The 144,179-nt window shown below is 42.5% G+C and overlaps 3 protein-coding genes, 1 long non-coding RNA gene, 1 other non-coding gene and 1 pseudogene across 5 annotated transcripts; 3 read left to right on the top strand and 3 right to left on the bottom strand.

Moving 5' to 3' along the window:
- The first annotated feature begins 14,901 nt into the window (after positions 1 to 14,901).
- Positions 14,902 to 15,834, top strand: LOC143403992 (olfactory receptor 10J1-like). The gene has a single exon (XM_076862348.1). The coding sequence runs from the start codon at positions 14,902 to 14,904 to the stop codon at positions 15,832 to 15,834; it is 933 nt and encodes a 310-aa protein (XP_076718463.1).
- Positions 15,835 to 19,221: 3,387 nt separating this feature from the next.
- Positions 19,222 to 23,510, bottom strand: LOC143403557 (mucosal pentraxin-like; annotated as a pseudogene).
- Positions 23,511 to 83,259: 59,749 nt separating this feature from the next.
- On the bottom strand, positions 83,260 to 84,765 carry Ackr1 (atypical chemokine receptor 1 (Duffy blood group)). The gene is made up of 2 exons (XM_076861603.1): positions 84,677 to 84,765; positions 83,260 to 84,264 (listed from the first exon to the last, which is right to left on the bottom strand). The coding sequence occupies exons 1-2, from the start codon at positions 84,695 to 84,697 to the stop codon at positions 83,260 to 83,262; spliced, it is 1,026 nt and encodes a 341-aa protein (XP_076717718.1). The 5' UTR covers positions 84,698 to 84,765.
- A 3,770-nt stretch (positions 84,766 to 88,535) lies between these two features.
- On the bottom strand, positions 88,536 to 118,833 carry Cadm3 (cell adhesion molecule 3). Its single transcript, XM_076862345.1, has 9 exons — positions 118,622 to 118,833; positions 98,036 to 98,176; positions 97,379 to 97,531; positions 96,563 to 96,700; positions 95,967 to 96,137; positions 93,610 to 93,700; positions 93,034 to 93,203; positions 90,034 to 90,159; positions 88,536 to 88,857 (listed from the first exon to the last, which is right to left on the bottom strand). Exons 1-9 carry the CDS (start codon positions 118,701 to 118,703, stop codon positions 88,739 to 88,741), a joined length of 1,191 nt encoding a protein of 396 aa, XP_076718460.1. The 5' UTR covers positions 118,704 to 118,833; the 3' UTR covers positions 88,536 to 88,738.
- Positions 89,997 to 93,700, top strand: LOC143403989 (uncharacterized). The gene is made up of 3 exons (XR_013091909.1): positions 89,997 to 90,124; positions 92,604 to 92,823; positions 93,464 to 93,700. It is a non-coding gene; the product is annotated as an uncharacterized LOC143403989 (long non-coding RNA).
- Positions 118,834 to 143,447: 24,614 nt separating the features above from the next.
- Trnar-ucu (transfer RNA arginine (anticodon UCU)) lies at positions 143,448 to 143,521 on the top strand. Its single transcript has one exon. It is a non-coding gene; the product is annotated as a tRNA-Arg (tRNA).
- The last annotated feature ends 658 nt before the right edge of the window (positions 143,522 to 144,179 follow it).

Raw genomic sequence — 144,179 nt, 5'->3', positions numbered from 1 at the left:
GATACAGTGATTATTATGTAAGGGCTTTGGTTAGACTTGGGAATAGCAGACAAAGAGACTCCTTCTGGATCCTCCTGCCAGAGATGGAGATAGACCCCTCCTGGCAAACACAGGCCTTCAAGGTGCGGGTAGAGAGCTGGAAGATCATTTCCAGGCATGGTTCTAGAAAGAATATTCTATTCTACTTTTGCAGTCAGTCCTCGGGGCAAATGTAGTGTAGGCTAGGTTTATTTTATGCTTCCTTACAGAATTACACAGTTGAAAAATGGAAACAACTTTCTCTTAAAGGAATCCCTTTAGGCCGTTAGCAGATAAGGACAAGAGGTCTTAGCCCAGCCTGGAACATTTGCATTTTAATAGGTAACTTGTGAAGCCCTTATTTTTCAGGACCCTGGCTAGACAGGACCATGACTGGTATGTTTCTGGGGGTGGCAGGGAGGGTCAGAGTTGGGGCTGAGGAAATGGGGAGAAGTGGGGAGTTGTTCTGAATCTTTCTGATCATCATATTTCCTGAGGGTGTTGTTGCCTGCACGTCTTATGTGTGTGTGTGTGTGTGTGTGTGTGTGTGTGTGTGTGTGTGTGTGTTGGGGGGTTTTTTGTCTCAATGATAGGTACACAGGAGACATTTTTAGCAATAGTAAGCAATCAAATGCCCTGAAGTAGCAGGGCAGCCTTGCTTATTCACGAACCGCCCTGCTTCTGCACATCTTTTGAATGTCCACTTGGATGTCTTATAATTATTTGAGCCTTGTACCTGACTTTGACAAATGATTTTCATATATACCGGGTTTCGCAGGAAATAAACTATCACGTACATCAAGGGGAGATTATTCTTTGCTTTTCCTGCAACAAAATCCTTGAATTGTTCACTGTTTCAGAAGATCAGATAAATAATATCTATCCTGCTCATGATGTTCCTGTCACCCCCACATCAGGCTGCTTGGGTGGCACTTATTCATCCTGGACAGTTTTTCTTATTATAAAGTTTTCTTATTTTACTACTTCTTTATAGTAGAATGGGGGAATTGTGCTTATTTTAAAAACACATTCGTGTGTAGGTAACGTGGAGATGGAGCCAGTTTCAGGGATCTGAAACTTATACGAACTTAGTGGGCACTTCTTAAGAAATCATTTAGAAAAATTATGGATACAATCTTAGGTACTAGAATGAACATTTAGAAAAAGAAAATAAATCCCAACAAGTTACAAGGTATAAAAGCTGGCCAAAAGAAAAAAAAAAGAAAATTATAAAATCTAGAAAAAAATAACAATTTTCTGCTTAGACATCCCACTATAATATTTTTATTTTTCTACATATCTTTGCTACATACTATTTGGTCTCCTTTTATCCGACAGAAATATTGTATTGCCATTTTTATAGACAAACTACAAAATAATTCATTTTTCTAGCATCATCAATCAGCATTTTCTACTATTGGTAGCTGGAGCAAATAGAAAATGCGGTTTCATATACAATAGTGTCACTGTAGTAGTGCTAAAGGTGTGTGCCTCACAAATGCAGGCATTCTGATGAATTCTACAGTGCTTGATCCTCATCACAAAAGGCAAAACCATTCCAGTGTGTGTCTAATTTTGTATTCTGCCTTATTGAGTAGATTTCTAATAGAAGAAAATTTTCATTTCCATTAGACATGGAAACACACCAAATATTCTGCTAACAACTTCACACACATCTGGTAATTGGAAAATTTTTTGATAAGATGAGCTCTGGCTCCAGATATTTCAGCCTTGGTTCTCCTTCTCTGCCCCCGGATCCCCAGTGCTGGGCACTGGAGAGAGTGTTCATGTAACAAATGACCTTGCACGGTCCACCTTTGTGTTGTGAACCAGGCACTGGCTCTTTGATGAAGGAGCTTTCCTGAGTCCCATGCCTACACTAGAATGGCTTGTGGTACATTAATATACCTGGAAGTGACTGAGAACCACATGCATCTATTGCATTGAATAGGAGTTGAACTAAACTTAAATCCTCCTTAGCTAGTAATGGAGAAAAGTCTGAGTAGGAGAAAATAGTGTTTTTACCCAAATGTGACTAAAATACTGCTACAGTTTGGGTGAGTATCCCCTAAAGACCCTTATGTTAAAGGCTTGTTCCCGCAGCCTGTGGGGCTACTAGGAGGTAGTAGAGACTTCAAGAGGTGGAGCCACTGAGAGGTCTCATGTCACTGGCACTGTGCCATTGAAGGGGATGTGGGGATCCTGCCCTTCCTATTCCTTTTTTTTTTTTTTTTTTAAACATTCTAACCACCATGAGGTAAGCAGCTTCCTCTGCCACACACTTCTATCATGATTTGCTGCCCCATCCTAGGCCAGGAGGCAACAGGACTACTATTATGGACTACAATCCCCAAAACTGTGAGCCAAAATGAATCTTTCCTTTTTTAAAGCCGATTATCTCAGGCACTTTTTTTTTTTTTTACAGTAACAGAAATTTGACTAAGACAAATATTTTACTTTTGTAAATTTTACAAAAATACTGGGCTCACCCAGATTCTTGGAGGGGCCCTTGCAATAGAGGAGACATGAAGTCTAACGTTCATTAACCTTAACCTTGCCATAATTTCATCTCGGCTAGGTCAGTTCATAATCTATCAGGGTAACAAAGAAAGCACTATAAAATGTAGGAGATCAAATGGATTATGATAGGATTAAAAACCTTTGGTCTAGATTTTGAAAATGGAAAAAGGCCAGAGAAGGGAAGGATGAGGCCCTGAACATGGTTCCCAGTTATATTCATCAAGTTTTTCTTTCCCTCCTGCAAAACAGGCAATATCTGCAGATTATTAGAGGTTTAAGAAAACAAATGAATATCGATGGTTTAATCAAAAATTAAAACTCATGGTCTAACATGGTGCAATACCAACAAATTTAGGACATTTGGGTGGCCATTCCTATAAGCCAGTGTTTCTCACAAAGACTTGCAAAAATTTTAATGAGAAAATACGTAATTTTATTGTAATAAAATAAATTAATTAACATAAATATTATAGATTATTCTGATGACCATTCACAATCAAAAACTGCTACTTGATTTCAGAGTCTACATTTGCATTTTTTTGTTGTTTACAATTTACAACTGCATCCAGTACCTGTCAAAGAATCTTGTTGCACTGTGAATATGAATTTCAGGTTGTTCAAGTCAATAAAATTGGAGAATAAACCAACACAAAGCCCATCATAGAATAGGCTGCCTAGAGAAAACAGGCTTCTTTATTACAGCAAATACCAGAGTCATGCTACAGAAAGATCCAGGAAGAAAATCCTCTCTTCATATGACTCAAGGGGCAACAGTTAATTAGAAGAAATGTATAATAGTAAATATGAAATAAATAATTTTGATAGCCTCAATTCCTAAACTGGATTTGTACTAATTTGCTATGTAGTTCAATAATGTCAGGATGCTAATCTTAAGAGAAAAAGAGAACTATACAGAATTATGAAGCACTGCCTTATTAAAATTAGCACTGTTGATAGAGTTTTGGCTAAAAGTATATACTTGCCGCAGCCCAGCTGGCTGGGCAAAATAACCAGGGGGTGACGAACAATTTGTGTACCTTGATACAGCAGGAGTAGGAGCCCTTTATTGTAAGACAACAGAGGTATTTATACATTCCACATAGCTTATCTTAATTAGCATAAACTAGATACAGCAGTCAACCAATAAGAAATCTCCACACTTAATGGCTCGCTGGCGTTACTTCACAAACCACTCCCTCTGGCATTTTGCCAGGCGCCATCCAGACTTGTTTACAGACTCTAACATTTGTCTGGCAAAATGCCAGGCGCCATCCTGACTTGTTTACAGACTCTAACATATACTGACTTCCCAAAGTGAACAAACCAAGCCTTGAATTTCATTAGTGCCATTTTACAACATATTTTTCAAACAGTTTTGAAGTTGAATTATCATGGCCAGTGATAAAATGGCTTAAATATAGATACAGACCCGATACCCTTGCAACCATTAAACCCAACATAAGTTTAATATCAGCACAAGAAATATCTATATATGTATATATATATGTATATGTGCCAAGCTCTTTGATATTTGCTATGTACTAATGATCAAACAAATAGACAAGATATTTTCCTTTGAGTGAGCCTTCCATTGAAGAAGATAGACAATAAATAAGTAAGCAAATAATAACAGCTTGTAACTAAAGTTTGTAAAAAGTAAATAATGTTTCCATACAGAAGTGGAAGGGTAATATATTTTAGACAGGGTGGTCTTTTGATGAAAATGACACTTATAGAGGAAGTTAAAGCATGACGATGGGTAAAGACAAAATCTGGGTAGTCCCCGTAACAAGAGAGTCTTTGGAAAATTCTAGAAATTGGGAGAACACTAGTAAGACTAAAGCATAGAGAACACAGGGTACATAAATTGGTAAGTTGAGATTGAGAAGGTATATAGGAGCCAGATAGTGAAGGTGTGGTAGAACTTGACAAACTATCAAGTATCGAGCTTGTATTTGAAAGGTCATGCATAGTTATCAAACTATTTTAAGCTAGGGAACATACATACATACATACACACACAAAATAATAATACAGGGCTGGGGATGTGGCTCAAGTGGTAGCGCACTTGCCTGGCATGCGTGCAACCCGGGTTCAATCCTCAGCACCACATACAAACAAAGATGTTGTGTCCACTGAAAACTGAAAAATAAATATTAAAAAAATTCTCTCTCTCTCTCTCTCTCTCTCTCTCTCTCTCTCTTTAAAAAAAACAAAAACAAAATAATAATACATATATATGTATATATATATATATATATATATATATATAGGCAATCAAATGAAACTGGAAACACAATTTGTTTGAAACAGAGAGCTTTTCATATATATGAGCATTATGTGTATACTCACACACGCACATGTATATAGACAGGCATAGATATACATGTATCTATAGTCATGTGGGATATAGATTTTTTTAGAAGATATTGGGGCATGGTTAAAATGTGTTTTATGAAATGAAAGTGTTAAGATTTAATGTTTATATCTTATAAGTGGATACTCCCCCTTCAGAACAGTTGTGTCTATGAATGAGAAGTTTGGACCACACGTGCCTTAGGTCCACGGCAGCCCTAGCCTCTAAGCGTTGTCTGGCAATCAGGAGTGCAAGTTCAGGAGGACAACAGCTAGTTACTTGAACAGTATGAACCTGTGGTGATTCCCAAAGAGCAGTGGCCCCTGCAGTCTGGTCGATGAGTCCCTCCTTCTCCCATCTGGCTTGCCCGGTTGACAGCAGAATAGTGGCAGGTTGGCAGAATTGAGGCAATGATGGGACATTTATTAGAAATGACTTGTGTGGGGGGGAGGGGAGGTGTTATTTCCATTTTCCTAATCATAACTTTCTGTCATTAGTCCTCAAGTATAGAAAAATACCATAAAATGTTAAAACAGAAGGGGCCCTTAGATACTATCAGTTTAAATCCCTTCCTTTGGGGTACAGTGTGGTCTGTGTGAGTCATCTATCTAAGCGATTTTTCAGTGGCAAATGCAGAACTGAATGATGAGGTTCCCGTTGTCATGGTAGTGGTATTGGTTGTTTTTGCTGCCACTTTGGTTGAAGATTTAGGACTGAGGAAAGGACAAGGGACCAAGTGCTCTTAAGAACTAGGTAGTCCGATGTGGGAAGAAGGACAAAAAAAAAAAAATGTGGAAAAATCAATGAGCAAACTGTACCAGATAGTAACAGGAGGGAATTAAGTCAGACTCATGTTCCAGAGTGAGTGGTGACTAATTTACATGTTTAGGCTAATTATGTACTGAAATGATAGCCCCAAGAAAGCTCTCTTGACAACCCCAAATGCACTGAATCATCAGGTTAAATGACAGCCACTGTTCCCACTGCAAATCACACTATTTGCTAAATGACCACCCTTGGTAAGCTCTTCCCTAGAAAAGACATTAGGAAATGGCATTGCCACACAATCAAGACTCAGGAGAGTTTCAAGATGGAAAGTGATATAGTTGCTTTGAATGCATCAGTTATCAGTAGTAGGAAAAGAAACAAGAACAGCCAATGAACTTGGTCGTTAGAAAAGTTTTGGTGTGAACTCCCTGATCAGGGTCTGTCTGTATCTGCCATGCAAGCCCCAGATCTCAATGGTCAACTGACTGGAGCTGACCAGTGTCTGAGGCATTAACCACACTCAGAATAACTCAGGATGCTAATACATTCATTTTTAGTGGTGAATATACCAGACCAGTCATCTCCATATGACTTTTACTTACTGCTGAATAAGCAATTAATTGATCAAAATTCATACCAGAAGGTTATCCCCCAGATTACTTCATTCTTATCTTATAATAGCATGTATCACCATATATAAAAATTGTAAATATCTCTTTTTCTTCTTCCTCTTTTTTTTTTTTTTTTTTTTTTTTGGTGCTGGGGATTGAGCCCAGGGGCACTTTATCACTGAGGTACATCCCCAGTTCTATGAATATTTTTATTTTGAGACAGGGTCTCACTAAGTTTCTCAGGCTGCCTTCAAATTTTCAATCCTCCCACCTCAGCCTCCTGAGTGGCTTGGACTACAGGTGTGCACCATGGCACTCTGGGAAAATGCCATCTTTTGCTATCTGGCCTCTCATGACCAACTCATAAAGTCAGTGACTATGTGTGTTTGATTCATTGCTCTTTACTTTGTGCTTAGAACAGTGAATGTCATGTTTAGACTTTCAATAGATACTCATTAGAGGGATAAATGAGCAATTAACTTGTTGAGTATTCTATCAAGATATTATAATCTAACCAATGATTCTTCCCTTTCTTACATGCACACACACACACACACACACACACACACACACACTCTAGAGAAGGCTGGACAGCTCTTTACCTTCAATTGTTTATCCTTTGTGAGAATCAACAATCTTGTCTTTGCCTCTGTGCTTAGGAAAAACAGCCCCCAGGACATATTATTTAGTTAATGGCAATGGTAATTAATAACAGAGAATGCTTTCTTTATGACTGATGCCATTCCTCTTCAGAGTAGGTAAAATATGTGAAAGATATGACTTTGTGATCCACTTTCCACTCTTCTAACCACAGGATATTTCACTATAAACTTAAATAATTGCACAAAAAAAGTCAATTTATAAAAAGGAAGATGAACTTCCTTGTGCTCTCAAATTCCAATCTGTAGGTGCTCTTCCGCCTAGTCGTGTGACTAAAGAGGACATTTATTTGCTCTACCCTTCCCAATGTTTTTGTGAATAAAAACTCAAATTCTTCTAGAAACTCCAAGCAATTTCATTCTATAGGGTACACCTATGGCTATGAACTTGGCTACAAGGTTTATCTGGAAATGTTTTACTTGGAATTTGTGGCCAGAATGAAAGGAAATCATAGATTCTTTAATTGGGCATCATTTTTTTTTTCTATTCTGGGTACCATCTAGAAATAACCCTTATTTCTAGAGTCTTCATTTTTTCTGCTTAGGGAATACTTATAAATTAGCTGCATTTTGCAGGTCCTCCTACTCTCCAAAGGCTATTCCTGCTAACATCCACTTGCTGGGATTATGATGACTTGTAGTCATGTATCATTAACATATCAAAGGTGAATAATTTTATTTCACTGAGTATAATAGTGTGGGACTAGATTCATTAGTCTATTCTGACTATACTCAGAATTAAAAGACTAAGCTTTGAATTCCACTTCTACTCATTCTTAGCTTACGGCCCTGAGACCTAATTGATGAATCTTCTGTACCAAAGAATTCCATTAAATAATTATAGAAGCACTATTTTGGAACGCCTAACAAAAATTGATTTTGACAAAGGTTATCAAATAGATTAAATAATAAATATTTGATGAGATCAATTTGAATAAGGATCTAGCTGAAACATGGATACACTTTTATGTGAATACTTAAATTTTATTGTTGAAATTAACAAACAATAATTGTTGTATTTATGGGGTACAAGGTGATGTTTTTAAATTAGCTTTGCTTAGAGTAGGACAATCAGATAATGTGTACCTCCTAATTAAGGCTGCCAGATAAAATACAGGATTTCTGATTAAATTTGAAGTTCAGATAAATAATTCATAATATTTGATAAGTATATCATTCAATATTTGGGATATACTTATCAATTATCATTTATTAACATTCAAAAATTCAAATTAACTAGGCATTCTGTACTTTCATTTGTTAAATCTGCCAACACTCTTGGCTTTATTGTTTTTTAATTTTTTAAAAAATATTTTTTGGTTATAGTTATTTATTGATTTTTTAAAAAGAGAGAGAGGGGGGGAGAGAGAGAGAGAGAGAGAGAGAGAGAGAGAGAGAGAGAATTTTTTTTTAATATTTATTTTTTAGTTATCAGCAAACACAACATCTTTGTTTGTATGTGGTGCTGAGGATAGAACCCGGGCCGCATGCATGCCGGGCGAGTGCGCTACCGCTTGAGCCACATCCCCAGCCCTATTTATTGATTTTTATGTGGTGCTGAGGATTGAACCCAGTGCCTCACACAGGCAAGGCAGGCACTCTACCACTGAGCTACAGCCCCAGCCCCACATGCTTGGTTTTAATATTTATAATTGATATATATGTCAAATTTTATTTACAGTTATGCATTGCCTAATGACAGGAATACACTCTGAAAAATGTGTCATTAGATGATTTTTGTCATTGAACAAACATCATCGAATACTCATACAAATTAAGATGGCTGAGAGATCCCAGGCAACACAATCTTATGGGAACAACATTTTGTCTGGGGCCAAAACATTATCATACAACATGTGACTGTGTGTGTATTTTATACACAGTTAACATAGCTAATGGTTTAATATATTACAATATAGTTGATAGCATATGTACTTTGATATATTTTAATAAGTTTAACCTAAATCCAATTAAGCCTTTGGGATTAATTTGTAATTTATAAGAAATATAGGGATAGAGCAAATTTAGTGATACAAGGAAAAATGACAACCAAAAATGAGGCTTTGATTTGGTTTTTAACAGGTCAATGAAATTTTTAAAAAGGGGTGGTGGTGGTAGTGATGGAATACTCTTCAGGGGAACTTGGTAATATTTAAGGACATTTTCTATTTCCTCTAAGGCAGTGGGGAGAGGAGGAAGGATGCTACTGGCATTCAACACCTACTGAGTATCGTCACATGAACACCTTGCAATACACAAGACAGTCTCCACCCACTGATGGTGTCTATCCTCATCCACCTATACACTCAACAAAGAAGTATCAGCCCCAGAATGTCAACAGTATCGCTGTTGACACACCCTGGTCTAAAGGAAAAGAGACTTTAAAGACTTAATAATTTATTGTAGTGAGTGGTGCTCAATTGAATCTTTACTCAAACAAGAAAGAGCATTCTTGTAATAGAAGGCAAGGCAGTTATTTAAAATTATAATGTAGGAAAAAAAATGCTTCTTGATATGGGAATGGCTCACAATGTATTAAGAGGAAAAACTAAACTGAACATAAAGAATTTTGTATAGCATGATCTTGTAAAGAAGGGAGATTACTGTTTTAAGCTCATTTTTTTATTGCTATAACAAACTAACAAACTACTACAGATAATCTAGAAAGAATAAAGATTTATTTAGTTCATGGCTCTGGAGGCTGAGCCCAAGAGCATTACCAATATTTGGCGAAGACCTTCTTTCTTAGTAACAAGGCAGAGACAGATGGAGAGAGAACTGACATGCTATCCCAGGTCTCCTTTCCTTTTTTCACGAAGGACTGATTTCACCATGATCTAATCTAACATAAATTCTCAAAAGTCTCACCTCTAAATATAAATATGGAGATTAAGTTTTCAACACATGAGCTTTGAGGGATACCGTCTAACCAAAGCAGCTACAAAAATAATAACCAGCCCAGGTTTTCCATAAACAGAAATTTATGTGCTCATAAACAGATACACATAGATGAATGCATTGAAAAAAAAAAAGATTTTAAAACTATTCACCAAAATGCTAGCGCTGTTGGTTTCTGAGTTAGGGGTTACAGGTGATGTATGTGGTCCTATATAACCTTTCCTGCATTTTCTGTAATGAATGTTCATTATTGTGGAAATCAGAGTAGAAATCGGGTTATTTCAGAAGTAAAGCTCTTAGTCTGGATTAAAGATCTTCATGGCAAATCCCCCTCTACAAGACAGAGTTGAAATGGCTCCTCACATCCCTCCCAAAGGTACAGAGAGCATCCTGGTGGGGATGGTCAGGCTGACACAGAAACTGAATTCTTGGAGATCCACTGCTGTTTCATTCTCTCTCCAGTAAGATCAGAGAGTAACCAAAGGGAGCAACAAGGCAATAATATTGTCAGTGTCTTCTGCCCTGTGCAAGTGTGGGTGACAGATGTCTGTAAAGGGGACAGTCAAGCTCAGGTGTTTATCAATGAGATGAGGAAATTGACTATAGGGTGAAACCGGGCCAAAAAAAGAAAAAAATTCTGGCCCCTATAATCCTCCACTTGCCCTGATCTATTTATTTGAATAAATTTCAAAAAGCAAGGTGCTTGTTAATGCTGAGCAACTCAACTTTAGGGTCTTCCCTCCATAAGTTTTTACCCAGTATTCTTGTGGTTTACTTAACTAGAATACAGGGCAGCGTTAGTATCCGAAACCCAAACCATACCCCAGATCAGTAAACAAATGAAAGCAAAATCTCCTCAGTCAGCTACCAACTTCCTAATGAAGCTCTTGAGACCAGCTCTCAGGATCTACTCCCTTAACTCTTGGTACCCCCAAAGGAATTCTCCAATGGATGATGGTCCCAGGAAATTTGCACAGAGGGATTTGCTCCTTTTGGGAGGAAATAAACCTTCAAAGCTCCTGAAATCTGTAGTTTGAGAGACTGCATTGTTCTCCCTGGGCCACTTCCCAGGCAAAACCAATGCCCCTAGTCTCAATGAACATGGGAATGTTTTGAGGTTCTTTTGATACTGGGCAGAGCTGGCTTGTCCTCACTTTGTGGGGTTTCACTTCCATTGTAAATGCCTCTTGAACACAGGTATGTTTTTTTTTTCCACCAGTGCCCTGTGAATAACTCAGCCCCTTTAATGCCATTTAGAGATCACAATCTGGAAAGCGTCTTCTTCCTATTACCAAGGTCAGAAGCAATGAGTGCCTATTGGCAGGAGTAAATGGAAATAGAATATCATGGACATTTTTCAAATTTTTACTCTTTTCCCTCTACGGTTTTCAGTCTTTAGTTGGTTATATTGACTCTCATGCCCATTAATGTTTTGTCATGTTCATCTTGCTGTAGTCATGGATTCAAGGACGTGAAATTTAACAGTGACATGAAAATAGTCTTCTATATATGAAATAATATCATGTGAAGAGGAAATGGAATGTGGGGTGATGTGAGAGGTGGTAGGTTGCACGAAGCAGGTGTTGAATCAACAGAAAGTAAACATTTCTAAGAATTAATAAGGTATAGAATTAATGACAGTAGATCTATATGAGTCTATATAATGGAATAGTATGCAACACTGGAAATGAGAAGAGTGAGATGGATCTGCAGTATTGGAATGAAAAGCACTTAGAATGTGATCTTCAATGAAAAAAAGTAGATGTGAGCTGGTATGTGCCACCTAATCCCATCTGTGTAAAATTAAAATGATACGGAAATGTGCATGGTTATATGTAGAAAAGTTTGACCCATCATGGTTACCTGTAGACCAGGATATACGGAGACAAAAACTAACCTTTCTGTTTACAGCTTCCTGTACAAAGAGCCCCTACCATGAATATCTTTATATTTAAAAAAAAACTAGTTTTATTTTTTAAAGTAAACTTAGTTTCTTACAAAAAAAATGGATGCTAACTTATGAGATAATGAATTTCCAATAACTGGAGATGCTAAAGCAGAATGTGGGAGGTGCTGTGCCTTTTAAGTTGCCTCCCTACTCTGGGGCCCTATGATTCCGTTGTATTTGATGGACTCATAAGTAGCCAGCAGAGCCCATGAGTTTTTTCAGCTTCCAGTTGGAAAGACTCAACGAAATGAATAAGATTAACCTCTTGCTCAGAATTAGTTGTGAGATCCAGCAAAAAAAAAAGAAAAAAAAAGGATTTCTCTAGAAGGAAAAATTTTTGAATTCTTTCAATGGTGGAGAAATAGTTTTGCCCAAATAACCAGAATCTAAGGGAACAGACACTGGAGTACAATGTTGCTTTCCTCAGATGACTCGGGTTCCTCAGAAGGAAGCCAGCACATCCTGTTTGGCTACCAGGTCTTTCCATCCCTCAGAGGGTCTCTTCCTCTTGAGTTCTGTTCCCGAGGAATGGTGAGAGAAGCGGTGAAGTGCAGGAAAGCACAGGCTCAACATGATCTTCCATAACCTGTTATATTTCTTCATTTCTAGTATGGGTAGGACTGCCTTTCCAGTGCATAAACGTTTGTTTCACCTTATTGCACAATACACCAGCAATCCCAGTTCCACAGGAATGGTTAAGGGCTATCCTGTCCCTGCATCTCCAGGGAAAGCTAACCGCATATTTGGCTTTATACTTTCCTTGATATTTTGAAACAATTTTAGATTTATCTCTTCTTCAAAACCTTTAGTGAGAAAATCCCCAAATCTGCCTTCCTTCCTCTCTTTGGTGGTAATAGCATTGATCCTGTCTTAGGACATTTAGTTAATCATGAATTTTTGCATTAATTTTTGGTTTTCAAAGACTGCCTTAAAACCTTAAAATGCCATTCATTTGGATTGCTGAGGTGTTTGTTTGTTTGTTTGTTTTGTTTTTTGGTGTTTCTTTAAATTTTGCACCTGTGATAAATGGCTTTCTGATCCCAGTGCTGTTCACAAAATTGTTGTTGTGTGTTTATTTTTTAAAACAACTACAGACTTTAAAAATTGAAGTTGATTTCTTCTGGATACAGCCCTTGGGTACTCAAGTTTTTATCAAATGCCTGGTTAGGGACTTTAAATTGGCCATGCATTGTACTGTCAATCTTCTCTTCTTCAAGGTAAATTAGTCCACTATTTTCACTTTTTCTCTTTAATTCTCCATGAAACCTCGTGATGTATTTCCATTTTGGAAAGGCATTTAGTGATCTTGTTTTTATAAGAGAATAACTAAGTACAAAAATCTGGATTAAATAGAAAGTGTGGGGAAAATAATTTCAGATTCTCTATAAATTATCCAGAAAAAAACCCTACTTTTAGCTTTTTGTTATTTTTATGTTTTTAATGGCATTTGTGTCATTGAGTGTGTTTCCTTCCATTGTCCTTTCCTTCCTTTCTTGGTTGTTTTTCTTTTTATTTTCACAAAACGGTAGCTTGTCATCTGTCTGTCAACCATATCTTTCCATGTCAGCACTTCTAAGATTTATAATAGCTGCATAATTCCCACCAAATGAATATGTCATAATGAATTTAATTATTCCCTTATTGATTTACATTGTTTCTGGTCTTTGCTACTATAAATAACATCATGGAAATTTCTTCATATACACATAATGATACATACCTTTGAGCACTTCCTTAAAATAAATAATGTGAAGTGGAAATATGAAACCAAAGAAAATGGGCATATATTGCCATTAATATACTAATATCAAGTTATCTAGATAATACATTCTACAAATTTCCAGTTTTCCCAAATTTTCAATGTAATTTTTATCCCCAGAGTAGAAAAGATGTCTTAGTTCTCCCCCCACCAAAAAAAAATCATCTTCTCTCACATCTGTTTTATGATGCTTCTGTGGTAGTTTTTCTGTAGGAGAAATCACCCTCACCTTAGAATCAAAATATTGAGTTATTTTGGAAAAGGACCCGATTTTAGATGTTAAAATTTTCCTGTCTATAATATGGGAATAATAATTACCTAATATATAGGTTGTTAGGCTGTTGCATAGTATACGGGAAAATAATTCATAAAAACTAAGGAGTGTCATAGGGAACTACTTATTACTTTTGCCAAACTCTTTTGGAAATGAAAGTTCTTTGATCCCCAATAACCTCTCAGAGAATAAAGGTGGAAATGTTTGGTTGCCTCGAAGTTACCCCATTTGTAATTTTGAAGAAATTAGAAAAGATAATCAAGTCTAGTAACAAGGCAGTCAATGTGTAAAAGTTTGCATGTAAACATAAGCTTGAAAAAGTGTGGAAATGCCCAAGTTTGGGGGAATACTTAGAAACACTACAAGGAGTTTATTGATGGCCCAAGTAATTAAAAAAAAGAAAGAAAAGTGATTTAAAAAAAAAAAAGGAAATCTATTCTATTTAGTTCTATTTAATACTGAGGAGACTTTCTGAGGAAGGGAGGAAGTATTGAATCAAGAGGGGAACATTTCTTGGCCTAAAAAAAGTGTGGAGAACAGTCAGATTTGAAGAAGTTGAATGACTTGTAAAAAGGGTTCACAAAAAAACACAGAGAAGAGGAACAGGCAGAAGGCACACACAGGTGTTACGCTGGAACAGAGAGCTTTGGGCAGCCCCGAGGAAAGTTCTTTAAGAAGATGATCAAAGCTCTAGTTTAAACAAACTTTAATAACAAAATCTGAAGTTATAAGAAAATTATTTTTCAAGTCTAACTATGCATTTTTCTATTTCATTAACGTGGTTTTCTCCTAACACTTGTGTTCCTGCTCACCAGGAAATCTTTACCAAATTGGCCCCAGCTACCTTTCCTTCCGCTCTGTCGCATCCCTATTTATTTTTCCACAACTTGTGCATAAATCATGAAATTGTTTCCTGATTGTGTTTTCTATTCTTTACTAGAACAGTTTCCCGGATGAACAGTTGTCCCCACTAACTTGAATCCCTAACGCCTCCTCCTCCTCCGAGGGTTCTCCAGTTCAAAGCAGTGGGCGATGGGGAATTAGGGCTGATGGACCTAAGTCTCCATCTTTTGGATCTGGGATTGGTTCAATGAAGGAGGAAAACTGCACAGTGGTGAGTGAGTTTGTTTTCCAGGGTTTCTCCAGCTTCCATGAACACCAGCTTACCCTATTTGTGGTGTTTCTTAGTTTGTACCTCTTAACCTTGGCTGGAAATGTCATCATTGTGACGATTATCAGCATCGATCGTCACCTTCACACACCTATGTACTTCTTTCTCAGTATGCTTTCCACTTCAGAGACTGTGTACACGTTGGTCATCGTACCACGGATGCTCTCCAGCCTCAGAGGTCTAAGCCAGCCCATCTCCTTGGCTGGCTGTGCCACCCAGATGTTCTTTTTTATCACTTTGGCCATCAACAACTGCTTTCTGCTCACAGCCATGGGGTATGACCGCTATGTAGCCATCTGCAACCCCTTGAGGTACACGGTCATCATGAACAAGAGGGTATGTGCCCAGCTGGTATCGGGAGCCTGCAGCATTGGGCTGCTTGTGGCTGTCATTCAGATTTCATCTGTGTTCAGGCTGCCTTTTTGTGATAGAGAGGTGGCCCATTATTTCTGTGACATCCGCCCAGTTATGAAACTCTCCTGTGCTGACACCACCCTACATGACATACTTAATTTTATCATCAGTTCACTGGTTATTGTGGTGCCCATGGGTTTGGTCTTCATCTCTTACATTCTCATCATTTCTACTATCCTCAAGATTGCCTCTGCTGAAGGACGGAAGAAAGCTTTTGCAACGTGTGCCTCCCACCTCACTGTGGTCATCGTCCACTATGGCTGTGCCTCCATCGCCTACCTCAAGCCCAAGTCAGAGAACACCAGGGATCAGGACCAGCTGATCTCGGTGACTTACACTGTTTTTACTCCACTCCTCAATCCGGTGGTGTATACTTTAAGGAATAAAGAGGTCAAGGATGCCCTTCGCCGGGCTATTGGCAAAAAACCTCCTGCCTAGGATATTTGGCAGTTTGACATACTGTAGTTTCAGTGACCCACGGCCAACTGTGGTCTCAAGATATTAAATGGAAAATTCAAGAAATGAAGAATTCATAAGTTTTAAACTCTGCACTGCATCATTCTATGCTCGAAATGGTGATGAGATCTAGTACAATCCTGCTCCATCCCACTTGAGACATGGATCAAATATTTGTTCACTGTATCTATGTTATACATGTTACCCACACATTAATATAATAATACAATGTAATAAGATAATACAATGTAATATCTTGAGAGAGAGAATAAGACCATAGTTGCATAACATTTATTACAATATATTGTTTTAATTATTCTATCATTAGTTATTATTGCTAATCTCTTATTTTGCCTAATCTATAAATTAAACTTTATCATAGAAATGTATAAACAGGAAAAACTGTATATGTGGAGTTCAGTACTACCCTCGATCTTAGGTATCGACTTGGGGTCTTGGAATGTATTTCCCACAATAAGAGGGGACTATGGTATAATCTATCATAGTCTGGGCATTTTGGGGGGGGGCGGGTAATGGGTACTAGGGATTGAACTCAGAGGTGCTTGGCCATTGAGCCACATCCCCAGCCCTATTTTGTATTTTATTTAGAGACAGGATATCACTGAATTGCTTAGCACCTCACTTTTGCTGAGCCTGACTTTGAATTTGTGATCCTCCTTGCCACAGTCTGGCTGGGCACAATTCAGGAGCCACTTGTCAAAAGAAATGAACTTTATTTTTAGAACACACACACCACACCACACAGCTCCTCAGGAAAAACCTTCAGAGCCCAACTGCCACCACAGGCTTCCCACAAGCCTCTCCACCTCCCCCACTCCTCCTGCTCTTGAGGCTGATTGGCTGGGTCGAGTGGGCAGAGCCAAAAAAAGTCTCCCAATGAGCAGCTCCGTGGTCTGAAAGGGCGGGGAAACAGCCCAATGAGCATCACCGCAGAGGAACCAATCAGTTGGCAGCTAGAAGTTTGCTGGGGCCGCTGTGAGCCAATCATCAGTTGGCAGCTGGAAGTTTGCTGGCAGCTGGAAGTTTGCTGGGGCCCCTTCAGCTGTGACTCTCAACACCTCCTGCCTCAGTCTCCTAAACTGCTGGGATTATAGGTATGTACTGCGGTGCCTGGCTTGGATATTTTGTAATGCCCCTGAAATTTGATTCTATCATTCATCCTCTACCCAGAAAAAGTTGCAAAATTTTGTGGTTAAGGTTGCTTTAAAGAATCAAAAGTTTAGGGCTGAGGCTGTAGTTCAGTGGTGGAGCACTTGCCTAGCACGTGTGAGGCCCTGGGTTTGATCCTCGGCACCACATAAAAATAAATAAATCAAATAAAGGTATTGTTCCCGTCTACAACTTAAAAAAAAAATTAAAGAAAAAAGAATCAAAAGTTCCACTGACCTGAGTATTGCTTTTATACATTTTTAAAAAATGTTTATTATTTTTGTTGTGCTGGTGATTGAACCCAGTGCCTTGCACATGGTAGGCAAATGCTCTACCACCAAGCTATTCATCATCCTATACCCTGTATTAATCTTATGGATTACCACCATGATCAGATGTTGCTCAGGAGATGGGAAGCTGGTAGGAAGCAAGGGGAGAGCTGATTATTGAAAGTTTGTTGATGACATAAAAGTGGTCCACATAATGCCTATTTGAAGTGAGGGGTGGAAAGATCAACCTTAATGTCAGATAAACACTGAGCTCAAAAATCTTCAAAGAAGATGTGGTTGGCGTACAGAACGCATTGGAGACAGTCAAAACTGCCTTTCCCACTTATCACTTTTTCCTTTGGGCAGTGACAGGAGTAACAGATTCTGACATTCCAGAAGAAATACTGTCAGCTCAAAACATTCTCACTTGCCTTGAAGACCCATAGCATTTTTTTCCCCCTATTTTGTTGAGACTCACATTAGAACAATTCTCTCAATGAGTCTGGATCACCCGTATGTTCCATGTTAGGAAACAACTTGGTCACATCTGGCTCTGAATTTTATTACACTATGGGTTTTCTGTGGGTTAACACACATATTACACTGTATTCACAACTATAGGGATATCTAGAGATCTTTTTTGAAGTTGAACTTATTAATGCCATCTTTCAACTAACTATTGTTACTGCAGATCTGGAAATCAGCCCATGATTTTTATTCTTATCTAGGTAGAACATGACCTGGGGTCCATGTCTCACCTTTACCTTCTTCCTGGTCATCCTTTACCTTGATGATCTCTTCTGAGAATTATTGAATGTCTAGTTTAAAGTCTAAATTTAAAGACTTTTCTAAACAAGAGACTGGGAATTTCTAAGCTCCTGTGGTCATCATCTCCTAAAGGGGAAGGTTATCTTGACTTGTGAGAAAGTTTTACAATTTTAGAATTATTTGATCTGAATTAAAAAAAAAAAAAAACAACAGAATTTTACAAATGTCTTCTACTTTATAAAGAGCATATGTAGGGGAAAAAAATCAGTCTGTATCTGCCACCTGTATGACTTTCTTAGTGTCCCCATAGAAAATGTGTTTGACACTGTTTGTCAAACAAAAGGCCTGGGAGTCTCTATGGTAGGAGTGCAAAGAAGGGAAATGTGCATGTTTATAGAACTTAAGAGAATAGAATATTTGCTTCCTCAAAACAGCTACTTCCAAGAGAGCAACTTGAGAGTGAGTGTGAAGCGAGATCCCCCCAGGGTGGTTTATCTTTGCTTTTCCCTGGGTTTCCCTAAGGACATCCTGAAGTCCTTTCTGGGGTATGTACCAGGAAGACACTTTCAACATCTTGCTTTCAGAAAGCCCCTTTTGAGAACCTCTCTTTGGAGGTTCTGCTCACTAAACTAGCCAATTCCTGAAAGTTTTGCCTAGTAGATACATCACTTTTTAAAATGCATGTTTTATTTTTATTTTTGGCAGTACTGGGTATCAAACCCAGTGGCACTCTACCAAAAACTATAGCCCTGGTCTTTTTAAAATTTTTTTATTATGAAACAGGGTCTTGCTAAGTCGCCAGGGTGGTCTTGAACTTACAATTCTCCCTCCTCAGACCCCCAAGTGGGTGGGATTACAGGTATGCTCCACCACACTTGGCGTGAGACATTATATTATTAGGTTGCTGAATTGGAGAGCGCAGAGCCCCCGTAGGACCTCCTGTAGCAATAGAGGATTCTATGAGATTGGTACCTGGTACTGAAAGCAGTCCGTTCCCCTGAGTTCCTATGATAATGATGCTGCAGAAAATTACAGCACCATCCAAAGTAATTTTTGCAACAATAAATAATATATATTGAAGGCCTAGCTGGACTTCGTGGGTCTTTTTTTTTTTTTTTTTAATGTAGTTTACCCCAGAAAAAAAAAATCAATAGATTTAATTTCAAAGAGATGTGACACAAATCATACTAGAAAGAATGAGGCTTATGGGCCACACCTTAGGCTTAGTCACCACATCCTCACTATCTTCATGAATCAGGGCCTGGCAATTCAGGATATTGTCCTGGTGACACCAGTCACACGTCTCATTGAGGGGGAGTCTACAGTCCCCTAAAGACACCTCCCATATCTCTCCAACAAAGGACTGTTTTGCATCAAAATGTCCCCCAAAGGAATCCTGCTCTTGTCCCAGGATAATCTTTGCCTCAGCCCCCAGAGAATACCCCTTTCTCAAACCTTTCCTACCCGTGGGCTTTCTGTCCACCCAGAGCTCAGCAATCCCAGAGGAGGGTTCCCAGCTCACGCACAAATGGATTGGGGAATAAGGGGACTTTGGTGGGCCTGGAGAGTGGCCTCCGCAGTCCCAACAGACAGTGTGAACTCTTCTATTCTGTCAACAAAGAGAAGAAGCTCATTGTCCTGGTCCCGAGTGTTGAGGGAGAAGAGACTATAAGGACAGGTGAAGGCGCTGAAGGATTTCAGACACAGAGCGAAGTCCCCGCAGCGGCTTCCTTACCTGGGGGATCAGGGACACAGAGGCGGTAGCTGATTCTTGAGGGAAAACAAACACCTTTCCTCTCATATCTGTGGAGAAAAGACAATGAAGCAAACCTCTGTCGACTCACTTGTGTGATTTGCTCTCACTGTGAGCCCTGGGCGGCCTCCTGACAGTCTTGGTGTGGCATGCCAAAGTTTATGGAGTTCCTGCAAGTGCCTTGTTTCTGTTAGTGTAAGCAAAATGTCAGTGTTACAAGGCGGGTTTTTGGTTCAGCTGGCCTGTCAGAAAAGGAGATTAAAGATATCCTATATCAAGCCTACCCCTCTTTGTTACGGATTTCATCTGGATAACAGTGAAAACACTAGTCACAGAACAGGACCCGCCGATGAATGACTTGCTGACTCACTGAGCATAATGGATAAAGCATGCCACACTCCATATTCTTTTACCACTGATGAGGCTCTGAGATTTCTCCCATGGGACACGTGTGGTTGGGGTTACATGTAACTGTGGTGGCTCATCGCGAAACTTGATTTGGCTATGATGGACCAACATTTGCGGTTAGGACAAAGTCCGAGGAATACGATAGCATGCAAACCATGTGGCCCAACCTTGGTGATACCCTTGACACCCTGTCCATTTCCCTGGGCAATTCTTGTGGGTCAGTTCAGGGTCAGTTTTCCACAATGTCTCATAGCTGCAACACCAGGATCATGGAATTACTTATCATTGACTCATCAAAAGAGTATAATTATCATAAAATAATATTATTCTTTTCTTTCTTGGAAAAATAAATTTAACAAAGACTATGGTCCGGAAAATAAATGAGAAAATAGCGACTAACTGAATCAAGGGACACAGAACCTAGAAGTAATAGGAAATCTTGAATCGATTTCCTAATAAGAGGAAATGGAAAAAACGTCTTGAATTCCTATTTCCTTCGATACAGAAGATTTTTAAGGAATGGTAACGGTAACATTAGACAAACAATCAAAACAGAACACTTAGGAAGAGATCATAGATAAGAGAAAGAAAGAGAGTGACACAGAAGGACACAGAAAGAATGAAAATTCCAAATTTCTGTCGGTCCAGTGGGAACTGGGAGAAGAGGAGAGGAAATCATGCATTTATACCCTTGATTTAATTCTTTCCCTGTTTGTGATATGCAGCTTTGTCAGTGCTACACAGCAAGGGCCCACTGCAGACCCAAGGCATCTGTAACAGTCCTTGGTCACTGGTTCCTGTGATCACACTGGAAAGACTTCTGACACGTTGCTAAAACAGAAGGCCTGAGTTTATTAGAGGAGATAGGGAGATGGAAACAGAGAGTAGGTCATCTTAGATGGCTCACCACTCCTGCCTTCCAGTTTTATTGGGGTCTCAGGGAAGTTTCCACTGAGTCTTGCCCAGGTCCACCCCTTGATATTTGACTGACACCAGGATTGCTTCAGACTTTCACGTCCCTAGTGTGCATGCTCTTGCCCCATGGAGGGGAGATTTACTATTACAATGACATGCTAAAGATCCGCGCTCACTCTGGGTCACTTTGGCCCATGATGACCTGTTATAATGGAAATTTGCTCTTACAGATCGTTAGGGGGTTTGCTTCGAATGATCGTATCGTCCTGAGTTCTCAAATCTGATCTGTGTAAAGGCTACAAAACCCCTTCCCCTTCAGGGTAACTTATATTCTTACAGGCAGGGAGAGATGACCCTTTCAGGCCTGCATTTCTTTTGCAGCTAACAGGTTGTTTGCTGAGGAATGTTACACATCCTATTGACTCAAGCTAGGCAGGGCTGCCAGGTAAATTGCTTCTTAAAAGAAAGCGTGTGGGAGGCAGTTGGCCCAGATTATAGAATTATCCCTTTAACCTCATGTTCCCACCACTCCTATCTGTTTCTTACTTATCGTCAGTATATAAACCTGGAGAAAAAAAAACAGCCTGGTTAGCCAGAGAATGAGATTTTGAATAACTTATGACGGATGGTCATACCCTAGAGAAAGGAATGTCTCAAACTTGAGAAGATAAGGTTACCCTTAGAGGCAGTAACAGAAAGGGGTAAAAAAAAAAAAAAAAAAGTGTTGAAATACTGAAGCTTTATTACAGCTAATATAAAACTAATATTTTTATAACACCTACACATCCCAAAGTATATGTTGCCTTTAAACGCTCTCACCCACCCTTCATAACGATTCTCTATTGCGTAGATATCATTTCTATTTGCCATTGTAGAGATGAAGACGCTGAGACTCAGAGTGCAATGATTTCACAAAGGCCATTCAGGCGTGAGGGAGGAACGGGTTCTCTGATTTAAAGTCTAAGCTACTTCTAAGAGTTCCTGCTTCCTCTCACATTACTCAGGCTAAATGCTTATTTTCGCTTTGCCTTGCTTTGATCAAGAGACCTGACGAGAACAACTTAGGGAAAGAAAAGTTTATTTTGGCTCCTGGTTTCAGAGATTCAGTGCATGGCTGGCTGACTCCGTAACCACAGGCCCCGAGGGGAGGCCAAACATCACGGTCGAAGGGCGCGGTGGAGGAAATCGGCTCAGCACATGGCAACCAGGAAGCAGAAAGAGGTCCATTTATCAGGGACAAAAATATCAAGAACAAAGGGATGCCCCCAGCGATGAACTTCCTCTAGCCACATGCTACATTCTATGGTCACCACCCATTCGTCCTTCCAAGTGAGTCCATTCACCAGTTGGATTATAGTTTTCCTGATCTAATCATTTTCCCTCTGAACCTTTTTTGCATTGTCTCCTATGTGAGCCTTGGGGCGAGGTGGGGGGTGCTCATATTCAAACCATAGCAATGGTTGAAAAGGATCAGAGCGTCAAAGCCCACCCCTGGACCTACTTCTCTTTTTCTAGCAGGAATCACAGGCTCCTTCTTATTCTCTTGGGTGAGGGGGCAGTGGTACTCCCATCTAACCAGGCTGGGCTGGGTTCTCCTTTCTCCGACCCAGGGACTCTCCTTGTGCCAGGCATATCCTGTTTCATTAGCATCCGTGGAGGTTTTAAAAATATGTCCTAAAATAATTCCCCTCTCATCAGGTATGGGCTGACTCACTGTAATGAATAAGGAGCAGCAGGAGCGAGGTACGTGATTTCTAAGATTAGACTGTGAAAAAGGCTGGCGCTTTTGCATTTAGGCACTTTCTCTCCATGTGTCAGATCACTCACTATTGGAGGAGACCTGGGCATCCTGTGGGCTGCTCTAAAGGATCGCCCGGGGGCAGGGGGGCAAGGAATGAAAAGGGGCCTCAGGCCAACAGACAGGGAGGAACTGAGGCCCTCAACTCCACCTCCTGAAAAGATCTGAACCCCCGACTGCACCCGGCAAGATCCTCCCCTAGAAAAGCCTTCAGAGGAGGCTCAAGCCCTGGCCGATGGACTGCGAACTCACCAGAGACCTCTCATCCGGATCACCAGCTAACCCACTCTCTGTTTTCTGCTCCACAGGAAAAAAAAAAACAAAAAAACCATGAGATAATAAGTGCTTTCTGTCTCAAGCTGCTGGGTCTAAAGGTGAATTCATAGGCAGCAAAAGGTAACTTACACACCATCTTTCTTTCACACCCCCCTGACAACAGCAGCAACAACCGAAAAACATCTGGTACCCTGAATACCCTGGGACTCCGAGGCACTTCTGAGTCAGGCGGAGGACCTGACTGTGTCGCATCTCCCGAGAGAGCCGAGAGAAGCAGGGCCCCTGGAAGCAGTTTCTCCATCATGCCTTCCTTGGGCTCCAGGGGTAGTGAGAGGAACAGCACAGTGACCTCATGGTTTGGCTGTTTCTATTGTGCCCACAGGGGCCAGACCTTTGTTCCATCAACAAAAAGCAAAGTTATAAATGGTCAACATCCGCTGAACAAAGGTAATGGCTAAAACTTGTCTGTTTCTCTTCTGAGCTGTTGTGCTTTTGCCTCCTTTTTGCATTATCCTATTTCCTTCTGAACTGTCCTGTTCATCTCTCCACTACCCACCCCTGACCTCGTGAGGCTCTATGTCCTCTTGATGTTCTTATGTGTTAAGAACGTCACGGCAGCCTGCCATAGTCCAGACCTTAAATGTCCATCATGTCTTGTCCCCCAGCTTAGCATCCTTGGAGGGTGGTGGTGGAAATCTTTAAGAGGTGGGGTCTAGGGGGAAGTTTTGTTATTGCGGTATGCCCTTGAAGGGAACTGCAGGATGTCAGTCTCTTCCTCTCTCTTCCTTCTTCCCAACAAACTTGAATAAAGCAGTTTACTCTACCATGTGCTCTCTGCCATGAGGTATTGAAAAGTAATGGAGTCTACTGGTCATAAACTGAAACTATGAGCCAAATTAAACCTTTCCTCTTTTTTAGCTTTATTATCTCAGGTATTTTGTTGTAGGAATGAAAAACTGACTTATACTTATTATAAGTGTGAAGACTATAAAGTGAGCATACTTGTGAACCTGCTGGAGAGACCACTTTCCACTCTTTGATTAAGGGCTGGGTTATAACCAGGAGAAGACATTCACTGATTCAGGTGGCAATGGAATTCAACAGGGTTGTGGGATGGAAACCCCTTTGTTTGTGGCAGAGTAGAGGTCTAACTATTGTAGTCACAACAATAATGTTGCCAAGTTCTCTGTGGATGTTAGGCTCTAAGATTATGTCCTTTATCTGGATTCAGGACACCATCAGGACACTGGGGGCTCAAGTAAGGTGTCCACGAATTTGGATATATTGAGTTCATCTCAAGAGGGCATGGATTAATGTTTAGATTCTAGGAATAATCTAATTTGTATGACCTAAATCCATGATTTATAAATCTATTTGTTTTATCTTAACATTTGTCTCTTTGTTTTCAATAAAAATCTGTTGAAAGTTGCTGTATTGATCTTGCCTTTTTTTCATCACACATTATGACTTTAAAATCCAAGAACATATAGGTCAGGTGTGTTTTTCCCCCACAGATAAATCTCCTGCACCTATCACTGCGATTAAACTTATATATAAGAAGTTTAAAGCTGTCTATGGAACTAATTGCTCCATAGTTCCCAGGTTAATGAAAAGTAAAGTAAATTGTATGAATTAAGGCTCTCAGTTGCAAACAACAAAAGCCACTATAGTTGTGGCAGTCTATTTTTACTTAATTATGCTCTGTAACACACCACATTTAAACTCAGCTTTTAAAACAACAAACATTTATTTAGTTGATGAGTCTGTGGGTTGGTGATGTGAGTTTAGTGATTCTTTTGGTCTCCAACTAGATGATTAGCAGCAAGTGAGCTAGTTGTTGGACAATAATAGCATATGAGTCAGAAATGGGGTTACGGGAATTCAAACATGTTAAGATCCGTGTCTTGTTTATATAATTTTAGATTGATCTAATCAATCTTCCATTTTTCTCTCTTGTAACTCTGAAATCATGCCCATTGCACCATATAACAAGACTCCCCAGAATTCTGAAAATAACTTTTTACAGCATATTTTTGCACAATAAAAAATAAATAAGTTATTGCCATCAAATATGTTACTATGCCAGTATATACAATTAAATGTTACTTTGTAACTTAGTTTTATGGATCTTAATAATATTCATAATACATATTTAACTCCAGGCATAGTGGCGGGCACCTGTAATCCTAGCAATTTGGGAAGCTGAGGAGAAAGGATTACAAGTTCAAGGCCAGCCTGCAAAATTCAGCATATGAGTCAGAAATGGGGTTACTTGTCTCAAAATGAAAGATAACGAAGTTCTTAGGATTTAGCTCAGTGGTAAAGAACCCCAGGGTTCAATCCCTAGCACCTAATAATAATAAATCTAAAAAGACAAATATAGTGTTTCATATTACTAAACTAACTTTAAATTAATTATGAAAGGAAACATAACTCTGGACAGATTAAAAAATGATGTTTTATATATCACATTTAGCTTGGGGATAAAAATGCATTAAAATAAAAATTGAAATTTCACTACTTTTTGCTGCATCAGAAACGTACAGACATTTCTTTCATCATTTTGATTTTTGTTTCTGACATTTGAGACTAAAAATAATTCTTAAATAATATGGTTAGTTCCCAAGTGTTTACTTTTGAAGGGTTTAAGTCTTAAAGACAATTTGATGTACTATAGAATATTTATTATATTACAATATTTCTGAAATAAATATGAATGTTTCCAAAAATAGGAAGCATGTAAAAACCTAAAGTAATACTCTCTCTCTCTCTCTCTCTCTCTCTCTCTCTATATATATATATATATATATATATATATATATATATGTATGTGTGTATTTAACATATATGTGTATGTATATGTATATACTAAATTACAGATATTCAAATAAAAAAAATCCACATACACTCAATATATGGAACCCACAGGAAGGAGGAAATAAGGAAAGAGAAAGGAGTAAGTTTGTAAGATATCCACAAAGGTTACTATCGATAAACAAGAGATATGAAAAAGTTATGAGAAAAGTGATGGGATAAATGCATGGCATCTAATTTCTAATTTTGTAACTTTCTCAACAGTTTTGTAGATTTAAACTTCATAAACGTTACTTTTAATTTTAAAGGTCATCTTCTTGCGAGTTTTCTGAATGGTCGTTTTTTGTTCCTTATCACATTTCGATATGAGTGCCTCTTCTGTTCCATAAGTTTAACCAACAACTGGTTATGGATATATATGGAACAAACAATATGACTTAGAATAAAAGCCTTATAAAAAAAAGTATAATGGTTAAAGACAGCACCTCATTTTGCGATAATAAACTCCCCGAGTGGCTGAATCCTGAATAAGCACTTCTGATCTCCACTAACAGACCTGCTCAACTGACACCCACTTAGAGGCCTCCAGAAGGTTCCATCGTAAAGGAATAAATAAGGTCAAGAAACAACCTTCTGGCTGGGCATGGTGGCACAGGCTTGTAGTCCCCATGGCTTGGGAGGCCAAGGCAGGAGGATCTCAAATTCAAGGCCAGCCTCAGCACGGTGCTATGCAACTTACCAAGACCCTGTCTCAGAACAACAACAATAACAAACAAACAAATAAACAAAAAGGGCAGGGGATGTGGCTCAGTGATTAAGCACCCCTGGGTTCAATCCCCCAGTACTGAATAAACAAAAAAAAAAAAGAGAGAAAAGAGAGAAACAAGCAAACAAAAAACAACAACAACAAAAAGAAACAGCCTGCTGCTTGCCTCCACTTCAAGGCCCAGAGCCATCTGCACAGTGACTGATGGCAGTTTTCGGGTGAGAGCTCAGTTCTTCTCATATTCACTTTGTCCCAAGAACTGGAAACACAGACCACAGGTATGAGAGAGGCTGAACCCTGGTAAAGACACAGAATCCATTTCCTGGCCAGACATGGAATGCTACTCCCTCAAGAGAAACTGGGAGGAGGTGGGAAGTGGAGCCGTCACACATCCTAAACAAGTGCCCAGGGAGAAAAAGCCCTCATGGAAACCGCAGAGAGGTCAACAGAGTAGAGGAAAGGCTCAGGCAGTGGTGGGGAATGATGTCGGCCAAGTCACATTGTCATACGTGTGTGCTAAAACATGACAACAAATCCCACCATTACACAGTATTACAGTACACCAATAAAAACGGGAGGAGAAAAAAATTATTCATTTCTATACACTCGCATCACCTGAACTTGACCCTTGTCACCGGGACCAAGACTTACAGTCTTTAAAGAAGAGTGTAAGAGCCAGATGGTGAGCATGCCTCACCAGGAGGACTGCTCTAGGGCCTGAGTCCCCTCATCTCTCAATATTCATTTGGAAAGTTCAGGGAGAACTCGGTTCAATCAAGGGGAGACTCCCAACCCTGAAAAACAGGGTGGAGGTACACTGTAGGTTATTTATGGAGAGAGAGGCACACAGTGGGGATGGAGAAGGGCAGTGGAAAAATAAGAGCCACTGGAAGTAAGCCACTGGGGTTTCTAGATTGTCCCTGGCACTGAGGGTGCTCTCTGACTCTTGGCTGCCATGAACTGAGTTGCTCTTCTGTGCCATGACCCTCCGCCATGATCCTCTGTTCACTGCAGGCCCAGAGCAGTGGTACTGGCCGACCACAGACTGAACCTCTGAAACCATGAGCCCAACATAAACTTGTCCTTCTCAAAGTTGTTCTTGTCAGACATTTTGGTCACAGGGATGAAAAGCACTCAGATATAGTTCTCAGGTGTGTACCTATATCTAGTCACATATACTTAGGGTGCCAACTGTGTTGTCATAACCTAAAAAATAATAGTTGTTTCGCTCTGGCCTTCCCTAATCTCAGGGGAAACAGGATTTCCTTTCCTCCCCATTTTAGACAGATTCAGCTGTCCATGCGCACACACCCACCATAGGAACAAAGTGATCCAGACTTTGGGGATGGTACCAGAAGATCTCAGAGTTGACTGTCTCCTGAATTTACAAGTGAATTTCAATTCCAGGCAGAGAACATGTGGAATGTAGCCTTTGAGTCGCCTCCTTAAAAGCCCCCTGCTCCTGCAGATGGGCAGAATGACAGCCTCTGGGACAGGAGTCCCTTCTGTTTCTCCCTCGCTAGCAAAGCAATAAACCTTCTCTGTCCTTTTTTCCTCAAAACCAGACAAAACCCAGCTACCTCATAGGGTTGCCATAAATATTGTATGAGATTCATGATGAGGCTAAATATTTAAACTGTTATAAAAACGTTAATAATTAAAAAATAAAAACTTTAAACTTGTTCAGAAATAAGCTCCTTCCCCCTCTCATTGTAGAGTTCTCAGAAAAAAAAAAAAAACCAAACACATTTTCTGGCTTTCTTTTGAAATGTGAGTCCTGATCAAAGGACAAACTCTACAGAGGAACAGTTAGTAACATAGAAAAATAATTTTTAGAATTCCAATTATGACTTAGGGAGATAAAGAACAAGACCTGGCTTCATCTTCAGGTGAGGAACATTCTTAAGAGTCTTCTGATTGATGTTGGAATACTGGAAAACCACATGCAGAAGGATAAACTAGACCCTTATCTTCCACCATACACAAAAGTAAACTCGAAGTTGATTAAAGATCTGAAGGTCAGAGCCAGACTCGACACCATTAAACTCCTAGGTGGGGGCAGGGGAGGCATGAGGGGAAAGCCCTTTAATATTGGCCTTAGCAATTATTTTTTTCTCTTTTTCTTTTTGGATATTGCCCTGACAGGCAATAAAAGCAAAACTAAGCAAGTGGGCTTACAGCAAACTAAAAAGATAAAAAGCTTCTGCCAGCAAAGAATAAAATCAGCAAAACAAAAAAGTAGACTCTCAGCTAAAAGAAAATATTTGCAAACCATATATCTGACAAAAGTCTAATATCCAAAATATACATGAAACCTGATAGTAAGAAAACAAGCAACCTCATTAAAAACTGTGCAAAGGATTTGAATAGACATTGTTTCCAAAGATGACATAAAAACGGGTATATAAAAATGTGCTCAAGATCACTAATCATCAGAGATGATTACACAATGAGATATGACTTTTCACCTATTAAGATGACTGTTAGCAACAAAAAGGAGAACAAGTGTGGTGAAGTCGTAAAGAAAAGGGAGCCCTTGTGCACAGTTGGTGGGACTACAAATTAGATATACATTACGGGAAATGGTGGAATTTCCTAAAACAATTAACTCTCGGCCGGGCTCACTGGCCTACACTGTAATCCCAGTGGCTCAGGAGGCTGAGGCAGGAGGATCATGAGTTCAAAATCAGCCTCAGCAACTTAGCAAGGCACTAAGGAACTCAGTGAGACCCTGTCTCTAAACAAAACACAAAATAGGGCTGGGGACGTGGTTCAGTGGTTGAGTGCCCCTGAGTTCAATCCTCAGTACTAAAAAAAGAAGAAAGAAAGAAAATAGAACTATCTATCATCTAGCAATCCCTTTTCTGGATATACACCCAAGGGAAATGAAATCAATATCTGAGAGAAATTTCTGCATCTCATGTTCAATGCTACATTATTCACTATTGTCGAGATATGCAAAAAGTCTAGATGGTCTATTAACAGATAAATAAATAAATAAATTGATATATATATATATATGAATATGAATATTACTCAGCCTTAAAAAAGGAGATACTACCATATCTGGCAGTATAGATTAACTTGTGACACATTATGCAAAGTAAAATAAAATTGATACAGAAAGAAAAATACTGCATGATCTCATTTGTAATCTTAAGACAAAGTTTAATACATACAAACAAAGAAAAATGGTGGTTACTGGGGAAGGAAGAAGGGAAGGGAATGATGATATGTAAGTCAAAAGAGTTTCAAATTGCAGTTATATAGGATAAATTAAGTCTAGAGATCTGACATGCAACAGAAGGACTATAATTAGTATGATGCTTACTGAAAATTTGCAAAGAGAATAGATTTTATGTGCTCTTACATAACACATACACAAAGGGAAAACGTAGAAAGATCATGAATATGTTAAATTGTTTACCTACAGAAATTAATTCACTATATATGAAACAGAGCCCCTTTAACATTAAAAGTGTCTTCCTGATAACTGCTTTTTTGCATCTCTTATTTCTTCATGCTGAGAATAAAAAGTACTTCATGCTGAGGAAAGATGCCAAGAAAATTTTAAATATTCTCCAGCTTACCATCCTAGCTAGAATCTACATATGTACATGACCTGGCTTTTGTTTCTATCAATTTTAACCACTACTTTAGGACCCGCACAAAACTCGTTTTTTTTTTTTTTTTTTCTTTTTCCATCATTTGTCTCTTTCTTACGTGGGCAGGCCACCAAACCCCATAGACTGGGATCCTGTAGGCTTTCTGGCTTCCCAGCCCATAACTTGTACATGTTTATCAAAACATCATTTGTACACCTTAAATTTCTCAAGTAGAGGGATGGTGATGTGGCTCAAGCGGTAGAGCACTCTCCTGGCATGCGTGTGGCCCGGGTTCGATCCTCAGCACCACATACAAAGATGTTGTGTCTGCTGAAAACTAAAAAATAAACATTAAAAAAATTCTCTCTCTCTTTAAAAAAAAATTTCTCAAATAGAGACAATAATTGCAGATCCTTTTATTACTTGCATTTTATGTCCAACCCTGACACTGACTTACACTGTGACTTTGAGTGATTTATTTCATATGTGTGTATTACTTTTCTCCTTTGCAAAATAGGAGAATAAATACTGCTTTGTGTTTTCTCTCTCTCTCTCTCTCTCTCTCTCTCTCTCTCTCTGTCTCTCTCTCTTTTCTTGGCACTGCATCCCCCTCAAAAATCATTACTGTGATTATATCATTTTAGGGAAAGCTGATCTCACTGGATACACGTCATTCGGAAGGTAACGTTTGGGATTAATAAATTATACATCAATGTGAACTGTTGGACATCCCGGCTACTTACCTCCTAAACAAAATTCAGCAATGAGGGCATAATAATTAATCCCTATCTCTGCCCTGAATTGGAGTAAGTTGTTGAGAATTGAGTGTCAGCATATGAGACAGCTTTAGGGACACTGAGTCAATTAAGTTAATAGAGTTAGGACCTTATGAATAGCTGACCACTAGGGACTGGAGAGGGTATGGCATGCACAAAAGTAGTATTTATATCAGTCCATTCAAGTTTTCTACTTCTTACCTGGAGAGGAATGAATAAGAACCAACTCATACCTGAACTGAAATAATTAGCACAAATTCATTCATCCTTAGCTGCATTCAACTCTCCATGGGGATTTTCCAGACTTGAGGGTGAATTACCCAGTGACCATTCGTGAGAGAAAAATAGATGGCACTCCACATACTTTGTTCATTGTACTCAACAAATGAACCATTTTTTATGTTCCTTGAATTGAGTTGATAGAACCAATAGAACCAGATAAGTAAGTTAAGGAGAAGAATCAACCATGTATAGACCTTTAATTCCTCTATCACATGGAAATAAGATAACATGTAATTGTAAATTCTCTGTAAAAATCCAATATGCAGTAAGGACTATGTAGAGATAATCTGATATTAACATATGGTCAGTATAAATTTAGTAGGATAATTTTTCTCTTTTCTCTATACAAATTATGTGTCTTGATTCTAAGGAAATCTTATGCATCAACCTCACGTGTGACTAATGCCTCTCATTCTGCAGCACCCAGACCAATGCTATAAACTCTTTTATATCTGCATAATATTGAGCAGTAGCCTATCTATTTGGGTATAGAGAGGACACTCTCAAGCCACTCTAACATACCCTTGCCTTAGTCCATGTGTGCAGACCCTTAGGAAGAAGAGAAAGTCCATATGAAAAAAGATATGCTGTATTGAACAGGAGTCCTTGAACTTAGATCCTCTTCCCTCAGCTCCTGAGTTTCTGGGACTCCAGGTATACACCCTGGTGCCTGGCTTCTGTTTACTGTTTTGAAGAATCACCAAACTATTTTTCACGTCTCTGCACCATTTTACCTACAACTGATTCACAAGGGTTCTTCCACATTCTCATCAACACTTATTTGTTGTTGTTAATATAATGACCACTCTTAATGGGCATGAAGTGTTATTCAATTCTTGGTTTTGATTTGCATATCCCTGATGATTAGTGAAGTTAAACATCTTCTTGTGTGTTTATATTGGTTATTTGTGTATTTTGTTTTGAGTATCATCTATTCAAATTCTTAGATCACCTTCCAATTGCTTTTGTTTTTAGTTTTAAGATTATATCTATCTATCTATCTATCTATCTATATATATATATATTTAATCCCATACCAAATATTAAGATATATGATTTAAAAATATTTTCCAATTATGTATACTGTCTTATCACTCACTTTTGATGCACAAAAGATTTTAATCGTGGTGAAGTCTAATTAATGTATTTTTTTTGTTTCCTTGTTTTCTGTCCTTTGGGTGCATACCAAGAAATGATTGTCAAATCCAAGGTCATGAAAATTTTCTCCTATGTTGTCTTTTATGAATTGTACATCTTTAGGGGTAGGGGTTGTGGCTCAGAGGTATAGCACTCACCTAGCATGTTCAAGGCCCTGAGTTCGATCCTCAGCACCACATAAAAAAATAAATAAATAAAGGTTGAAAAAAAAATAATCGCACATTTTTAACCATTAGAGTTGAGTTCTTGATCCATTCTGAGTTAATTTCTGGATATGGCTGTCTTCGTCTGTTTTCTATTGCTCTAATTGAATACCACAGACTGCGTAATTTATAAAAATAGAGATTTGTTTAGCTTGTAGCTGGAGGCTGGGAAGTCCAAGAGCATGATCCAGGCATCCACCAGCATCTGGAAAGGGCCTTCTTACTGGATCAAGGCATGGCAGACAGCATCCTATGGGAAGACAGAACAAGCAGGTCCTAGAGAGTTCATTTTTATTCAAAGCCATTCCCTCTAAAACCATGAATCCATCAATCTGTTATCACTGGGGAGTCCTGCGGGTTCCAGGTCCTTAGTATCCCAAATAAAAATTGAGCAAGACACACAGAAGTTACAAGCAACGTACAGATTTATTGGCGGTGAAGGTGAAAGTAGCACTCTGTCAGGTAGAGCCGAGTGGACTGAGTGAGGGAGAGAGGCTCGAGGCTCCCAAGTCTGGGAATTAATGTCTTATATGCTGCTCTGGGAGACATTTTCTGCCTTATATGAAACGAATTGAAGACCTATCTCAATTGCTCCCACTGGTTACCTTATATAATATCCTAAGGTATAGTACCTTATAGTGTCCAATTTTCCCCCAAATTGGTCACTTTAGAAAACCTGATTAAAATACTGTCCACTTTACTCCTCACTTGTCATTTTAGAACAGTGAACCTGTGACGGGAGTTGTCATGGGTGATAAGTTCTCAGCAGTGGTGTAAGAGGACAGACCCGAGGTTAAAACAATAGTTCTATAAAATGGGCCCATTGCTCTGAACCCCCACATGGTTTCTTTTCTAAGAAGCAATTTACTTGCACCTCTGCCAGACCTGCGTGGACAGGATGTCACCTTCCTCAAAAAACTACCTGTTCTCTGCAGGGAAAATACAGGTCCCAGATAATGTCAATGGGAGGAACCCAGGAGACTTTGATCCTCTTATCCTGAAAGGCAGGGAGATAAGGATGATTCCTCCTAAGAATAAAATCTGTAAGAATGCATGGTTAAGAATCCAGTTAGAACTGGTCAGCATGGGCCACTGTGGGTGATCAGAGGTGCCATGGCATTGGTTACTTGAAAGTTTGATGTCCCCCTGCTGTTAGTCAAAAGGTGGACCTGGACAGGACTCTCAGTAAACTGGAGCACAGGAGAGGCACAAAGTCCCTCTCCTCTCTGAGAGGTCCCGCTCTGTCCCTTGAGAGTATCCCCCTTCCTTTTCCCTATCCCTTCAATAAACCCATTTCTGTCACTCTGAGCAACATGTCTGAATCTTTCTGACCTGATCCCAAGAATCAGGGTTTGAAGGGTGGGTCTTCCCAAGAGCTGCCTCAGTTTCTTGGAAGACTCCACCTCTGTAACAAGGAGGCTTATTATAAATGGGTTCACGATGACTCATCTTGCTGTCTTCTCCTCCAGCTGCATTTTTCTTGTACCTTGGCTCTGCCATTCTTGGTGTCCCTGAACTCCTACCTAACAAATCTATGGGTTGATCCCAAAGACCCCACCTCTCATAGACCACTAACATATACCTTTGGGGATGGAGTTTCAACCATGAATTTCAGAGGAGACTTTCAAACGATGGCCAATGTAAGGATCCAACTTAATGTTTTCTACGCAGACATCCAGTATTCCCTCCTCCTTTTGTGGAAGACACTTTCCTTTCCCCATTGTCTTGGCACCCTTGTTAACAAGGAAATGAATTAACCAGACATGCAAGAGTTTATTTCTGGGCTCTTTCTTCTTTTCATTGATGTATGTGTGTGTCCTTATCCCTCATAAACTTTTCACCTAGAATTCCCAGACGTTAATATTTTACCATGTTTGCTTTATATTTCTCCTCTCTTTTATTCTAGCTCTCTGTGGCCATTTCCTTTCTCCTCTCTACCCCCATAAACACACATACACACACACACACACGCACGCGCACACACACAATTTCTATACATTTTTTTTGCACCACTAGAGGTAGTTGAAGACATGATAGTCCTCTACCCCTTCATACTTCAGCATGCTTTCTTAAGAACAGGGATAGGTATTCTCTTAGATCATATATTTTTAATAGGGATAATACTAACCTTGAGGGAATATAAAAACTGGTTCTAAGAACAAGAAAATTTCAAATATCACAAGGGCCTATTATGACCCTCCAAAGCTCAACCCTACCCAATAAAATCTTATTTCTCAGTATTTAATTTCTCTTATTAGGGAGAAATTAATTCCATGAAAAAAAAGAATGTAATTAACTAATTTATTTCCTTTGAAAGATGATAATAAAAAAATAATTGGGAAGCATTATCTTATATAATTATGCAACAATTATCAAAATCAGGAAATCAACATTGAAATAATAGTCTAATACAATGTACAGACTTTTTTCCCCTTCTATTTTACCAGTTATTTGAAAGAAAGAAATACAAAAATTCCCAGTTTTTCCACTACATGCTATCACCATGGTTCTCTAATCATTTTTCATCCAGAACAGTCCTTTGGTCTTCCTTTATATACACAGGCCAGTTTTTTAGCATATTTGTTATCTTAAATTTATCTGATGTGTCATGATCATCTTCAGGCAGGAATTATGTTTTGGGCAGTGCAGTTTTTTTCATCCTCCTTCTCTCAGAGTGAAACACCATACCAGGTACTGAAAATCAGCAGAAAACGGAAAGTCTCTGCCCATGCGGAGCTAACATTCTAGATCAGAGCGTGTAAGGGATCAAAAAATAAATAAATAAATAACTGGTCATAGAAGAAAAAACTTAGGGGTAGTACTGAAAGAGAGATAGCCTTGGTCTTTATAACCCCCATACATTGAGCCAAGTCTATTGATAAACAAGTTTAATATCAATGTAAAGAAGTCTCTCCCTTGCAGAGAACTGGAGATAAAATAGGTTTCCCAGGGAGATGATGAGTTTCTTGCTAGTCAAAAACCAGTATTGTATAATGGTGGGCATTTGACCTCTGTCATTACACATTGCTTTGGTTGGGAGCTAATCCAGTCTCTATGCCCTTGGGAAAATAAACTTTGTAAGCTGCCATGTCCTTCTCTGTAAAATGGAGAATAAATGGAGTACACCACAAGATCCTGAGATGAGATCCTAAAGCCAGAATTTTTTAGCAGAGTTATTGTAAGTACTCAATGTGGCAATGTTCTTAACTCAGCGCCTAGCATTTACTAAGAATTTAATAAATCTTAAATTTTCATTATAATGTTTTAAAAGAAAAAATAGTACTTTATTTATTATTTTTTCAAAAATATTTTCTACTAAGCAATGTTTTTTAAAGTGAGGGCGGTTGTGGGATGGGAGTTTAGCCCATGGTTGAGTTCTGGCTTCACCTGTGTAAATTCCTGAGTTCAATCCCATCACCACACTAAATAAATAAATAAATAAATGATAAAAAGCAAAAACCCACAATGAGAAGAAAGCTTGCACTGGTATTGCCTCTATTCCAATCTATTATCTTTTTGAAATTAGTGCATATCAAAGTTACATGGTAGTTTTCTGCGAGATGGACAGAAACCAGAACAGGGGACAAAATGGCAGATAAACTCTCCAGCCTTAATTCATCATCTGTTAACGGGAAAATCTCAACTCTCAACTCTACTAAAAGTGCTTCTACACCCTGACTCTTAAGAACTATAAAATGTGCCTTTTCTTACCCTCCTATTCTCAATCAAATCAATCACAAACACCAGGTGCAGGACATGCCAAGAGATACCAACAGTATCTTCCACAAGAAAGAAACTCATTAAAGAAATTATCATAAGATTATACGCCCTTCCTGCTCCAGCAGCTCAGTAACAGGCTGGGCCATTATTTGTTCCTGGCACTTTTTTTTTAAACCAGTTTTTCTGTTTTGACTGTCCCCTTCACATTATTCTCCCTACTGCACATCCCCATTGAAATTTGCCTGTATATTTGTGCTCACTTGACTTGGAATTTGTTTTTATCAATACTAACTCAAGAGTTCCTGTCTCCAGTCATGATAACTACAGTAAAGCATCTGAGAACTTGGGGACAGTCCAGCTTAGAAGATGGCTTCTTTCTATCATAATCAAGTTTGTGTACCTGGCTTAGATGAACCTGGAAGAGCTTATAGCTTCTCTCATTTGAACAGATCTTTGGTGCAAAACCTTTTTTCTTTTTTTCATTCTAAGCATTCATTTTCATGTATTCAAAACCTGAATACACTCTTTGTTAGGTACCTGTACAGAGAACTGAAGTCGAATTTTGGTCTGCCTATTTTACCTGATGAGAAAAAATTCTGGCTTTAGGATCTCATCTCAGGCTCTTGTCTCAGAATTTTATGGTGTGACATAGAGCAAATAAAGCATAATGGCCTGAAAACAATGCCTTTTAAAGCAATTTCTCCATCCACTTGTTCTTTCTGGAGCAATAGGATTTTCTGTAACAAAATCACAATGTTGGCATACCCCAGGTCGTTCATTGTTTGTAGAAGGATAAATAAGCAAAGACATTTGAAACTCCTGTTCATAAAAAATGACCTGGGAGATGGTGTTCCTCTGCAAACAGAGAAGACAGGAGAAAGTGTACAGAGAGTCTGGGTGACAAGGCATCGATGTTGACCTAGAGAGAAACGTAGGACAATGGACCGTTGTAATGAAGGGAGATGATGGAAGGATTTTAAGAAGAATTATCAGATATAATTGTTGAAACAGTTTGCATTGTGGGCTGTAATAAGGTTTCTCATGCCCTCCTACTACAAAGTCTGTTATTAAAACAAGTATCTGGCTGACTGCTGCTATGTGACAAAGGAACTGGGCTGTGATCCTTTTGTGTGCCGGGAAGCAGGGCCATGAAGATGAAGTGGAATCAAGAAATTGAAATTAGAAGGAAGCATAAAAATAAAAATTCTAGGTAATTTACAAAAGTTATAGGAGGGTTTGGACTCCTCCATCAGACAAGGAACAGTAGGATTAAACCAATTTTCAGTAATTATATATATACCAAAGGACAGGTAGATCCCAACTGGTATCTGGCCTCACTACGTATGTGAAAGAATCAGCAGACATCTGGCCACCAGAATGTTTACTAAATTGAGATTGTTTTCCCTGAGGTCTGGAGGGGAAGTCAAAGACCATTAGAGGGAGAAGCTAATGATCCTCAAACCATGTGTGCCCACACTTGTTCCCCTTGGGAAAGACAGAAAGGGACCCCCAGAGTGGAGAAACAGAAGGGGCAATGGAAGGTGAGCTGCCCCAGACCTCCTCACTCGCCATCTTGCCCGGGCTGCCTACACTCTTCTACATCTCCCATCTCCCTCCATGCTAAAGCCGGGGACCTTTGGTTCAGGTGCCACCTCTGCGACCATTCTAAACAATTTCTGGCAAGCAATACCTTTTAAAAATTCTTTACACGCCATGCATTCAAACCACTGTCTCTCAAATGCTGACGGGCCTCTTGGGACTGGGCCCTCCATTTCTCTTTTCTATAGGACATCATATTTGCTTCATTTAGTTTGACTTTGGACAGGTGGTCTATTATTTCTCAATCATTAAGTGTTTTTGATCATAGCTATGGATTATCGACTGCATATAATACCTTCTATTCCACTGTCACTTACAAAAATATTGTTGAAGGATGTGAAAAATACATCCCCCCCGCCCCCCCCCCCCGCCAACACACAGCCCCCAGGGAGAAAGGAGGACAGTGTGGCCCGGGAGGAGGGAAAGGGGACGAAGAAAAACATTCATCCCTTCCCAGTAACAATGGGTCCTGAAGGGAGGAGGCAAATATTGAACACTGGGCCCTGAATTGTCACCCTTTCCCATTGCCATTGAGTCCCGGAAGGAGAAAAGCAAAATAATGAAGCTCTGGTAACAATGAATCCTGGCGGAAGAAGATAAGCAATGAGCACCAAGCTCTGGACTTTTATCCTTTTTCAGTAACACTGAGTCCTGAAGGGAAAAGCAAACAAATTAACTCTGGGATCTACATTTTTTTCCCCAGTAACAATAAATTTCAAGCTTTGGTAGCTGTTTTCCTGGGCTAGATTTTTAACCTGCACAACTGACTGCCCAAGTCTCCAGTGATTAAGTCACACTAAACTTTCTGCTATTTGACCCGCTCTCATTAAGACCTGTAAAAACCCAGACCCCTCCTATAACCTGTGGCCATTTTCTACTCAGAAATTGAGACCCTCCAATGCCTGACTTCTCTGTGGAATAGAAGGCACTGCTGATCCATGATGCCTGATCCCATCCCAGTTATTTGTGCTTTCATTATGGTGCAGAAATCATTTTGGTTATTTTTGCTTACAATTTTTTTTCTTCCCATAAAAAAAAAAAATGTTCTTTGAGGGCTGGGGCTATAGCTCAGTGGTAGAGTGCTTGCCTTGCATGTGTAAGACACTGAGTTCGATCCTTAGCACCACGTAAAAATAAACAAACAAAGATATTGTGTCCACCTACAACTAGAAGAATATTTTTTTTAAAAGTGTTCTTTGATTACCCTCAGTATGACTTTTTACTCTATCTAGACAGAGTACTCATTCTTCAGGGTCTTCTCGATTCTTCATCCTAATTAAGTCTTAAGCAAAAATTCCTGTGGCCACCAACTTCCATTGGCAGAGAGGCATACTAAATTTTGGAGATGATCATTTTCTCTGAAATAACCAGAAACTCCTACCCCATTTTTTGTTTCAAATGAGTTCATTAGGTTTTGTGGGGTAAAGAGGTAGTAGTAAGCATCAAAATGAGGTAAACGTAGGCTAGCCACTCCTGACACCTTCCCATCTGTAAGAACAAAACTTACGGAAATTTCTGATCAGACAAACATTTCCCATTCCGGTTTACATTTAGGATAAAGTGGCTCCCATTGTTTGGGGTGGCTGGTTTTATTTAAGTGGGAATTTCCTTCTGTTTGTTTATGTTGATAAAAGTTAGGTATTAAGAACTGGTTGTAAAACATAGATGACATGCTTATGAGACTGAGATCTTAAGTTTATCACCTTTAGAAAAGAGTTCTTTTTATTATTTCCTCTTAGAATCACATGTCTTTAAAGGTTTTGATTTTTTTTCCAAATAAATTCTTTTTTTTACCTTTTCCTTAAAAATTAATTATGAAGATAATATGATTATCCCTACGTACAACAAATAATAGCAAACTTTAAGGAAAAAATAACTATGAGACTTCAGACATTGTCGAATCCATTTGTTACTGAGAGCCTGCTAAAGAGATTCCAAATGAATTCTTTTCTTCAACAACTCCGGTTTTCATTTTTTAAGAAAGAAATCAGAGGCTTCTGAACAAGGGCTATCAAACTTAATTGAAGTAATTCTAAGCAAAAGCAAAGAAATTTGACATCTGGTTAGCCTACGAATCTTACAGAATGTGAAAATATGATTCCTTTTAGGACATAGGATACATAACAAATAATGCAGTAGTCTTCACTAGGAAAAATCCTCTGGGTACTAGGTAAGAGCCATAACTTAGAATGATTACTATGGTGGTCTAAATGGTGCTTGGCTAAAAGATAGGTCCATCCAGAACTTCAGAACAGGCATTCTTTGGCATGTAGTTCTTTGCAGGTATAATTAAGGCAAGGATCTCAGAATGAGTTATATCCTGAATTTAGATGAGCACCTAATCGAATGGCAAGTGTCCATATAAGAAACAGAAAAGAAGGCCCACAAGAGAAGGCTGTATAAAGGCAAAAGTAGAGACCGATATTGTGATGCCAGTCGTCATCAAAGAAAGCCTCCTTCGGTGCCTTCCACGGAAGCAAGATATTATAGGCACCTTCAAGCCTCCACAACTATTAGCAAATAAATTTCTACTGTCTTAAGTCTCTGCTCTGCAATAATTTGTTATGACAACTTTATAAAACTAATAGAATTTCCTTTCTGGAATATTCTAGCAACAACTTTACTGGTTAAAGAATGGAACACACCTAAATGAAAGATCCAGGATTCAACTGATGATTTTAGATTGGCTGGGGGGAATTTCACACATACAGGTTCAGGTGAGTTTCTTCTTCCTGTAAGATGCCCAGGGGAGCCAAGTGGACTCTGATCATGTTTCCTGTGTCATGTGTCTTTCCATAACTCTCTCAAAATAAGTGAGAGATATCAATCAAAGTTAGAAGTTTCCACACAGAGGCTTCTGAAAAAAATCTAACTCATAGTATTAGCAATTATGGGGTTTTGCATAAGATAAATGTGTCTGGAGAATCTGTGTGCGCCTCACATAGCTTGATCTTACCCAGATTCAGCTGCTTACACTCCTGATGGTCCTGCCTTAACAAGAACACCAGCCCTCCCAGCAAGAATCCTGATGACAACCAGAAACTTCCTAGTGAGAACCATATCTAAAGTCATCCCATTTTTTCAACCTTGTCTGGCTTTAACTGAGCACTTTATATGATCCCATTATATCTCCTCTCTTAGAATATCAATTATGCTTCTTCTAAAAATGTATTTTTTATTTTCTTTTTGCAGTGCTGGGGTTCAAACCCAGGGCCTCATGCATGCTAAATAAGTGTTCTACCATTAAGCCCTAGTTTCAATTTTCCTTTAAAAAATCTTAATGGATGCCAATAGTTTTCAATTTACACTTTTACTAAATCTAATTTCACCTGAAAAATAACGCTATACCACTTCACATGTAGTTGGGTACCTTACGTTCAATTTCTTTTTCCCATGTCTTAGATATCACTGTCCTTTATTTCGGTAATATACTATTCTCACCCAAATACATTATCACTATTATTATTTAAAAAGTAATCTTTTAGATAATTTTTAAAATAAGGGAAAATAAAAGACTTTATTTTATCTTTGGTTATTATTCCCTTGGGTCATTCTTCCCTTCTTGATGTAAATCCCGTAATTTCCTCTGCACTAAAAGAACTCCGTCTAAAATTATTTTCAAGGCTAATCTCTTGGTGATGAATTCCCCCAGTTTCTTTTGTTTGAAAGAGTCTTTATTTCCCCTTCATCTTTAAAGCATATTTTCCCCTGGATTCAGAATTGTAGAGAAGTGACTTTTTCCTTTCAAAACCTGAAATGTCCCTTCACTCTCTTCTTGCTTTCTGGTAAGAAGTCCGTGCAATTCATATTACGTTGCCCCACAAGGCACTGGGTTTTTTTCCGATATTTTTTTCTTTGTCTTTGGTTTTCCTCAATTTTAATGATATCTGGGAATAGACTTTTGGTTTATCCTTCTTGGTGTTCTCTGAGCTTACTAAATCACTATTTAGGAGGGTGACATTACTTTTGAAAAATTGTCTCTATTATTAGTTCAAATATTTTTTTTTCTGACCTGCCTCTTTCTTCTCCAATTATACATATTGTATATTTTAAAATTGTCACATAGTTCTTAGACATTCTGTTCTGTTTTTACTTTTCTTTATCTTTTTAAAAATTTTTGTGCTTTTGGTAACCCATACTGATAACCCCATACCAGGTACCACCCAACCTCACTGGTTTTTTCCAAGTCCAGTCTACTCATGAGGCCATCAAGAATATTCTTCATCTTGGTTACAGTGTGTGTTGGTTGTTGTCTTGTTTTGTTTTTATTTCTAGGGTTTCTTGTTGCTTCTTAAGAGTTTCCATCTGCATTTACATTATCCATTTATTTGAATGTTGTCTATATTTTCTGTTAGAATGCTTAAACACAGCCAACATAATTCTTTGAATTCCTTCTATTAATGCCCAAACCTGTCTTGCATCTGAATATTTCTCTGATTCTTGCATTGTCTTTTCAGAGTGTACATGTTTTCTTATCTGTTGGCATGCTTTGTAGTTCTGTTTGTTTGTCTGTTTTTTTGTAAAAACCTTAACACAGTGTATTGAGTAATTCAGGTAAATGGGCATTTAATGTGAGATTTTATGTTGCTCTGGATAGAAATCGTATTGTGTTTGATATTTTCTCTATCTACAGGGACCAGAGATATCAAATTCCTCTAGTGTCCTTATTTTAGTCTCATCTATTAAGTACTTTTCCTCAAAGACAATTTAAATCTTAAAAATTCTTTCAAGTGTGACCCACTATCATACAGGAGCCTTGTTGATATGGTGAAAAGGTGTGGAGGTAGGGAACAGTATCTAATTTTATTATTAAATTTCTTTCTTTTTTAAATTCTGTTTTAAAATTTTAATTTGTTATATTGACAATAGAATGAATTATACAATAGAGCACAATATTTCATATCTCTCATTGTACACAAAGTACAGTCACATCCTTCGTGTCTTCATACATGTACTTAGGGTAATGATGACCATCGCATTCCATCATCTTTTCTATTCTTATGTCCCCTCCCTTCCCCTCCCTCCCCTTTTCTCCTTTGCCCTATCTAGAGTTCATTTAATACTTCCATCACTACCCACTCTCCCGCAGCATATTATGGATCATCATCGTTAAATCAGAGAAATCATTTGGCATTTGGTTTTTTGAGATTGGCTAATTTCACTTAGCATTATCTTCTCCAGCTCCATCCATTTACCTGCAAATGCAATGACTTTATTCTCTTTTAATGCTGAATAATATTCCATTGTGTATATATACCACATTTTTTTTATCCATTCATCTACTGAAGGGCATGTAGGTTGGCTCCACAGGTTAGCTATTGTGAATTGTGCTGCTATAAACATTGATGTGGCTGTGTCCCTGTAGCATGCTGTTTTTAAGTCCTTTGGGTATAGACTGAGGAGAGGGATAGCTGGGTCAAATGGTAGTTCCATTCCCAGTTTTCCAAGGATTCTCTGTACTACTTTCCAGATTGGCTGCACCAATTTGCAGTTCCATCAGCAAAGTATGAGTGTGCCTTTTCCCCACATCTTCGCCAACACTTATTGTCGTTTGTATTCTTAATAGCTACCATTCTGAGTGAAGTGAGATGAAATCTTAGAGCAGTTTTGATTTGCATTTCTCTAGTTGCTAGAGATGATGAACGTTTTTTCATATATTTATTGATTCATTGTATGTCTGTTCAGTTCCTTGGCCCATTTATTGATTGGGTTATTTGTTTTTTTGGTGTGAAGACTTTTGAGTTCTTTATGTATTCTAGAGATTATTGTTGGAGAGGCTCTTTTCTTCAATGTATGTTTTTGGCGCTTTTGTCAAATATAAGATAACTATAATTTTGTGGGTTAATCTCTATGCCCTCTGTTCTGTACCATTGATCTACCAGTCTATTTTGGTGCCAATACTATGCTGTTACTGTTGCTCTGTAGTACAGTTTAAGATCTGGTATAGTGATGCCACCTGCTTCACTCTTCTTGCTAAGGATTGCTTTAGCTATTCTGGGTCTCTTATTTTTCCAGATGAATTTCATGACTACTTTTTCTATTTCTATGAGGAATGTCATTTGGGATTTTGATTGGAATCACATTAAATCTGTATAGTGCTTTTGGTGGTATGGTTATTTTGACAATATTAATTCTGCCTATACAAGAATAAGGGAGATCTTTCCATCTTCTAAGGTCTTCTTTAATTTCTTTCTTTAGTGTTCTGTAGTCTTCACTGTAGAGGTCTTTCACCTCTTTTGTTAGGTTGAGTCCCAAGTATTTTATTTTATTTTTTTTTTTGATGCTATTGGGAATGGTGTGGTTTTCCTCATTTCACTTTCAGAGGATTTGTCACTGATGTACAGAAATGCCTTTGATTTATGGGTGTTGACTTTGTATCCTTCTACTTTGCTGAATTCATTTATTAGTTCTAGAACTTTTCTGGTGGAATTTTTTAGGTCTTCTAGGTATAGAATCATATTGTTGGCAAATAGTTTAATTGGAGTTATTCTTTACCTATCCTTATCCCTCTAACTTCTTTATAATTGCTCTGGCCAGTGTTTCAAGAACTATGTTAAATAGAAGTGGTGAAAGAGATCATCCCTGTCTTGTTCCAGTTTTTAGAGGGAATGCTTTCAATTTTTTTTTTCCATTTAGGATGATGTTGGCCTTGAGCTTAGCATAGATAACTTTTACAATGTTGAGATATGTTCCTATTATCACTACTTTCTCTAGTGTTTTGAGCATGAAGGGTACTGTATTTTCTTGCATGCTTTTTTCTGCATCTATTGAGATGATCATATGGTTCTTATTTTTAAGTCTATTAATGTGATGAATTACATTTATTATTTCTGTGTGTTTGAACCAACCTTGCATCCCAAGAATGAACCCCACTTGATCCTGGTGTACTATCTTTTTGATATGTCTTTGTATTTGATTTGCCAGAATTTTATTGAGAATTTTTGCATCTATGTTCTTTAGAGATATTGGTCAGAAGTTTTCTTTCTTTGATGTGTCTTTGTCTGGTTTTGGAGTCATGGTGACATTGGCCTCATAGAATGAGTTTGGAAGTGCTGCCTCTTTTTCTATTTCCTGAAATAAATTGAAGAGTATTGGTATTAGTTCTTCTTTAAAGGTCTTGTAGAACTCGGCTGCATATCCATCCAGTCCTGGGCTTTTCTTGATTGGTAGGCTTCTCATGGTGTCTTCTATTTTATCACTTGAAATTGATCTGTTTAAATTGTGTATATCGTCTTGATTCAATATGACTCCAGAAACTTGTCAATGCCTTCAGTATATTCTATTTTACTGGAGTACAAGTTTTCAAAATAATTTCTAAATATCTTCTGTATTTCTATAATGTCTGTTGTGATATTTCCTTTTTTATCACATATGTTAGTGATTTGAGTTTTCTCTCTCCATCTCTTCATTAGCATGGCTAAGGGTCTGTCAATTTATTTTTTCAAAGAACCAACTCTTTGTTTTGTCAATTTTTTCAATTGTTTCTTTTCTTTCAATTTCTTTGATTTCTGCTCTGATTTTAATTATTTCCTGTCTTCTGCCTTTGGTGTTGATTTGTTCTTTTTCTAGGGCTTTGAGATGTAATGTTAAGTCATTTATTTGTTGACTTTTCTTCTTTAAAGGAATTAACTCCATACAATGAACTTTCCTCTAGAACTACCTTCTTAGTGTCCCAGACATATCAATACGTGTATCTGTGTTCTCATTCACCTCTGAAATTTTTAAATCTCCTCCTTGATGTCTTCTGCAACTCATTGTTTTTTCAGTAGCATATTATTTGGTCTCTAGGTGTTGGAGTAGCTTTTATTTCTTATTTTATCATTGATTTCTAATTTCATTCTGAGAGAATGCAGGGTAGTATCTCTACTTTTTTATATCTGCTAATAGTTGTTTTGTGGCCTAATATATGGTCTATTTTAGAGAAGGATCCATTTTCTGCTGAGAAAAAAGTATATTCCCTTATTGAAGGATGAAATATTCTATATATGTCAGTTAAATCTAAGTTATTGACTGTATTATTGAGTTATTGATGGTATAATTGAGTTCTATGGTTTCTTTGTTCAGGTTTTGTTTGTAAGACCTATTCAGTAGTGAAAGAGGTGTGTTAAAGTCATCCAAAATTATTGTGTTGTGGTCTATTTGACTCTTGAACTTGAGAAGAGTTTGTTTGATGAACATAGCTGCACCCTTGTTTGGGACATATACACTAACGATTGTCAAGTCTTGTTGGTGTATAGTTCCCTTGAGCAGTATGTAGTGTCCTTCTTTATCCCTTTTGATTAATTCTAGCTTGAAGTCTACTTTATTTGATATGAGGATGGAAATCCCTGCTTGCTTCCGCAGTCCATGTGAGTGGTCTGATTCTTCCCAACCCTTCACCTTCAGTCTGTGGATGTCTTTTCCTAAGAGATGAGTCTCTTGGAGGCAGCATATTGTTGGATCTTTTTTTTAAAAAAATCAGTCTGCTAGTCTATGTCTTTTGATTGGTGAGTTTAGGCCATTAACATTCAGGGTTATTATTAAGATGTAATTTGTGTTTCCAGCCACTTTTTTTTTTTGATATGTAAACTTGACTTGGTTTCCTCTCTGATTAGATTTTCCTTTACTGTAATACCTCCCTCTGCTGATTTTCATCCTTGTTTTTCATTTCCTCTTCATGGAATATTTTGCTGAGGATATCCTGTAGTGTAGGCTTTCTAGTTGTAAATTCTTTTAACTTTTGTTTATCAAAGAAGGTTTTTATTTCATCATCAAATCTAAAGCTCAGTTTTGCTGGGTATAAGATTCTTGGTTGGCATCCATTTTCTTTCAGAGCATGGAACATGTTACTCCACGATCTCCTGGCTTTGAGGGTCTGGGTTGAAAAATCTGCTGAGATACGAATTGGTCTCCCACTTATGCGATCTGATTCCTCTCTCCTGCAGCTTTTAACAAGCTTTTATCCTTGTTCTGAATGCTAGGAATTTTCATTATAATGTGCCTTGGGGTAGATCTGTTGTGATTTTGCGCATTTGGTGTCCTCTAAGCCTCTTGTATTTGGTTTTCCAATTCATTCTTCATGCTTGGGAAATTATCTGATATTATTTCATCGAAGAGATTGTGCATTGCTTTGGTTTGAATCTCTGAACCTTCCTCTAGCCCAATAACTCTTAGATTTGGTCTTTTGAAGTTATTCCATAATTCTTGGGTGTTCTGTTCATGGTTTCTTACTATCTTAGCTGTGTGGTCCACTTTATTTTTCAGATTGTATACTTTGTCTTCATTATCTGAGGTTCTTTCTTCCAAGTGATCTAATCTGTTGGTTATGCTTTATATTGAGTTTTTTATTTTGTTTATTATTTCCTTCATTTCAAGGATTTCTGAGTTTTTTCTTCTGAGTCTCTATCACTTTCTTGAAGTAATTGTTTGCTACCTGTATTTGCTCTCTTATCTCTTTGTTGGAGCGATCATTTTTGCCTGTATTTGTTCATTTAGTTCATGCTTTAATTCACAGATCATTTAAACTATGAAACTTCTGAACTCCTTCTCACATTTCATCAACTTCGCTGTCCATGGGTTCTGTTATTATAATAGCCTGGTTTGTTTGGGGAACTTTCTTCCCTTGTTTTTTCATGTTGCCTATGTGTCTTCCTATTTTGCAGTGTGGATCTGATATTACAGTTTCTACCCTATATTCTTGTAGTACCCATCAGATTGTCTATACCTCACCTTGATGTTGGGCTTCCAGATCCTACTGATGTCCCTCAGTGTATGCTACTGCAACTAATGGTGGTGGCAGCAATAGCAGAGGTAACTTGAGAGAATAGTGGAGGTGCCCCAAGATGAATGCAATGTCTTACTGAGATATGGCTGGAAGATTGGGCCTCACACTGTCTTTGGGATGCCAGCTCTGGGGTGCAGCTGCAACAGGCCCTGTCTGTTGTCCAAAAGGTAGGGGCTACTGCATGGGGAAGGATATGGCAATGTCTGCAGTGTCCCAAGATGGAAATGGGTTAGGCTTGGGCTCTCAGGTGGGAGTGGGTGGCAAACTCAGACCTACCCTGGGCCTGGGTCCTGCATATGTGGGTGTGGGTGAATCTGGGCCAAGCCTGAGCTCCCGCAGTGGTCTGCTGGTTGGAATGGCGGGTGTCTCCTGGTGGTAGGATGGACCTGGGCCAACTGTGAGCCTGGTCTCACACAGTCAGTGTTGGCGAATCTGGCTTAAATTTCTTACTTTTAGTGACCCTGTGTTCCTGGGATGTGATCTTCACAAGTGTGTTTTATTCTCCCTCCCCATTCCAGGGTAAGGTAAGAAAACTAGAGTGGTCTAAAGTGAAAGAAATGCTCTTCTTCCAGGTAGACCGAGGTTCTAGTAAATTTTTAATTTTGGAGAATAGGTCTTTGCTGTGGAAAAACACTCAGGTTGGATTTCACAACAGTTACTCTTTTCTCCTTCCGCCAGAGCCAAGAGAATTAGTGTCCCAGCCCTTCACCATAAGAACCCTGCATGGTGCCTGGAGGTAAGACCCACAAACCACAGGGACTGCCTGAGGCTGCAGCCCCTAGGACTTCCTTTCTCTCAGTACAGTCTTCACTCAACTTCCTGCAATTCCTCAGAATCACCTTTGAAGTATTCCAGTGTACGATTCTAGGGCTCCTCCAGCAATGAGTCCGTCTGTCTTTATCAGGATTTACCTGTCCCTCTAGACTTGGGGACGGCAGATTGCCAAGCAATGTCAGTTCACTTATGAATCCAGAAAAAGTCATTCACTTTGTTTATCCCTTCTGTTGTTGACACAGTGGGAGTAATGACTTCTAACATGCACTTTACAAGATGTCGGAGTCGAGTAGAAATAAAACGAGGGGGCGGTGGTCACATGGTGCCTGAGTCTTTGCGGCAGCTCTGTGTACCTGCCAGTAATGGTATCCAATCAGAGGGATCAGTGAACAGCATAGCCCATGTGCACAACTGAGCTGCTCACTCCCACAAGGAAAGGGTAGTTCTACTTGGTTTCACATCCTAGATGGCCAACTTTCAGGATCAATCTCAGACCCTAACCCAAGACACTATCAAAGGAGGGAGATGCTTGTCACAGCATAATTTGGCAAAGAGTAAAGACTTGTACCGTTACACCTGAGAACTTAAACAGTACTCCGCACAGTCTCAAAGCCTACTCAAGACCCCATTAGTGAGAGAGCTAATCATCACAGCACACTTCAGCAAAGAACAGGAGATACTTTTGCCATATTCAGGTTCTCGCCATTCTAAGCAATAATTCTGCCTAATGTCAGGTTCCAGCCTGTGACCCTGTTAAACTGAAGATCTTAATACCACCTGGCCAAAGAATACATCCTGTGGCCGGCTCAACTGTAGGTTAACTGTGGTGCCTATTTAGCAGATATGACTGATAACAAAGCTCAGTCGGTGGTCTTACCTTATAGTGGAGCCCAGACAGAAACCCTACCTAAAATCAGATAAAAGAAGGCAGCCTAGCTATCTGGAGAACTCAAAAGCAACATATCTGCCTTCTTACGGTCAATACCACCTGGACCACCTAGAATCACAGGTTAGACTAAATAGGGAATGCTTGCTCCTATCAAAGAACACCTAAAATAGTCAGAAGTAGTGGTGGCCACCAATGTACAGACATTAACTGGGTTATTGCCCGGTTAATCTGTACCAGTGGATTAATGCAGGGATTAGGTTAATATTCTCAACCCAATCATTTCACCTCTAGACTTTCTTGCATTGTCTCACACATAAGCTTTTGAGGGACCCCTCATATCCAAAGCATAGTAGTTATTAATTAGTGCTGAGAGCCACTGCCGAGTCTGTATGGCCCCTGGCATTTTGCCAACAGCATTGATTGACAGGCGAGGCATTACTATCCGCTTCTGCCGCTACTTTTGAGTTCTCGCACTATTTTGGAGTTCTCGTGGGGATTTCTGGGGATTCCCCGAGAGTTCCCATTGGTTGGGGAAGTGCAGGAGGAGGGATTTCCTGGAGAGATATTTCCGGCCGGGGGTTCCTGGACGAGCCACGTGGGGTTTGGGAGAATTCCTCGGGAGTGTGGGTGAAGTGTTTTCTTGCAGTTCAAAAATAAAGTTTGTTCCTGCTTCAGTGGCTCGTGATTTGTGCCCAGCCAGACCGCGGCAAATATTCTCAACCCAATCATTTCACCTCTAGACTTTCTTGCATTGTCTCACACATAAGCTTTTGAGGGACCCCTCATATCTAAAGCATAGTAGTTATTAATTGGTAACATAAAACATATAAAAGCTCAAAACTTAATGGTATAAGTAATATAGAGATGTGCCAGAATACTCTGGACTGAAATTGTGGTATGTACTTTACCTCTACTACAATGTCTCGTAGACAAATCTGTAATGTGACTACTATTAAAATTAGTAGTCAAGAGGTATAAATTTAAAAATAATGTAAATTTTGACATCAAAAACAAAATGTTAGGTATGGTAATAGTAGAGAGACAATAAAGAATTATGTCAAATCAGAGTTAAGTTGTTATCAGATTTAAGCAGATTGTTTGTACTTTATTTTACATATGCCTTATAGTAACCACAAAGCAGAAATCTATAGTTTATTTAAAAAAAAATAAGATTCAAGACATGCCATCATGAAAAACATCACATTATAAAGGAAGAGAACAAAGGAAGAAACAAAGTAAATGCAAAATAACCAGGAAAAAATACAAAAATTTGTAGTAAGTCCTAACCTATCAATAGTTATTTCATATATAACTGGATTAAATTCTCTAACAAAAAGGTATAGAATGGCAGAATGCATTATTTAAAAGAAGACACAACTATATGCTGCCTAGAGACTCACCTCACTTTTAAGGACATGCATAGACTGAAAACGAAGATGGAAAATGATATTCCATGCAAATGCAAATCAAAAGAAATCTATATTCAGACAAAAGTGATTTAATGCCAAAAACTGTAAAAAGAGACAAAGTGTCATTATATCATATTAAGGGGTCAATTTGTGAAGAGGATATAACAATTGAAAAAAAAATGTATGCACTGAACTTTAGAACACATAAATATAAGGGAAATAATGAAGGATCTAAAGGGAGAGATAGATTGCAATATAATAATAGAAGAGGATTTCAATATCTACTTTCCTTAATGGACAAATCATCCATACAGAAAGTTAATTTTCAAAACACTGGATTTGAACTGCACCCGAGACAAAATTGTCTTAACAGACATATACAAATATTCCATCCAAAAGCAAACAAACGAACAACAAAGTAAATGATAAATTTTCTTCTCAAGTGCACACAGCACATTCTCCAGGCTGCATCAGATAATAGACCATGAAACAAGTCTGAACAACTTTCGATGAATTGAAATTACATAGATGATCTTTTCTCATTTGAATGGAATGAAACTAGAAATCAATAACAAATTGACAAATATGAGGAAGTTAAATAACATGCAACCAATTAGTCCAAGAAGAAATTTTAAAAGTGTCCTGAGTATCAGACATGGTGGCACACAGCTCTAATCCCAGTGACTTGGGAGCATGAGGCAGGACGATCACAAGTTCTAAGCCAGCCTCAGCAATTTAGCAAGGCCCTCAGCAACTCAGCAAGACCCTGTCTCTGAAAAAAATACAACAAGAGGCTGGGGATGTGGCTCAGTGGTTAAGTGTCCCTGAGTTCAATCCCTGGTATTAAAAAAAAATCTTGAGTTAAATGATAACAAAAACAACATACCTAAACTTCTAGGATGCCTTAAAATCATTCCCGAGAGGAAAATTTATAGCAATAAATGCTTACACCAAAAAAGAAGAAAGATCTCCTGTAACTTAATTTATATTTTCAGAAGCTAGAAGAAAAAAAGGACAAATCAACTTCAAATTATCAGAGGGAAGGGAATAACAGAGACCAGAGCAAAAATCAGTGAAATGGAGATCAGAAAATAGGAAAAAAAAATCAATAAAACAAAGGGTTGTTTTGTTTACTTGTTTTTGTTTTCTTGGTGCTGGAGATTATGTCTAGCAGCATTCTGCCACTTAGCTACACCTCCACCCCTTTTTATTTTATATTTTGAGACAGGACCTCACTAAGTTGTTAACTCTGGCCTTGAACTTGAGATCCTCCTGCTTAGCCTCCCTGGTAGCTGGGATTACAGGTATGTACCACCACAGCCAGCAAGAGTTGGTTTTATGAAAATATAAAATGGACAAACCATTAGTTAGACCAAGAAAGAAAGAAAAACTAAACAAAAGAGATAAGAAATTTTCCAAAAGCTTAGGTAAAAAACCAAAAATTGAGAAATGGTATTACATCAAACTAAAACTCAACTGCACAGAAAAAGAAACAAGTTAACAGGCGAATAGGCAACCAACAGAATTGGAGTTCTTATTTGCAAGTATCCAAATAATATCCAAAATATAAAAGGAACTAAAATCAAAAACAAAGCGAATAGCCATGTTTTAAAAATGGGCAAAGTTCTTTAATAGATATTTCTCAAAAGAAGACATAAACAACAGTCAACAGAGACCAGAAAATTGCTCAACTTCACCAATCATTAGGGAAATTCAAATTAAAACCACAATAAGATATCACTTCACATCTGTTGAAATGACTGTTATCAAAATAATGAGAGATAAGTGTTGGCAAAGAAGTGGGGAAAAGGACCCTGTACACTGTTGGTGGGAATGTCAACCAATACAACCATTGTGGAAAACAGCATAACAGGACCTCAGAAAACTGTAGTTACCATATAATCCACATGTCCGTGTGTATATCTAGAGAGTGTGAAAGTGGCATATTGAAGAGATATACCCTGAATAGACAGTGTAGACAGATAGTAAAAGAGAGGTATGCAGTTATAGCAATGGGGTCCCCCAAAAGGGGCTTCTCTAAATGTACAGTATACCCCATTAAAATTAATCTTCCAGACATTCCAGCCCATTCCTTTGTCCCAGAGAGACGGGAAAAGGGAAAGCAGGACAGACCTGGGTGAAGGCTACAGAACATTTCAAATTTAAGGGCTGAAAGGGCACAGCCAATCAGAATGTCATGGGCCTAACCAATGGCCTCGGCATTGTTCCAAAACCTGATTATCACAGATACTGATAAATGTCTCTTCCCGGTAGTTATTTAAGCCCTGGACAAGTACCCTTAATTGGCAATCCACTGTCAGGTCCCCTCCCACTTTGTGAGAGCTCTGCTTCTCTTCTAACTTGAATAAATCCTACCTCTTCAGGCTGACTCTCTGCTGTCCATGTATTTAACTCACCCGAAAGAACCTGGAAGGAAGTTGCCGGCCAACTTATTGCAATACTAGCAGGCACAGCCAGCTACACAGAGGTGCAACACAGATATATCCTCTCCACCATCTCTGAAGAATTAGGTCCTGCCTGCTAAGGTTAGCCCCTAGTGCTAACGGGCAGCACCTGCTGTGAATAGCTACTATCCATAGAGAACATACTCTGTTGCAGAGGGCTGTAACCCTGCAAGTGGAGAATCTGGTTTGTCTCTAAATCCAGTTTCACTGCCATCCAATGCTTATTATAGCACTATTCACAATAGCCACATCATGAAATCAACCAATGAATGGATAAAGAAAATGTGATATATGGAATACTAGTGAATTTATTTGTTTGTTTATTGTATCAGGGATTGATTCCAGGGGCGCTCAACCACTGAGCTACATCGCAAGCCTCGCCATCTTTTTTTTGAGACAGTGTATCCCTAAGTTGCTTAGGGCTTTGCTCAATTGCTCAGACTGGCTTTGAACTTGTGATCCTCCTGCCTCAGCCTCCTGAGCCAGAGATTATAAGCATGAACCACCAGGCCCAGCTGAACCTTTTAAAATAAGAAAATTGTCATTGGCAGCAACATCAATGACCTAGAAGACAATATGCTAAATGAAATAGGGCAAACACAGAGAAATACTACCTGTGTCACTTAAATGTGGGAGTTAAAAAAATAGCAAACAGAAACAGAGAGCTGAATAGTGGTTACCAGAGGAAATGGAAAGATGTTGGAACAATAAATTCTAGGTGATGGATATTTTAATTAGATTGAGTCAATTATTCTATATTGTATACATCTATCATAGCATCACTTTGTGTCTCATAAATATATATATATATATATATATATATATATATGTATACATATGTAATTATAATTTGTCAATATCCAATAAAAATTAGTAAACAAAGATTTAATGAGGACTCCCTGTTGGCTCGGCATTTGGCAAGGCTTTAGAATAAGGGGAGCAAATAATATTGTTCCCAATGCACCATATTTACAGCCCAGAAAGAGGGACAAGTTAAGAAGTCATATGGATACACACAGAAGAACTTAATCCAGTCTAAGGGATCAAGAAAGGCTTCTGGTAGGAAGTAATACAGCAAATGAGAAGTAAGTCAAAGAAGAAATTACCAGCAGAGCAAGCATGATGAGTCTTTGTTACCAAAGGGATGATACAAATAAAATCCTAAAAAGATACCGTGGTGTCTGGAAAACAGAAAGTCGTTTGTGTAGTAACAGTAGGAGTAGCAGAAAGTGTGTAGAGCACAGGGCGGTGACCAGGGAGAATGATCACTGGAAATATAGAAATATAAATGTCTTCAAGGTAAACAGGGTCCAACTTATTAAGGCATTTTAATCATGTCAATAAGGGTGAACTTTATCCCAGATGCCTGTGGAGGGAAGACACTGGAGGCTTTCAACCATGGAAATGACATGATGCCATTGACATTTTGGAAATATCGCACTGTTAACAGCTGGAAGGAGAGGATTAACCCTTGACACATGGTGACTGGTTATTGAGCTGTGCCAGTAATCCAAGTGAGAGATGATGAGGTGATAAGGAGGAGGAAAAGAGAATGGAGGGGGAAATACTTAGGACAAGGTATTGCTCAGGGGTCAGGGCTGTGTGTATAGTGAAGAGTGAGAGAGGACTGGTTAACCTTTGGATGATGCTCTTTCCCAGTGAGTCGTTCTCAGGACTGTAGGGCCCTGGGGTCTGAAACATAGCAGCAATGAGTAAGAAACTTCTCAGAAGGAAGCTGTAGTTATGTCATGCTGAGGCCCCACGGGAACTTCTGAACAGGCCCTGACTCCTGGCACGTGAGGGTGAGAAGAAACTAGAAGATTTCAGAAAGAATTCTGCAGAGCTTTCTCTGCACCAAGAACAAGCAAGCAGTTTAATGCATGGACAAATAAGTGTCTTTCTGCAGGTGGAAGTGGTAGCAGAACACATGAGCGGTCCCCAGTTAAATTTTAGCTTTCCTGCAGATAGTAGGAATGGGTGGGGGAGACCTATGTTCCCCAAAGGGACTATCTGCAGAGGGCAGTTGTTCCTTCATTGAGAGTCAGTTGGTAAACTAAGGCAATTAACTCTACGCCCCCCTTCATCAGAATTCTAATCTCTAGCCGTTCCCTGGGAAGAGGTGACATTGCTCTCTAAGACAAGGACATCCTAAGACTTGAGGAAACACCCTTCCTCCTGTTTGGTTAATCCCCATGTACGGGTCCACGAAAACTGTTTTTCAAATCCACAATCATACTTCCATTTTATCTTTGGTCAATCTTCTGTGCAAGGAGATTTCCTGCTAAACACAGCCATGTCCTTAGTCTGGTTATTGTGTGATGCTGAATGGATACAACACCCACCCACCAGCAGCCATGCTGTTATGGTTAGGCCCCATGGGTCACAGGCCTATATTCTTTGTACCATAATGAAACTATTTCTGGTGAAAAAAGAGCACAAATTGAATAATACAGTTAATTAGAACATTAACCACATTCTAAGGAGTGGCAGAGGATAAATCTTGTAAAAAATAATCTCAGAATTCTGCTAGTCTTTGGTACCATGAATTAGTAACTTGCTCTTTTGTCAAACACCTTAATGGAATTTTGGTGCAGCCAAAGAGAGCCTGGACCTAAGTTTTGGGGTAAGGACTAGAGACGGCTTTGTTTTTGTGTTTGAGGAGTGGGAGCCGTGAATATGGGAGAGAGAGGGGTAAATAAATATGGGCAGAAAGATGGGAGGGAGAAGGACACGATAAGACAGTCAGAAACCTGCACATTCCACATGGGAGCTAGAAATTCGAACACTTTTCATGGGAGTGTAGCTACAATAATTTAGGGCAAGGAGAACCACATTCACTCAGTTGTAACGAATGTTCGTTTGTTTCTGCAAGGACTTCTGTATCCCATGTCCCACACCAGCACCTTGTAAAACTTTTAATAAAGTCAGATTTATGTAATATGTGGAAAATTTTAAGCAGAAGAAATGTGGATTCCGCACCAAGGTGAACACATAAATGGGGAAGTATGCTTACCTATGAAGCAGTCTACAAACTGAACCAGATATGAGAATATAAACCTCTAAGGATTTCAAAGATCATGGAGCAGGCTTTGGACTTTCAACATGTTCTGAGGATTTTTTGGAAGAATCGCTACCCTGAATAAACACTTGGTTGTGTCAACCATGATTGACCCTAACACGTGTGAGCTATGGGAAAACACAAACCAGAATATATTTGTATAAATATGTGAAAGTTGTAAATCACGTGAAAAAAAATGGTAAATAAAATATGTTCTAAAATCTTACCTAGCCAAATATGTCTTCATAAGATCAAAACTAAAAATTATGTATAACGATATGGTTTTAATATGACCAAAAGTTGGCAAAACACCAAAGATGACTGAAATCACTATTTCATATGTCTGAGTATTCTTTTTATGGACTGGCTATGTTTGGATTAGGATAAAATAGATATATAATTCTTAAAATACATGTTTATTCCAAGAAATTTATTTTTCTTGCCTTCACTCCAGACAAATCGCTAATTATGTTCTTTTAGTCAATATTTTCACATAATATTTGTCTTATTGGGAGCAATACCAAATTAGACTATTTTTCTTGAATGATTGTGATCTTCTCATATTTTTTGTTAATTTCAATTTGTAGAAAATTTGCTTTTCTGAGGCAAAAGCAACTGAAGCTGAGAAGAAGCTGTTTAAAGCAATATTTAAAGTTGCGAGTGAGCCATAAATTTTATTTATCATGTTCAAACATTGTAATAGAGTCAATATAATGAATTATTTTAATCACAGAATATGTTATAAAATTTCAAAATTTTATCATATAAATTGCCATCATCATATCAATTCTTTACTATCTCTAGAAGCAATATTTAGATCTACATAATATTATTGAAGTTCTTTCAAAACTTCGATGCTTGAATATTATTTTTAAAAAAAGAAGAATGGCAATATCTGGTTGTCTTTCTCTCTGAACAATATATTGTTATCTCTAGTGGACTTACAAAAAGTTTGGATGGAAATTAATATAGGTATGTCGCATACCTCTAATCCCAGCAGCTCAGGAAGCTGAGACTGGAGGATCACAAGTTCAAAGCCAGCCTCAGCAAAAGCGAGGCCCTAAGCAACTCAGTGAGATGCTGTTTATAAATAAAATACAAAATAGGAATGGGGATGTGGCTCAATCCCCAGTACTCCCCTTCCCACAAAAAAAAAAAGCAAGAAATTAATACCCGGATTTTTATAAATGAATCTTGGCCTTTGGAGTTATGGAAACTCTTTAGTCCTTTCTTAAATTCTTTTTATGTTATTGAAGTATTATTTTTGTTACATGTTTAACCTGCAGATTTCCTTAACTTAGAAAAAAACAATTTCTCTCAAAATTTGAGCACTATTTTTTAAAGAACTATTTGTATGGTGTTGGTGATGTTGTTCACAAGTTGTTTTTAATGTTAGTAACACAAGCCAACATTTCTTGAGATGACTGTGAATAATACAAATTAAACTTAGTCCTATTTTCAGCAACCAACTATGATTCACTGTTTATGTAAGGATATGCTCTTGTTTCTCTTGCCATGTTTAAATTAAATTAATTGTTTTTAAGAGCATTTGGTTGGCATTTCCACTAGATGCCTAACTATGGTTGAAAGGTCGAATTAAATATGCCTTAATCAAAATATTCCAACTTCAATAGAACCAGGATATACTGTACATAATCTTTGAATTATTTCAGAGAATGTGATATGTTCTGACACACCCGGCCATGTCTTCAAGTGACCAATTCAAACTAGGCAAATGTATATAGCAGGGGCTGGGGATTTTGGCTCAGTGGTAGAGCACTTGCCTTGCAAGTGTGAGGCACTGGGTTTGAGCCTCAGCAACAAATATAAATAAAGAAATAAAATAAAGGTCCATCAACAACTAAAAAAAAATTTTTAAATGTATATAGCAAAAAACAAAACAATTTTTGACAAAGATACATTCATTTGGATTAATGCTGCTTTGCTCAAAATATTCATATAAATGTCCAAAAAACACTATAGTCTCATATCTTCATCTAATAACACTCAAGAAGTCATAAAATTTGCCCATTTGAGGAATGTGGCTTTCTTCCTCTTAAAACAGGCAGTTCAAAATTGCAGTTCAAGCCAGGCACGGTGGCACACACCTGTGATCCTAGTGGCTCAGGAGGCTGAGGCAGGAAGATCTCAAGTTCAAAGCCATCCTCAGCAATGGTGAAGCACTAAGCAACTCAATGAGAACCCTGTCTCTAAACAAAATACAAAATAGGGCTGGGGATGTGGCTTAGTGGTAGAGTGTCCCTGAATTCAACCCCGGGTACCCACCGCCCAAAAGAAATTGCAGTTCATATTTCCAAATTGTAAGTTTGATTTGAATAATTCTCTTTTTTATTCTCATTGTTTTTAATTGATAAGTAAATTCTTATTTAGTAAAGGATAGGAAGTTATAGACATTTCCTTTCATCTGTTTAGATTGCAGGTTTTAATTTTCTTATTATATGCATCATCTGCATAAATCTTTATGAAATTAATCATTTATGTTTTAATTACAATTTTATGTAGGTCTTTTAGTCAGAAGTTGTTCATTTTCATTGTGTACAGTCCTAAATAGTTCATTCTCTTTATCATTTTTTACAGCTTTTTTAGGAGCTCAAGGGTTTTAATTTTCCTGTTACACTCTTACTTATATTCATTCTCATTGGCCTAAAGGATTTTAAAATTTCCTTCTTTCAAAGAGTATAAAATTTGAATATGCTTTTATTAAAAATTCAGTTTAAATGTAAAATATTTTATGAATAAAATAATGTTTATGTTTTTAAGAAATCTTTCTTTTATAATGCTTAGCTATTCAAATTTCAAATTAAAAGGCAAATAGGAGTTATATATTTAGTAAACATCAAAATTTTAATTCAAAATTTGAGTTGAAATTTTATATAATATTTAAATTTTTACCCACACTATCTCAAATACCTTTACAAAATCAAATTATTCACAGGTATAGATGTCAATGTCTATGTATTTGTTAATAGACAGTATCAGGGCTATGTGTTTTGAAAATTTTGTATATTATGCTGACTACAAATATCTAAGCTTAAGAGTAATGTCAATGTTTAACTTTGTAAAACATTTCTCATCTGCCATGTGCAACCTGTGCTAGTTGGTGAGTCTCTGTGGATCCACTAATTGGAATGCAAAGAGAAGCTGGAAAATGGACAGTCTACACTGCTGGGAAATGATAATCCTTTATACAAGAGCTCACTGCATTCATGTTATCTGAGAGGACAAATTTGACAAGTTAATTAATTTGTTTTTTTTCCTGTTAAGAGCTTCTGTCATTCAAACCTCTCCTCCTGGTAGGGAATATCCATCTTATAATGCCACAACCCACCAACTTGATTGTATTTGGACATAAATGCTTTTAATTTTGAGGACAAAGGGCAAGAGACATGGAAAAATATTTCTCTGGAGGAGTGGAAGTTGTTATTGGAGCAGATGTTAGTGTTTTGTGTCAGCACTGCATACTGGATCCCAAGGGTAGAAGCTTCTCTGTGTTTTTTAAAAAACTGATTTTTGGCTGTTTGGTGGGACCTATAGCAAAAGTCCCTTGGTGCAAATTAAAAAGTGTTACTGACACTAACAATTGTCTAAAATATTTTCATGGTAATAAAAATCTCAAAAGTTTAGTTTATTAGCATATGTATTTGTGATGAGAAGCCATGACAAATTTTGGCTTTACCTCTACTGGTACCTCTAATATGTATCAACAAGACTCATTCTATATCTCGAATTTCTATATCTCCTTTCCAGTTGTAGACATCAGTGGCTACATTTTTACTTTTCATCCATTTCTCTTTTAGTTAAAAAAAAAAGAAAATTAAAAGAAAGGAAAAAGCAAAAAAATATTTTTTTCTAATAATTGTACCTCCCCAATTCTGAGCTGTGTCCAAGGGAAAGGAATTTTGTGATTGCTTAAACTAGATTATCTACTTATGTCAGTCTTGGGAGAGATGGGGTCCCTGCTGGTCAACATAGACTGGAAAAGTATTTGGTGCTCACAGTTTCAGACGTCTCAATCTCTAGAGGCCCAACTCCATTGCTCTGGGCCCAAAGTAAGGCAGAACATCATGGCAGAAGGGTGTGGAGGAGAAAATCAGCAACGAGGAAGCAGAGACTATTCACCGGGGACAAGATATAGACCCTGAAGTCATGTCCCCAGTGACCCACCACCTCCAGCCACACTCGACCTGCCTACAGCGACCACCCAGGTGGTCTCATCCACTGATTTGTTGATAACACTCATCATCTAATCATTTCACCTCTGATGATCTTGCACTGTCTCATTATGGGGAACACCTCATACCTAAACCATAACAAGTAGTTACATTAATTACATTCTTTCATTCTCCCCTCTCTTTCTTATCTAGTTCAGTTATATTTGTGTCACTTATAATCCAAATGTTCCAAATAATTCATAACCTTCCTCCCACCTGCCTTTTGGTCTTGTTATTTCATGTTCCTCAGCATTTTCAACATGACTCCTCCATTCAAGTCCCTGTGACGCTGAATAAGAGTGAATGAAGTTAACAATGGCTTACTGTTTTCCCACATATGGAAGCATCCTTTGCATCCTCTGGCATTTGTTTCTTTGATGTGTGTATTATTATCTGCATGGTTACAAACGAGGAAATGTTTGCTCATAAAGTTCAGCTGCCTTGCCCAATATCAATAGGAAGAAAGCCACTGAGGCAGGATTCAGAGCCTGGACTGACTATCTCCAAAACCTAGACTTTCAAACCCTCTCTCGCTGAATCACCAGTTTAAAGAAGAAATAGCCCTGTTTGTTGGTTGATTTGTTGTTTGCTTTCTATGCCCTTGATTGAAGTTCTCTTTCAGTTGCTTTTCTCTTTGTCCACCACATCTTCCCATTTACTCCTCCCCAAGAGATCATTGATCTTTCCCTCGGGTCTGAAAATCAATTAGTGAAACTCAGATTTGCCTTTCAGATTTCTTCTTAGAGTTTTTAAGGTTCTTCAGAATTCCCAGCACCAAGTACAGACCCTGACATGTGCTAGGTGGCAGGCCTATGGTCACATGTTGGAGAATCAATTTGAGTCACTGATTATTTGCCATTTCACTACTCAAAAATAGCCACTGTATTTGTCTTGACCCTTTTCTCTAGTAAACCTCTTTAGTCCTTTCAATTCTTCTGCATAAACATGTTCCAACTGAGGAGGGTTTCAGTTATTATAGTCTTTCTGGGTATGAAGATACAGTTCCTTAGGAAAATTAATTCAGTGCTTACAGAATGTCAAAAAGCAAAAAGATGCATGATAGTCCATTATAGGAACAATCAATGAGTTTATCACAGCCTTTATTAATGTATGATAATTATTCATTTGCCTATCACTACTATTAGACTATCATCTCCATGAGAGTGGAAACACTATTTGTCTTATTTTTTCAATACTCAGTACAAAGCACTTGACTTCCCACCTGGTGTAAGGCACTTAGGCTTTATAGTCAGACTACTTGGGTTCAAATCCAGGATGACCTCAGTAAACTACAAAATCTTCATAAAATTTGATTTCCTTCTCTTTAAATGGGGATGATTGTCATTCCTGTCTTAAATAGCCATTGTGAACATTAGATAGTCCACCAAGTGTTCAGCAAGATGACTGGCACACATTAAGCACTCAAAACTATTATTAAATCCTCAATAAATATTTATTAGTGAATTACTTATAGGTTCCAGATCTTTAGTATTCCTGTCCTGAAACTCTCCCTCCAATCCCCTTTGATAATATGCTGCTCATTCAAACAATATATAAATGGGATGTGATCAATGGGATGTCACAAAGACAAGCCCCCCTCCCTTTTGCAAGGTCAGCTTTCTCGTCTAATTGGGAGTTAAGTCCTACGCGTTCTCTAGACCTCTCAGGCTTTCTCAAATGTGCGTCCTTTATCAACTTGCTCAGGGAAATCCTGGGGTAGAAATCAAGAACTCACCAGATTGGAACCTAGCAATTAGGGGGATGGTTTGGGCCTCACCATGAGGTGTAGACCTGAGGACAAACAGATAGGACATTGTCTCCCCAGTGACCCAGGGAAGCAAAAAGCTCTGCAAACAGGTCTGGATGGGGAGGGAACAAAAGCTAAAACTGGGAAGCAGGATGGAGATGATGATAAAGATGTGCTTTATGTGTCAGCAAATGCCAAGCTAAAGAAATAAAACTGTACTTAAAACTATTCACCCAGAGATAGTCTGTATCCGGAGAGCTTTGCATGTTCTAGTGAAGTGACTTTGTCCTCTGAAACAGCTGTGGGGGAGGGGTGGAGCTAAAGAAGCGAGGGGAAAGCAAGTGGGTCCCAGGGCGTGGTCTGGGGAGGAGAGACTCCCCCTCTGCTTATGGGATGCTAGCGGAAATGTGCTCCGTGGCAGAAGGGGTCTAACTGCCTGCTGTCGGAAGATGCTCCGGGCGCCTGCTTCATGCATGTTCATGGAAATCAGGTGCTTTTACCAGCCCAGATGGACACTGCTTGTGTCTGTGCCAACATCCTGAACTTTGGGGCACTGAACGGTAGCCAAAGGGTTGTGTCCTGACTAAATCATTGCTGTGGGCCCGGGCCCTGTCACTATTTCTTTTTTTTTCCTCCAAAGTCAATAGGCCTTGGGAAAATATAATACAATAAATCCTGGAGCCCTGTGGGACCAGCTTGCATTTAAAGGCACTTATCTAAAACCAGGAGAAAACAGTGTGATCATTTTTATTGGTTCTCTCAAGGAACATTTATGAGAATTCCCATTCAAAATCCATATTTCTGACTCAGATTTAACATTCCATAAATAATAATTTTCTAATGCCATTAGTGTTTTGCACTTATTATTGCTTTATTTAAATGCTCCCTCCCCAGATTTCTGTCCCAGCACCCTAAATTCTTTTCACAAAAGCCCAAGTACACATCTTATCTGAATCACACAGAAAGCCATTATCAGCTGGGGAGTCAGCTTAAATTAGTTTATCAGATTGGCTTCGGCTACTTAACAGAGACCAAAGTAACAGAACCTTGGAATGCAGTCATAAGTAGAAGTTTTGAAAGTGTCTTACACTCCAAGGTGAAGTGCATTCAAAGGGGTGTAAGTGGCTCAAATTTCCTAGTCTAAAAACAGGTGTAGCCTTTGAAGGACTACACAGAAAATCAACAATCCACTCAGTGAAGTTTCTCCTTATATTCTTGGAGAAATTTGTGAATGTGAGAAGATATGTTCTTAGGCATCTTATGTCGCAGAGCAAGTGACAAAACATAAATAGAGTGATGAGTTTCTGTTTTCTGTTATATTCTCCAAGAAGCATTACAAATCAAGAGTGCATGTGTCTAACACTGACTTAGAGAGGCCGTTCCATTATTGAGAAATATATCTTGACAGGAAAAGGTCAATTCATCAATCAACAGAAACTTTATAGTGTTACCTTTTCAAAGCATCCCTCTCCCTTTTAATTCCAAGTTCTACAAACAACAACAACAATAAAAAAAAAAAACATTTAATAGTTTTCAGTTCCCTACATTGGCCAATTGTTTAACTTAGTCAAGTCACTTAAGCTTCTGGGGTATATCTTTAATAGTACAATGAAAAATCTGAGCTAGAGAATCACCAAGTTTCTTGGAAGTGCTAAAAGTTCTTGTAAACTATATAATTTGCAATCATAGCACCTGTGCAGGACAACCCACCAACAAGACACTGTAAAAGAACTGGTTCCAATTCTTAGGGTTTATGTAACGTGTGCACCTTTTACTACTTAACTGTTCCTGCCTCTATTTACCTGAGTCTGAACCAAATGGTATATTTCACTGGGGAAATATTGTTATCCACAGTAAATACCATGTTATGTTTTAAAAGTGCTGTTATGCTGAAAGAGAGGCCAAAAGGCAGAGAGCATAGCCTCAGGCAACATAAAGCCTGGATTTGATCCCTTCTCCACTACTTAAAGCTGCATGACTTGGGATGGTTATTGGTACTCTGGTCTTGTTTGCTATAGAAAGGAGATAAACATGTACCTACTTTATGGGGTTATTGTGAGAATTAAATGAATTATTACATTGAGGTGTTTCAGAAAATTGCACAGCCAAATCATGTCTATTGATTTTCACAAGGATAAACAGTTATCTCCAAAACTCTTCCAATGAAGCAACTGGAGGATGAGTTGAATTGATTGGCAAAGGTCACCCAGTTAAGAAGAATCCAGTGCTGAAAGTGGACTCCAGGCTTTCTAATTTCAATTCTAGTGATCTCTCAACACACTGTGCTTCCCCTGTGAAGCCAAGAGCTGGGTTTGACCACTGATTGGTCTGATGAACTTCACTCCAGTAGAACTCTGCCTGCTAGGTTAGACCTCACCCCAGCAGCTAGCTAACCATCTCCAAGTTTTGTGCTTGAGGACCTACAAACAGGGCTAAGAGCTACCCAAGTTTCTGTGTGGAGCACAAGCTAGTATCATATCTCTCAAAGACATCTGTCTTTACTACTGTCTTTTCACTGGAAGTAATTAATCTCTTCTTTTGACAGCCGCATCACTTTCTCTATATCTTTTAGAGTATCATTCACTTCCTGGCAATGTTGAAGCATCCAGCAAAATTACCATCTACTCTGCTACACTGTTCAGTCCTTAGAGAACTGTTGATGTCTGTTCATTTTGCACCCTGTTATGTATGCTATAAACTTCTGTAAGTACAAGGGAAGAATACATGAGTGAATGAATGAATGAATGAATGCATACTTGAAGGTTGGGGATCAAAATTAAGCCTATGCAGAAAGAGAGAATATAATATGGCTCAAGTAAACTTTGAGTGGCAAAAGTGTACCTAGCACTTTACTAGATATTATAGAGAATTCAAAATATATATTATACTCTCTTAAAAATTTTTGGACAAGCAAAACTTATATTCAGAAATTATACCTGAGGGGAAAATAAGGAAATGATATAAGAGAGTAATGGCAATCCTCAAATTAGGATGCTTCTCCGAAAATTCATTTTAAGATAGTTGTTTGAAGTTTGAAGAGCATCTACCTATGGAAACATTGTCATAAATTTTATGCTCTGTTTCTAGTATTGGTCTATAATATTTTGCCAGAAAAGTCAAAGATAGAAACAGCTTTAGGGTTTATACGGTCAAACTCTTATTTTGTAGAAGAGATTGTATGACTTTCTCAAGATCACACTGTGCGTGAGCTGGGACAAGACTTCTGATTTTAAAAGCCCTCAGTGATAATAATAATAAAAAAATTGGGCTGGGGATATAGCTCAGTTCATAGAGCGCCTGCCTCACATGCACAAGGCCCTGGGTTCAATCCCCAGCACCACATTAAAAAAAAAAAAATCATCATGACAGTGACATGTTCTTAGGTACTCATCAAATGCCCATGTGTGGCAATGACTGTGCAAATAAATGCATTTGTGTGTGTATGGGGGTGGAGAGTCCTGGGAATTGAACTCGGGGTGTTCCACCACTGAGCTATATCTTCAGCCCTTTTTATTTCATTTTATTATAATTTTGAGAGAGGGTCTCATTAAGTTGCCCAGCCTGGCTTTGAACTTGTGACCTTCCTTCCTTAGCTTCAAGAGTAGCTGGGATTACAGGTGTGCAACCACCCATGCCCAGTACTGTAAAAATGCCTTTTACTCAAGCTACAAACTAAAGTATCATTCTTCTTGCTTGCTACACCTCCCTCCTCTGCCCATCTCCTGGTTCTGTCCTGCTGATATTATTCCCTAGGTACTCCTCTGACCCATCCTTTCCCCTATCCCTCCCATCACTTTCCTAGTTCAAGCCATTTCACCTCTTGTTCGGCTCAATACAGCAGCTTCCTAATTTGCTCCCTCAAACCTGTTATACCTAAAATCTCCAAATTGATTTATCTAAAATACCTTTTTTAAAAAAAAAAGTAAATTAAATTAAACTCTGATCATCTCATTTCTCTGCTAAAATCCTAATGATACGTCCATGCAGCCTACCAGATAAAAATGCATGCTCCCTAACTTATTCTACACTCTCTCCCTGGTCTCTTTTATTAAAGATTGGGAACAGAGATATCCCTTTGCCTCTGTCTCCAGGTTGCTTCAGTCCGTCCCCTGAAAATTGATTTTTTTAACTCTTTACCCTCTGGATGGTGAGAGAAGAAAAATTCACTTAAGCATTGCTGATAAGAAGTGTGAGCATGTAGCTCAGTGGTTTAGCAACTTGCTTAGCTTGTGCAAGATCCTGGTTTGCTCCTCAGCACCTGGAGAGAGCGTGGGGAGAATCATGACTGATAACATCTGTGAGGCAGAAACCAGACTGAGGTGCCAGAGAATAAGAGTGGTCAGGGGTTAGGAGGTGGACTGGCTAGCTGTCGCTCGGAAGATCATCCCCAGAAGGCTCTACTGGAACGATCCTTTACGGCAGCCAATCCTTCCGGGCATCCTGCTCTCTTATCCACCAGCCCCAGTCTCCTGCCTAGCTCTCTAAATAGCTGCCTCGGGGACTCAGACAGGACCCTGAGCTTTTCCCCTCCTGTGTCTTCATGAAATCCTCCCACTTCTTCCTTCAGACCTTTCCCAACAAAGTGACTCCACTGCTCTTATGTGTTCAGAGTGTGGGCCAGATGTTGGCCCCAAAGCCTATTCACAGGTTATTGTCTGGGCCGTTCAGCGATTACAGACAATGACGCAATTTTCTCTCTCCATTTAAACCCAAAGACTGATCATTTTCCTGATGAGGGGAAGTAAGGCTTCATTTTGCATCCCGATGTTATTACTCCAAGAAAAGGGAAATGGGCTGGTATTTATTTAGAAGAGGGCATTCTTAGTGAACTTTAAGATTTAGTTCAGCATCACCACTGAAAGAAGCTACCCTGACAAGCGATATTTCCTCCAGTCCCTTCCGGATGAGCTCGGCGCCTCCCCTCTGTGTTCTGCGATAGGCAAGGCAGTATCTGCAACACCAGCCTCACCACACTGTGTTGCAATGACCTGTTTTCTGCCTATTTTCACCATATCTATAAATCTTTTGGAGAACCTACACTGTCCTATACATCTTTGTACTTTTTTATCCTAACAATACTCTCTGACACAGAATAGATGCTCGATGAATTACTGTTTTGCTGTATTTCACTAACCCCCTTTGATGTTTGGAGTAAATCAGGAGGCAGACCTTTGCCCTCAGGGAAGTTACAGCCAATGTAACCTCTATTATCAGGACTGCAAATAGCCATCTTTTTCTAATGTGAAGAAAGATGAGGCACCAGGAATCATCCTACAGAATGGAAAATACATAAAAATAGCTCTAGCAAACCAACAACCAACAGCTCAGATGAGGTTGAGTGGCCAGCCAGAGGTGTGATGATTTAGCTTCAATCAGAGTCTTGTAATAAAAAGTCCAACAGGAGCCCAGGGATTGTACATTCTCTCCAGGGTTCTGAATGAGAAATATACTTTGTCAGGGTGTGGCAGCTACTCTGACCCACCATGCATAGAGTCAGAGGCCAAAGAGGTCTTTAACAGACACTTCTTTCAAAGCAGTTTAATGTTAAACAACAACAAAAAAATCCTACAGTCTGGATGACAGTTGATTTAAATAATAATAATAATAATCTCATGGAGTCTGAGGCATATACGAAGGGTATCTAGAAGAGGATGTCCTTATAGGAAAGTTCATTCTTACCGAGGAGATGAGGCATGCTCATGTGCAATTGGCACACAGATATCTCTCTAATCTCTTTTCTCTGAATTGCAAAAATTGGCAGAGAGGCAAGATCTAGTGGTGATGAGGGACTTCAACTAGCAGGACATCTGCTGGAAGTCTCATGCAGAACATCTGATGAATTCTTGCCGGGTCTTGCTGACAACTTTATCTCTCTGTAGGTAGAAAAAGCAATGAGGGAGAACTGATTCGCAAGACTTAATTATGACCAGTAAAGAAAACCTAGATAAGATGTGCATGTGTTAAGAAACTGGGAGAAAAGTGCCCCTATTGTTTCAAAAAAACTAATAATAAATGTTAGGGTATCCCCTGATGATAATAAAATATAGCAACCATCTTAATATCTTTTGGTAAATAGGTAATATATGAATAAATTAAGTAAAAAATTCAGATCAGTGTACCCCAGACACTGGGGGAGTATATTCGTAAAAGTTCAGATTAGAGGATTACGGTGACCTGTGATGCAAAATAATAATGGGATGGGTACTTCTAAGAAATGAAATTCAAATAAAATAATCATGAGTTATTCAGATAAAAAAAGAAAAAGGCAGCTAACAAAACACATGGGGATTCATAAAGAGCTCTTCAATGAGCTCAGATTGAATAAAGACTTGCACAAAAGATAAAGAGGAGAGTGTAACTCATAACAAATTTGGAAGTCCACACGGCCCTATAAGGACAATGATAATATTAATATTAATGTTTGATTTTTACTGAGGGTTTTACCAGGTGCTGTTCTCAACACTTTGGCATATATTAACTCATTGATTCCTCAGAAGAACATGATAAAGTAAGTGTAATATTTATCTTCTTTTTACAAATGAAGGTTCTAAGAAGTAAAGTGGGTAAGTTACTGGCCCAAGATCAAAAAACCAGTAAGAAGCAAGAGTTGAAATTTGAATCCAAATAAACTGTTCTCTTAATAAACTGATACTCTTAATCCCTCTATTCAGTTTCTTTTTTACTTCTCGATGTTTCTCAGGACAGTGTGTGGCAGGTTAGAGCAGAACACATAGGTTTTTGATAGAATGATAGTTTCAAAAAGCTTTTATTGGACTATTCTATGTAAAATGAAGAAGAAGAAATAATGAGTAAAAATGAAGATGGTAATATGGAAACAGATGTCAAAGGAAAGGAAGCCCTGTTAAAATTGTTTTGTTGTTACTTTTTCCAGAGAGAAAGTTTTAAAGTTGGAAAAGTAGATTAAACATAGCTGTAGTCTTGAGACCAATTTTTAAAAAGATCAAAGCTTCTCATTGCTCCAAAACATTAGCTGCCCTGGAATTTGGGGAGGTGGGGTTGGAGGTTGTTAGCCAGCCAGAAAGAAAATGAGATCCATTTGTACTGAAATTCATGCATAGAGTAGTGGTTTGAGTCAGGGGGTGTCATTGAACCCAAGACTGAAAAAACCATCCAATCCAGTTCTGCATCCCATTTTATTTATATAATCAACTAGATCTGAAGATTGTGTTCAATTCTGGGTGAAATATTCTGTGGGGAGTGTTGACTAACCATATTCCATCCATGTTCAGAGGAGTAAAAACTGATGGCGCAGAAGAGACATCATGCTGTGTAAAGATGTCTTAGAGGACATAGGCAGTCTCGCTTAGATAGGTGTAACGTTTTCAGGTGACTTTACCATGCACAGAGTGAAGTAAAAAGAAGGTGGCAAAATGCACTAAGATCACTTGTATTATGATCCTTGGTCCCAACGCATTTTTCAGCGGTACATGTTCCTGGCCAATTTAGCAGAAGTTTAGCAGAAGAAAGAAACATGCTAGCAGAACCAGAACCGATTCTAAACCAAAGGCTGAGCCCTCTGTAGCAAGCTCCTTCATGGTTGCCCTCTTCAAAGACCCGAAGGACAGTCATGCACAAGAGGGGTTAGAGTGGTTTGCTTAGCTCTGAGTTCTCAAGTACACACAATGTCCAGTATCCCAGTTCAAACGTAGTCAAGAGAATGGAGGTATAAGGGAGCATTAATTTGTTAAAGCAGTGGTACTCTCATTTTTAAATTTCACGAAGAAAACAACAACTATAATAAATGGAGGACTCATGTAGGATTAACAATTTTACCACCTGCTTTTCATCAGCTCTTTTAAAAAGGGAAACTGAACACCAGAGAAGAATTGTCTACCAGTATACTGCCTTTATGCTTTCTGTTTTTACATGCTACAGCAGGCTGGTTAAAAAAAAAAAAAAAAAAAAATGTCACAAATTGGCAACAATCCACAGACCATTATTTTGAGAAATATTGGATTAGAGAGTTTTTAAGGCTTTTATTTTTACCCTAATTTTAAAAATTGGACAACTCTAAATCACATATTTTGGTACTTAATTATGCCTTTCTTATATTTTATCTCACACCTTGAAAACTTACTCGGTGCCAAGTACTGTGTTAAAGTTTTTTACAAGTGCGTCAATTTAATCCTCCAAATAACTTGATGTAGTAGAGACACTTGCTGGTCCACTTTCAGTAGAAACTGAGCCTCAGAGAGATTCTGTGACTTGTCCCAAGTCCTACAGCTGCGAATTGAGCTCAGACTTCAGTGCCTTTGCTCTCAATGACTGCTGCAGACTGAACGTCTGTGTCCCAACTAAATATATATGTTGAAATTCCCGCTCCCAATACGAGGGTTAGGAGGAGGGGCCCTTGGGAGTAATGAGGTCTTGAGGGCTTGGGTTTAGTTCCCTTATAAATGAGACACCGAAGATCTAGAGCCTTTGGCTAGGGATGCTACATGAGGATGCAACAAGACAACAGTGTTTATGAGCCAGGAAATCAGTGCTTACCTCATCCAATCTGCTGGTACTTGATCTAACTCAGCCTTGACTTTTCATGGCTCAAGCTCCCCTTTGGGTTACTTTGACACCCTGCATCATGAAAAGGCTATTGGGGTCAGGTGCAGTGGTGTACCCCTGTGATCCTACCCACTGGAGAGACTGAGAAAGGGCTGCGGATGTAGCTCTGAGATAGAGCACCCTGGGTTCAATCCCCAATAACGAAGAGAGGGTGGGGCACAAACCCGTTGGAAAGAACCCATTTGGAGCTGAATAATGGGCGGGGGGGACGGCTGATTCTCCAAGGTGAGCAGATTTGGGATAATACAGTTATGAGGAAAAGATTCCAAAGAGATTAGAAGCCTGAGGTTTGACTCCTTGACTTACCTTCATATAATGCTCATGGTCCACCCATGGTCCAGTGTGCCCGAAGAGTGTTTGGTGTTGCTCTGCCACCTTCGCAGGGAAAGGCACGGTGGTCTGCTGAGGAGGACACCCAGCTGGTGTAGTTGCTCCTTAGCACAGACAGGACAGACGTGACTCAGCAGCAGCCACAAAGGTTTGGACTCCAGCGCGGCTGCAGGAGCTGCCCGGGCTGCAGCTGCCCACGTCACCTCTTGGAGGCGCTCACGTTCCCGGTTCCTTCCCGCAGAGCCCTCCCTACAACAGTCACACACACTCCTGCATCCAGAACCAGGGCTCAGGCACTGTGGGCGGGTGAGAAGGGAAAGTGAGAAGAGCAAAATCTATCCATGACAACCCGAAGGTGGCAATAATCACATTTACTTGAAAATTGCCTGAGAATGAACTACATGTTCCTGTGTGGATATGCAAACATATGCAAATGTATGTAAATGTGAGACCCTCTTAACCGTTTTCTCCATCTGGATGTGGCCCCTTGTGGTGAGGCCAGAAGGAAGTTGATGGATTCTGTTCAAGTTCTCCTTTTAGGCCCAATGTTTAGGTAGAGAAATACTCCTTTTGTTCTCCTGGCCGTTCTCCTCTCATAACTCTGAGGGGCCTAAGGCACCTAGGTTAACTCTGGTGTTTGATCCTGTTTTTCTCTAATGTAGAGAAGTCAAGCTGTCTGATCCCTTTTCTTTTCGATTTTCAATGGCTATTATCTCTTCCTGGCCTACACCGAGATGTCTAGGATTGCCTTCCACTTCCTGGAGCCTTAGCCATCTTCCACAAGACAAGATGGCTGTACTTGACTGGCTTTAAGGTTCCTCCCAGAAGGTCAGATCTGAATGTCTTGAATTTATGATGTGAAATACAGCAACATGTGCTATCATGACTCACCACCAGCTGGAAATAGGAAAAAGAAAGAGCAAGGGCTTTGAAGTGTTTCTGAAACACAGACCTGGGTTCTGATCTCAGCTTTTTGTGGTTCCTAGGAGAAGTTGCATAACTTCTGATTGGAGGGACCCATTTTTCTCTTCAGTTAGAACAACACATTAGTCTGCAAAGGCCCATCCTTTATCCTTGATTTATGCATTAATATTCATAATAGGTATTTAAAAACTTATTATGCATCCAGCACTGAACTAATTTCTAGAAATCCAAAGGTAATAAAGCCATAAACTCTGCCCTTTAGAAATTTAGTCTCATGAGAACAAAGTACAAGGGTCGAGGTTACATATTGATGCTCAAGATGCTTTTGGAGCACAGAGTAGGCCCACTTAAGTCAACAACCCAGCCTGCAGGACACAGATGGTGGTTGTAGGTCAATGGACACCTAAGCTATGTCTTGAGAAACAAGCAGGCAAGGACCACAAAAAGGGATAATTGTAGAGAGCTTTCTGAGAGAATCCTCATGCAAAAACAGAGAAACCCCAGAGAAGGTTTGGAGGGAGTATCTGTCACTCATGTCTGGAACTTAGCATGATTGACAAGACTGGGAAGGAAGGTTTAGGAAAGGTAGGGTGAACCTTGGAAACCATGGCAGTGCTTGGCTTTATTCTGGGATGATGAGAAGCCAATGACATTCAGGGGAGGGAGGCAAATAAATTGGCATGTTTTAAGACTCTCTTTGGCTGCAGGTGGAATTGTTTGGGGGTGAGTCAGGCTGGAGCCTGGGAGGCTCTTCAGGAGGCTGGAAAAGCTAGCTCCCCCATCTGCACCAGAGAAGCTGCTATGTGATCCAAGCCAGCATCCTACACTGTGGCCCAGCGATGCTCTCTGCACAGTTAGGAGGCAGGTTAAGTCTGTCTTTGGTTTCTGCTCATTTCTTTGATTTGATTTCTTATCGCTCCTCAGCTGCTTCATCTCCCATTGCCCTTGACCCTCCTCCCAGTAACATTTCTTACATTAACTTGTAAGCAGTGTCTATTTAATTCATTTTCCATGTTAGAGAGAGTTCTAAAAGAAAAGAGGAACATAAGATAAGGCAGTGTTTACCAATGAGAGAGAGAGAGAGAGAATCAAATGGCAGTCACTTCAGGCATCCCTGCTGTGTGTAGAGAGGGGATTCAGCTGTGAGGGGCTCTGTGCCACCAAATGCATACAAGACCTGGCTGCTGGAATGGCATAGCGTGGCCTCTGCCTTGAAGGGTATGGTGCCCAGATGCAGGGTCCAGAAGCCGGAGACTGTGAGTGGCTGTGCGCATCATGTGTAAGCATGCTTGGTTGCCCTTGTGTCTGTGGATACAGGACTTGGGACTCTGTGTGTGGTGACCCTGTGTGGTCTCCTGCGACTTGCAAAAGCACTGCTTTTCCACCCTGTGGCCAGCTGTGCAGTGCTCACCCTGACCCTGCTCTCCCTTTATTCCCGATGTACTGACCCTTTCCTGCAGTCACCTTTCCTTGGAGGCCTCTCCCACCCAGAGTAGAAGAAAGAAAGAAATGTAGGAAGACCTGTGCCATTTAGTGGGGAGAGGTTCGGGGAACGTATACATTTCTGATGCAGAGAGAGCCCAGGTAAGAATGGACGATGTGACTTTTTGTCACTTTTTCTAAAACATGGAAACTGTTCAGGGCTTGTCCCCACTGCATGGCAATTCTTCAGTTTTGAGCTAGAGTCTGGAGACTAGGGAAAGGACCTATTTGCCAAAGTTGGGCAGGAAGGACAAATGGAAGACCTGGATGAAGACAAAGGCCATGTTGAATATTTAGCCAAATGTGGAATTCTTCTTCAACTTCAATGTGTGAAATAATTGCTTAGGTTCTTGTTCAAGTGCAAATTCTGATTCAACAGCAGGTCTGGGGAGGGGCCCAGAGTCTGTATTTCCTACAGACTCCCATATGATAGTGATATTGTGATCACAGCTCACACTTTTGAGTGACAGTAGAATATGTAGCACTTGCATGTTTTCATTGAGTTGGGGGAAACTGAGCAGACAGATTCTCCCAGTGACTCCACCCTCTCACAACAAGGAGCTTCCAAATGACATCATAGTCCAAGAAATGGAAACAACAGGAGAGGAACTGTGAGCAGTGTTGGAATGTGGTTGTTTTAGGGACCCTCAAATAAGGTTAGGTTTGATCAAGGAGACTGCAAAGGGACCACTACTTTTTGACAGTCCATGAGCATTTAATGATCTTCTGTAAATAATACCATAGTGCAGCACAAGCGAGCCCAAATATCAGCAAGATGTCCACGAATATCCCCTATTACTACCACTACCATCTTCTCCCCTCACCTCCATGTTGACCTCTCCTATAAAGGACTGCTTCCGGGAGAGCTTCCTATTGAACACAGTTGCAGGCAGATTCTGTTAGCCCTTTGGACACAAGGCTGAATGGAGAGGCAGGGACAGAGGTAGAAGGGTAATTCCCACAGTCCAGTTCCCATATGCTCCTGCCTTTGGAAGAACTTATCTTTAGGTGGAATGGCCCCAAAAAGCAAGAAACATTTTCCCAACTGGCTGCAGGGTAAATTTTTCTTTAATACTAATAGCAATGTATTTGCTCCCAGCTGTAATTCATTTTACAGTTTCCACATCTGTCAGCTCATTTAACCTGTACATCAGACCTGTGAGCTAAATAGGGCAAGTGTTATTACGTGATTTCTCACAGATATGAACGTTAAAACTCAGAAAGCTGGTTAAGCGATGTAGCATAGGATAAACGACCCAGGTCTCCCAATGCAACCCATTGCTCTAGCCAACCACCCAAGACTGATGTGTTACGAATTTGCCCAAGGAATAAAAATGACTCTGGGAATCCATAATTAATGGCCTGGTACCTTGAGGAAACCCTATCTGGTTAGTAAAAACTGTGTATCTCTCAACCTTCTCTAATTTTAGATCATCTAAGACAAGGCAAAAAAGGGAAACAGGGTGAATTTGGAAAGCAATTTCTGAGATCTGCCACTTCTATTTTTTAACATGGATTCTAGGAAAGAACTTCCCAGAACATGTGTTAGACTCCTTTGCTTTCTTTTCTAGGACCTCTTCATTCCTCTTAGAGCCCCCTTCAGCAAATTCCCAGGCCAAACCCGGGTCTGGAAGCAAAGTGGGATCTGAAGTGACAGCTTCTGACCACTAGAGGGACCCCAGGCACCAGCTACATTTTCTGCAGTAATTGGTGCAGAGAAATGGTACCCACCTCTTGGAAAAATTCAGGTCAGGTGCACATCTGGCTAAGAATTCCTTCAATTGTTCTACAAACCAGGTTCTGACGAGACCAAAGTATTCAAGCTTTAAATCAGAGACATTTAATTTCCAGAATCCAAACAAAGAGATTAAAATCATCATAAGGGAGATCCAGACACCAGAATCTATGAATATGCATTTTTATCAAGCTTTTTCATTTAATATATTACCATAGGGCTCCAGAGTGTCTGGGACCAAATATTCTGATTCATAGTATCTTAGGTTTGGTAAAAGACTATTGAAAATCTCTCTCCAGGTGGTTCTGATGCTCTGCCATTTGGGAGAAAGCCACTGGACTGGTCCCAGCTCTATCCCAATGCACAGTGTGTCCTCTACCGCATTCTGATGAACTGTTACTACAGCCTCACGTTGAATCTGTTCTAAAACTGTGAACTCGCAACTCAGATTATTTCAACACTCTTATTCTCTTCTTGTTCATAGTCACACCAGTTCTTTTTTCTTATAACAGCATTTCTGATTTGTGGTGTGTGTGTGTGTGTGTGTGTGTGTGTGTGTGTGTGTGTGTTGGTGTTTATCTATGCCTTTCATATTGGTCCCTAAAGTCCACAATGGCAAGACGTACACATGTTATGTTCGCCACTGTAAAACAAGAACATAGATCAGTGTAGAACAATGGTGTTCTTATATGCATTATTATCTGTCTACCTACCTGTTCTTCCTCCCTCCCTCCTTTCCTTCTTTCCTTTCTTCCATTAACAGGAATGTGACAGCCCATCCTTGCAGCAGATTCAACTGTGAAAAGCTTTCTCTAACATTCAGCCAAAACAAGTCTCCCTGTTATTTCTTTCCATCCAGTGATCCTAGTTCTGAAATATACACGTCTAATGCTTCTTCCACAGCACAACTATTCAGCTATTTAAAGGCGGCTAAATATTTCCTGCACTCTTCCAGTGTAAGTCTCCCACAACCCGTACACACACCTTCGCTCCTTCAGCCCCGCTTTATAGCTAGCAGTAGCAGAGCTCTATTTTATCATCAATTTGGCTACCACCTATTAAGAGCTTTAATTTGTTAGTGGTTCTTTCAATACATAGGTCCCAGACCTGAGCTCTCCATTCTAAATATGTCCTGTCCAGGGCAGGGGTGGTATTGCACACTCCCTTGTCCCGTATGCTGTGCCTTAATGCAGGTTGAATTTGCATCAGCTTTTTGGCTGCCATACATACTACTGAATCATCGTTAGCCTGTAGCCAAGTGAAACCTCTAAGTCTCTCTTACAAGAACTTCTTTCTGTTGAGCCAAGCCTTTTCCATTGCACTTAGTGCAATTGATTTTTTTAAATGTAGGTTTTGCATTAATTTCTATTAAGTTTTATTTAATTTCTGCAGTTTTTGCTAACTCAGTGACCTTCCCTCACTTGCTCCTTTCATATTCCCCAAAACTGTTCGTGGATAGTCCCTATCCATCAACCAAGTCTATGAAGAGAGTTGTGTTGTTCTAAGGCTTGAAGGGGACAATGGGGTGGAGGAGAAGCACGGTTGTATTTTTGGCAGCTTCCAGGCTGAGGACAGAGGTAGTCCACTTCTTTCTCAGCTTTTTCTCAGATCACAGATAGGAATAAACCAACCAATTATTGATCTATCTATCTGTCGATAGATCGATCTATCCATCCATCCATTCATCCATTCTTCTTTCCTTCCTTCCTTCTTTCCTTCCATTAGCAAGAATGTAACAGCCCATCCTTGTGGCACAGATTCAATTGTGAAAAGCTTTTCTTAACATTCAGCCAAAACCAGTCTCCCTATTATTTCTTCCCACTGGGTATTCCTAGTCCTGAGCACTGGATGAACAGAACTTTCTACTCCAATGTTCCATGCCTATTCTCTCTTCTCCGGGTAATTTTTTTTTTTCAGTGTATCTGTACCTAGAATCTAGCACAACCATCTTGGAAATCCCCCCTCACATTTCCACCATCTCTGCACCTGCACATAAAGAACATTCCTGGAAAAAAATATTCTGTAAGTGCGCATGGTGGGGCATTGTAATCCTTAGCTACTCCCGTGACTGAGCCAGGAGGGTAGCAAGTTCAAGGCAACCCTGGGTGAGACGCTGCTATAATATAAACTAAAAAATGCTGGGAGATGTAGCTCAGTGCAAGAGCAGTCCTAGGCTCAGTCTCCATTACCGTGGGGGTCAGGGAAGACCCTGAAGCTTTGGTTTTGCCCATGAAATAAAAGACTCATCTGGAAAGTCTGGGTACCTGAGGGCTTTGAGGTTCTCCTGTATGTCCTGGGACCTACATATGTTCAGGGTTGTCCCGGAGAAGACCAGGAAATCTTGAGAACCGAAGAAAGAAGGGCGGGCTTGGAGAACACAAGATAGGTTCAGGGAGATGCTGATATCTAGAACTGCATCTGACTTATTTCTACCTCTTTCAGGACTTCTCACAGCATCATCAACTTAGTGGGCAACAATTTCTGTAAGTGACACGAACTGTATACCCTTAAGTGCCTCAAAGGGTTTTTAACCAAATACCCAGAACTGCAGGAAGATAGATTGCCACAGGGGGGCGACAGAGGCCAGGAGGTGAAAGGGGACTGGGTTCAGAGGTGGGGAAGGGGTAAGGCTGGCCCAAGCTAAGGGGAAACCGAAGGAAAAAATCAACATGGAGACTGAAATGACCTTTAGTTTCAAGGGAGTGTGGTTCTCTTTTTGAGCGTGATGAAATCAGAGGAGGCGGTTGGACTCTAAATTTGATTCTGGGCCAATAGAAGTCTCCTGGAATTTGGGGAAGTGTCCTGTGACTCATTTTTCCTCAAGTGCAGATGAAACATGACAGCCCTTCCCAGTTTTCCCCTGCTGTCCCAAGCCCCCGGCAGGGACCCAAAGGAGAGAAAGGACTCCTCCTCCAACACATGCTCAGGAACTGTGGGGAAGTCCCACCTGCCCCCCCAATCCCCCCACCCCTGGCTCTGCCAGCCATAAATTGACACAGAAAGCAGATTCATGGACCAGAAACCTTGTCCTGACAGTCCTTCAGGCTTTTCTGCCCTAAACGACTGAATGACATGAGAGAGAGATGCCCTAGAGGACTTAGGGGAAGAAAGTCACTTTCCGACATTTTTCTGCACCAGTTATTTGCTTGCTTGTTCCTGTTCCCCACTGGACTGGGGCCCTTCTATCGGGTGGAGCCATGCTTTATTCACAGGGAGTCAGTTCATTAATACATTGATCCCACGTTTACTGGACTCTGACTATGCACCAGCCACAGAAGAGAAAAGGGTCTTGTTCTCATGCAGCTTCTGCTCTAGTGGTGAAGGCAAGCAGTGAGTCAGGAAGCCAGTAAATGAAGGAACAAGACAGATTCTCACAGGAGTACATGCTGCAAAGGAGACCGCCTGAGCGCCTTGGTAGGGAAGAAGTGGGCGCACAAGGTGACCCGGGGCTACATTCTGTCTTTGAGGACTTGAGATTTGCACTGAGACACCACAGATAAGAAGGTGCAACTCACACAGAAGGCACAGGAAAGGGAGTTCTGGATCGCAGAGATGTCATGTGCAACGTCTCTTAGAGAACAAATTTGCCCATTTGTAAGACCAAAAAGTCTCCACCAGGCGTAAAGCTTAGTGAGCAAGAGCCATGGTCTGATCATGGAAGTCCTATGAGAGAGAGAGCAAAGCACTTGATATTACCTTTAAGTATACTAGGGAGGAACTAAATGCCAAATTTGGGGTATATTTTCTTAAAGAGAAACATTTGCCAGTTTTTCTTTTTCATTTCTTCTCCCCCCCCCACCCCCGCCGCCGCCCCGGGTGTGTTACTTACTGGAGGCTGAACCGGGGATGCTCTACCCCTGGCCTCCATCTCCAACCCATTTTCATTTTTATTTTTGATTTTGACACAGGATCTCCCTAAGTTGCTGAGGCTGGCCTTGAACTTACAATCCTCCTGCCTCAGCCTCCACAGTTGATGTATCACAAGCATGCACTACCACATCTGACAACTATCACCAGATTTTCTAAGAGGTATGTAATCCTTCTCCCTTCTTCCTTCTAAATAGTAGTAACACTTGATTTAAAGACAGAAGACAAGGCCCAGACTATTAGAAAAACTAAAAAGTCAGAAGATACAGTTTGGAGCTACATAGGATATGTTCTTCCAGGACACGGAGAGCTACCTAGGAAAAAATATAATTATCCTTGGGGTAGGTGGGACTTGAGACATTATCATAGAAATCTTGAGGGGCAGACAACTTTAAGTGCCCCGGGATATGGGAGGGGAGAAATGGCAGGATAAGGAAGTGCTGATGTTAATGCCAGAAACCAAGTTTGCAAATGACCAGACAGTGAATTATAGGTATTTGAGAATTACAGGTATTCGAGAATTATAATAAAAGTGCGTCTAAAAGATGTCCTAAAACTAAGTGCAATAAATACAAGGATACCTGATGTATCTCCCTAAAGTGTTGGCACCAAATTCTTCTAACCCAATTATCCAGAGGCCACCCCTTGGAGAGTCCCTCTTTCCTGTCTCCGATTGTTAAGGGAGAGATGACAGCTAACAGACATTTTTGCTGAACTGATTTCTAAATACTCCTTACCCCACTGTGTGCCCCACACCCCTCCTGCCCAAATCACCTAGATGTCTGGAGATGATTTGGAAGGACTTGGACTTGTTAATTAACCTAAACAGTCACATTCATCTGCAAGGTGCATTATTGTTAATTAAAACCGCGATTCTCCTTGTGCCCAGACGGCGGGCTGCGGTTGTCAGAATAATTAGATAGCATACGATGGTTTTCATGCAAATCCCTGGCAATTAGAGTTGGCGATGAACTGGGTCTGAAATCCCAGTGAAGTTCTCAATCAGAATTCCTCTGGGAGTGGCTGCAGGAAGACAGTGGCGGTGGGGATGGAGGACAGGGAAATACAGGTGGACAAAAAGGTGTGAGGACCAGGCATTCGTTTCCTGGATCCTCCGGGAGAAGCCTCAGCCTGAAATACATGAATTATGAGCCTCGACATGATTTTTAAACTTCCCTCAAGAAACAAGTCCCTTTCCTTAATGCAAATTGACCCTCCCCAGGGCTTTGTATGCTCCCCAGAGCTGGCCTCCACTGCTCTCATCTTTCTGAGAGGATTTTTTTGCTTAGCCAGGAAGCCCCATAACTCATACACCGCTAAAGTCCCTGCCAACCCTCAGATTAAATTCTTAAGGGTTCTAAGGAAACGGGATTTGTATTCCTGAAGAGTCGCAGAAGAGATGCCAGGTTCAGGCCAATTTCAGAGTGGCCGGTGGCATGCAGTGAGTTAAATGGACAGGGGCAGCCGGTCCCCGCAGAAAGCTTTAAAGAAATGGCTGAGGTCAGAGTTGGATGTAAGAAAGAACCATCCAGAAGGATAGATAGATAATGGCAGGGAAAGGGCAGCCCCTGAAGGGACCAGGGCAAGGCCAGCCGGGGTGGGAATGAGGGGCAGATAACCGTGGGGACGCCAGTCTCCAACCCACTCTGACCTCTTATCAGTGGCCGGCTTCTGCTCCTGCCTTTCTTTGGTGAGGGATGCGATAGCTGACAAGCTACTCCCCAAGAGTCTGGGCTCTCTCTCTCTACCTGGACAAGGGAGGAGGGACTTGTGTCTGTAGGCACTGGTGGGGCTGGGCGTGCGGGGTGGTCTGAAACCAAGCCTTCCTCACATCAGGTTAAGGCTGGAAACTTCTGGAAATCCCAAACAGCCTCTCCTTCCCCTCAACTAGGTCAGCCTTTCCAATCGGGGCCCTGGTCAGGGAGGAGGGCAACATCTGGCAGGACTGAGAGAGTGAGTGGTCAGGGCTTACAGGGGGGATTTTGCAACGAGGCTGGAAAGGGAATAGGAAAAAACCCCCCAAAACCAGGACAGATTTACCGACGGTGGTGAATATACCCGAGCATCATCTCGGTTTGTAAACTAGTTCCTTTTTCTTCATTTCTCTCTCTCTGTCTCTTGTCTTTCTGTTTCAGAAGGTCTCCCGCGTCTCCAGCGGTCCCCAGATCCCGCCTCTCAATTTGGGCTGCACCAATCGGGAGCTAAACCTGGCGGTTGCTAAGAGACCAGAGGTGGGAGATTGAGAGGCCTTGTCACAGCACCCACCCAGGACAATTCCCTGAGTCTTCTGGACCCTCCTGCCCGACATGTTCTCCGTCCTCTCTGCTGCCCCTCCCAGACCTACTTATCCCCAAACCCAGAGTCAAGCAGAAACGTTTCAGGGAACAACTAGGCAGGGCCTGTTCTGGGGGAAAAAAATGGAAAGATGGTGACTAGGCTCAGACAGACGGGAGGGCCCTGCTCAGGTGTTCCCAGCCTTCAGTTGGGTTGTGGGGGGGAGCTCTTTGTGGCTTTTCTGGGAAGAGGTGAATTCGACGGCCACAGGGGTTGTGCCCCCATATGAAGAGGGACTTGCTCCCCTTCCAATCGTCACCTAAACTTGGCTGGATACCCGTGTGAGGAGAAGTTTCCAACGTCACATTGAAACACAAGAGAATCAGGGCTTCGTACATTGGGGGATTGTGTGGGAAGCAGGAGGAAAGGTTTGTGTGGGAAAGAAACGTTAATTCAGTAACTGGGGATTGAAAGGGAAATTCTAGGGGATTCCATATAGATGAATCAGATTAGGGCCTCCCCGTTTAGGTTTCTCTGTTCTTCATGACTTCTGGATGTTTCCTCCCTCTACACCAGAAAAATAAAATAAATAAATAAAACTGGGTAATTCATCTGTTTAAGGAGTAAATCCTGCAACCTGCTTCCGTTCCCTGAGAACGGGGGATGGTCACAGAAGTAAGTGGGGAGAGGAACCCTGGAGAAGTCTGTGCATGCACACAAAGACGTAGGGTTCAGATACCGGCCCAGCCGCAAGCACATGTAAAGAAGTGTATTATTACATACAGGCATCATCGAAGATGCATCTAGATTCTCACAGACTGAGACACGGATGTGTACAACACACACACACACACACACACACACACACACACACAGAGGAATCAAGAATAAACCTCACCCTGGACTGAGAAACGTCTCTGAGAATACTTCTCCCTCCTTCCCCTCCTGCCCTGATCTCTAAACAAAGCCAGAGAGGAGAAAAAGGACAGAGGGGGAGTCTACCCATGATGAACAGGGAAGACGAAATATACCTCTGGTTTTATTGTTGTTCTTCTCTCTATTTTTTTTTTTTTTTTTTGGACCCTTTTTCCACTGAGCTACATCCCCGGTCCTTTTCAGTTTTTTGTTCATTTGTTTGTTGAGACAGGATCTCACTGAGTTGCAGAGGCTGGCCTCAAACTGTGATCCTCCTGCCTCAGCCTCCCTAGTAGATGGGATTGGAGGCATGGGCCACCGCTCCTGGCTTTTCCCCCTTTGTCTTCCTATCCCCTTTGCTCTCTGCACGAGCTTCTTTTCTTTGTTTAACCTATGAAGCATGTCTTCTCGTTTCCAGGGCTCATCTGCTCCCGTCCTGCTCCTGTTTCTCCTCTCTTCCCCCTTGAGAAGGCAGGAGCCTCACACCTCAAGAAGACATGTGTGTGTCCTGAGGATGTTCAGACCTCATTCCCTTTCTCCCCATCCGCCGGCTCGCCAAACAGATGCTGCCAGGAAAATCTGGCAGGAAATGTCCCCCTCTCTCTCCCTTCTCCGTCCTCTCCTCTTCATCCCCAGACAAAATCAGAAACTACTCACTTCCTAAAAGCCGTGTAAACTTTAATTCAGGCCGATAGGTGGGAAGGGAGGGAGGATTTGCCTTCAAAAGTGTCCAGATGAGAAGGCCGTCTTGCAGGAAGGGGCAGGGAGGGCAAGGAGGCGCGGGTGGCCTTGTGGCAGAACAGGGCCACCAGCAGGGGAGACACGGCACAGTGCAGTATGGCCAGGGCTTCTGCCAGGTGCAGGGCCAGGTCCAGGATCTGCTGAGCCAGACACGTTGGCAGCAGCAAGACCTTGGACCTCACCAGGGAGTCGAATCCCAGAATTACCCCGTGAGGCCACCAGAAAACGAACCAGACCCACAGGACACTGATCCAGGGACATGGCCCCCTGTACAACGCCTTCTGTAGCCCCTTGGCTCCCAACAAACCCAGGGGCAGCAAGACAAAGATGCCAAAGCAGATTGCAGCGTGTGTGGACTGCAGAGTCCCCAGGCCCCTGCTGGACGCCAGGGTGCACAGGCCATAGGAAGTGTCCGTGGCCAGGGTGATTGGCAGCCCTAATACAGCAGCCGCTCCCCAGAGCCCCAGAGAGAGGCCAAGAGTGAGGCCCCAGGTGTGGCCTGTCCCCAGGTTAGGGTCCAGCCAGGCGTGGTACCCTATCAGTAGAGCCTGGGCAAAGGCCGAGCTGTACCAGACCCAGTAGCCCAGGCGGCACAGGGTAGGGTTGTGGGCGCTGTTTAGCCCTGGGGCCAGAATGGGCACCGCCGTGCTGAAGAGGGCGCTTCCCACAGCCAGCTGGGCCAGGATGGGCCAACTGGGGCAGAGCTGCCAGTGGAAGGGAGATCTGCAAAGTGCCAAGAGGACAGCGCCACTAGCCACAATGCCCAGGACGCTGGCCAGGATGAAGAAGGGCAGCGAGGAGTCATCGAGCAGGTTACAGGAGTGGCAGGGGGCGACAGCCTCCGGGATGTCGACGTCCCCGTAGGATTCCTCCTCCCCGTAGGAATAATTCCAAGGATAGTTTTCAAAAAACAACTGACTTCTGTTCTCGGCGAGTGAGGATTCCACCTGGAGGGTAACACGCAGCAGAGGGGGCCATCAGAGCGTCCCGGGAACCCCACCCAGAGCCCCCTGGCACCTCGGGGACTTGGGAAGGGAGGTGGAGAAGGACAGCCCAGGGAGGCTGAGTAGCCCGGGCAGGGACAGGGTGTGGAGTAGCCAGGGAAGGGGTAGGACCGGAGGAACAGAAGGCAGAGGGCAGGGTCATCCAGGACCTGGATGGAACCGGCTGAGAAATGAAGGGAAAGGAAAAAGATGGTCAGGGGAGACCTGGGGTAAGGAGGCGAGAAGGAAGGGGATTGCTGAGAGGAGACAGAGCGAGGAGGGGGATAAGAGACCACGAGAAAAGGAAGGAGCTGGGGGCTCACCCAGGGCCATGGGGCCAAGAGGCAGGCAGAGGTGGAGGGGCTCTCCCACTCACCCGGGGCAGGCAGTTCCCCATGGCACCGTGCGCTCAGGGCAGGCCGAGGGCAGGGCTGGGACGCTCTGTCTGCAGCTGTGGTTCCAAGATAAGTGCTGAGGCCTAATGAAGGTCCTCGGGCTCTGGGCAGGGCCACGGGGGCAGCGCTCAGGAAGCCTTACCCCCCACGCCCACTGCCTGCCTGAGCCCGAGGTCCACATGGGGGCCCTGGCCCCGGGCTTCCTGTTTTGAGGTTGGGTCTGGCGGGTCAAGACAGTCTCAGGAAAACACCTCGGCCAGGACCAGAAAGGGGGCATTTTCCCGAAGATGGAAAGGGAGAAACCTGGGGGCTTTCCAGCAAGTGGAGACTCTTCAAGCCCAAGGAAGGAAGAAAGGAGACGGCCAGGGGCGGCGTGAGAGGCAGAGATAAGAGAAGAGCTGGGAAGCTGGAGAGCCATGGCAGCAGATGACCTCAGGGCTGCCCAGCCCCTTGGACGGGATCCAAGGAGAGAGTTCCAAAGCCCCGGGTGTGTGGGAAGGTGTGTTCATGGAGCTGGGGGTTGGATCTGTCCAGCCTCGGGTCGGGGTATGCATTTTGGTGGGGGCTGTTTGTGTGTATTAAGGTGGGTAGAATAATTCACCTGTGTGTGTGTGTGTGTGTGTGTGTGTGTGAGAGAGAGAGAGAGAGAGAGAGAGAGAGAGAGAGAGAGATGTAGCCATGGGCCCCACATCTGAGTGTTAGTTAGGTGTTGGCGGCGTCTGGGGAGTGTGAATGGCTGTCTGAGGTGTGGCGTGCCGGTGTGAGAGGGAAGCAGGACTGAAGGAGCTGTCAAGGCTGAATCATGACCCTCCTCTGGGGACTGACGGAGCATTTGCTTCACCACCTATGGGCTCAGTGAATGTCCCTTCCACACCAAGCAGAGCACTTGGTCTGCCATGTTCAAGTAAGGCTCTTGGGGACAATGAGACACCCTATTTTTACCCCATGGGGTGACCTCTATTCATGTTTCTGCTGGGGACATAAAGGTTCTGGAGTTGCTTCGTTGGCCTGACATCTCAGCAATAAGTAAGGTTGCTTCTGGGGGACAGCGGGGAGTGGAACTGCTAGTTCCCTGGCTGGCAGAAACCAGGGGCATCTTCCCTGCAGGCAGATGCTCCTGAGCCCATGGCTCTTCTCCTTGGTGGGCCCTCCTTCGGCTGCTTTCCCAGGATCTCTGCTATTTCTGCATTTTATTTCTTCAGTGTGGGAGTTGTAGCCTGGATTTGGGGAGGCATGGGTCATAGAACGTCCAAGTCAGACCAGTGAGACAGGAGCAGGACAGGGGACACTGGGATTCACTTTTTCAAGAAAGCCTGGAAGGTTTTGACTCCAGTTCTGTCAAGGACCTTTATCTCAGTCACATAGAGGGGTACCTGGGGGCGAAACACCTCAGGCCTCGTAGCAATGCCTCCATGATCTCCCAGGATACAGGGTTCCAGCTGAACAGGAGGAGGGCTGGAAAGTTAAGCTTGGCCATGATGGGGTCACTCTCCTTCCTGGACAGTGTTGAGGGTGCCTCCAAGTGCCAGACAGAGGACTGGGGGAAACAGTCAGATGTCCCACCCCAAACTCTCTCCGGAAAGGGAGGACCCAGCAAAAGGGGGTGAAGACACTTGTCTCCCTTGTTTCCATTCATAGTGGCTCTCGAGAGAACATGGCAAGGACACGGCAGCCCCCTGAGATGGCAGGTGCAAGGTGCAAGGGATTCCGGAACAGCCCTTGGCTACTCGCAGCCCTGCAGGGTGAGAGCCGCAGAAAGGAGGCAGCCGGACGACACGGGTAATCCAGATATATTGAGGGTGATCCCTCTGAGATTAGCACAGGAGAGTTAGAAAGATTATAAAGATACACGATCCCCTCCCTGCTCCCTGCCCCCCTCCCCCCCATGGACAGACACACACAGCACAACAGCCCCGCTCCCCCCGCCCCCCCGTACAAATATGGCTTCTGTGTTATATGGACAGAGTGGTTCAGCTCAAAGAGGAAAAATCATTTTTTCCCAAAAGCGGGTGCCGGGAGACAGGAAGCCCAAGAGACCTGGGGCCCAAGGCTCCCTTGCTGCTGAAAGAGGAGGGGCCCTGGCTTAGGTGAGGGGGGGGGGCTGCCTGCTGTGCCCAGGGCCCTAACCAGGGGCTGGAAGATTCACAAAGGTATTACCTGAACTGAAGGAGTGGGTCGACCTGCTGGATTGCAGATGTCCCATTTTGCACGCCCGTTGTCAAAGCAGGAAGGACATGCTGGAGAGGGGGAGGGGAATGGCCAAGAGCATCCGGGGGTGTCTGAGGGGGGGCAGGCCTGGCAGCACAAGGAGGGTGAGCAGTCTCATCTCCACAGCAGCCAGCTTGGCCACAGGAGGAAAAACCGAAAACCCAAAGCAGGGGTGGGGACCCAGACCTATGGGTATCCACAGCTGGGGATCCAGGGTCAGTGCCAAGGAGAGGCCCGTGGGGTGCATAGCAAAGGCTGTGACACTGACTCCATGGCTTGGAGGTGGGATGCTGAGGGAGGGGCTGGATGCTCTGTGTTTCAGGGAGAGATGAGATGAACAGCTGGGCAAAAACACATCCTGGGACTGCCTTCTCTGAAACAGATGGGCATTGGGGGGTAGCAGGGAAAAGACCCGCATGGAGCAACATCCCAGGTGAGGTGTGAACCCTGACCAGGACTCCTCCACTCCCAAAGCCCTCCTCTCCAAGCTCCATGCCCCGTCCACCTGCCCAGGACCCCGGGTCCTTGGCCCTCCTCCTCCATCCCTCTCTGTTTCTCATGCACACAGACACACAGGCACACACAGCACATACACACCCACACACATTTATACACACAGTTACACACACACACATGTGCACAGAGTTCACATTATTCCCTTAGTTTGGGCAGGAAACAGCTCAGTGCAGTGAAGCTCCTTTTAGTATTTTTGTTGTTATGTCTGCCTGGCTGCTGAGGGAGGAAGGACCAAGGGCTGGTATAGGGGACAGGAAGGGGCACAGGGTGGCACAAGATGGAGGCGGAGTTGCTGAGCAATGCCATGAGAGCAGCGGTTGCCGTGCAACAGTCCAGGGTGGTAGGTAAGAGTGAGGGACCCCTCGGCCGGGGAAGCAGATGCAGTTCAGGCCCCAGAGCAGCGCCTCTCCCACAGCTGCTGGGACTAGGAAGGGCAGCCGGGCTCTGGTGTCCCCCGAGGCCTGGCTTCATTCATCGTGAGAGCAGAGGGGTGGACAGGGCTCTTTCCACCATCCATCCTTCCTCTGCAGATCTACCCTTCCTCGCAGGGGCTCATGCCCTGGCAGTGGTAAAGCCCTGGGTCCCCCACATCTCCCAGAGACCTTTTCCGCTCCGCTCACCCCTTCCTCTTTGTGATAGAAGGGAGAGCTTCGGGGTCACGGGCACCTGTCAACCTGTCCAGGTGACCCGGCTGTTCATGGCTCACAGAGGAAAAGCCACCGCCAGCCCCTGCTCACAACTTTCCCACTCCTGGGTTTCTGAAGTCTGGGGAACGGAGGGAGGAGGGCTGGGGAGAGCCCACCCTCCACACCAGCCCTATTCCTAACCCATTTCCTACCCTTCCACCTCCATTCTCCTCGAGCGGTCCAGGTTTTCTTTTCTTTTCTTCCTTTTTTTTTTTTTTTTTTTGATTTTGTTTTTTTTCATTTTGCGCTTTTTTGTTTGTTTGTTTTTGTTTTTTTTTTTTTTGTTTGTTTGTTTGTTTTTTTTTTTTTTGCTTTCCTCACCCCAGGAGCCCTGCCTCTCCAGCCTGGAGACGGATTTGATTTGGGATTGTTACAAAAATAATAATAACCCAAACGCAGAGAAGCCACGGAAAGGGCCGAGGGTAACCCTCCCCTCCCCCCCGCCCTCCTCCCTCCCCATTCCAAACCGAGTACAAAACCGCACCCAAAGCAGACATTCTGTACAGGGGGGTGGCGGGCTGGGGAGCAAGCGGGAGGGGCGGCCCTGGGGTCGCTCTGTACAAGTCCGGGTTGGTGACGGCCCCAGCAGTCCCCACGGGGCCCCTGGGGGGCGCAGGCGGTGAGCAGGCGCCCCTAGATGAAATACTCCTTCTTGTCGTCCCCTCCTGACTGCCCGCCTTCTGCGTTGATGATGGCCGTGTCCGCATCTGGGGCGTCGTCGGAGCCCTTGGCCTCGTGCGTCAGGTAGGTTCCTGTGGCGAGAAAGAGGCTCCCCGTCTCAGGAGCGGCTTCTCGGCCTCCGCAGGCCACCCTGCCCACTTCCACTTTCCCGCCCACCCACTTGCACAAGGCTTATGTCTTCCCTCGCCTGGAGCCTTCTTCCCTGCTACCTCACCCCCTTTGCATTTATTTACTACCAGCATCCCTCCCCGGACCACACCCAAATGAATACGGAATCCTGCCCTGATTAATTAGAATCTTCTCTAAGATACAAGAAATAAAAAGAGAAAGAGGTGTGTGTGTGTGTGTGTGTGTGTGTGTGTGTGTCTGTCTGTCTGTCTTTGGGCATGCACACGTATATGTGCAGGTACAGACTGGTGATGAGGAACTGCCATCTCAACTTACGAGTAGCTTTTTTTTTTTTTTTTTTGTATACTGGAGATTGAACTCAGAGGTGCTTTACCACTGAGCTACATCCCCGACCCTTTTAGCTTGTATTTTGGGACAGGGTCTCACCAAGTTGCTTAGGCCCTCCTTACATTAGGAGGCTGGTGTCAAAACTGCAGTCTTCCTGCCTCAGCCACCCAAGCCAAAGGGACTGCGGGCGTGGCCCACTGTGCCCTGGCTGTGAGCAGCTCCGTGTGCAATGCAGTTGAGAGCTGGCTCACAGGGCACCAGCCCATGCAGCTAGGCTACTGGCTGGAACAATACCAAGGCAGGAGGTCTGAGTGGAAGGAACGGAAGAGGCGGCGTGGATATAGGAGGGAAAACAAAACCCCGGACGGACAACAGTACCGACAAAAGAGAGGAGAAAAGAGATGGGGTGAGGCTGAGGAGTGAGGAGCTCAGAGAAGGAAGAAGAGGCTAACCAGAAAGGATGAGAGTACAGGAAAATGTGGGATGGAGTCACTTCAGGCGCTCTCAGTCTTACAGCAGAGACCCTGGAGGCAGGGCAGCCTGGAGCAGCTGTCTGAGTGGGAAGGTTGGATTTTACTTGGATGATTACCAAGCTATCAGGCTTCACTGTGGAGTTGGTGGTGCTCAGTGATCACAGGGTTGGCACTCAGGGGCTTGACTGCATTATTTTTTTCCCTTCAAACTCTCCAAGGGACCGACGGAGTACCTGCAGGCCCTTGTTGTAGGCTTCTTCTCCCTGCATGCCCTTGACCGATCTTCCAACCCACCCAAGTTCTCCTAATGCTCCTGACCTTTGTGCCGGATCAAGTAGTGTCCCAGGAAGATGAGCAGGATGAGCAGCAGGAAGACGATGAACGCCACAATCCCGCCGATGATGGCATGGTAGGTGCTGCTGGACGAGGGCACTGGGCTGGGGTCTGGAGAGAGGGAGGCACACGGTCAGATCCGGGGGGACCATTATCTCAGCATTCGAACTCAGCCCTGGGGAGTCTAACTCAGCAGAGAAAAGGCCCTTAACATCGGGAGGCATTCAGCAAAGGGGAGCTGACATAGTTTGTTCTCAAGGTGGCTTCGCCCAATCTGGAACATAGCAATCGTTTAAAAAAAAAAAAAAAAAAAAAAAGAAACTCGACATATTTGGGAATAAGTAAAATCTGCTCACATTCAATCTCCCAAGTGGATTTCTTGGCACCAAAACTTGACCTTGACCAAAGACCATTGCTTTAATGCCTGTTACCAACCTCTCTTTCTCACTTGTGGGTGATCAGTTGTTCCTTCCCCTGAGGCCATGCCCTCTTACCCTCCGGTGTGAATGGGCTTCGAAGCTAGTTCTTTAGGGGGCTTCTCAGCCTCGTTTCCTACCGCCCTGAGATCAGACAGGGAAAGAATAGTGAAAAGCTAATGCAGCCCCAAATGAAGCACTTCAACCATGTGCGGTGGCCCACACTGGAAACCCCACGATTTGGGAGACTGAAACCGAAAGATCGAAAGTTTGAGACCCGTCTTGGAGACTTAGCAAGACCCTATCCCAAAATAAAAACTAAAAAGTGCTGGGGATGGAGCTCAGGGGTCGAGCCCTTGACTTGTATGTGGAGACTCCAGGTTCCATCCCCAGCACCACAAGCACAGAAATCAACAGTAACAACAATGAAACATCTGCTGAGCAGAAAGAAGAGTGTTCCTTCTTGGCAGGAAATCTTAATGCTCCAGTAAAGCCTACGGCCTTTTGGCCTGTCTCAACAAGGAGGCCTGGGATTCCAACTGCACTGATCACCACCCAAGGGTCAAGGGACAAGGACTGACTTGTTTTCTCCCATGACAGTTGGTGTCTCTGCCACTGGATCCCCATAGCAACAGGGGATGGGTGTGGCAAAAACAGCCCCAGCCATAATCAGGGACTCAAACATCCAAAGGCCAGTACACAGGCCCAGGACATGGTTCCGAGGGATCCAAAATTACATTAGCCACAGCTGTAATTCTCCTACCCAAGGGAGAGCTGTTGTTTTACTGCTTTGCTTTTCAAAACTCAGCTCGGGTCTGGATGTCTCATTGACCATTTCTATATTTTTTTTAAAAAAACCTTTCCTATCTCTGTCTTCTCAGGCTTGACTAGACATGGTTTTTAGTTCCTTGCTTGTTGACGACTTATTTGAAAAGGAAACATTGACTCCAGGGCTGCTGATCTATATCCCCGGTCCTTAATTTTTATTTGTTGATTTTTATTTTGAGACAGGGTCTCTCTAAGTTGCTCAGGGCCTCGCTAAGTTACTGAGGCTGGCCTTGAAATTGTGATCCTTCCGCCCAAGCCTCTCAAGTCACAGGGATTACAAAGGCATGCCACCATTCCTGGCTTGTTCACTGGTTTCTCGTGTCCCGCTTCAGAGATAGGGAGAGGATGGGTCCCCGTGCTCCATGAGAGGATGGGGTGGACGTGATGGTATAACTTAGAGGAAGCTGAAGGAGTTTAACACATGATTTCCCTCTGAGATAGTATATGAGACAGTGTACACATCGAAAATTAATCCTGGATAATGATTCCAGAAACTATGGATGTGGAAATGCCTTAGAAGAGCACAAGTTTCCACTGCCAAATGACCTCGGTAGAGCCCCTGTCTCTGTATTTAATTTCACCCTTGGCAAGTTTTCCACTTAGATGTTCCTGGAAGCCAAATGCAGTAACTCTGTTGGCCACCAGGCGTCAGCACATGAATCAAACGGGACTCCCTCTGGCTTTTAAGCACAGGGCAGAGAGAGGAGATCAGCAAGATACCAACTGCAGGACACAAGAACTTTCTCTCACTGCCAATCACTGTCAGACTTGGTCTGGAGTGATCTGGGGGCAGAGACCAGACCTCAGTTCTTTGTCTTTGCTCCTGGCATCTTACAATAGCCCTGTTTGTTGTGCTGAAGCAGCTCCCCCATGCTGTGATTGGTTCCTGAAGTTGGAATCACCCATCTAGACATTCTGGTCCCAAGAACTCAGGCCTCTTATCTCCCGGAACTTGGCTCTTATCCCCCCAGGCCCAACACACACACACACACACACGCACGCACGCACGCACGCACGCACACGCACGCACATACTGTATTAATGGGCATTTCAAGTTAGGGAGTCTCTGAAGTTCCCATGACAATGCATTTTCCCTATACTGCAGAAAAGTTTTCAAGACTTTCTGGCAGGACTCTGCTGCCATTGGGATCTTAAAAAGAATTCTTTGCAAAGTGTCCTTCTAGGACACTTTGCATTTTTGAGAAGAACTTCAGAAAAGGAGCATCCACTGGTCCCTCTAGAAAATACAGCAGCTGAGAAAAGATCCTGACTCTTTCTCTGCACAGTATAAGTTTCTCTCTTGTTTTTCAGCCCGGACCCAGTAGAGTACTACTCCCCCAAATCTGGAAACGACAGCAGCAACCTGCATCTGATAGTTAGTCCTAGAAGGAGGAACTCTGAGATCAACTTGTTGGCCTGGGAAATACACGTGCACTTGAACCTGACAGGCTCCAGGACCTCTAGGTGCAGAATTATTCTCCTGAGGTTGGAAGACGGTACCAGTAGAGCCACAGTTTCTAGACAAAGGCAGGTGAGAACCCACCCTTTCACTGATTTTCCCTTATCACACATCCCTGGGTAGACCTAGAGCCTAAGTCCTCAGCCCTCCCGTGAGTGAGCGATTTTTCCTTAAGTCCACGCCCAGTCCAGGTAAGGGGAAAGCTCTCCGGAAGTGGGAAGAAGAAGAGTGTGAGATGAACAGAGAAGGGAGACGCTGGGAGAGGGGACCCGGAGAGCTCACCATTGACATTGAGAGTGAAATAGGCCGTGTAGCTGCCCATGTTGCTGATGGCAGTGCAGCCGTAGATGCCGCTGTCACTCTTGTTGAGGAAAGGGAAGATGAGGGCGCTCTCCTGGGTGGTCTTCAGAGGCGGGTCACTGCCCTCCTTCATCCAAAGGTACTTCTGGGGGCTGTTGAAGTACAACAATTAGAAGTGTTAAGGAGGCTGAAGAAAGAAAAATAAATGGGGAGAAGGGAAGTCAGGAACGGATAAGGCTCCAGAAGCGGTAGGATTCTGAGGGTTCCAGAGGGCGGGGGAAGGTGGCCTCTTGGGTTAATTCTAGAGGAGGAGGAGATTTCCTAACTCGCATCTTACTATAACTTTGTTCCTCGGGAGAGGCTAAGACGCTAAGCTAGAGAGGTGTCCCCACGCACTTCTGATGTTTTTCAGAAGAAACACTCAAAGGATGGATGTTGGACAGAGTCAGAGGGTTGGAGGCTCAGCTCGGACAGTGCAGGGGAGATGGGAAGAAGACATTCAGTGAAGGTGACCATCTGAGAGTGTGGAGGTAGAAGAGGCCAGCAGACGGATCTTACACGGGATTGCCACGACCCTCACAGTGCAGCGACAGCTTCTGGCCTTCGCGGGGATGTGGAGGGTCCGGCCTAATCATTGCAGTCGGTGTGTCTGTGAAGAAGGAAATGTTGTCAACACAAAATTCCCCATTCCTACTCAGGAGATCTCCCAAATCTTGAAATCACCCAGTTACACACTATGGCTTTTACCCATCAGTGTCTCAAAACCCTAAGAGGCTTTCCTTCCCTTAGACTAACCACCTAGAGATAGGGTGGTCTCAGAAGCTCTGCCCATGGTGGGGCAGACAGGAGGTCTTCACAGAGCTGAGAAGGGGAATAAGTGATTTATTCAGGCCTAGCACATAGTCAGGACCTAATGCATATTTTTAACGGAACAAAGGCACCTGAACTTGACACTGACAGAGTTCACAACCTCTTAGTTCTGTGTACTCTGCAAGGGAGCTTAGAACCGGCAGCAACGTTTGAACACAAAACAGCACTTCAAAGGGTCGGTCCAAACACAAAATGAGAGCTTTGAAACAGCAAGAGATGGGGGGTCATATTTTGGCTGCAAAAATGGACTGACACAATATAGATGAGCTCTGGGAAGGAATAATGGCATCTGCCATTGACGCCAAAGGGCTGCTTAAGAGGCTAGGTCCAGATGGTGGCTTAGAACAATACCACCAGATGCTGGTTTAGAACGGCAGATAAAGAGACTGTGCTTCCCCTAAGGAAAAAGCCAACCTTACCAACCAGTTAATGAACGTGTTCCAATCAAATAAAACAGGCCAAAGAGAGTCAGGCCAGGTGAGAGAATGGGTGTTCTGGGGCCCTACAGCCGCAGAAACCTCTAGCACAGTGCCTGGAGTACAACATTTGTTGCCTGACTGCTGATCCACGCTTGGGCCAAAAGATCCCTGGAGAGTAATTGCCAGATGGTCTGGTATCTCACAGAGGAGTTAAGACAGGAAAGGGCCTTCTTTACCTGGCCAGAGAACAGGGCTCAGGGGAAATGCCCAAGGCCAGGAGCCTCACACTCAGAGCTGGTGATTACGGGGTCCTTTGAAGTTTACAGAGTTCTTTCATATGTATTGTTTCATTTAATCCTCAGGATAACTCAGTGAAGCAAGCAGGAGGCACAGAGAAATGAAGCTTTGGTCAAAATAACACAGCTAGTAAGTAGAGGTACTGCGGCCAGCTCATCCGTGTGCAGACTGAGTACCCTCCGAATGGTCAGTGGTGCTACTCTGCACCTACTTCATGTTCAAGTTTGAATAATGGGTCTAGCCATTGATGAAATGGCATTGAAGTTAAGAAGAATGCTCCACCTGATTATCCCATAAAGAGGTTAAGAACTTCAGCTATTTTCAAAAGCTGCCCAACTGTTTTTTTTTTTTTTTTACGTTAGGACAAGAAATCCATTATTTTGTTACTCTTGAATCCTCTACCTTTGGATTTTGGCTATTCTTTTCCCCTGGGTTCCCCGTACCTAAGGAAAGTTCTTTCAGAAAATTTCCTTATTTCTTCAGATGAGAAACTTGCAAGTGTCCAAACTTCCTCAGAAGTTTCTGTCCATTCTAAAGGCAGATTCCAGAGAGGGGTTATAGATCCCTGGAAAGGGTGGGAGTACTGATGGTGACAGTGGACCTTTCAGCTCAGCAGACCAAGAAAATTCATGGAGCTGGGGCAAACAGAAGAGTGAAGATCTGGGAATAGTTGGGAAAAGATGTGGGAATAGTTGGGAAAAGATCTGGGCATAGATGATGGGTGCCAGGAAGACTGCATTTTCCTTGCATTCGTACTTTTCTGAAGTCATGGAATGTTAGCCCCCAACGGAAACCTCAGTGGTCTCCTTCTCCATCTGTCTTGTTTCACAAATAGTCAAGTTCCGTGGGGTAAACTTAACGTCACTTAGCAAGTAAGTGGTGGAGGACAGACTAGAAACTATATCCTGGGGCTTCTGATTTGCTCCAGTTATCACTGTAATTTGTAATCTAATTGCCTGCGGTACACTGGCTTAACTCAGGGATTGGTAAACTGACCCTTGGACCAAATCCTGCCAGTTGCACACCTTTGTAAATAAAGCTTTATTGGAACACAGCCCAGCTCATTTGTTTGCCTACTGTCTGTGTCTGCTCCCCTGCAGCAAAGCCAGAGGTAAGTGGTCGAGAAAGATACTGAATAACTCTCCTAGGCTACAATATTTATTGCTGGGCCCTTTACAGAAAGAGGTGAAGCACTGCTACCTGTGGGCTCCTTTTTACATTTTCACTTCCATGTGTGTGTGGTGCCTCATGGACATCGGGCTCTCTTTCCTTTGTACCCAACCCCCAACTCATACCTGGTCCTTCTTCACCCCCAAGCCCATGACATACATAAAACTTCAATATGTTGAGAGGTGGATCTGTCAGCTCCCTTTAGAGATTCGTGGTTCACTGAGCACACAATGTCTGCTCCATCATCCTCCCGGGTAACCTGCAATGTCACTGAGCTGCTCACAGTGAAGGTTTTCCCATTGGAGTCTTCCTGTATTCGGGTTGGTTCTCCTGGAAAACAGAAACAGGAAGACACACACAGATGTGAGTCCTAACATACAGCTATCACGTGGGCCCTACTGAAGACACAGATGGTGAGTCTCAACTTAGACAAACTGAAGATAGATAGGTGTTACTTGTAATTCCAGTTACTCAGGAGACTGAGGCAGGAGGTTTGCAAAATCGAGACCAGCCTCAGCAACTTGGCCAGGTCCTTCTCAAAATAAAAAAATAAAAAGGTCTGGGGGCTATAACTCACTGACAAAGGACCCCTGGGTTCAACCAGTTGACAAATGGATATGTAAGCCCTGACACATACCCAAATATCAGCCATTCCCTTTCTCTTTCTATCCCATGGCTCATAGGCACATACACAGACATATACCCACCTTCTCAACACCCCCCCTCCTCCCATAGCCTGAGCAGGAGGTGCTCACCATGGAGTTCTTGGTCACCCTTCCTCCAGGTAAGCTGAGCTGCAGGTTTGCTCCCAGAAGAGTGACAGTTTAGCGTCATTGTGTCCTTTTCTCGTAATGATGATTTGTAACCAGTGATGATGGGCTTCTGTGGGATTCCTGCCATGGATAGGGGATGGCCAGGATAGGAAGGAGAGGCACCATGAGGTCACACTGCAGCTCTCCCTGTGGAGATAGCCTCTCTAGGGGTCAGTACATCTGGGTGCTATTCTGATTTAGAAAGATGAGTAGAAGACTAGAGAAATCATCTCTCTCTTAGATCTCCTTTCTGAGAACCACAAGGGAAGACATAGGGGAAGAGGCGTGCTAGCAGGTAGATTACCATACCTGAGAAAATACTATGTGACTGGACACCCCAGAGCCCAACTGAGTAGCCACAGAGATACTGTGAGACTCAAGGAAGCAAAGACTCAAATCAAAATACAGGATGAAGATGGTAGTCTATGAACGACTGAGATATCTGTATTGAAAACGATAATTAACAATGCATGTACATCTTCTGTTTCCCTCACACAATTTCGGGAGATAGGTGGTATAGACATGATTATCCCTCGTTAAAAGTAAGGAAATGCCTGCTTAAAATAAGAAGTTTGTCCCAGATCAAACAGTAACTACAGCAGAAAGGATTAGAACTTAGGTTCTCTTTGCATTTTTATCCCATGGCAAGGGAAGCGCATGTCAAACTTTCAAAATTCTTGGAGGCCAGCCTGGCTCTGGGCTGCTGCAGGGGCCCACCTAGGGAGCGCTGTTTGCAAAGAAGCATGCTGGGGGCCTCACCGAGCACAGTGACGAGGGACTTGGCGGTTCTCACAGGCATCGTGAAGATGGAGCAGGTGTACTCGCCCTCATCTGCCAAGGCCACGTTGCTGATGCTGATGCTGAGCTCGTGGGGCGTGGAGCTAACCAGCTGAATCCGATTATCTCGAAGGGCTGGAAAGATGGGGGGAAATGGGAAGCCAGTTTTCTACTGGCACCTTTCATGTTATTTATCTCGCAATCCCAGGTCTGCTATCTTTGGTGGGGTAGAGACGGCAGACGGAAATCTGCTTCTGAGTCTGAGCGGTCTTTGGCTCATTCAGTGACTTTTTTTGGGCCACTGGACCCAGTAGTCTAAGAGAGACTCAGAAAAGGAGGTTGGGTCTCGTCGGCTTCTTTGTGAAATGCCTGGTACAACACTGATATCAACTGCCTGGTAGGGCTTTCTGGGCTCAAGCCCTTCTAGGACCCTCTAGGACCCTGCAAGGTCAAGTTCAGAGCTGCAGAACTGAAGTTTCTCTGGATCCACAGAGGAGCCTGTGGTCTGCTGCTTCTCCAGATAGCACATCTCTACATTACTCAGTCTCTGGACCACAGGGACAGTACCCCTCGGGCTCAGCAGTCCCCTTACCCAGTCTATGTTTCCCGAGGAGAGAGAGAGAATTCATGGCACACTACCTCTCTTCTCCCCAAAGTAGAGAGTCTGCTGGGCAGGATTAGACCACTGCAAGGAGGAGTCCTCGTGATCTTTCACTTGGCACTTGAGCACCACTGTGCCGCCGGCCACCACTGTTTCATCAGACGTCCAGGGCTGACTATCTGCAAGAGGAGAGTTGGATTAGCATCCTGAGGAACCCTTAGAACTTCCACCCATTTCTGGGCCAAAGTTCATCTCATCTAATTCAGACTATTCCAGGCTTTGGTACCCAAGATCTCTGTGTCCTCTTTAAGACTTCATAGGGGACGGAAGAGAGGTGACGGTGGTGGTGGTGGAGGGGAGACAGATCATATTTTCTTTTCCTTTGAATACATCAAAAACCCAGTCACTTGTTGAATGTTTTCTAAATGAACTGACAGGGCCACAAACGTTGAGAGGAATAAAGGCACCCCAAATCTGCACATACTACGGCACATGTGTCTCTTCTAAAAGGTTCTACCGTCCGTCTTTGAGAACACACAAACATGTCCGTCATCCTACATTTTTGCCTCCCTGCCACCACCTACATGTAAAAGCAAAGACAGGAGGAGCAGTTGTGACTCATAGTCCCAAAACTAAAACAGGGAAGAGGCCAAACTAGTTCCCGGGTTGTACATTCATTTATGTAACAGCTAATAAAACTGCAAAACAAACAAACAAAATATTCAAAAAAAAAAAAAAGACTGACACATTTTGACATACTTTTCAATATTTCTAACAAAAATTTTTCTTCCAACAAGTCTCTTAACACATTTCCTTTAATAGAATTACTTCCCACCTCCCAACATACAAACCCAAACCACCATCCTGATAGAAAGAGTTGAAGGTTTAAGTAATCACAGGGCATGGTGGTGCAGGCCTGTAATCCCAGCGACCCAGGAGGCTGAGGCAGGAGGATTGCAAGTTCCAGGCCAGCCTGGGCTACTTAGTGAGACCCTGTCTCAAAACAAAAAAATTAAAAAAAAAAAAAAAAAAAAGGCTCAGGATGTAGTTCAGTGGGAAAATGCCTCTGAGTTCTATCCCCAGTAAAAACAAACAAACAAACAAAAAACTTGAAGTCTTCCTTTCAACATGATAAAAGCACATTTTTCTAACCCCTCTGAGTTAAGTTAAAAAGCAAAACAAAACAAACAAACAAACAAAAAACTAATGAACAATCTTATGGATGAGCCATTTAACCCCAAATGTGCCTTGGGGACAGGCTCAGCTGGGAGTCCCTGAGACTACGACACCTGCTTCCTCTACCCAATATTGTTGTATGTCCCCCACAGCATGGATTCTCATTCCTAATATTGATTCCCTCATCTCTAGAATGACTTTCTATGACCCAACCACACTGACCTTCACAGAACTAATCTAAAATAAACACCTTCCAGCTCTGATTCGGAAACATCCACAAAATCCGCTCTAAGGCATTAAATTACCTAGCCAGCGTTGTTCCTGTCTGGGTTGGAAACCAAGAAACTCACTTCCTATATTCCTCTATTAAGCACTTTCAAAACAATCCCATGTTCCTTCCTCTTCCCTTGTCCACTTACAATAGCCACTGACCTTCCCCTTCCCTGGACCATTCACTCCTTCCTTTCTTGGTCACCAGAACTCCATTTCCAAGAAATATATAAACTGAGCGTTCCTAGCAGACAGGAGCCCCTGAACAGGGAAAGTATGTGTGCTGGAGTTGATACCCAGCATCCACCAGTCAGGGTGTCTGTTTCCAAATCAGAGTACAAAGCCTAGTAGTTACTTTTACTGTTTAGAATGTTAAAAATAAATAGAAAGATAGATAGAGAAATAAATAAAATAAAAAGAACAACAATGAAGAAGACTTTAAGAATCATGGAATCTAATTACTTCATCGTACAGGCAGTGAGGCAATGGAGGTGAAATGACTTTCTAAGGTCACTCTAATTCTAGATGGGATTGGAACTCTACTGTCTGTCTCTCCATGCAGTGCTCTTTTTACTGGAATGCTTCTCAAAGTAACTATTTAACTTGAGAAATAAAACTATGATTTTGAGATTAGCTTGCCAGTGACTGAGCCGGCTGAGTAAATTTGCAAGTGATATATTCTTAAAACCTCTCCGTGAAAGGTTTGAGAAACCTTTGATTTACCACAGCCACAGAACAATTTTTAGCTAGTAATCCCTTTGTCTCTAACTCCTTTTGATCATCCTTGATTGGCTCTTCCCAGCACCTCTCTATTCTGAGTAACCTATTTCTCTGGAATCATTTTATTTTTGGAAAGAGGTGTAGGGGTACCGAGGCCTCTGTACTGGAGTGAGGGAAGAAGGAGGAGCAGGTGCACGGTGAACTTGCTGGTGCAGAACTAGGAACTAAATGTCAAATGGGAAGGAGGAAAAAGTTGTGTGGTAATGAGGGGGGTGGTGAGGACATGGTGTGCAGGCAAGATGAGTGGCAGATGATGTGAGGATGAGCGAGGGATCCGAGGGACGTTGACATGAGGGGCCTGGATTCTCACCTTGACTGGCCAGCATGTCAGGGCTGCTCCAGACTGTGGAGCTGATGGGCTCGTCGAGTGGAGCCAGAGTTCCCAGCTCCAAATCCTGCTCCTGCCAGTAGCCTGGGGAGAGAATCTCCATCAAGGATGAGCCCTGCATATACTGCTACAGTTTGGGTCTATACTTTCATTGTGGGGATGCGGGAGAAGCTAGGCCCCTACGGAAAGGAGGCTCATCAGGATACCTAAGAGAAAGGAGAGACATTAACTAGAGTCCTGAAAAAAGGAAGTGATTTCTCCTTTGACAGGGTAAATTAAAGGAGGATGCTACCACTTATCACATGCTAGAGGCAAAGAGATCTTAAGGATCACCGGGTCCATCCAGTTCTTCCATTTCACAGATAAGGACAATGAAGCCCAAAGAGACTATAAGTGGACTGGTGGAGGGCAGTACAGAAACATGATAGAAAACCAGAGATTTTTCATTTCTTATGCAGGATTTTTTTTTTTTTTTTTTTTTTTTGCTGCACCATATTATCTACCAAAATAACTACAGGTTTAATAATTAGAAGACTCTTTCACGTTTAATCCTTTGACTAAATCTGTAAAATAAGTACCCTGGCATTATTCCTGTTTTTGGAAGCATAACAAATGACTTGCCTAAGGTCCTACAAATAGAACAAAGACTGGAGATTAAACGTCCAGATTCCAAATACAAAGCTCTATTGGTTTCAAAGTGAGACTCTCATTATCCCTGAGTTCAAGGTCAGGGTTGAAAAAGCCCGACGTGCCTTGCCAGATTGTCACCTCTTGTGGGGTACTGAGAGTCTACATGTTCCTTTTGGGCCTTCCGCCCCCCTCTCCTTCCTCAGGCACCACACAACTCCTTTCTTCTTCCTCCTGGGCCTGAGTCACTCTCTTCTTCCTCACAGGCAGCTCCTAAACCTGTTCCTTCGGTCCAGACGCTTGGCGGGCCTGCTTCTCCAACCCAGACCCAACAGGCAGAGGGACAAAGAAACTGGCCCCGCGAAATCCTTTCAGGATCTCGCGCCAGAGAGCCCCGAAGTAGCCAATCACGTGCCTAAACACTCCGTGAAGTCACCGGCTGCTGAGCAGAGCCTGGGGCGGCCACTCCTCCCCGGCCCAGGAGTCCCCGGGAGAACTTCACCAGTGGTCCCTGCGCTGCTGCGCTGCGCTCCTGAGCCAGCGGGGGACCCGCGGCTGGGCGCGGGGGGCAGAAAGGATGAGAAAGGGACGCTGGGACCCAGGCAGGGCAGGTGGATGGGTAGAGACCAAAGTAAGAAGTGGGGCCAAGGCTCTGGGTTCCCGGGAAAGAAAAGGGGACCAGGATCAGGGAGAGAATTGTTGAACCAGAATAAAAGGGAAAGAGGGGGAGGGGGGACAAGGGGTAGGGGAGAAAGCTCGGGGAAAGAAGAGAGAGGGGCAAAGAGGGGGCAGGGGAGAGGGGTGGGAGTCAGGAAGGAAGGGTGAGTACCAGGGATCTTGCATCAGAAAGGGCTCTAAGAGAGAGCTTTAGAGGTCCACTGCCTCCGTGGAGGCAGCTCCCCTTTCCCGGACATCTCCCAGGGAATTTGAGAAATTGCTCTGTTCTGCCCAACTGGGGAGAGGGAGTAAGGCCGAGAAGCCAGAAGCCCAGTTAACAGGTAGCAAGTAGCAAGCAGTGGGCAGGGGAGGGAGTGGAGGGCTGTCCTCCTGAGAGGCCAAAGAAGGGTCCAGGGCTGTCAAGTCCAGCAGAGAGGCAGTCCCTGGGTGCCCAGCCCTTGCCATGCTTCTTTCTTTGGACATCAAGAATGGAGGAAACTTGGAGTCGGTGAGTGTCTCCTATTATTTTCCAGGTTGGGTGTCTGGGTGTGCTGTATTAACGCACAGTAGAAAACCAAATGGGTTGTACACAGGTATGGGATGGTGAAGGGACAGAGAGAAGCCAGAGAAGGGGGTCTCTGCTCAGTCCCACAGTATTGGTACCCAGGGCACAAAATCAGCACCAAGCAGTGCACTTGCTCAGTTGAGCAGAGGAAATAGCTATCTTAGGGGACTTTCAGTTTACAGAGTGGATTTTTCAACCATGAATTCCATTAATCTTGAAACAGTTCTAGAGATAGGTGGCCATCTTTAAGATGAAGTCCAGAGAGTATCTAAGGTGCACCCAAAGAGCACACCTCTTACTGAATCCTTTCTCTGGTGGTGCTCCCCCCAAAACTTTTCGAACAACTCCTGTTTCCGCGTATTGCATTTTAATGGATTTAGTTAGTTCCCATTCTCCTCTGCTAAATTTTGAACTGGTTAAGAGTCGGAGCCTCACCTTTTTCCTATTTGATCTTTAGCACTTAGCCCATCGTGGGCTGTCAGTACATTTAATTGGCTCTGGTAATGCATTCAGCTACAGTTGGTCTTGTGCTAGGTGTCCTATTAATCAGGCAGAGTATGCACTGTGTCCTACAGCTTGGCTGTAGTCTTCGCTCTCCTGATTCTTCTCTCACGTGTGATTTTTTTTTTCAGCATTCTGCTCAGGTGCTTTTCTCCTTGTTTATATTTCTTTGATCCCTCCCCTCTTCCTGCATTTTGTTGTTACTGGTTTCGTCTGCATAGGAAGAATAAATGCAATGGTGATGTGTGTCATTTAAACCAACCGGAGTTGTCCAGATGAGGGGAATGGTGGCAAATACCTAAAATAAATGGCATATTTGGAATATTTATGATATATATTGCCTCTGTAGGTTTGCAGAGAACTCATGTGTTTTAAGAATGTTTAAGAGGTGGCTGGGATTTTTTCCCCCCTGCGGGTGACATGTTTCTCTCTAGTACTAAAAGGTACTTATGATCTCATGTCTTCTCTTGAGAATTGTCTGTTTCTGTGTCCAAAAGTTTCCTTGCCGTTTTTATGAAACTGTAGACCTGTACTGATAAATTCTGAATGGTCACTCCCCTGGGAGTGAATGAGTGACTATAATGCCATCAACAGAAGCATGGATAAGTAGCAGAAATTAAAAGCTGGTTTATGAAAGGCTTGCATCTTCTTTGGTTTCAGATTTTAACAGTCATTTATGACATCATCATGATTTCCCTCAAAGAATTCAGATTGGAACGGGAAGGGAGACCAGGAGTGTTCTGAAAGGGAGTTATGGACTTTGAAGTGGAATTAGTAAGAATTCTGCTCAAGGACCTGGGAAGGAGCTTCCGTCACATAAGCCAGACAATTGAGACCACACAACCATTACTGAAGGAAGGCCCTTGCTGTTTGGGTAGAACAATGGATGGATGAAAAGACTGGTTAAGAGCAGGAGCCTTGGCTTCAGTCATATTGGTCACGTTTTATATGCTTAGAAACCTCCACTGACTCTCCAGATAACATCAGGTGTGCTAAGCTGGCCTTCAAGGTCCTTTAACAGTCTGAGGTCAAATGCCTTTCAATTTTGTCTTTTCTCCACTAAACTCATCCCATATTCCAGACATATGAGCTATTTAGAATTTCATTTGCTCACCTGTGTCTATTCCCTTTTCTGTAATAACTTAGTTGCTTCACATGTATAAACCCTGTCTCTCCTTAAAGCCTACAGTTTGTAAGCACCTGTTTCAAGAAGTTGTCCCTGTTGGTCACATATGAGGATAATGTCACATTTCTCTCAGTTACAACACTTGATCTGCTTTTCTTAAATGATGAATCATTTTTTACTTGGTGCTTCACATTTAGCTTCCCTCCTAAATCATAAAAAGTTCTACAAGCAGGGTTGATATCTGATTCATCTTTGTATCCAATACTGACCCCATACATAGAGCATATTGCATATAGCAGGTGCTTGATAAATATCTAATTATTAAATGAATCAGATGCTGAACATCTACTATTGTGAGACATGGGCTCAAAATCTGTCCAAACCCAACAGAATAGGAAACATCAGGCCAAGGAGAGGGGAGACCTCCTAGAAATGGAAGCTCTAGAAATATACAAGACAGAGGGACTTCATATTTATCAGTACTTTCTGTATGTCAGGATTCCAGTAAGTTGCTCCATATACTGTATTCCAGACAAGATTTTGTGTGTGTGTGTATGTGTGGTACTGAACCCAGGGGTGCTTTACCACTGAGTTACATCCCCAGCCCTTTTTATTTTGAGACAGGGTCTCACTGAGTTTCCCAGACTGGCCTTGAACTTGCAAACCTCCTGCCTCAGCTTCCCAAGTAGCTGGGATTATAGGCATGCACCACTGTATATGCTTTTAAGAAGAATTATCATGCACATATTAGAGCTCAGTTAAGGAAACTTGTCCATATAATTCATCTAATAAGTGTTGGGAAGTGATGGACTTTGAACTTAGTTTTCAGTGACCACACAGCCCAGGCTTTCTGCATCTTTTCACTGAATATACTGTTCTCCTTTGCAGAATTATGTGTTTTTTGGTGTGTGGTGGTGGTGGGTTAGAGATAAGAGGGGAAAGATCCCTTTTTTTGTGTTGCCTTCCGGGAACGGCTCCCCTAAACCCTATTCGTGATGCTCACCTGCGGTATGATAAGAACAGCACAGCAAGTTGGAAAGAGCTGCTTCTGCTGGTGGTGATGCTATGATTGGTGCCGACTGAATTACATTTTCAACTGGATATCTGAATTGCTCACTATACCTTTGGTCCTATTTCTTGTACCCCTTCCGTGATTCACGATGTGGGATTTTTAGTTAATCAAGCAACAGACATGTTTAATTAAAACTAACAAAATCTTTTCATGTTGTTGTAGCATTCTAGCACTTAGGCTAAAAACGAAAAGATTATCTTCTTGTTTGCCTTCAGTTGCTTTGGGGCTTCTTGATTCTCATCTTGTTTACCCAGGGGTTCTGGTATCTTTAGGATTCTCAGCATTTTAAAGGACAAAGTAGCCCTTTCACCCACTGGTTTCCTTCTGATTGATTGTTCATATTAAGAGTAGCAGAGGTGGGAATTGGAGACTTACTAATGTGCTTCTTTAAAGCATACATTGACACCTATGATTCAGCTCTTCACTGCAAGCACAGGACCTCACACATAGTAAGTGCTCAATAAATATTTATTGAATAAATAAATGAGTGACTCAAATGAATAAAAATGTATTATGTCTCCAATTTAAGTGACTCTAGGAGGGAAGTCTATGATAGTCTGCCAGTGTAATATCCTTGATTGCTTGGTTTATGTATCTTTCCTGCCCTGTGTGTTTTGAGAGCTACAGTGCATGGACCCTAGGGCTGTAAACAGGGTGCATATGTCGGATGGCAGGACAAGGGGGCAGGAGCCATCCTGCATAAATGCTGATGGTCTTACCAGTGCTCGGGGCCAGAGCCCCACTTCCCTGATGGTAGAGAAAACCACCTCCCTGAGTAGGAGTTGATGGGGATGATGATGATGGTGGTGATGACTCAGCATTTCTCTAGCTCCAGAGTTAAAAATACTGCTCCTCCCAGCCTACTTGTTATTCCTCACGACTACCATGACAGGTGGGTGGAGGAGTGTTATCTCCAAGGCAAACACATATTGGGGGCTGTGGCCCAGAATACCGAAGGGACCCACTTTTAGAAGGGTGTAGCCACCATTAGGAAGCTCACTGCTAGGCTCCTTGACCAGAGGCTCCCACTCCTAACTTGTCTCCGACTCCAGCATCTTAGTGAATTCTTACGTATCTTTGGGTTGTACCTGGAAAGGAATGGCCATGGTAAAATCAGGCTTACAATCTGACTCCTGGGGCTTTGGTTTATGCTTGGGGCCACAATTCTGTTTGGCAGACAGCGGCTGATTGTGCAATTGGAAGAAATGGGACCCATCTGAAAGCCCGATTGGATAACTCTAAGATATGGGGGAGTCATTTTTTTGACTTTAAAGCAAAAAAAAAAAAAAAAAAAAATCCCCTTCCTCCCACAAAAAACCAACAAGAAACAAAACCCACCCTGGTGATAAAGATCTCTCTTTACACTTCATTTCTTATCGTTACTCTGTGCAGCCATGATTACATCACAGTTGCTGAAGTCACTGTCGAGTCACCAGTCTTGGACTTGGTTGGCCTGTGTTCCAAAATATTCCCTCCTTCACTCCTCCATTCCCCTCTAATTTAGCCTGCCCTCTCCTAAATTTGCTATTCCCTAATATCCGAGATAGTCCAGCACGGGCAGATGGAAGCTTGGCCCTAAGAGATGGGCCAGGGTGTCTTCAGGGACCTTCTGTCTTTTCAGGTGTCGGGGATATATGTTCCTTCTTCTCTGTTGCTCTTCGGGGATGAGCCTTGGTCGCTCCACAGGCAGCAGAATGTCCTCAAGGATCTCCTTTCCTTAGTTCTGACCGGCTCCAGCTCTCAGGCACTTCAGAACTTCCCAGCTGAGTCCTGCTGCGGGAGCCTCCCTCCCTGATCTGGGCCTGGGGATTCTCGCTCCCTGCCGCTCTTTGACCAGGCTACCTTGCTCCTCCTTGCTCCTCCCTCTGTTATGTCTGTTGCTGTCTGGTTTCTCCACCTGGAGCCTTGTTTATCAAGGAGCCTCTTGGGCCCCATGTGCCTGCTGCCTCCTGGCTTTGCTGTGCTCTCCTAGGACGCAGGCCAGATAGAATGGAAATAGGTGGTAAATGGGGGTGGGGACAGAATCTTCTCTCTAGCAAGTTTCTAACATGCAGGCGAACCCCTCAACTTGGTAAAGCTTAGGCCAGACATCTAGGATTTATAGACCCAGAGGTCTCACACCATTAGGTTATCCAAGAGATTTAGGGTCTGGAAGGACTCAGTCTGGGCTTAAACAGATTTTATAGCGCACCTCGCAGAGATCTTTTGGTTCTGGCCCCCACAGGTTGAAAAATGAAAGGTTTTTATTTCCTGGGTTTGGAATGGTGTGTGATTGGGTGAGGAGAGACTCTCTGGGGTAGTTTAGTTAGCTTGTTGTGGTGGGCGTGAGGGTGGGGTTAAAATTTAAAAAAAACACAAACTTATTTTTCTGTTAACTCTTGGTTCTTATTAAAAATATGGCTGGGGATACAGCTCACTGGCTGAGCACTTGCCTAGCATATGCGAAGCCTTGGTTTCTCTAGTACTAAAAAAAAAGAAACAAAAACAAACCCAAAAAACTCCAAAACAAAACAACAACAACAAAACAAAAAACAAAACAAAAACCCAAAACACATCACTTGCTCAAAATTTTTCCATAGCCAAATGTTAAGAATAAAGTATAAAACTTATTTATTTATTTCATGTATTTCCTAAAGGACTGCAGTCAATTTGTATATCTGGTCATTTTCTACTGACTCCTAATGGCCAGAGGTGGTTTTTAATTCTTATGATCTTTGATTCTACCAGAAAGGATGGAACTCACGCCCTTTCTGACTCTTTATTGCCCAAATTCAATAATTCTTTTCCTCTTTCTGTTACACCTCATCCTACCTAAAATAGTTTTCCCTCTATGATTTTTTAGAAATATAGGCTTTTAGAGTTGTTTACACCCTAAGTGGTATTCGCTCCGACCCTCCCGTGTGTGTGTGTGTGTGTGTGTGTGTGTGTGTGTTGGTTTAGGCAGTGTTGAGGATTGAAGCCAGGGCCTTGTACATACTACCACTGAACCACATCCCCCAGCTCAGCCTTCTCATTTGAACAATCAGGAACCAAGGCTCAGAGAAGTTTAGGAGCTCAAGCATGGCCACACCAGCAGTCAGTGGGAGCTGTGGTTATAACCCCAGTCTCCTGAGCCTGTTGTCATTTTATAGCAGGATCCTTGTGGAACTAGCTTCCTCAAAGCTTACCGATGTGTGTGATTTCACACCCAGTGACATCCATCCTCCCTACTTCCCTGTCTCCCCTTAATGATAGTGAGGAACTCCAGGACCCCAAACCTCAAGAAACGAAATCTACCAAGTATGAGGTTGGTTGGAGAAGCTGGGGGCTGGGGGGTGGGGGGGGGAGAGGAGGAAGGAGTTCCTGAAGATGCAGCAGATGGAATCTTTACAAATTTCAGGCCTTCCTGGCATGTTCTAGTTCCCAAAAAAGAGGAGGCTGAAGGGCAGAAGCTACTGACATGTCCTTAGGAGCTAAAAGGAGTGACTCTGAGGTTGTGTGTGTGTGTGTGTGTGTGTGTGTGTGTGTACCTGTGCACATATCTGCCTGCATGCACATGCACTGTGGAGCGCCGTGGCCATGCAGAATTGAAGTGGGAGACAGGGGCTAGAAGAGATGGGAGAGAAAAAGCAGAGGAACATGTCCTATTCTTGAGCTCAAGAGAAAAAAAAATCTGGAGGCAGAAGTGGGCTTGTGGTAGGCTGGGGCGGGTGGGGGGGGCCCTCGGAGACTTAGTTAAGATTCCGAGGCGCAGAGGCTGGCAAGTGGGTGGCAGGGAAGGAGGTGGGGACAGCTGTTGCTTTGATTTGCTATTGAGTCAGTGTTCTCGGTGCATTAGCACTGGGAGGGAGCCCTGGGCTGGCCCCCAACCAAAACAAGCCCCTCTGCCGCCAATATTGACTCGTAACAAGGAGAACTGCAGTCAGGTGGAAAAGGAGGGGGATCTGATCCCCAAAGCGCCCCTTTCTTGGCTTAGCTCCTTCCTTCTAGGGCTGGGCCGTGCGGTGGAGAAGCATCTAGCGGTTCTGCACTGAGAGGCTGTGAGGGTGGGAGGGGGCAAGGCACAAGGGAGGGCTGAGTGAGGACTTCTGCAGAGCTGGTTCTGTGCAGGTACTGACTCTTGTTGGGAAGATGACAGCTTTGAGCCATTTTAGGAGTGTCTGTTTACCCCATCTCCTCATTTCCTTCCCACCATGATCACATACTTCAGAAATCAGGATGGGTCTGACTTGGGCTCTGCATTCTAATACAACAGAGTCAAGGGGTTGGACTTTGAGTTCTTAGATATCCTGTTAAAATGAATGGAAGGGGGGATTTTGTACCCTTTCCTTGAATTTACCATGCTCTCACACATATGTAATAGAACCGGGGGTGGGGATTCCCCCATCTGAAGAAAGTATTTGGGAAAGTATTTGGAAGGGCCTCTCTAGCTCCCTGGGCCTCAGGACCTGTCTGAATACACGAATGGATTCCTTTTCTGAACGGGCTCCATCTCACTCTCCTCTGAGTTTTATGCTTTGCTGCAGATATTTTAGGATGATGTCTTGGTGTGTTGGGATAACAATGCTTTGAAAAAGTCTAATTTGTTAGAAGGCAGGCAAGAAAGCATTTCTCTCTGCTGGTTCTGATTTTCCTGACTTGTTTTTACTGCTTGCCTTCACTGGGTGATCAGAGTCAGGGTGCGGATGACAGGTTCAGGGCAATGGTTAGGAGCATTACATGAAGAAAAATGTGTTCCGCTCTTCACACCCACACGACTCCCGTTTCCCCGATTTCCCCAAGCCTCACCGAGATTTAGTCTCCCCCCGCCTCCAATCTTTTCACTTAAAAACTAAACAAAACCAAACTGTATTTCTAAAACAGCGGCACTTAGTTCACACAAGCCTCACTTTGTGCCTTCCTGGGAATTGAACTCTCCCCTGAAACAGACAACATTCCTCCAAGTCTACAGATCTCACAATCCCCCAAATGGCAAAGAATACTGTTTTGACAGAAATATATCTTCCGCTCTTCTTTAAACCTTCATTGAGTGTCTCATCTTTGATGTGGATATACGCTCATTTTTGCTCTCTTAAAGACGCATGCGTTCTCCAACCTGCTTACTCTTTTCCTCCAACACACATAAAAATGCACTGTGATTCTCATTATCCATATCTCTGTTTTTATTCTTTTTCTGACATGAACTCACAAGCTTTTATTATGACCCAGATACAGAGCCCTTTTCACAGGCCCATATTAATCAGAAACCCTTACTTCCAAAAAACCATATGGCTTAAACTCAGAGATTCTCCCCAAAGCAGAATTTAGGCTCTTTCTTCTGTTCAAACTCCCCAGGAGAGGGCCAAATCCTCTCCTCCCCAGGGCTGAGGCTCAGTCCATCTGTCACTGACATTGGACTCCAGGGCTTGGAAATCAAAAAAGAGTTGGCATTAAACAGCAGTTGAGGATAAATGAAAATATGAGAGACCCAGGGGCTTAGTGATGGTGGTTTTTTTTTTTTTTTTTTTTTTTGTTATATTTGGGTGAGATTATAGGATAGAGATTGGAGGGGAAACATATAATGTATGTTTGGAAAGATTTCATTCTTAAGAAATAGAAGAACTAGTGAGTGCCCTTGTCCCACTGTAATTTTTTGCATTTTGCTGGGTGACAAATGGTTAGGAGCAGATGGTAAAACTGGCCCCTCGTTTTATAATAACGGAAGAACTTGGCCGCAGGCTCTTTCAAGACTGAACATGATGATAGATCCCTAGCTACCTGTCATTGATGTACTTATTAGAGTCTTGCTGGGTTTCCAAGAAGTATCAGATACTTAAGTCAGAGACTCAATAAACTAGTTCACCTTCAGGAGCTTTTTACCCACCCTGTCTGAGGCTTTGGCTGGAATTCTAGATTCAGAAATTGGAAGCAAAGAGCCAGGGCCGAGGAGATGAAAAATAAACATGTGAATCAAGAAACGGCATATTCCCAGTGAAATCCAATATGGGAAGCACTAGTTCTCCATCTTACCTTGCCAATATTTGGGAGTCTATGACGGAAAGGGGAGAGACAGGTAATGGCCATCTTAGAGAGGAATGGCACGAGCCTTCATTTCTTTTTCTTTTTTCTTTTCCCTAGGGCAAGGTGATGCACCTGACCTTCTTGACCCTGAGCTGGAAGTAAATGAGCTAAAGGTGCTTATAATTAGCAATCAATACACAATTAGTATAAGTCTAGCTGGGGGGGGGAAGGGGAAAGAAATCCTTAGAGCATACAGTATTTTAATTCTTTTAAATATTATTTAGCTTTCTTCTCCTTCTCCTGTAGACCCCCCCACGAGAAAGGGAGAAAGAGAGATGAGAGGGTTAAAGAATCCCAGAGATAAAAGAGTTCACACAGTGGGATGATGTATATATTTAAAAATATGTTGGGCTCCCTTCATTTGAGTCTTTCCTGAGATGTGTCTGTTCTTTGTGAGAACTGGGTCTTAGGGAGATGAGGAGGTGCCAGATCCTCCAGATGTTGCTGTAACCCCCATTCTGCCTTCCTGAAGGCTTACTCATGGAGATAAATCACTCCTACTACCTGCCCTTGAGGGTGAGACTTCTCCTTGATTCAAATGAGGGAAGGAAGGAGGGGCTCTAGAAATTCATTCTGGAAGCCTGCTCCCCTACCTAGATTTTGCTGTGGGTCATTCCTCTGTATAACTACTATATAAACTGTCATGCAGAAATTGACATGGGTCAGTTAGCATTTAGGAAAAGAGGAACTTGTAGAATTCTGATGTGATATGGGGAGCAGCCTGGCTGGTCTAAGACCGACAGGGGCTGAGCATTCTCGGCGCTCTGCCATACTTTGCGTCATCAGCTTACTGGCAGATGCTCTCAAAAGAGTAGCAAAGTCCAGTCTAAAGATGTGTCTACTGAAATCTGGGTGTGGTGGTGCAGGCTTGTGATCCCAGCAGCTGGGGAGGCTGAGGCAGGAGGATGGCATGTTCAAAGCCAGACTTAGTAACTCAGAGAGGTCCTAAGCAACTTAGCAAGACCCTGTTTCAAAAAAACAAAACAAACAAACAAAAAACAGGCTATGGATTTGGCTCAGTGGTTATGCGCCCCTGGGTTTGATCCCCCAGTACTGAAAGAAAAAAAAAAAAATGTCTACTGAGATTACTGCCAAGGACCTAGACTTTGGGTTGGAAAACTTAAGGCCATTTAGTTCTGTGCCAGATGGTTATAAAGTTGGGGGAAATGAGTCAGGGTTTTGATATTTGTTTTCTGTGTCTCTCATATATCGGATTCCTCTATTATCCATTTTGAAAACCCATTATTACATATTGTCTTTGCATTTGCTAAGGTTGAGGGGAAAGGGAAAATAAGCACCATGTCAGAACACTTAGAGTGATTGTCAGGCTCAGAGTGCTGGTGAGAGGTGCATGCTTATGAACCCAGTAGGACTCACTTTGCATTCCACATCTAGGGTGTACACATACTGTTCATGTATGAGAAATAATGTTTCAATTTAAAATATGACTGTAGTTCTGCTTTTAATCTATGAGTCCAGATATAGGAAAACATTTAGTTAGTTATTTGGAGGCCATCTGAGGTCACTGTTGATCCCAGTTTCTTGAGAATCTCAAAATAGTTTTTTTTTTAAACATGAGAACTACTTGTTCTTTTATAATCTCCCACAGTTGATTAAAAAATGGTCACAAAAACTCACCAGATCTATATCAAAGGGTTTGGTTCCCTCTGGAGCAGCTCAGGAACCACAACTAAAATCATGTGTGATTGAATGGTTATAAGAACTCACCCGATCTATAGCTCAGGGTTTGGTTCCCCTTGGAGCAGCTCAGGGACCACAATCAAGATCATGAGTGTGTCTGTGGTCGGGGTGGGAGGGAGATTCTAGCCCTGTTCTGAGGGCTGCACTGTGGAGAGTAAAGAGAATATGAAGCTTGGAGGTAGAGCAGGACCATGGAGAGCAACGAGAAGAGCCTGAAGTGTCACTGTCAGTGGCTAGCACCATGGAGAGCTCAAAGCACAGGTAGTTTGTTCCACTGAGAACAGAGGAACTGGGATCATAGGTTAGGGCAGCCAGCTGTCATGCACGCAGACCTTGAACAGACATCAGGGTTTCTGTGAGGACCATGCTACACCACTGCCTGTTCTAAAAGACCTCCTGAAATACTTTATTTGAACCTGCCAGATATATATCCAAAAGATTGTACTAAAATATAGGGTATACCACCAGACTTAGTTTATGAACACATGACTGACTTTATAATTATGTCAAATACCTGGGTATTAGTAATGATGGTGTGGGTTTTATTTTGCAAGAACTTAGTATGAATAAAGTTTGGCTTATCTTACAATAAAGGAAACAGTCCAGAGTTTGGCTTATCTTCTAATGAAGGAAAATAGTCCAGAGACCCTGTGAGAAACCAGGACATGAGGAAGCCAAAAATGTGTATTCTCACCAGGTAGGTTATGAGATGTTATCAGAATGCCCGGGCACCCCAAGCTGCTAAGAAATAGCCCATACTAGATACACATGGAGAAGAGGTATGGGGTCACGCCTCTTAAGAAGGGCATTGTCCTCCAGACTTAGAGACCTCCATGCTAGTTGGGAAAGTTGGTCAATTTCTTTCAACCCTAAGGGAAATTTTATTCAAGGAATAAGTGATTCTTTCTTCGATACTTGCTGCTTCCATGATAAGTGTGGAGATTTACTGAGCCTCTGTTTTGTGAAACTTAACAGCTTCGTATGTTCATGACTCTTGAGAGTTTGGCTTCTTATTACTAGAAGGGATGGGTTTGTCATGTATAATAGAATTGGATTGGATTTTTACTTGCATAGTTATGAGCCCTGAGTGTCAGCTGGTCTGACTTTGTAAGGAATCACCACTGCTGTTGATCTTAGAGGTAGAGATATGTCTTTGGGCCTAGAGACTTATTCTTCTTTGCTTTACAACGACATGGAGTATTTATTCTTAATTTGAGCTTTTAGAGACCTGTTTCTTTTCCTAATGGCTTGCTTCTCCAGGCTCTCTTTTTGATGGGTTTGTTTCTCTCTGTCTTTCTCTTAGGAGCATTCCCATGAGGATTGCTATTCTCAGAGCTTATGGGTGGACCTCTGGGACATGACCCCATACAGGAAACGAAATGTTCCAGTATATTGGCCTATAGCCACTGGTTAAACAGGAAATATGAAATCGTAAAATTAAAAATAAAAGAAGATATAATTAACCAAGCTTTCTAATGCCCTGGATTTTTCATTTCACTAGTCAGTGAGGAGTTGGTTCAGTCCACAGCTTGCTTTTCAAAGAGAATCTGGAACCTAGATTGCCATCCTTAGATGAGGTTCCACTGACTGAGAATTAAATAACAAAAAGGGATTGTTGAGCTAGCAGACAGTTCCATGTTATTTATCTGGTGATAACCGTGAAGATAGTTTTCCTAGCAGGTGACTTAAGGAAAAACAGCTTTTGATCCCATAATACCTACTGTTTGAACTACCAGAAAGTAGTTGACAGCAGCAAGGAGTACCAAAATAAAAATTTAAAGATTTACGGAGCAATGGCATGACTACACAGTCTGCTGTTTCAAAGTGACCAGAACACCAAAAAGATGCCATCTGTGGAATCCGATGGCTGCAGAACTATGAGTCACCCTCTCTAAGTGAAGACTGAATATCCCAAACAAGACACTCTCGAAATTAGATCTGGACCCCCTTTCTTCTCCAGTTGGGAAAGGAAAGGAAGGAAGCCTAAGGGTCCACCCCGGGCTCCTTCTACTCTCAGCCTCAGGCAGAGGATTTTGAATCCTATCGCAGAACCCAGGTTGTTCCTTGAGGATTCTAAGAGGGCAGGGAGCCAAGGGGAAGGCAGCAAGGGCTACAGGTCTTACTTGTCTATTTCAACAAGAATAGTTCTCCTTTGATCTGTTTTGCTTGTTTGAAAGGGAGTTTCACTGAAATAACCACAGGGCCTAGAGAAAACTACTGAAACCAACCATGCTATCAGACCCAGCGAGAGCTGAGGAAGGCAGGTGGTATTCCATAGATTGGGCTCCACATCAGACAGCCTGGTTCTTCGTGGAATTCACTAAAACCGTACTCTATCATAATTTCTCTGCGATGGTCTCAGCTTTCCTGTGCCAGAAGATGCCTGCGTCTTAAGGGAGAGCATATCCTTCCTAATAGCTGCCACTGGGAAGAGAACAGGTACAGAAGCAGAACAGTTACCACTGCAACTAGACCAGAAACTGGAAGGAATAGCTCTGCCAAGCAGATCCGTGGGCTGCAGTGGAGAGAAGCCCTGCTGGACTTCTGGAGCACACTGGGCATGATCTTCACACTGGGCAGCTGGCCAGGGGGCTAGAGAAGAGATGGCAGTGGACAGAAGGTCATTGGGAAGGAAAAGATTTTCAGGTATGGGACAGTGAGACACAAGGCTAAATTGCTATAACCTGGTCTGAAACAAAACAAGGCCGTCCATCCGTCTGTCTCTCTGCTAGGTCAAATCAGAGTGCTGGGCCTACTGGGAAAGGAAGAATCCAAAGGAGGCTGGTCACAATGTTGAATGTCGAGCTGTGCACCAGAGCTGACCGCATTGTACAATCCTAGGCCTTACAACCCTCAAACCTGGAGTTGCCAACTTCTGCCAATACCAGTGGAGAAACATAAGAAGGAGGGACAGGTGGCAAAATTCTGAGCTTTTAGCTAGAGCACTAATAGCCAGGTTCAGGTATCAGTTCCTTGCCTTTTCCCGAATCTCCATCCCTCTTTCACCTTAGCAAGCTTAAAAAATTTATGCTGTACTCTGGGGAGCCATCTATCCCAGCAGTCCATAAAGTTTGTTTTCCTTATTCTAAATGGAAATAGCCACCCACCCACAACACCCCTGACCATTCAAAAGCATTAGGATATTAGGGCGTTTTAAACCTTCACAACCACATCTCTCCTAGTTTGGGTCAAACATTACCCATTAAGATATGTACTACCTCATCCCACGCCCAGGGCCTCCAGGACAACTCAGGGGTATGAGACACACCTCCTACATGATACTGGTCAGAATGACCTTCAGGACTGCTATCTGTGAGCATTCAATCCATGCACCTACCTCCCACCATCACAGCTGGCCTTCTCAGATCCAGAACCTCAGGGGCAGAGTTACTTAAAGATGAAAGCTCTTGTGGTTATGTCTCATACATCAGTATATCCCGAGATACTGCCCACTAGACAGATGCCCACTTTCTGTAGACCTGATGCTTTACAAGCAAAACCATGCACAATGTGACTTTTCTTTGGAAAAGGACCCCATCTCCCATCTCCCTACCTCCCACCTCTTCCCTTGAAAGTTCCCATTCAGAAGTTTCTGCCTTCCACTCTTTGCCTCAAGCCACTGCTCCGAGAATTATTTCTGAATTTGAGAATCAAGCATTTCTCTTTCTCCTCAACTCCAAGCCTGAGTAGGGGCTGGGCTCCCAAGTTGAGGACCAAGAAAGAACAGTGCAGTTGATGAAGGAAGACTTGGCTAGTGCACAGGTTTACTCTAGTCTCTAACATTTATACCCTGAAGTAGAAGAGCTTGAGGCTTTGGGGAGGACATCAGTTCCCACTGCCAAACAGTGACAGATTGGGTGACACTTGTCCCCTTTAACTCAGTAAGCAGGAAGGGAAGGCCAGGGGCTGCAGCTGAAAGTCCAGGCCCAGTCGGAGGGCCATTATTGAGGCACACACAGCCAGCAGCCTCTCTTTGCCTCGCACTTAGCCTGCTCTCCCCCAGGACTCTGCTCGCCTCCTCTGTGACTAGGGTCATCAGAACAGTTCTCTGGAGATGGGATTCCATGTAGGGGAGAGGAGAGAGGAGAGGTTCCTGTCTCTGTGGTGACTGGGCAGGAACTCCCCTCAGGAAGTCTGATGAGTAGCGGGTGGAAGAGGTCAGCCAGTCTACTGTAGGGAGGGGATCCCCAGGGTCCCCACACCAGGGGAAGCTCTTGCACTATGATGGAGACAGGGCTGGGGGAGGAGGTCAGGCAAGGTGGAGCTATAATTTTCTCCAGCACCCTGGCTCCTCGCCTGTTTTCCTCCGATGAAATTCTCTACATCATCCTCTCCACTTTCAATCCCTCCCCTCTCCACCCCGCCCCGCCCTGTGCCCATCCTTGCTGGCCACTGGGTCCAAAGCCCAGGAGCCGCCTCCCCTTTTCTCCTCCCCTGCGGTTCTTCTGTTTTTCGTTGGCATCTGGCCGGGCAGAGCCGCCCTCCCCCCAGCTCTCCTCACTTCTCTTTGCTCCGCAGAGGTCCTGTTCCCTCTTCTCCTCCCCCACCAGCCCACCTCTGACCGGGGCGGAGGAGAGTGGAGGAGGACACATTCCTGTAGTCCCTTCTCAGCCCGCCCTCCCTCCTCTGGGGACTTGAGGCTCGGAGCTGAGGCTCCCTTCCTGCTCTCCCTACAAAGTGCCCCCATGCCACCCCCTGAACCATCAGCAGCCTTTAAGAAGGCTGAGGTGCCCCCACAGCGCTGACCTACATAGCCTGGCCCTGGGCGGGAGGGGCTCTTCCCCAAGTCCCCTCACCCCTGGCCCCGCCTCTTTTCTCCCCGGACTCCCTTCCTTCCTCCTCCTACCTTCACCAACCAAAGGTTTTGAGTTGTAGACTTGGGTAAAGGAGCTAGGTACCCTACCCCACCCCAAATTGGGGGAAATCAATGTTCAGCCCAGGAAAGCTTTAGATTCTCCCTGTGTCTTCCTCCCCAAACATCTTGATCCTTCCTTCTGCCCAACCTCCCCTCCACCTTCTTCCCCCTCTCCTGTCTGGGCGTCTTTTCCGATTCTGCCACCGCTGGGGATACCGCCAAACTGGGGCCCCCTCCGCCCTGTGTTGTTGTTTTGCTCCAAGGAGAAGCCCCCCTTCCCTTGCCCACGCCCCCCTCGGCAGCCTCACCCAGGCCCCCTTCCCTGCCCACTCGGAGCTCGCCCGCTGGTGGTGGTGGTGGTGGTGTTGGGGGGACGGGCGGGGGAGCAGAAATGTTTGCACACAGCAGTTTGGGGGATGGCTCTGGTCACCCAACCCCTACAGACATACATACACAAACAGCCGACACACGCCCTGACTGAAACAGCGACAAATCTCACTCCGCCCCCAACACACACTGACACAGACATACACACGGATACTGACACAGAAACGCAGAACCAGACACCAACACAGACGCGCACACCCAGACACACACACACACACACACACACGCACACACGCACGCACACACGGACATCAACACCTCCAGACCCCGGGCTGCTCCTCATAGACATCAACCCCGAGATGCAAACCCCGGGCGCATACGCAGATGACACCCACTCGACGGTGTACACGGGAGGGTGCACACGCCGGCACACCCCACGGTCCTCGGAGACGGGGATGCTCAGAGACAGACACAAGGGTATTACAGCGGCTGGCGACTTCCACCCCCCCGGGTTCCAAACAAAGCCAACAGGCTCCCAATCCGAACCCGGGCTTCGGGTCAGCCCCCACCTCCCCTGGCGCCGCCCCCTCCCTCACTCACCGTCCTGGGAGAGGTTGGCCCCGCCGGGCGCCCAGCAGCAGGCGAGGAGCAGGAGCAGGGCCAGGGCGGAGGGGGCCCCCATCGCGCTTCCCGGCCGGCTCCCTGGCTGGGCGCTGGCGATCGTGGGTCTCCAGGGACTGGGGCTGGGGAGGGGGCCGACAACGTCGCTGGCCGAAAGGGCGCCCCCGAGCCGCTTCCAAGCCCGGGGCCGAGGCGGGGACCGGGAGGGAGCCGGCGCTGCTGCAGTCGCGGGGATTAAATAGGGCGCTCGGAGCAAACCATTCGGTTGGAGGTGGAGGGGGGGTGACGGGGGGCTGGGCTGGTCGCGGGGGGGCCAGGCTGCCGCATTCCCCATTCCCCCCGCCTCCCACACCCCCTCCGTGCATTGGTGGTGCCTTCCATCTTCTCCCCCGGGAGCTCCGCCAGCCCTGTTCGGGTGTGGAGCAGAGGGAGGGAGCTGGCTCAGCAGTGGGACCCCGTGCACGCACCCCTCTTAGTCTTGGGGTGGAGGGAGGGGAGTCAGGCAGGGCGGTGGGCCAGCTGGCGGGAGCGGCCACTGCAGGCCTGGGCAAGGGCGTGCCCACTAGCCTGAGGTCCTCCAGCCCCGCCTTCTCCTTTCGCACTGGGGATCCCCCCAAATCCCGGGCTCCCCCTATCTATAATGTGCCCAGGGTTAACTCTCCCCCGTGGGTAACTAGTTACCATCACCATTCTCCTAAACACAAACATCCCTGGTTCTTACCCAAGAGCTTCTAGTTATTTGTTCAGCAACAATTTGTGGCCCCAGCTCCAAAAACATCTTCTGGGAGATTCCCAGGCCATGGGTGTCAACATCTCCTACAAATGCCAGTCAAAGAAATTACGTTCCAAAAAACATGATTTCATCTCAGACTGTCCGTCCAACAAAGCAGCATAAACCAACTCAGTATTTTCTCCCTTAACTCTATTATACCCCTTTATTCCCAGCCCTTGCCCTCAGGGTTTTTCTTCTTTCTTAATCTTTCAGAAGATCTGTTGATCCTTCTCAAGTTTTAGTTAGTGAGATGCCTGCGTGAATGTCTGATCCACAGACCCTCTTAAGGACCCAGTGCATCTGTGACTAATGCAGCTCTTGTCCCCTAGACCAGAGACAAGATGAATTAGAGAGGCAGGGTGTTTGCACTTGCTCATGCTCCAAGAGTCCCGAGTCCCTGGTGTTTGCTGTTCTTTGTGATAGAGGATCTATAGAGGAGTTTTGGTACATCTCAGAAAAAGAATCTGTCTGAGTTAGTTTTGTTGAAACTTAGCTTTTGGGAGTAAATTTCTAAGTTTTAGGATCCTGGAATCAAATAATTTCAGGTATGTTAAGAGTTCTTAGAAAATATCTGATCTAACTCCTAAAGTATATAGTAGTATAACAGAGACCCAAAGGAGTTAACTGACCTATTTGGGGTTAAGCTGAGAGTTAAAAAAAGATACAGGTGCTGGCTAGGATATGGAACAATATGTTATTACAGTGTCTTCCAATCCTGTGAGGCCAGTATTTTGTCCCTAGATGAGGGATTTGGGTGCCTGTTTTCTAACTCCCGGATCAGTTCTCTTTCAGTGCTGATCACTCTGCCTCCTTGTGCTCATCTTTAATGTTTGAGTAGTCTTTCCTTTTCCAAGATAAGGTTTGTTAACTTTCTGTGATGTAGTTAATGCCTCTGTCATACCAGAACTCAGAGTCAAGGATGTAGAAAGCACTTTGTAACCAGTAAAGTCCAGTCTATATAAAGGACTGTCAATGATGGAGAAGCAGACAGAATATTCTCTGGACAGTCAGGACGGAGCTCTCCTGTCTTTCTCTTGCTGTTTCTGGAGAACATCTCTGCCTGCCTCTGCAACATTTCTTGAGGGCTTAGGTAGTTGTTATTATTTCTTGCAGGATGAACTTGCCTGACTTGATTTACTCAGTGACTCCAAGCTATTCTGCCTCCCTGGGTTTCTGGGCCACATTGGAGTCTCTGAGAAGTGAAGATGGAGGAGGTGGTGTTGTCGGGGGATGTAGAGATCTGGGTGCAAAAGAAAGGGGCTGGGAGTGGGGCACCGGGAGAGAAAAGCGGAAGATCAGATTTTTCTGACAGAGGTGGGGCCAGGAGGTTTAGTCCTTCAGACAGAGGAAAGTGGGTGTGTCTGTGTGTATGGGGGGTGGCGGTTACCGAAGGAATCAGCTTCAGTGGGAGAGGATCCAGCTGTTCTAGTTAAAGGCTCCCAATGCATAAAGAAGGTTGTCTTTGGAGCTGGAAGAAAACTTAGAGATCATCTAAGTGGGCTTAAGAGAGGGGACAGGATAATGGGGGCAGGGATGAGAGGGGAGAGGAGTGAGAAGGAGAGGGGAGGATGTGGGATTAAGTCCCTGGGTCCTCTAATTAATTGCCTTTTCCATCTGCTGCTCCTTAGTGATCTCCTTCTGCCTGTCCCTCCTGCTGATCGGGGCCCCACCCTTTACTGTAAAGGCATGGGACCAGTACCAAGGGTGGGAGAAAGGAAGGAAGCCGTTTTGGAGAGAGAAGTATTAAGGTTAGCAAATGAGACTCTGGAATGCTCTTTTCCTACCGGCTCCTCTTCCCTTTTCTGCACCATCAGCATCATTTTGGCAGCAGTTTAGGTCTTGGGAATAGGAAGGAGTCATTGGCTTTTAGAATCCTGGAGTAAAAGAGTATTAGAGTTGTAAAGGGCCTTACAGATGATCAAATTAATAATAGTACTTGAACAGATGAGGAAAACGAAACTCAGAAGCTAAGTGACTTTCTGGGTTCATAGAGCCAAAGAGGAAAGGACTTAACCAGGATTGGATTGGGGAGTTGGAAGGATAAGGATCTCATTCCCAATATTTTAGAGCAATGCCCAGTTTGAGGAATTCCTCATTCTTGCCTATCTCAGAATGGACAGGTAGTTTCTTCATGAGCTACTTACTCCTCATTTAAGTCACTCCTTGAGGATCATCTTTTTAGTGCTCTTTTCACCTGTGCCCCCAGGCACCTTCTCACCTCTCCCTCCCTCCCCATGAAGAAAGATTAGCCTGCAAGAATTCTCCTCATCGTAAAAATAGGTGAAGTAAAAGTATCCGTGTTGGATGGGGATCTCTATGGTTACTCTTTGCTCTAAAATGCTATGACAGACAGTGTGCGTTTCCCAGAGACTTGCACAAAGTCTGGAGAAGGTTGCCTGTGGGATTTCAGAACTGGCAGCCACAGTGAAAATTGTGGGGAGCAGAGAAGGGGAGTGCAGAGAAGGCTGGTTTGGCCTCCTGGATGCCCTGTCCACTCAGCAACAGCCTGGGTAGCTGGGGGTGTGGAATGTGGTGCTGGCACCAGTGCTGGGCTGGACACAGCTGTGTGGGCCCTGGGCATTCCTTTCCCCACGCTGCTGTGCTCAGGAGAGGAGAGGGAAGGAACTCAGCCTGTGTGGGGGGGCGGAAATTTACACATTCGTCTCCAGGAGGGGATGGAAGCACCTGTAGGGGAAAATCTCAGGAGGACTTGGCTCAATATCCATTCAGATTCTGCATCACGCTCTAACCCTGCCCCAGCTCCGATTTTCCCATTATCAGTGAATTCTACGTAGGTTTCCACATTGCTTTCTGCTTCAGCTTTCCACCCAACTAATCCAGTACTCCTCCTGCTGGTTCTCACTTCTATTATCCAGTTTTAATTAACACCATCCTTAATAATCACCTCCGTATGCATTTTAATTCTAACCTTAATTGAATTCTAATTTCAATCCTAACCCTAATCTATTACAGACTTTACCTACTCATCTGAATACCAACCCCAATTTAATTGCCAGTTTCAACCCGCATCTTCATGCTAACCAGTTCTAAGCCAACCACCAGGACAGCCAGTTGCACATAGTAAAAAATTATCACAAGTTGCATTTCTTTCTTTTTTTTTGGGGGGGGGGGTGTGGAGTTACCAGAGATTGAACTCAGGGGCACTCGACCACTGAGCCACATTCCCATCCCTGTTTTGTATTTTATGGAGAGACAGGGTCTCACTGAATTGCTTAGTGCCTCCCTTTTGCTGAGGCTGGCTTTGAACTTGTGATCTTCCTGCCTCAGCCTCCTGAGCCACTGGGATTACAGGCAGGCGTGAGCCACCTCTCCAGGCTAGGTTCCATTTCTTGAGAAACCATCATGTGCAGTACTTTGTGCTGGGTACTTCACATACACAGTATCTCGTTTTAGTACTTCAAAGGACACTGATGTGATTGTGATTCTAACCTCCCTTCCCAATACTAGGAAACAAAGGAATAACAAGATTATATAATTTGTAAATAGTGGATCCAGATTCAGGCCTGTTTGACCAGAGCAGCTGTGGTCACTCCTCTTTCTGTTAAGAAATACTTTTTGATTTGGCTTTTTTTTTTTTTTTTTTAATTTTAAATGGTACATCACAATTTTACATAACAGTGGGAATCACTGTTACATATATGTACATGAGCACCACATAATTTAATTGTATTCCCCTGTACCCGTCTCCCTTCTCTAATGAATACTTTTTGACTGACTTCAAAAAATTATTTTAATAATTTTTATTAAAATTATTAAATTTTAATAATTTCTAAAATGATTTCTAAAATTCTGAGTTTCTTAAAAGCTTATTGTGATTAGCTTCGTTCTTTTTAAAAATAAATAGTAGCACAAAATAGAACCCCCTCCCCCCAAATAAACTAGTCCCAAATCTCCCTGCCCAGAGACCCTACTGACACTTTAACACATTAAGGTAATTTATGGATAAAGTTAAAATATCCAAACTGTAGAAAGAAACAAACTGCAGAGGAAAGCCTCCTCTCCTTCCCAGAGTAGCCATATTGCACAACCCCAGGGGGCATCGTTCTAATTGGAGTTGTGGCGCAGCAGCAGTGCCTCCCACAGCTTTTCAGAAAAGCAGATAAAGTCAAGGTAAATATCTACCAAATTAAATCACCCTGTGTGTGTATATGACTTAGGCATGAAAATCACCAGACACTTTGAATTTATAATTAGCAAAAACTTTTAGAGGCCAGACTCGCTGCAAAGCCCTTTCCACTTCTCACAATACGCACAAGCCCTGTCTGTGGTATTCATTATCCCTTTTATGGAGGAGGACAGTGAGGTTTGGACAAGGGAGATGACTGACCCAGGAGCACAAAGATGAAGGATGAGAGACCTTGGCTTCAAATGCAGATTTGTTTAAAAATAATCCTTAGCCTCAAATCCTTAACCTTTTCACCTACCCAGGAAGGCTTTTAGCAGGAGGCCCTCTGGGCTTGGTTCTGAAATGGAGAAGGGGAGTTGCTTGATATTATACAGGAGGATGACTTGGAAGACTGTAGATGGACTCAGATGGATATAGGAGGAGACAGGGCAAGGAGGGAGGGAGGCGGATAACTGCATTTCACAGGGAAAGGAGGAAAAGGTGAGAGAGTAAGAGTGGAACAGAATAAATGTGAGCAGAAACCAGGCAAATTTTTTGTGATAACTTCAAGCAAAAATAAAATCATGTAATAAATATGTGTGTCACTATTGCTTCAGCTACAGGCTGATTGATGTATTGTGGAAAGACAGTAGACACATATAATCATCTGCAAACAAAAATGCGCATTTTCAGTTACATGGGAATCCATAACCTCTCCAATAAAACATCTCCATGTTCCCCAACTTGCACTCGGTGCTCCAGCAATAGCAAATGGTTTGTAATTTCCCGAACATACTGTGTTGTTTCATGCCTCAGTGTCTTTGCACATACTATTTCCTATACCGGGATTGCCCATCTCATTAGATTGGGTGAAATTGTGCTTGTGTTTATACATCCAAACTTTGATTAGCTTTTGCTGTCTCTGTGAAGCCTTCTACCTAGAGGTAATCACTTCTTGCTAAGTGCTACCACTGTATTGAATATGCACCTCCACTCTTACACATTTTTGTGTGTTGCAATGGTCTGTCCACTTTTTCTTCTCTAACTGTGCACTTTTTAAGGGCAGAAATGATATTTCATGAATCTCATTATTCTCAATGCTGAGTGTAGATAGTAAAAAAAAAAAAAATAGTAGATTCTCAGTTAATTCCGGATTAAGATGAAATGTTTATAAAGGCTTAATCAACTTTTTTCCATAAACACATACATGCATGTGTGTAACCACACTTCACCGGTGTCCTCCGTGCAGGTAGGTATGCATTTGATCGCAGAAATACATGCTGTGTAAGATAACTTGATTGATTCTAATTCACATATACAATATTTTCCTCCACTTACTCAAGATACATTTTGTAATTCTTGGAATTGACCTGAGCATATCACAGCCTTTTACATCACTTTACTTTGTGGAAAGTGTTTATCATTGGAAGATAGCTTTTAATTTTGAAAATAGCCACATATCTTTCAAATCCGAGCTTTATGGATAAGTTCGTATTCATACTGGGAAATACAAAAATAAGATTTTTCTGCAAAGTGATAGTAATAGCTTATAGTTTGACTTAGATGTTGGTTCTTCAGGTGGTTCCCAAAGAGATATTCTAGAAAATTTCTGGGTAGAAACATTCTGGTCTATTTGTAAGTATAAATGAAGTCAAATACGGATTTCCTCATTTTATAATCACGCCTGGTGAGCAAACTTGGTGTGTATAAGAACAGAGCTCCCTAATCATTCATTCATTTATTTACGGTTTACTTTCTATGTGTCATGCTGAATGCTAGTTGACATTGATTGGTGGTTTGACCTGATTGTTTTTTTCTCAGCATACAAAAGATATCTTATTAACTTTCAGATTTTCATTTTTTTTAAATTACAAAATAAAAGACTCAATGGATTCTCTTATCCCATCCCTAGTTCCCACATTTTGGGGGCTCATTTTCTCTGTGAGAGTTAAGGACAGGATAATATTCAAGGATGCAATTACCTGATAATTAAAACCAATCTGATAGTAATGCTTTGCTTTTCAGAAAAAATAAAGTGGGAGTGGATGTTAAAAATGCCATGAGAAAATTTCTGTGTCTGGTGCTAGTCACTTGAGAGTACAAAGATGAGTAAGTAATGAAACCTACTTGCAAGGAACTCATAGTCCAGTGGGGAAAATAGGTTTGCAAGCACAGAATTACTATACCATGTGAAAAATGCTACCGTAAAATTATCCATGGGGCACAGTGGGAGCAGAGATAGGGATTAAATTTACGGAAAACTTTAAGATTAGGAGTTGTCCAGGTGTAAAAGGAAATGCAAGACCTTGTGAAAGAGGGAACAGTATATGCAGAAACAGCAAAGAAGGAAACCACATAGTTGTGGCTGGACTGAAGGGAATTCATGTTAGAGATTGCTCTTTATTCTGCAGACAAGGAGGCATTGAAGGGTTTAAGCAGAGAAATGTCAGGGCCAGATTTGCATTTTAGAGCGATAACTCTGGCAGTGGTGGATGGATGGATGGGAGGATACACATCATTTGATGCAGAAGCCTGACCCTTCTGGGGACCACATATTCAGTGCCATGATGTTGAATAGGACCCACTGAGTGTGGTCCTGTCTTGGATTCTATGGGTAAAGTAGAGAGAACACGCAGGACACTGTTATAGGACCCCGACACCATTACATGATGTAGACATTGCTGTCAAGTAAGAGGGTAGAGGCCAATTGAATGGGAGGGAGAGAGAAGCAAGCCTAAATAAGAGGTAGACAATGGAGGTTCCACTCCACTCTCTGAGCTCTTAGACTTTCTGGTGATAAGGAAGCTTTGTAGGCTCAAACAACAAGCAATACAAACAGAGAAGTGAATGTGTATGTGTGTGTGTGTGTGTGTGTGTGTGTGTATTTATAAAACATTTTATTCATGCATAAGTTTCCTGTTTTGTGCATGGATTTACTCATGCAGCATTTACAAGGTGCCTACAATGTGCCTGACACTTTGCATATGCTGTATTACTTAGTATTTATGCAGGGCCTTGCAACTTGCAGGTAGTATTTATAGATGAGGAAAATGAAGCCGGGGAAGTTTGGTAACTTCCTTTAAGTCAGTATGAATTGGCGAAGCTGAGATCTTAATTTAAGTGTGTCTCTAAACTCTCTGGTCCTTCCCATCTGGGCTTGATGAAAAGAGTTACCTGGGGGTACCTGTTAAAAAGAACACAGATACCCAGAATATTCCTGTTTCATATGCTAATAAAGAACATTCCTGATCGATTGGAATGCCAACAAGTGTTCCCAGGTGATTCCTACACCCCTAGGATCTCAGAAAACAACTCAACTTCATCCTGCATCTTCTGACCAAGAGCTCATGGATGGAACCCTGTGTGTAAATACTCTTAAGAACACAGTTGTGGGGCTGGGGGTGTGGCTCAAGCGGTAGTGTGCTCGCCTGGCATGCGTGCGGCCCGGGTTCGATCCTCAGCACCACATACAAACAAAGATGTTGTGTCCGCCGAAAAACTAAGAAATAAATATTAAAAAAATTTCTCTCTCTCTCCTTTAAAAAAAAAAAAAAAAAAAAGAACACAGTTGTGTTAAGGTTCCAAATTAGGGCTGGGGTTGTGGCTCAGCGGTAGAGTGCTCGCCTCTCACATGTGAGACCCTGGGTTCCATCCTCAGCACCACATAAAAATAAATAGATAAAATAAAGGTATTGTATCCAATTACAACTAAAAAAAAAAAATAAAAATAAAAAGAGTTCCAAATTAAAAAACCACCACTGAGTCATTCAACGAGTTTTCTTTACTATTCATCTCTGATGATCCCTAACATTGTAAAAGCCTGCTTAATCTGCTTTCCTGTTTTTTTGTTTTTGTTTTTTTTTAAATATCTCCAGCCTGCCATGCACCTGTCTACCCCAAACATGTGCACTGGCTGATCGGAGTTGGAACCCTTCTCCTCTGCCCTAGGCTGAGCTGTTCTTGCTTTTGCATATCAGCTTCAACTTCCCTTTCTCAGAGAGCCCTGCCCATTCCATAGTAACTTATTTTAAAAATATATTCCTTTTTCTAATAAATTTAAGCTCCACGGGAAAGGAAACTCTGTCCGCTTTGATCAAAGGTGTATTGCCAGAAACTTAAAGGATATTACACATTAAAAAAAAAAAAAAAAAAAAAAAAAAGCCTGCCACAGAACAGGTTCTTATTAAATCCTGGTTGAATGGATGCATGAAAGAATCCGCTACTCATCACCATCTTTGGAGAAAGAGTGTTCAGATTCTTTGATTTTTACAGCTTGGTTTTATAATTGAGAAGGCATGTCTAAGGTCCAGAGTAAACCTCCAAGTGCCATTTAAGACTTTCCCCTCTGGTTCGTGAAAGAAGACATCCCATTCTGTTTACTAGCCACTGTATAATGTCCCTCTAGGGCCCTTCAGACTGTTATTGAATCATACCTCAACCTCTTATACATTAGGTGAAACGTCCCAACCCTTAACCTTCGGCCGGTTCCTTTGTCATTTCAGGACTTCTTGTCTGATCCTTTTCTTTTAGATAGCTGGGTTCAGGACAGGTCCCAGTAGATAAGTGAGGCTGATGGTTATACGTTGAACACAAGATGGTATCCCAGTCCCTCTTGTATGTTTCTTACTATTCTGTATTTTTAAACTGTCCTCTCTGGCTCACTTATGGTATGTCGTGGTCCATTTGAGTCCTAAGATCTCTTTAGGACCCCAAATTCCAGAGCTTGCTACTTCTAGAAGAGTTAATTCCTCATCAGATGATGCCTGTTGAAGTTTTCCACCAGAGCCTCCAGTCCCAGGGCTTCCGTGGGTGCTAGTGCCTCTGCGCACACAAGGATGATGGTTATTCCTACGATTGCACCAGAAATAAAAGGGAATACATTGAAGGTGTTCTTGCTGCCTGAGTAGCTTTCTGTGGACCCTGAGGGCCTAAAAATGACTGTGTGTCCAACCCTAAAAAAGTTAACCGGGTTTTGGGCCCGTTTGAAGGAGACACCTCTGACTCAATTAGAGAAGCGAGGATTTTGATGTTGGACTCGCCTGAGAGTTAAACACCCGCCGTGCCATTTTGAGATCAGACTTTTCATTGGTTAAGTATTAGGTTTTAATTATTGCCTATCTCAGAGACTTGTTATGAAGATAACTAAGTGAGGATATTTATGTAAAACTCCCAGCATCCAGAACTCACTCCGTGCGAGTTACCTTTGTCAGTTACCTACTCCTTCTTGGAAATGTGCCGTAGACTCTTGTCCTGTGCTCATTGTGTGCAGGTAAAGAACTCCTTGGATCCAGATTTTCAGTTTCAGTAGCTCCTTCCCTTTAACCCAGGTCTCTTCTGTTGAGCCTGCTCTCTGCTACCCTCGTGTGGCCACCCTGACCCTTTGTCATTTCTGATCCTCTGCCCCCTCATTGCGGTGACTTTGCTGTAATGCAGCGCCTTCCCAGCCCCTTGGCAGATGCAGCTCAGCTCCTCTGAGTTTTGAATGCATACCTGAAACATTTTTCAGTTTCATTTGTCTCTTCTCAGGTAGTGTTATCTCAGTTCTTTTAACCTCTCCTCATATCTTTCTACTGCGAACCTCGCTGTCAGAGATGCGGCGTGCAACACATCCTGCATCTTGCAAGTTTGGACCCAGTGAAGTCTCTTTGGGTTTCCCAGCATCCATTGCCTTGCTTGGCACCCATATCTGTGTCCCACAAATACTGAAAAGAACATGAATTTCTTTAGTTACGTAGCTGTAGAAAGCCCTTATTTTCCTTCTTTAAGTTAATGAGGAAGACACACCTACTCTTGCCTCGTGTCTTATGGTGTGGAAGGGTGGACCCAGAATGTCAGTGCTTCAGAATGAGAATGGACGAAGGATGTGTCTGCTCCCCCCTCTTCTAATTGCAAATTGTTTCTAACATAGGGAATGAAGGATTATTTAGCATAGAGTTTGGTTGAAGAAAATTTTGTGGACAACAAAGAAAAATAAATTTGGTGAGATGGCTTTAAACCAGACATGGGAGGGTGATATTTGACAATTTGGCCCTGAAAATATTTTTTTTTTCCTTCTTTTTCTAATGCTGTGCTGGGGATTGAACCCAGTGCCCACCTTGTGCAATGCAAATGCTTTACCACTGAGCTATATCCCCCCGCCGTTGAAAAGCTTAATCTTTAATCCAACATCAGTTGAAAAAAGAATTGTAGCAGGTTATTATGTGAGTTGATTAGTATTTAAATATGAATCCTCATTTTCAGTATAGTTAAGCTGTATTAATTTTTAATTTGTAAATTCGGTATGGCACTATGTTAAATTTCAGTAAGATGTTTTATGAAATTGACCAGACAATTCTAACATTCCCTTGGAAGAGAGAACCAAGAATAGGCAAGATTTTTTTTTTAAACACATGGGGATAAGGGGGAAACAGGGGTTTTGACCTATCTTAAGGTATTTTACAATTATATCAATTATTGATGAGAGAGAGCATATCTACAAACTAACTGATAAATCTAGTGTATGAAGAAGAGTGCTGTCTTCATCGTATAATACCTGTGTAGTACATCGTGTAATACACTTCTGATCAATGACCAATTGATGGCATTGAAATCATTGGTCATATGTTTGTCTGTTGGTGACAAACATATAACTCTAGCCTTTCCTAATCCCATCTGCAACAATATATTTCAGAAGAACTTATGCTAAAAATACAAAATTTTTAAACTACAGAAAAAAATATTTAATCTTGGAGTGGGGCAGGCCTTCTTAAGCAAGGCACAAACACCAGAATCCATAAAGGAAAGAATTGGCAAGAGTTACTACATGAGTTTTTCATTGACATTGTTGTAAACACCATAGACAAAAAATTTAAAAATAAGTTACAGGCTGGGAAAATTTTATTTACAACACATATACCAAAATATTAAAGTTTATAATAAACAAAGTATCCAGTAATTAGACATGAAGGAGCAAACATTCAGTAGAAAATTGGGCAAAGGATAGGAGTAGGAATTATCAGAAGAAAATATAATTGTCCTATAAACATCTAAAAAGATGATCAACCGCATTTGGATCTTGAGAAATGCAAGTTAAAGCACGAAATAGGCCCAATAGGTTGTTACAAAGCAACAAAGAGACCCATTAGATTGTTAAAAATTAAAATAGCATTCAGTGTTGGCAATTGTTTGGGGAATAGGCACCTTCATATATTATGAGCGAGAACGTAAATCGGCAAAGCTTTTTGGGAGATGCTTTGGCAGAATGTATCAAAATTAAAAATGGAAATACCAGAGGTGCTATTTCTACAAATTGTGCTATAGATCTATTCACACATGAATGCCATGATTTATGTACAGAGGTGTGCATCACATCATTTTTTTCCAGTGGTAAGAAATTGAAAACAACCCAGATATCCATCAATAGTGAATTGGTGAAATAAATAATGCTATATCATACTTTGTAATAACAGGTTACAGTTAAAAAGAATGAGGTGAATTTATATGTACCAAGGTGGAAAAATACCCAAGATGTATTATTGTTAAGTGAAAATACAAAGGCATACACATAATATTACTCGTTTGGTATAAAACAGGAAAAAGCTTAAAACAATAGAGGTGTGTATGTTATATTTTATATACATGCAAATATGTATTAAAGGAAATGAATGATTGCTTATTGGCTATGTGACCTCAGGCAAGATACTTAGGCCCCTGCATATTTTCTTTTCTTTTTTTTTTTTTGCCTTCTAAATTTTTTAAAATTTATATAGAACAGCGGAATGCATTACAACTCTTATTACATATATAGAGCTCAATTTTTCATATCTCTGGTTGTATACATAGTATACTCACACCAATTCATGTCTTACTATGTGTACTTTGGATAATAATGATCATCATATTCAACCATCATTAATTACCCCATGCCCCCTCCCTTCCCCTCCCACCCCTCTACCCTATCTAGAGTCATCTATTCTTCCCATCCCCCTCCCTATCCCACTCTGAATCAGTTTCCTTATATCAAAAAAAAACATTCGACATTTGGTTTTTTGGGATTGGTTGGCTTCACTTAGCATTATCTTCTCTAACTTCATCCATTTACCTTATTCTCTTTTATTGCTGAGTAATATTCCATTGTGTATATATGCCACATTTTTTTTTTTTATCCATTCATCTATTGAAGGGCATCTAGGTTGGCTCCACAGTTTAGCTATTGTGAATTGTGCTGCTGTAAACATTGATGTGTCCTTGCAGTAGGCTGTTTTTAAGTCGTTTGGGTATAGACCAAGGAGAGGGATTGCTGGGTCAAATGGTGGTTCCATTCCCAGTTTTTTAAGAAATCTATTTTCTTTTCTTTATATGGATAACAGATACAGAAATTATACAGATGCCCTTAGGGTTGTATGATATGTGAGGATTACAGAACCTATTTAATATTATTTGAATAGTGACACACAGTAGGCACTTGGTCAGTGTTCCTATTATTCACATGCATCTTAAATTCTGACAGTTATTATTTACAGAGTGGGAGTTTTAAGTCATCAAGGGGCTATAATTTTTTAATATAGTATGTTTAATATTTTTGCAATGATTATGTGCTTACCTACTGAACAATCAAAAATCTAAAGGCTTATTCTAAAAAGATTAGCTAAAAGGTGATTACAGAAATCCCAAGTCCAGGTAAAATAGCCTTCAGAGCTGGGAAGGGAAAGGAGGGGCTCATGTTTGGGGTTGGTTATGGAAAGCAAGAGGGAGAAAGCAGACAGCTCCCAGCTTTGGAATGTGAGTGGCTTGAAAATGCTGAGCCGTGGAAAGATATAGTGGAGTCAGGAGAAGATTTTTGTGGGGTGCAGTATTTTGGGATGAAGGAAAGATTTGTGTCTGAGTTCAGTTGCTGTGACAGAATACAGCAGTAGGCTGGGTGCTTCAACATCAGGCATTCACTTCTCATGGTTTTGGAGGCTGGAAGTCCAAGATAAAGGGATTGTCTCACTCAGGGTCTGGGATGTACTGTCTTCCTGTTTGCAGACCACCTTCTCAATGTGTCCTTGAAGAGTTAAGAAAAAGATCCTCTCTCTTGTGTTTCTTCTGGGAAGGAGACAAATCTCACTGATGAGGGTTCCACTCTTATTACCTAATTATGTCTCAGAGGGCCACTTCAAAATACCATCACGTTGGGGATTAAGGTTTCAACCTTTGAACTTGGGAGAGACAGGAGCTTTCAATTCATAGTTGTTGGCTTTGTTTAAGTCATGCTGAGTTTAAGCTGATGGGAACCCATCTAATAGGAAATACTCAGAAGACTGGATATGAAAACTGGAGATCCGGAAAAAAGGGAATGTTCTACTATGTTGAGGTGGGAGAATAAAAAGGTCATGATGTTCTCAGGTCTCATTTCATGACTTCTCTATTATTATTTCCATTATAAAAATTAATAAAAATTAAGAATGGTGATATTATGAAATGATCTCTGGGAGAGGACAGAGACTTCTTCCAGTGATTTTGGTTGTTCATTTGATTTTTTTATTTCTTTATTTTTTCAGTAAACATACATTGAACAACCAGCGTGTGCCAGGCACTGTTCAGACTGTCAAGAGCAGAAAGAACTTGAGTTGCTTACTGTCTGGTGTGAGACAGACAGGCACAAATTAATTATATAATACACTGGGCTGGGTGCTCCAGTAGCCATATGCACTGGTTGCAGTAATGGTGTGAAGATGGGTGGGATCCAATCTGCTCCGAGTTGTAGTGGATGTCAGGGAGGATGTGGCTGAGCTGAGTCTTCAAGGAGGAAGAGCAGTCTTCCAAGCAGATGTGAGGGTGGGAGGGAAAAGAAGGGCGTTCCAGAAAGAGGCAACCTCTCCGCCTACCAAGGCATATTAACGAGGAACTAGGACCTTTATTTATTTTTTTCCCATTTAAGGAACTGCAAGTGTGTTGGTAATGCCCAACCAAGGCGAGGGGTAAAGATGGAGATCATATAAACGAAGTTGAAAAGATGGGCAAGACTCTGATCCTAGATGGTCTTTAGCTTATCTCTAGGCGTCTAGAGAAGTAAGAAATATTGAGTTTGGCCTTCAAGAAAAATCTCCGTCGCTCTGCTGGTGATGTGGCAGATGGGTGGAAGAGGAGGAGGAGCAAGACAGTTGCTCATAGACAGTGAGGAGTTATTAAAATATTAAAATAGTGCTTGTCACAGAGGATGAACTGTTTGAACTAAGTCAGAGGCAATGGCAAAGTGAGGGACAGGTTTGAGAGCCGTGCAGAAGGCAAAACAGATAGACCTTAATAGCTGATTAAATTTGGAGGATCAAGATGGGGAGAGAAGTCTTCTCAGACTCCAGGATTTGGGCTTAAATGACTGGATGGCCAGTTTGGTCTTCCCAGTTCTGCTTTGACCAAGTCAATTTTCTCCCTTCCTTTTACTGTTGTGTGTGTAGCCAGTTTTCTATTATCCTGGTTGCAATCTCCATTATAATTTACCTTGGCTACTTACAAAAGCCTCCTCCGTGCCCTTCTGAAATCATCCACCGCACAGCCGCCAGACTACTCTAGCTAAAATGCAAATCAAATCCTAGTTCTCCCTTCCTTAAAACCCTCCACTGCCTTTGCATCTCCTGCAGGATTAAAATCAAAAGCCTTTAACATGACATCGTAGGAGCTTCACAGCCTGATCTCTGCCGCCATCCACTCTCTCACTTCCTGCCCTTGAAGTTTAGCAACATCTCATTTCTTGTAATTTTTCACCCAGATTTTTTTTTTGGCTTTATTTTTACGCATGCTGTCCTCTCTGTAGAGTGCCTTTCTTCCTCAGTTTCCCTCACACACACGCAACACACACAAACACACAATCTATTTCCCAACTCCACTGGTTTTTTTTTTTTTTTTTTCCTTTGTGAACTGGTTAGCAGCTAGCTGTTCTTCTTTTAAACCTCGGTTTAGGTCTGTAGCTTTAGAAAACTCCTCAGACTGGACTGGTTTGCCCATTTTTATTTTTGCGGCATGCTGGATGTATCTCTACAGTTGGGGAACATTGTTTATGACTCCCTTTATGTTTGTGACTTTATTAAGGGCAGACATGATGTTGTCATTATCTCTTTATCTTCAATGCATAACACATTTCTTGGCATACAATCCGGGCTCATAGGTTTGTGGAATGAACAAAGTAATAAATTAGTGGGTGGACAGTGCTACTACCACTAGCTAAGTTAGTGGATTGCAAAGATCGTATTTATGGGGCGATACGAGCACGGATGTGTGTTTTCTGCAGTTGAGATGGCTCAGAGTCAGAGAGATGATAATCTTTGGGCAGTTGAGTCTACCAATCTGGATTTCTTATGAGATGTCTGTTTTTAAGATATGGATATGGAGGTTCTTCAGCTCTTAACGGATAGTGTGTGCTATATATGCCATTCAAACTCACCCAGGGAGAAAATATAAAAGAAGAAAACCAAGGCATACTTAGTGCAGTATGTTTGACCACAAACCACAGAAAACTTTATTTACATTTTGCTATTCTCTAGAACACACAGGCTTCTTGGATGTAGAATGCCTCCCAGAGGTATGTGTGTAAGACTTGGTCCCCTGGTATTGGGAGGCGGAGCCTAGGGGCAAATCTTTAGGTCATTGGGGGTGTGCCCTTGAAGGGGATATGGGACCTTGTCCTCTCTTTCTTTTCCCTTTCTCTCTATTGCTCATGCTAGAAGCAATTTTGATGTGCCATCACATCTAGCACATCCAAAGCAAGAGGCCCACCTGATCTTGCTCTGGAACCTCTAGACCTGTGAGCTGAATGAACCTTTTCTCTTTATAAGCTAATTAGCTCAGGGATTTTGTTGCAGTGATAGAAAGCTGACTAACATGTGGGCTCATACATATTCATGTGTGTGTAACCAAAATATACATAAGATTATGAAACAATACATGGTTTTATTAGAGGGTAATGACCTCTGGTATTTTCTTTTTTCATTCTGTCTTGTCCTTTCCGGTCCTATCCTATCCTACCTACCATTTCTCTCCTCTTTTATAAAAATGCATCCAGCCTTCTATTTTGCTGTCTGATGAACACTGCTCTTCAGAAAGCTAAAACTTAAGAAAGAGAAGGGGCTGGTGAAGGAATCTGGAAAGAAGGAATTGAGAAATAAAAACAAAAACAAACAAACAAAAAACAGTAAGAAGAGAATAGCGTGTGCCACCGAAGCCACTGGACTGAGTCTTTTTTAAGAATGAAGCTGTGGTCACAAGTGTGAAATGCTACAGGAAGGTGAAGCGAGACTATTGAATTTGACAATTAGGAAGCTATTAGTAACTTTAGCGAGGACACTTTAGCAGTAGCTGGATTGAAATCAATTGAGGAGTCATTGAGGGGAAGGAAAAAGAATCTGAGCCTACGCTCTTTTAAAAACAGAGACGGTGGGGCACAAGTCTGCTCAGGATTTTCTCACCTTTTATCTCATTTGTTTCTCATTATGACCTTACAAAGAAGGCATTGCCACTTGTGTGGATTTTTAAAGGCACATGTGTAATCTGCGTCTCAGACAAGGTCATCCAGGTGCCCAAGGTTTCTATCATCACACAGTAAGCTGCGGCGTGTGATTTAAACCCTGCTCACCCCAACTTTAAAGTCTGTAGTTTTCCAACTGGACCATAATGCTTAGTGTATTTTTGTAATATTGGATAAGTAATCTAATTTCTATGGGCCTGAGTTTAATAATCTATGTAACTACAGATGGAAAGGGTGGCTAAAAATTACAGACTCCAGAAATATGGAAAGTAAGGAGCAAACAAACATTCACTGACTTAGCATTTTCAATTTCATCTTCAAACTGCTTTTTTTTTTTAAAAAAAAAATTACAGAAGTAATAAGAGCATAAGCCAACATTTCAACTGATGCATAAGGTCAAAGGAAGCTTAATTATTTAAAAACCCTCCTCTATTTTTGAGGATTCTGTGATTCTAGGCAGAGGTTATTCTATCCTTTTAATTTCCTGGTTTACCAGTTAAGACGGAATATAGAGTATTTTTGCTCTTCCTACCCTCTCTTTCCCCACAACAGAGACTATTTGGGGGATCAGTGGCACTATAGTGAAATAAAAAGAGCACTGAATGAGGAGTCAGAAAACCTGGAACTGAAGAATGCTGTGTAAGTGACCAGCTGATTGATTTGGAGCCAATCGCTTATTCACTCAAATGGACGTGAGTTTCTTATGTTTTGACTTAAGGTAATTGGGAAGGAAATGGGCTGTTGAACAGCAGACCTCCCAGAGCTCAGTCACCTGAGGCTGCTTGTTCTGTGTTCCAAGTATGGCAACATTTTACCCCACCCCATGGCCATTCCCAGGCCTGCCTGGCCCTCCTGTCCTGTCTTAGGACACCAATCTGAGAACACCATGCTTCTCTGAAGGCTGCCTGGAGTGGACAGAGGTCAGGATGCTGCACTGTTGCAGCATGATTTTGGGAAAACTTCCTAATGTCTTTGATCAAGGTGGTTCCTTTGTAAAAGGAAGACAATGATAATAATGTTCTTCCCACAGTCTGGGATAGTTCTGATGATAAAATGAGATAAAGAATTCAGAACACTTTTGTCATCATTATTTGCTTTTGCTTCCTCTTCTTTGCCCAGTACTGGAGATTAAACCCTGGGCCTTGTGCACACTTTTGGCAAGTGCTCAGCCCCCAGCCCCAGCCACTATCATCATTATTAGTATTGTCTCATGATCGTAGAAAGATAATATGAAAAAGGACCATTAGAAATTCAACTCCCACATTATTTAAAAACTCTTTTTCGCACTGAAGATTGAATCCAAGGTCATTCTATCTGTTAGAGTCTGTAAACAAGTCTGGATGGCGCCTGGCAAAATGTCAGAGGGAGTGGTTTGTAAAGTAACAAAAGCAAGCCATTAAGTGTGGAGATTTCTGATTGGTTGACTGCTGTATCTAGTTTATGCTAATTAAGATAAGCTGTACAAAATGTATAAATACCTCTGTTATCCTACAATAAACGGCTCCTATTCCTGCTGCATCAAGATACACAAGTCATTCGTCACCCCCTGGTTATTTTGCTGCATACTGCGGCACTATCCCCAGCCCTTTTTATTTTATTTTTTTAAATTTTGAGACAGGGTTTCACTAAGTTGCCCAGGCTGGCCTTGAACCTGCGATCCTCCTTGCCTCAGTCTCCTAAATCGGTGATATTACAGCTATGCACCACCACACCTGGTTGAACTCCCGCCTTCTAAAGAAGAACTTGAGCCTGAAGGAGATGAGCTGATTTACTCTGGATAGAACACTTACCCATATCCCTGTCTTAAGTACAGAAATGGAATGTTCTTTAGGGACAGACTTTTGAGGGTTGCGCCTACCTAGGTAGTGATTGACTGTCATAGAAGGACGAAACACGTACGACCTGTTGTGATTTGTCAGACCTAATATTCTTGTGTAAAAAGACAAGTTTAGTCTCTGAGACTGTTTAGATCCTGAAACTTTCATAGTAATGTGTTTTGGCAGTAGGAGAATTGAACCTAAATATGCTCTACCATCGAGCTACGTCCCCCATCCTTTATTTTTTATTTTAAGAAAGGGTCTTGCTAAATTGCTGAGGCTAGTCTCAGACTTGCAATCCTCCTGCCTCAGCTCTCTGAGTCTCTGGGATTCCAGCATGCACCACCACTATCATGTTTTTTTGTTTAATTAAACTGACACAATGTGAAAGAGGAACACCTACTACTTGACTAGGTTCACCTCAAGGTGCCTTCCAGGATGAATATGAAATGTCATCTAGAGCAAGCAAATGACAGAGAAAGCCCAGTTCACCTGTAATATGAAAACCAATGCTTTTGAATCTCTCTATAATTATTGACTCTTTAAGGGTCTGTCTTCTGTTCTTTGATCTCTGGCCTAGCGTACCTGACCTTTCGGGACCAGGGTCCCACAGTAACCATAAAGACGAAGGAGACTGGTTTCCAGCTCATATCCATGGAAACTCAGTGCCGTGGGTGTTAGCAGAGCCCTGGTCTGGACATTTCAGTTGTAAATCCTGTGATACACAGAAGTCCTAGGCAAAGCGTTAAAGAGGCACACGTGGGTCCTAGAGCCCCAGGTATCTGAAGGTGAACGGCGGGGAGACGGGGGGAGAACTAACAAATCATCTGGACCAGCCTCAGGAAGCTGGCACCAGGTGGGCTGAGTAGAAGGGGACTCAGAAGAACAGACCCTATAGGTTGTGCCTTAAGAAGAAGTCTGTCTTTGGGGAGACCAGGACTAAACGGATGATGGGTGAGAAAAGAACTCTGAAGGATGAAATCCGGAGGGAGGAACAAAGGGCCTGAGGCTGAAGGGCTGATGGTGACTCGGACTCTGGGTAGCAACCCAGCAGTCATGAGAGAGGAGTCTGGAGGCTGGGGAGACTTAGGGAGGCTTAAGGCTGATGGCAAAAAGGCACAGAGGTTGCAAAGCGTAGTGGGCTGAGGCTGGGAGAGACCAGGCGCAGGGAGTCTGGGCAAAAGCGTTTGGAGTAGCTGAGAACTGGTGGGGCTCGGCCAAGAAACTGAACTTTGCAGAGAGTGACAGGGTGGGAAGAGGATCAGGCAAGGCCAGCTGCAGAAGGTGGGAAGAAGTGCGATGGACATGAGTCATGAGAGGTGTGGACGCAGGGGAAAGGAACATTTTAAAGCAGGAACTGACTGAGGGTTATGCATCCCGAGGAAGAAGGAGACGTTGGTGGGGATGGTGAAGAGGAACTGGAAGATGGCGGAAGTGGGGACCCACGAAAGTGATGGGTTGGGGGTTGGAAACAGAGGCATAGAGAGCCTATCTTCCAAAGAGGAAGAGTGGGGTTGGCATGGGGAGTTGGCACCAGAAATTGACACATTTTTTGGAGGGTCTGGGTGAACCAGAAAGTTTTTTTTGTTTTTTTTTTTTAAATTCCCAAAAAGATCGGGTGGAATCTGGTAGCCATTACCCTTCCACCCATCAAAACTGCTGGCGCCCCCATCCTTCTTGACCAGAGGGAGACTTGCTCTCCTTGGAGACATACTGTCTAGACTGTTTGCTCCTGGAGAAGCCTGCAGAGGCAGGAGAAAGACAGGAAGCGGAGAAAGATTCTATCTCCAGATGCTTCACTGTTGTCTGATTCCTTAGGGGGTGGACCTCTGCGGGGAAGTCATTGTGACCTTGACTGCCTCCAGGATACAGCACACTGACCGGTTAGAGTGGCCTGGGTCTACTTTTCTGGAATGCTTGAGAGGACTGTGTCACTTGGCTGGACGGAGCTAACGGGGAATGGTCTCTGAAAGTTGGAGATGAGTGAGGAAAATTGGCTCTGCATTTGTCTTCCTTGAGTTTGACTCTCAGGTTTAATTGTTACCTGGATTATCTCCCGTCTTCCTTCTCAGGGAAGAGCAAAGCAGGGTGAGGAGGAAGCAAACAATCTGCGGGAAGGAGGGACACAGGAGGCTTTGGGAACGTGGGTGCTTCCTTGTGATGGGTGAGGAACGCGCATGACAGGAATAGGCCCATGAACACAGAACAGAATTCCAGAAGGATGGAAGAATGGAAGGACCTTGGGTTATAGGTATGTCCACTTTATCCTTCTTTAAGGGATAGGGAGTTAAGAGCTGACCATCTGTGAATTCAGCAGAGTAGGCCTGGCAACAGAGGCCCAATATCGCCAACCACCTTTTTCAGCCTTCCTGGGAGGTGCTCACAGGAGCAATGAGGTGGGTGGATTCCCAGGGGTGAGCTAGTAAGAGGGAGCTGACTGCCCACAGGTGGAGCTGTGAGAAGATGGTATATGGAAAGCATTTACACTGGATTGAACAAATAGGGTTGGGAATGTTGTCGGGACTGGAAGATGAAAGTCAAATGTCTGAGGAGGTGCTCTTTGTCTTGCTCTGGTAATATCCTTCTTTCGTTTTTAAAATATGGACTAGTTGATATAGGTTCCTTTAGGAAAGCTCTAAGACCATGTAGGATGTGGGATCTGATTGTGATTTTTTTCCCCCCTCTGGACCAAAGAGAAAAAAATTTTTCTTTTTATATTTGTCATAAGTATCCCAGCAACACTTTATGAATGAAATAATGCATGAGCATCCCAGTGTGTCTGTAGGGTCACTGAGTGGTATTCAATTAGAGGCATGAGTAATGTTTGAGTCACAGATCTTTGGAGAATTAAATCAGTATTTTTTTTTTTTTGGAAAGGAAATATACTTATCTTCTTCTTAAGGGTTTACATAATCACAAAGAGCATATACCTGCTTTAAAAGAAGAAAAAAATGTACTGTCCCCAGCCAATTTTGAGTGGCTTAACCTCATCTTTCCTGCCCCTTTAACGTCCTAGCTTTATTTGATTGTTTCCTATCTTATTTTTAAATTGAAAACATAGTTAGGAGACATTGTTCATACTGTTGAGAGGCTTGTCTATCTTACGGATGATAAAACAAAAGATGTCAGAGAGACAAAGTTCAGTATTTTTGTTGATACAGATTATAAGTACAGAGTGTCCCTGAAAAAGTTGTTTTTTTTTTTTTTTCTTGGAATAGAGAGATTTCTGTGGGAAAGCGAGAGGAAGTTGAAGGAGGGGGCTTTCAAGGGAAGGAAGAGACCCAGGCAACAGGGTCTCTGTGTGGACTTGGAAACTTGACTCCTTATTTGCTAGGCCATAGAATGATTCCTTGTTTTCTGCCATACGTCATTCAGGGTCATATCCATATTGGAATTTACCTGCAGGATCTTTGAGGGTGGGATTTACCTTCTCGGTCACATCCCCAGCAACCAGGGAGAGCATTGCAAATGAATGAAGCTCCCAAGGGAGTGGAAGTTGGGGGGCCTCTACCTTGAGGGTGTGGAGAACACATGATCTAAGAGGCAGTGCAGCTTTGGGCTTAACTAGGGACCGACAGATTTCTTGGGTTTAGGGCAGAGTGTTTGCTAAAACCAAAGGCTGTGTGTGTGTGTGTGTGTGTGTGTGTGTGTGTGTGTAAAAGATCGTGGGCCTGGCAGGAAGTGTCCTCCCAAGCTGACCTTGCCTTTCCTTTGCATGTGAGCAGCTCTTTGCTGGCCTGTGAGATTGAGCTTCCCTTTGTAGACACCTGGGCTTCTTTGAACTGCTCCCTGACCAGCCCCTTGTTAGTGGCCACTTGGAGCACTACAGGGTCTGTCTGGCATTCAGTTTTGTGTCACAGGTTCTTGAACGAGTCTAGGGTAAATGTATTAAGAAAGACCTATTCGTTGCCTCCTTCTTATAAGTTTATGATATACATTGGTTTCACTTTTCTCAGCGCCTGGCTGGAGGTCCTATGTGGAAGGCCATCTCGGTTGAAGTAGGTGTAGATTTTCCCCTCTGGTGGTAGAGTCTTCTTCTTTCACTCCGGCCCTGAATCACCTTGGTGGAACTTCCTACCGGGTCTCATTCTTGGGGCCACAAGGATGGGTAGAGTGCAAGTTCAAGTGCTGTCTTGGAATGTGGAGAGTCCTTGAAGCTCTTCCTGTCTGGGTATTTATATTGGTCCCTTACTTGCCCAACGCCTGGTCTGACAGGTCTGGACTGTCTTGGGTTATGACTGGAGTCTACTTTCAGTGTTCAGAGCTGTGGGTTGTGGAGACACCATGAGGGAGGAGGAGAGGAGTCTGCTCTCTGCTTTTACTGTAACCTTTTGAGAGGGAGTGGGGTGGTAAACACTGAATCAAATCTTTAAATCAATGCATTAGCATTGGAAGCATAGAGGTCAATTATCCCAGTGTGTCTGGGACAAGATAGGAGAAAATGAGCTGAGAGTAGGATAAGAAGGACTTGGATTAGACATTCCAAAGAACTGCCACAGTGGAAATTATAAACAACAGTGATTGTAGAATTGTCTTCTTTGGGAGGCTTTTGAAAATGGGAAAATATTTTTTTGGATCTGAGCTAGGTATGGGAGTCCTATATGTATGGTTATGGAGGGATAGTCAGTTTAATTGTACTTGGATGCCTCTAGCTAACTTGGACAGCTGAGAAATCCTCCTTTCTTAAATTAGGAAAAATTTTTCCCTGAATGGAAAGAATTGTAGGGACTTAGGGGATAGGGTCAGTACAGGGGAAGGGACACAGGTTTTCAAAGACCGAGTCCCTTAACTGTGAGACCCACTTGTATTTCATTAAAGAAATGCCACTCTTACCCTCCCTCCCCAAGTGTACACACGCAAACTCTTAATTTCTGTCTCTCTCTCTCTCACACACACACACATACACACTCACACTATACTGCTCCGTCTCCACTCCCGACCTTAATTCTAGTGAGGATGCTGAAGGCACATCAAATCAGACTCCTGGTACCTCTTCTGTGGGCTTGACAGATACAATTCTGACAGCCGAGGAGCGGGCCAGTTTCCTGCAGCCCAGCTTTCTTTCCTGCCATTCTCTCTCTGCCGCCATTCAGTGTTTCTTCACAGAAGCAGCTCCTTTGTTTCTGAGATCTAGGGTTTTCCCCGAATCCCCCAGCTTTGCCCAGCCCCAGCCTCAGAATAGCTGGACCCAGCGACGGGGATGAAACCACAGTGAAGGAATGGGGGTGGAGGTAGAGATGGCTTCTGCCTTCTCTGCCAGGCTGGGTGCACTCGACTTCATTAGCATGAGAATAGGAAGACTTTCCCCGCATCCTTCCCGAGGGATGGGGAGGAAAGGAGAGCAGAGACTCTAGCTCTGTCCTCCCCTATCGATAAAGATGCTGAGACTGGCAAAATGACCACTGTCACATTCCTCCCATCCTCCGAGAATCCTAGGACCCACAATATTGAGGAAAGCTTTCGTGGAGCCGGCTGGTGGATCTCCACTCCAGATTTTCCAGCTGTCCCTGTCCCCCCCACCGCTCCGAGAGCAGGATGCTGAGATGGCTCGGTGATGCAGAAGGTATGTGCTTTTTCAGTTCTGGTGCTGATGCTGTGTGTGTGGTGAGGTCTCTGTGGCGCAATGGACGAGCGCGCTGGACTTCTAATCCAGAGGTTCCGGGTTCGAGTCCCGGCAGAGATGGTCACCTGGCAGGTGCCTCTTTTGTTTCGAATGCTGTCCTGCTAGGTTGATAATTATATTTATTCCTCCCTGGAGGCTTTGGGGGAGAGAAAGGAAAGCCTTTTCCTTGGGAATCCCGGATCTCCATCCCTTTTCCATTCCCTCCCTCTTCATTCTTTCTGTTTCTCCCTGACTGATTTTCCTTGTCCAGTGGAAGCTCAGATGTCCGCTGCATCTCTGCCCAGTCCGACCCACACAGCCTTTTTTGAATCCTTTGCTTCATAATGAGATAATTGATACATTGCGACCAAGACGCCAGCTCACGGGTTCTGGAATAGCGATGGTTCTCATCCGTTTTCCCTCTGGGAACACAAAAAGGCAGACTGACTCTTATGCAAAGGAAGAAATGTCCAGCTGTCCTCTGAGGTAATACCCACCTTGACCAAGCTCTTCTTTTGGGGGCCAGGAGATGGCTGGGGTCATGCAGAGAATAATTCCTTGCACTTTGTTAGCTACCCTTTGTATTCCTAAGGCTTTGGGGGCTAACGCTGGTAACTCACTTCCTCTTACATTTCAGAGGTGAAATGTAATCATCACTGTCTGCCTCAGTGGAATAAACCTCACAGCAACACACTAATTACCAGTGGTATAAGTTGGATGAGCTTGTCCCCAGAAAGGT

Source organism: Callospermophilus lateralis, chromosome 7 (assembly GCF_048772815.1).
Source record: "Callospermophilus lateralis isolate mCalLat2 chromosome 7, mCalLat2.hap1, whole genome shotgun sequence".
Classification (NCBI taxonomy): Eukaryota; Metazoa; Chordata; class Mammalia; order Rodentia; family Sciuridae; genus Callospermophilus; species Callospermophilus lateralis.
Note: the sequence above shows the minus strand (reverse complement) of the source record. Positions and strands in the feature narration are given on the sequence as shown.

Bases quoted from the DNA above. Each gene is read 5' to 3' on its own strand.
- LOC143403992 (XM_076862348.1), top strand. From the start codon at position 14,902: ATGAAGGAGGAAAACTGCACAGTGGTGAGTGAGTTTGTTTTCCAGGGT.
- Ackr1 (XM_076861603.1), bottom strand. From the start codon at position 84,697: ATGGGGAACTGCCTGCCCCGG. The intron at 84,265-84,676 runs GTGAGTGGGAGA...GTTACCCTCCAG, and splicing joins TGGGGAACTGCCTGCCCCGG to GTGGAATCCTCACTCGCCGA.
- Cadm3 (XM_076862345.1), bottom strand. From the start codon at position 118,703: ATGGGGGCCCCCTCCGCCCTGGCCCTGCTCCTGCTCCTCGCCTGCTGC. The intron at 93,701-95,966 runs GTATGTCATGGG...CCTTCTTCACAG, and splicing joins TCAACATATTGAAGTTTTAT to ACACACCGACTGCAATGATT. The intron at 88,858-90,033 runs GTCAGGAGCATT...TTCTCGCCACAG, and splicing joins CTACTTGATCCGGCACAAAG to GAACCTACCTGACGCACGAG.